The sequence below is a fragment of the Xenopus laevis genome, chromosome 1S (genome assembly GCF_017654675.1).
Source record: "Xenopus laevis strain J_2021 chromosome 1S, Xenopus_laevis_v10.1, whole genome shotgun sequence".
Classification (NCBI taxonomy): domain Eukaryota; kingdom Metazoa; phylum Chordata; class Amphibia; order Anura; family Pipidae; genus Xenopus; species Xenopus laevis.
In genome coordinates, this window is record NC_054372.1 from 27093167 (window position 1) to 27237345 (window position 144179).

Here is a 144179-nt window from a genome sequence, read left to right on the forward strand (position 1 = left end):
ATTTTACTAGTTTTAGCCTAATGAATGAGGCAATATTAGCAATTTGAGTGACTATACCATATAAATCTAATGGAAAAGTAAAGCTTCCCAGCAATTTTTTTAGTTTTAGCAGCAGACACTTGACCTAAGATAATAAAACATATTTCTGATACAAATCCCTATATTATGCAAAAAAGCATGTCTTGTATTTAGACCCTTATATCTTGTTACAGAGGTGGAATTACATCAACACATGCAGATTTAGAAAGCCCGGGTTATCCTGAAAAAAGGATAATCATTTTCCTAGGTAAAATAAACCCCTCACCGGAAATTCCAATTTGATGACAGGTTTAGTAAGGGCATATTCAGAAAAAAATGTTGTGAGACAAAATCTGAAAAATGTCTGTTTAAAAGGCAAATTCACAAAAGTGGAGATAGAGGTTTGTGAATTTGGAGGGAAATCCAACATTTTTATCTCCACTTTTATTTTGTCTCAATATCACCACTTTTGTGAATTCCCCCCTATGAAATTTTTTTTGATGCGCAGCGTTTGTATTTTGATGTACAACATTGTTTTTCTGTCATTGGAGTCTATGGGCGTCATTTCCGCAGCAAACTCAGTGAAAAAATTTGCTCATCCCTAATTTTGAAGGTATGAAGTTTCTAAACAAACATAATGCTGTTTCCCTTGTTCTACAGGTATCATGATGAACAAACAGGTATACAATAAAACCCTGCTGTCTTATTTTTCAGCAAACATAAGAAGGTCATTGTTCTTTTAACTCAATACCAAGGGAACATCTACAGCAGTCTATGTACAACAGGGCATTTATCTGATTCTCATCAATCCTGTGTGAACACAAGCATCACCCGAGAACCATAGGGCAGTTTAGGCTTATATATGAAGCTGTGAACTAGAAGTTATACTTTAAAAATAGTCACCAAAAGTCACACACCTCATACTTTTAAAAAACCCTTGCAGAAAAGATAGAGTAGATTGTTCATTGAGCATAATACAGTTTGTATAAGAACCAGTTTGCCTATGTATAAAAATGTGCATACCATTCAGTTCTACCACTGTGCAACTGGACACTAAAAATCTATGGGACCAATGTTAGAAAAAAAATGCAAATGTAAAATACAAAAACACTTAAAAAAAAAGAGAATTTTTACTTGGAAATCTGCCATTGAGATAAATACTTTTTGAGTACTTTTATTACATAACCCGTTTGTCTCTGTCTTTTACAAACTTTTTTAAAAATAAGGCCCTGATGATAACACGTAAGCACAAATATTCAATAATTATTCTCAGTAAAATATATTCAATATGCCATCCTGGATACCGTTCTGTTACTGACCAAAACAAAAAGAAAATAGAAATATTACATTATTTTGAGAATTTACTGTGGGGGGCCTTTACAGATTTATTTTCATCTACTGTAGAGACACATGATATGGAATTATAACTTACTTTTTTATTTCTTATAACCTGTACTTAAATATATGATGGGCAGAATTTCTAATATACATGCATAAAAGCAGTCATAAGTTCATAAGTCAATGATTTTTTTTTAATCAAAATAATTTACCAATTGGAAAATAATTAGGATTACAGAATATGCATTATGGAAGGAACATGGACATAAAGGCATAGTCTTAGGTGATAAATACATAAACAGCTATTCTACAGGGCTAATGATAGAGCAACCAGCACAATTTGCATTAAAAGCAAAACATACATGAATGCACAGATAATTGGTCCTGCATGAGTATACGTATGACTTAAATACTGACAATTACAAGGTTAAAAGAAAAATGCAGGTTGGTCAGCATTTTAATAATTTCAAGATTTTTAGAAAAATCATCTCTGAGTCTTCATTGTTAGTGATGGGTGAATTTGGGCCATTTCGATTCGCCGGTAAATTCACGAATTTCCTGAGAAATTCAGGAAAAGGCGAAAAATTTGCGAAACTTCGCACGCGTCTCGATTTTTTTGGACTTTGTCGGCAAATTTTTGTGGCAGTTTAGCGAATTTATTTGCCGTCGGCGAATCACGGGAATTCGGTGCAAATTTGCGCCTGGCGAATACATTCGCCCATTGTTTAAAAATATTGAAATGTTTAAATAAAAATCTTAACGGAAAAGGATCTCAATTAATAGTGAAAGCTCTTGACACTTGTAGTGCTTTTAATTTAAAATGAAAGATTTCCATTGGGTCTCTGCAGGTTTCAGCTCAACCCTATATTGTGACATTCATATTCTATATATACAGTATATTGTGAGTGAGTCCTTAAGAGCATGTGCAGAGAATCATCAGCAGAGAAGATGGGGAGCTACTGGGGGCATTTTTAGAGGGACAGATCTTCCCTGCTAAAGGGCTGTGGGTGCCTTGGGTTGGTATCCTACTTGTTGGTTAGCTTTAGTTCTCCTTTAAAAAAAACAAGGTTTATGCCCCTTATACAGTGTGAATTAGACAAGTTAAATCATTAGAAACAGTTTTTACCAAATGGTTAAATAAAAGGGATAATAGCAAAATAAAATAAGGTCTGTGCCTTAGGAATTGGTTCTATTTATCAATATGGATCTCTATTGGTCCTTACCGTATAACCTCATTTTATACCTATTTGTTTCTTTCTTTTGCAGATCCTAAGGGAAAGATCATGAAATCTGTAAAGCCAGGCTGGTAGTAGTAAATGCTCTTCTGTTCTATATTGTTTTTGGACCCTAATAACACAGTTGATGGCTTGGTAAATGGAATGGGAAAAATGCATGATTCCTACTAGATTCTCATAGACCAATAAGTCCCAAAATATGGTTTATGGCACATGGACCACTTTCAGTTGCAAAGCACCAGTGCTGCTGCAATCAGGCATTTTTTATTCAAGTCAGTGGAGGGGAGGGGAGGCTTTTTGACCAGCTGAAAAGTATCTATATGTTATATGTCATCACCCTAAAATATAGGATTAACAGATCTATAGGAACCTATGGCAAGGTAAAGTTCCCAGTTATTGTATATTTAATTCATTTTTTAAATAATAAACTACACAATATGATGTGCCTCTTCTAATAAAGATCCCTGGCTTATATCTTCATATAATTCTACACATCACTGATATACTGATTTATAGGAGAATAATGTGATACAGCATTAACAGCTCAGCAGACTTGTGTGAGGGTAAGCAAGAATGATTAGAATGTATTCTAGCAGAAAGACTAGACTACTAGGGCAGGGGTGATCCTGCATTATTGCATTGTCTTTAATTTTTTTTTTTTATACCATTTTGTTTCTTGCCACTCATTTATCTATAACTGCTATGCAGTAAAACTTTGTCTTTTTTTTTTCTCCATTTATGGATCCGACGTGTAGATCAGAAGCCATGTAAGTCTACTCGTCAATCAACTGCCAGCTCAACTGTTCAGTTTCTATAGATACAAGATCCAAGATTTATTTTGCTTATAAAGTCTTGCTCAGTGCATCTTTTTATCTATCATCCTCCAGGTGTCTAAATTTAGTTTTTCTGAGTGGGGCCTGTGTGGGTGTATTATATGTTTTTCGTATGCGTCTATATCTCCGTGTACGTCTATATGCATATATGAATAATACATTTTTCATTACACACTGTGAAGTATTTTCATGCTGATTAATTATGTACTGACAAATATGTTCTTCCTATTATAATTACTGTGGAAATATATCTACATTTATGTAACAAATAAAAAATAGCTCCGTGATAAAATGTAGGTCAAGTTGAAAACAAAACTTGCCCAGGAATTCCGTAAATGACTTCAAGCATTTGTTAATACAATTATGAGCCCATGAATTAAGATATGAGTATGTCTAACTTAGAAGTGTTTGGTAAACGTTCGTTCTATTAATACTGTAATGTAATGTAAGAAGATAATTGACATTTTCCCCCCATGAGTGTTTATTATGCAGCTAATTATAAGTCCACAGTGGCATGCCAATGGGTTTATTTCACACTTAATGCACAAGAAGTGTTTAGGGGCAGTCAGCCACCCATAACAGAAATATTAAACACTGTCAGCTTCTGGTGAAGAAACCTAAAGCAACAGTGTAAATATACAGTAAAATCTGAAAAAAAAACTAAATGCTGAGCATCTTTAGGTTTTTATCACATCAGAAGGCAAGTTATTGCTTTGTATTGTATGCTGCTTAATTATGATCTCATGATTCTTGGGACAAAAGATGTTTGGAAATTCAAGCACTAGTATAATTGTCTGGAATTCATCTATGGGCTTCATTATACAAGAACTCTGAAGAAAATGAAGCTCTTAATGTCCAAAACCTACATAGGAATGGCAGAGCAAATACTCAGCTCAACAACGCACCAATAGTGTATAGTTCTTTAAAGGGGTGGTTCACCTTTAAATTAACCTTTAGAATGGCTAATTCTAAGAAACTTCTCAATTGTTCTTCATTATTTATTTGTTTTATAGTTTTCTGACGCTTTCCAGCTTTCACATAGCTGACGCCATCTAAAAAACAAATGCTCTGTAAGGCTACACATGTATTGTTATTCCTTATCTGGCTACATAGCCGCTCTCCTTTTCATATTCCAGTCTCATATTTAAATCAATGAATGGTTGCTAGACTAATTTGGTTCCAGATTACAGAAATTTCAAACTGGAGAGCTGCTGAATAAAAAGCTAAATAACTCAAAAGCCACAAATAAAAAAAAATGAAAACCAACTGCAAATTGTCTAGGAATATCACTCTCTCTTCATCATACTAAAAGTTAACTCAAAGGTGAACAAACCTTTTAATACACATTTAGGGGCAGATTTATCAAGGGTCGAATTTCGAGGGTTAAAAAACCCTCGAATTCGACCCTCATAGTAAAATCCTTCGAATTCAATGGATTTTAGCGCAAAAGGTTTGATAAAAATAAAATCCTTCGAATCGAACGATTCAAACTATTTTAAGCGATCGATCGAATGATTTTTATTCAATCCAAAAAACTTAGAAAAGTGCTCTGAAGGTCCCCATAGGCTCATTGCACTTAGGTAGCTTTAATGTGGCGAAGTATGAAGTCGAAGTTTTTTTTAAAGAGACAGTACTTCGATTATCAATGTTCGAATAGTCAAATGATTTTTACTCCGAATCGTTTGAATAATTCGATCGATTGATATCGATCGAATTTGACCAATTCGATGGTCAAAGTACCCAAAAAAATACTTTGAAATTCTAATATTTTTGCATTCGAACTATTCACTCGAGCTTAGTAAATCTGCCCCTTATTGTCATGTCATGTAGTACTGTGTATCATTGATAAATCAATAAAGTGCATCATAATGCAATAATGCAATATGGTATACATTGACTAGTGATCCGCAACCAGTGGCTTGCGAGCTTGCGAACGTGAAGGTACGTTTTAGTTGCATATAAACCTTGTGTATTGCCAAACAGAGCATCCTGTAGGTGGCAAGTTTTCATAGGGGCTACCAATAGTTAATCACATTGCATAATTGGCACCCCCAGGAATTTTTTGCATTCTTTTGTTGCTCTCCAACTTATTTTTGCATTTGAATGTGGCTCACGGGTAAAAAAAAGGTTGGGGACCCTGGCATAGACATACTGTACACACTTCCGGAAAAACACAATGCTTATGTGTTAAAACAGTGGTTGACATTTTAGCACATGTGCTATACACTTTTCTGAATATGTTTAACAAATTAACAATTCCAAACACCATTCTGTTCTAAGGTGTGTTAGAGCTCTGAGTTCTAACATCCTAATAATAATTTCCAAAAAAATGGCCATTGTGAGATATTCAGTGCAATGCAATTTAATGATGGTGGTGGTGGTGGCGAGGGCTGGGGTGCTAATTAAGAAAATGGAAAATTTTGTTACAAAAAATTGCTTTTCTTACAGTTTTTTGGGAATACAAATCTGTCCAGGTTGTGATCTTAAAAAATGCTTTGGTGGTCTTCTCTTTCTTTATAACTTTAGACTTTATTATTGTATGCCCTGTGTTGACCAGTCAGTAGATATTGGGGGATGGCAGTAGATATTGTATGTTTATACATATTTATTTATGTTGTATGTTCTGCCATGTATGTCACATGTTCATCAAGAGGGGCTATGAAGGGGCTATAGGTATAAAAACTTTTTTTTTGCATTTTAAAAAAGCAAAATGGTAGAGATGTTAAAGGGTCAACATTTCAAAAGTAGGTACTCTCTCTTGATAGTAGACAAGAGATGGACTGAACATGGGCACCCCCTAGCACTCATTAGGTTGAAGTTCAGTCTTTCCCCAACTCTGTACTAAGTGTTGTAAGTGGTTCCGTAGAATGACAATTATTATTATAAAATCACACTTCTTGGGTCCAAGAGAACTAAGCAAATGAATGCATAGCCAGTAGTTATGAGCGAATCTATCCCACTTCTCTTTGCCGAAGAATTTGCAAAACGCAGAAAAATGTACTTAGTTGCGAAAATTTGAGAAATGCATTGAATTCAATAGGTGGAAAAATTTTTACGTGCAACAATTTTTTATCAGTCCAGCTGCATTAAAGTCAGTGGTGTTTTTCTTGTGGTGACGTTTTTGTCTTGGCAACTTTTTTGTCACGGAATTTTTTTTTGCACAAAAATCTGCAGATGGAAAAAATCTGCAAGTGTGGAATTTCGCCGCAATCCATGCCTGATGAAACCATTCGCTCATCACTAATAGCCAGGTTTGGAAATGTATCAGAGATATTTTTGAAATGTAAACTGCAGCAATATACGAGTAAAATTCCATATCTGAATTCATGTTTTAAACTCATTATATTGTTCTTTACTCTGTGATCAATCTCCATCCCAGATGGGAATTCTCAGGGGTGACATGGCTTTTTTATTACTTAACTAAATGGAAAAAGCTGATTAAACCATTTTTATTTGTTGAGATAGGCATTTAACAAATCATCATTGCTAGTGGTTCCTAGTTAAGTGACCTGTCTTAGCAAATATGGATCAAGCTTGTTGGATTTAGGCAGTTTTATAAAATGTGATCGGTGTGGGAAAGTATTAATATGTTGCACTGAGCACTGGCCAAACCTAACAACAAATACTGTACTCTGTATACAAATGCCAGTTACTCTATACATTTTGTTTAATGTATTTGGAATTTGAGTTACTTTAAATAATAAAGGATATTTTATTTACATGAGAAAGCAAGATTTTCCTGTCACTTAACTCAGAACTGGTCACCCAGGGGAGCAAGTAAATATGGAGTAGGAGCTAACTTTGTACAAAATAATATCTTGATAAACTGTAGGAGATTCAGTGTCCCTTTTTATTAGACACAAGTGCAGTTCACCAATGACAGCAAAACTGCAGTGCATGGTGTGCACCATGTGTGGCCAGTCTTTGTGTATTGCAAAATGTGTAATGTATCTTGTAAATATAACAGGTGCAAAGCCCCCCCCCCTGTATTTAGTGTCTGCCAAAAGTAGATAGCATTGGTAGGTACAGGGCTAGTGCCTTGCATCTCCCAGTGTTATTTTCTTGCACAACATTCTGTACCTCAACCTAAAATGTGCCAGAAGATGCTGTCAGGAGTGCTTCCAAGATGGCAGTGCCCATAGCCGCATCGTGGTTAGTGGCACCGACACCTCGTCGCCGGCGCGATGACACCATACGTCCAGCGAGAAAATTTAAAATAAGAAGACACCGAGGTCATGGGCTCAATGCCCGAATATAGGATTTGTTTGTTGCATTCCTGGGTGTTCCTAAATTCCTGATTTCTGGAATTTTTGACCCTGCCTGAACGTTGACTTTGTTCTTTTCTGCCTGCCTATTGAACTATTGCCTGGAATTGACTATGTTTACTCCTGATCCCTTTCTGGTTACTGCGAACTTGGACTTTAACCCAAGGTTTCCTCCTTTGTACGGACTTCTCCGCTGGGAGCCCCTGACAGATGCATGTTCAGTCCATCTCTTGCCTCTTCTGTATTCAGAATAACCAAGTGCAACCATTGCCAGACAGCTACAACTGCACATTTCCTAACTCAAAAGACAACCACCCAGCCACCAAAGGGCCCACCACACTCCTGCTCTGTTCCCTGGCAAAACCGCTTTGGTTCCTCTGTGCTACTTACAGTAATGCATTGTTAAAAACACATCAGTGGAACACACATCAGCAGAGTTGAGAGTGGAGGTGGATGGGAGAAGCTGGTTTGCAGGCAGGTGGCAGGGCCCAACAGGGAAATTGAAAAAATCCCAGGCCAAACTGACCTCCCTTAGGGGACTACAGAAATGGAGTAAAATTATTTTTGAAAACTATTTTGCTATCCAATAGTTTTCAAGCTACAGTAGTCATATCCCATAATAAATAAATATATACAGCACAGCTATTAAAATTGTATGAAAACACAAAGGGGTATGTGCTGATTTTCATGTTAATTAGCTAGATAATTGGCCCATGAATCTGCACTATGGCGATGCTATATTGAAATGAATGCAGAGCAGATCATGGCTCAGGGTCATAAACTACTCCCTTCATAATTTAATTCAGAATGAATCAGGACACTCTAAAAATTACTGAAATTAATACAAAATGGACCAGAATGGTAAAATTGAGAAACAAAATAAGTCAAAAAGTAATACAAGGAGAGCCTAATGTATTTTTTACAAATGCAGTCATTTATGAAAGGAGCATAGAGCAGGTAGACTTGTGTTCATTTAGTTCACGAATAAGAAATTAATACAAGCCTCTGTTTCTGGAAGAAATGAAAGGGGTAATTTCTGCAGTCCGAATGAATATCAGTGCATTCACTTCATTAAGGGGAAATCTAATAGTGTATGTTAATGGGGCGACTGCGGACAGAACACTTCATAATGCTGCTACAGTTCATTGGAGATTTTAACTGTGTGACAATAACAATTACTTATCAGGAATATACTGTATACTGTAGAACTGTATTAAGCTTTGCACTAGTGATGGGCGAATTTGCGCCGTTTCGCTTCGCCGAAAAATTCGCGAATTTCGCGCGAAATTCGCGAAACGGCGAAAAATTCGCGAAACGGCGCCGGCGTCTCGTTTTTGACGCCGGCGCCCGTTTTTGACGCCGGCGCCCGTTTTTTGACGCGAATTTTCGCGGGCGATTCGCGAATTTATTCGCTGGCGGCGAAACGCGCAAATTCGCCGCGAATTCGCGCCTGGCGAATAAATTCGCCCATCACTACTTTGCACTAAATGTTTAATATCTCCAGTTATCTATCCTCTAAATTGGTAGTTTAATTTAGCTGATTTACCAAGTCAGGTTCTAAATTGCACAAATAGCAAACATTCAGATTGTTGCTTTCATTTTTAACTGCTAGTAGTCTGATCAAACTAATTCATTGTTATGAGCACATCCCTTGTGCAATTTAGCATCTGTTTTCATAAATTATCCCCTTAAGTGGAATAATTTTTGGTGAATTCCACTCAACCAGTAATTTAGATTGTAAGCTCTTTTGAACAGGGCTCTCTTCACCTCTTGCTTATTGGATGCTCTGTATGTAATTCTGTATATTCAATGTATAAACACATTTATTGTACAGGACTGCAAAATATGTTGCCATTGTATACATATGTGTTACTAGTACTACTACTAATAATAATATTAGAAGGGAATCAGTTAAATAGCACTTTTTTCAATGGCATTTAGCATTTTAAAAAGTTCTTTTTCCAAAGCTGGTGGGTGACAGAATTTCTCTACTAATACCCAAATTACTGCCATAGTTTTAGGGACTTCAGTGGTTGTGATTTCCATGAGTCTAGTAGACCTGTGTCTACTATGTCAGATAGGAGCAGTCTCCCTTCATTACTGGGCAGAGGGTAGGTATACAGTGATCCTTAATAGGGATGGGCGAATTTGACCCATTTCATTTCGACAAAAATTCACCGCCTGCGAAATGTCGCCAACGCCCATTAAAGTCTATGGGGTATACATATTTATCAAAGAGTGAAGTTAATAGTGAAGTTCCGCCACTAGAGTGAAATTCCGCCACTCTCCATTTTCATTTCTATGGGATTTTTATAGATGTATTTGTCAAAGGGTGAACTTTCACTTTCACCCATTGATAAATACGCCTTTCAAAATCCCATAGAAATTAATTGAGAGCTGCGGAATTTCACTCTAGTGGGGGAACATCACTCTTTGATAAATTTACCCCTATGTGCTTAAAGTCATTTTTTTTTAATGCGCCCATCCCTAATTCTCAAATTAAGTGTAATGTCATCATCTTCCCTACAGTATGTTGGGAGCTTATAATGCCTTTAATTACCCTCAACACCACGGGGTAAGAGAACTGGAGACCTAAAATCCAATTACACAATAATACAATTACCAACTGCCTTTTCCTTTTATCATTGCTTGATATTTTTTAATCTATAACCCAGTCTTTCAGGTACAAGGTTAAGGAACAGGAGAAATTAATTCAGAGACAAATTGCAAATAAATGCATTCTTTCTGGTTTATTCATGCACAGATATTATGGAAACATAAGCAAACATAAGTGAAGGTTGAGCTATAGTAGCTGGGAATGCAATGCTTTTATCTGGGTCAATTTTACTGCTCTGCTGCCTAAATACCATCTAAAATACTCTTTGAACTATTTACTGTAATGAGGGTGTCCACTCACATATACTGGGGAAATGTAACATTTACAAAGAGTAAAACTTTGCGAATAAATATCCACCTGTCGTAATGTAATGTTCTTTGCTAGGCTTTAACACCTGCTCAAGAGTTTCATTAAATATTTTGCTGCGATTGCAAAATTTTATTACATACACTGTGAATGTTCACAAAAGCAATTTGGTTGCAAACTTTGCGAGGAAGTCGTTGAGGTCTTAAATGAGTCAAAAATGGTGCAAACATGGACGTTTTTATGAACTAAACACATGTTCTGCTGGGGAAAAAATATTCAATACAGAATACACAAATATAACATTTTAATAAATGGTCCTATACAGGGTTGGATTGGGCTGGTAGGACATTAGGAAGAAATCTGGTGAGCCTCAGCCCTCGTGGGCCCAACAACCCAGGTCCACATCTTCTCCTGACCGGGAACTGCAAGCACCATTAGCGGAGCTCCTCCCACCTGCACACTCGCATCTGCAAGAAATTGAGTACACAGTAAGATGTCTGGTGTGCAGTGGGGGTTGGAGCTCGTAGCACTGGTTCTGTATTAGGCTCTGCCTCTACGTTTAGAATATATAAAACCTTGAAGAAAATTGTTGGCCTACTGGCATATCTCAGATTTATAAAATGGTGCATCATCCCATTTGTTTGCTCTAAGGGATGAAGGTAAAGGGGAAGAGGAATGATTCCCCTCTAAATTACAGAAGGGATAATATACAAGATGTAATCACCATCTGTGTATATTGAAGTTATTATAGTTCCAAGAGTTTGGGGTTTTTTTGTTTTAGAATTTTGGCACATAGTACTGGCATATTTTGAGATAAATCCCATATTATTGAATTTATTCACCGTGACTCAATGTTCAATATTTTAAGGAAAGAAGTTTAATGACATAAAACCTTGGTGGATATAATTATTGGCCGTACTTAACTAATAAATGTAACAACGGCAAATCCCTTGCATTGCCCTGGTGGTGTTCCACTTTTTTTCTTTCCTACAGATTGCATTGTTTGTCACAATTACTGTATATTGTTGAATTTTCATTGCAGTACTCTTGGTGTGTAGGTACAGCCAGTAATACCAGCTATAAATTGACCTGATATGGAGAATGTGTTCTTACATCCAGCAGATTCCATCTGGATCAAAATGAATTTGTCTAAGAACTGTTCAACAGCATTTTATTTTACAATCAACAGTGATTCCTATTGACCGGTACATGGGAGCTGCACACAATAGCGACATTAGCAGAATGAAAGCATGTTCCCTGCAAGACAATATAGGCCCGTTTTCCAACATCGTAAAGAATGTTACTACTTGTTCGCTGAATAATCATTACTGTATAATAGAGCTAAAAGCCGTCTCACACTGTAATTAAAGCACATCTCAACACGAGAAAATGATCACAATTCGGTTTTCAATGTGCACAAATTGTTACTTTCTTAATAACTGTGGTTTTATAATTAGAGGTCCTAATGAAATGCGTCCATCGAAGGCACAGACGTCTGATTAAATGAAGGACCATCTCTATTCATTATTTCATCCTGCTGAGATCTGGAAGGAGCTTTTCATTCAGTAAATCAAATTAACTTAGGCATGGAGCCTATACAGTATTTTCTGCAGTGTGTTAGATTATGAATACACTTTTGTAGCAACCACTAAGATGTTTGCATTTAAACAGGTAAGCAACAAATGCTACCTGATGATTGGTTGCTATGGTTTACTGCACCTGGGCAAACATAGGGGCCCATTCACTAAGTCCGAGTGAAGGAATAGAGGAAAAATAGTTTGAATTTCGAATGTTTTTTTGGCTACTTCGACCATATAATTGGCTACTTCGACCTTCGACTACAACCTTCGACTTCGAATCGAACTAAAAATCGTTAGAATATTCGACCATTTGATAATCGAAGTACTATCTCTTTAAAAATTTCTTCTACCCCCTAGTTCGCCACCTAAAACCTACCAAGGCCAATGTTAGCCTATGGGGAAGGTCCTAACATTTTTCTGATCTAAGGATAATCCTTCGATCGATGGATCAAAATCCTTCAAATCATTCGATTTGAAGGATTTGATCATTCGATCGAACGAATTGCGCAAAATCCTTCGACTTCGATATTCAAAGTCGAAGGATTTTAATTTGGTAGTCGAATATCGAAGGTTAATTAACCCTCGATATTCGACCCTGGATACATCTGCCCCTTAGTCATTTTTATTGCATAACCCCATAAATATGCCGTCTTGTGCATTTTATTTTTAAGACAAAAACTCTTTCAAGGATGGTGCAAAATCAGGACACTACTAAGTCATCCTTACTTTGGATTTGCCCCCAATTTATTTATCATAATAACATTTCTTGTAAGGTTTTTGCAAAAGTTTATTATTTACCTTACGCCAGCCTCTACATACAAATAGCTCTCAATTTCATAAAATGTATTTAATATTAGGGGCAGATTTATCAAAGGTCAAAGTGAATTTTCGAATTAAAAAACTTCGAATTTCAAAGTAATTTTTGGGTACTTCAACCATGGAATAGGCCAAATTCGACTTCGATTCAAATTGAAAATACTTCGAATATTGGACCATTCGAAAATCAAATCTCTTTTAAAAACTTTGACTTCGACACTTTGCCACCTTAAACCTGCCGAATTGCCATGTTAGCCTATGGGGACCTCCTAGAACCTATAGCCAGTATTTAGCTACGTTTTGAGAAGTCAAAGGATTTTTTTGTAAAATCATACGATCGTACGATAAAATAATCCTTCGACTTCGAATGTCGGACTACCCTATTCAGTGGTCGAATTAAAAAAACTTCGAATTTCGAAGTATTTTTTGGGTACTTCGACCATCGAATTGGTTAAATTCGATCGAATTCGATCGAATTCGAACGATTCGAACGATTCGAACGATTCGAAGTAAAAATCGTTCGACTATTCGACCATTCGATAATCGAAGTACTGTCTCTTTAAAAAATACTTCGACCACCTACTTCGGTAGATAAAACCTACCGAAGTCAATGTTAGCCTATGGGGAAGGTCCCCATAGGCTTGCCTGTGATTTTTTGATCGAAGGATTTTCCTTCGATCGTTGGATTCGTTCGATCGAACGAAAAATCCTTCGATCGATCGATCGCAGGATTTGCGCAAAATCGTTCGACTTCGATATTCGAAGTCGAACGATTTTAGTTCCCAGTCGAATATCGAGGGTTAATTAACCCTCGATATTCGACTCTTGATGAATCGGCCCCTAAATGAAAAGACAAGATCATTTATCATGATTTTTCATGATTTACAATTCTTGGTTCACATGTAGTACTACAGTATATTGGTAAAGCAAAACAGTTTTGCCTCAAAAACATAATAATAAATAATAAATAAATTACATCTCTAAGGTCACAGATATTTAACCAAGGCCCAAAGCTGGAAACAAAACTGGATTTGTTTAAATGTTTTAATAGCTTCAGTCAATTTTATGATTTTGTCACTGTCACAAATTTCTGTGACACTTTAGTGATTTACAGCAGAGAGGGGCGGAAGAAATGATTGATAAAAGAACATTTTCAGCTCTGTTAGAACTTGAAAAGATGAATGTTTGTGATGTAAACTGTAACATTTATTATTATCTGAAATCATATTAAATCACATCTTTATAGTTTCTTTCAGAAACCATGGCAATGGTACTGATGATAACAGATCCACAGCTGGCAAATGACAGGGAGAAACACAAAGTATACTAGACAGATGGCATTGCTTTCAAGACATATTTATGAAGGCTCAACAAATTCTGTAAAAATGAATATTTTGAGATACAAAAGCCCTTGCGATGATACAAGTATACACTAAATTTCAAGAGTTCTTTAGCTTCATTTTATAGAGCAAGTGTTGGCATATTGATGGGAGACATCTTCCCAATCCTAATGCATCAGAAGAAAGTGTTGCAAAAGGTCAAAGTTCTGTGAAATGTTCACAAAGGCTTTAAAGGGACACTGATACTGGCCAGTTTTTTTAAAGGAAAACTTTACCCCCAAAATTACTATTTACAGTAAGCAACAGATAGTTTATATCATATTAAGTGGCATATTAAAGAATCTTACCAAACTGGTATATATATTTGAGTAAATATTGTCCATTTACATCTCTTGCCTTGAACCACCATTTCATGATGGTCTGTGTGATGGTCAGAGGTCAACTGACCAGAAATACTACAACTCTAACTGTAACAGGAAGAAGTGTGGAAGCAAAAGACACAACTCTGTCTGTTAATTGGCTCATGTGACATAACAAGTATAATTTGTTTGGTTTGTTTGTGAGTACGGTGAATCCTACGATCCCAGGGGGCGGCCCTTTTTTTTCAAAATGGCAATTTTATATTTATGATTTACCCAAAAGTATATTATTATGAAAATTATTTATTTACATGAAGCAGGGTTTTACATATGAGCTATTTTATGCAATATCTTTTTTTAGAGACCTACATTGTTCGGGGGCTATAGTTCTCCTTTAAAACAACTGAAATATTACATACATTTTTGCTGGTGAGTAGTTGAATCACGGATCATTTTTTATCATTATTGTAAATTTAAAATATAGATTTTTTAAATTATATTGGGTAAAGGAAAATTGCTTACTGTTTTTCTGTATAGCAAAAGCAGTAAGCACAACTTTCCCTTTCCCTGAAACAAATCAGAGAGAAGTATCGATTCATTTCCGAATTCAAGTTTTTTTAAAATACTGTACAACGGTGGCTGACTACATGAGGCTATCGGTGGGCATTGACACTGATGATCCTATAGGTTTCTGGTTGTTAATGCATGACCAGTGATTAGAATTGGCACAACATGCTCTGGAGGTGTTGGCTTACCTCACTGCCAGTACACTGGATGTAACGGATGATTTTTTTTCATGTTGTCAAAATGGACAAAAGCACAACGTAGTGTTTTTCTAGAAGGGGCCTTTAACTCAAGGCTCTTACTGTCTGTGTGTTTTTTAGACATAGGAGATGCACCTGTATTCATACAAATAATAATCTGAAAAAGGAGTGCTTAATCACTATATAGGGGTTCCTGTTTGTCACATTCTAAAGTCATGCTGCTTGCTTGCACTATGGAGAGACGGATGCATTAACTACAATGCATAATTAATGGAAAATTAAAATTGGGTTTTGGTCAAGCTGATTTGGAGAATTTTTGGCTTGAGTAACTGGCAAAAAGGATATTGACTGTACAAAATCAATGAGGGAATTGCAATCATGTTTGAAAGAATTGCCAATGTGGGAACCGTTTTTTCTACAAAAAACTGTAGTATAGTGGAAATGAGCCAATGTTATATGTTATTTCACCTTTGCAATGACCCCCATGCATTTTGGCAAACAGATTCGCTGAGTTGTTCATAGTTCTACAAATATTTAAGCAAAGTGGACCCCCATAAATTTGCTCATCACTAGCTGGACCAATATATATTATTTCTTTAGAATGCTGCTCAAAACAGAGGTACTTTACTAAGTACTAAAAATACTGCCAACCTCAGAAACTCCCATAGAAAGGCTGCAAGACAGGACATCTTAGTGACTACTTCATAACCCTGCCCATACCATATCACTCTAACCATGGATTACATTTTGGCACCCTAAATCCAGAACCAGTGCTAGGCTCCATGGGCTCGGCTCTTGCTTCTGCCTAACACAGCTGCCTTTCACTTTCGGAGGAGCCACCTGCTAATTGGATGCCGCCAGGTCTTAATAAGAGAGGAGCCAAGCAAAGGTTCTAGACGAGCAAAGGGGCACAATCGTTTTACCAAGGATACTGGATGGAAGACAGGCCAAACAGACAAGCGTGATCAGGCAGGCCATGCCCATTGGAGAATAGTCAGACAGACCGGGTTGGAGCAGGCAGAGTTCAAGGAATGGTCAGACAATCTAGGATCAGGATTGGGGAACGTAGAATAGTCAGCAGGCAGGCAAAGGTCAGATTGAAGATTTCAGAATAGTCAGCAGGCAGGTAGGGGTCAATAACAGTATGATCAAACAGGATTCACTAAGAATAAGCACCCAGGAAACTAGCAAGTAAAACCTAACCACGGGCAATGAGTTTACATTCAAAGCCCCTTTAAATACTTTGAATTTCGCACCATTGCATAATGACATCATCACGCCGGCACGTAAAACCAGTGCAAGCTGCATGTGCCATAGGAGGGCCGGTGCTGGAAGGGGAAAGATGCACTCGGTGGGCGTCCCCGCCGGGGGTGCAGCAGGCGTCCCGTCGGCCACTAGACTGCCCGGTTAACCTATCGTTACACCAGGGCTAAGCAATTTTAAACACACCCAGTGTTTTTAATTAATTCCACAACAAATGACATTTAGCTGCATGCTCAAACAAAGTAATGATTGTGTGTTGTATCTGCATGTTCTTCTTCTTTTTTCCTTGCCATTAAAGTCTTCATTAAAACAGGACACTGGGCAGACAGACACCAGCAAAGGATCCGCACAAAAATTAATGGCACAACAGCAATTTTCAGCTACTGTAGAAATAACAAACAATTTCTGAAGGCAAATTACAGTTGAAAAGATCAGCTAGGTCTGAAAGCAACACCCCCAGAAACAGCATCATACAAAAGTATTTGATTTTTGCATGCTATATATAGTCCTAAAGAACAGATCAATAGATCAGCTGCTGGCACAAGAATGAGTCAATGAAGAATAAATGATTAGGTCAGGTGTCTGCTGTAGCAAACTGAGCAGGGGGTATGCACAGAAGCTGCAACTGACTACCCTCACTACTTGTTTTACTAAAGCAGAACTGCTGTTAGTCAATAATTACACAAGCACCAAAAAAAAACACCCAATTTTGTGCTGTGTACTGCAGTGATGTCAGAATTTCCAGTGCATCATTTCACTCAAAGCAAAGCAAAAGTTGAGGGACTGGGCAATGCAAAAAGACTCTGGCCCATAAATGAATGTCTAACCTGCTGCCCCAGCTAAAGCAAAGAATAGAGGGCCTCGGGTTAAACATCCTTGAAGTATATACAGAAAATATTATAAATTAAACATTGTTGTTGGTTTTAAAGTTATGTATAAATTGAATTGCAGTTGGAAACAGTATTAGTGTATCACCAAAGAGAAGAAGATGCCCGTTAGCTCCGTTGCACTCACTGCATTTGAGGTCGCTATTTCTAAAGGGGAAATAATTCAGGGGTGAGACTGTGCAGGGGGAGGCAGGGTCAGGGGCCAGCGGCGCAGGGGGACAATGAGGACTTATCACAATGGGGGGTTTAGTTCTCCTTTAAACCAATGCAACAGGAGTCAGATCTCCTCCAGAGGGCTCATCTATAGTGATGGGCGAATTTATTCGTCAGGCGCGAATTCGCGGCGAATTTGCGCGTTTCGCGAAACGCCCGCGAAAATTCGCGGCAAAAACGGGCGCCGGCATCAAAAACGGGCGCCAGCGTCAAAAACGAGACGCCGGCGCCGTTTCACGAATTTTTCGGCGAAGCGAAACGGCGCAAATTCGCCCATCACTACTCATCTACAAAGTGTAAGGCAAATTGCAAAATGGGTGAGATCTGTCATTTTATTTGTACTTTGCACACTTCCTTCTACTTTCTATGAATTGCTGCAGGTCTCTGTGCTCGTATAAGCAAGTCTTATAATACTTATAATACTTCTTCATGTTAAAAGTTGGATTTAAGGTGAACTATTGTTTTCTGTGCTTTTTATTGGAGCTGTGCTACTCCCAGGGTAAGAACACTCAAGATCATTTGTGTGCAGTTTTGTATATGAACGAATTGTGCTTGAACAAGAAAGTTCATTTTTGGTTACTCCCTTCCTCCGCACAAAAAGCAGCAGTTGTTCCATGTACAGACAGATACCTGTAACTATAAATACCTGTAATTATCCCAGAGCATTCTGTCATAAAAGGTCAGGGATTGCAGTCTGGAATGCTTGATTGCTCTGGTAGTACAGAGGTGACGAAAACCCTAGAATTGTTTTATTGCAGCTGTGTTGCAGTTAGGCTTAGCTTTGTATTTCTAAGCAATAATCATGGCCTTTCCGATTGTAAAAATATCTGCCCAGTTTTCCAGTATTTTGATTATCACTGCTCTGTTGCAGTGATCATGCTATCCAGTGTGTCAGTACTGAAATAAGTAAATGTAATGAAAGGTGCACATTTTGCCCAAGTGTAGTAACTCACAGATGACCAGTAAATGTCATCTGTTGATTACTGTAGGCTACTAGATATACATGTATACATATATATAAGCATTAAAATAAACCTTCACCTGCTTGAGACTATCGCTGAGTTGTGAATATCCCTGGAGTGCTGTCAATCTTTGTAGAATGGATCTATATGATATGGACTAGCACCCAGGTTTTTGTTATTCTCTCATGGATGTGCGCTCCACTCCCTCTGTGTGTGTGTGTATATATATATATATACACCGTATATACTCGAGTATAAGCCGAGTTTTTCAGCATCCAAAATGTGCTGAAAAAGTCTACCTCGGCTTATACTCGAGTCAGTGGGCAGTAGCTAAGATTGCAGTCACTTTTAATCATTCCCATACCAACAGTTCGCTTGGGGAGAGACTTCAATATCACACAGCGCCCTCTGTTGGTTATATGAAAGAATAACAGTGACTGCAATATCACACAGCAACCTCTGTTGGTTATATGAAAGAATAACAGTGACTGCAATATCACACAGCGCCCTCTGTTGGTTATATGAAAGATTAACAGTGACTGCAATATCACACAGCGCCCTCTGTTGGTTATATGAAAGAATAACAGTGACTGCAATATCACACAGCGCCCTCTGTTGGTTATATGAAGGATTAACAGTGATGGCAATATCACACAGCGCCCTCTGCACATGGTAGTGGGACAGTGGGACAATGCACACAGTAATCCGTTTGCCAATTCTCTGTCACCATCAACTTTGCAAAGAAGTCCGGTTGATCGCTGGGGGGGGTCGCTTTGGCGGAATGTGCGCTGCTGGGAGACAGGGCTGTAGTTGTGCCTAGGCTTATACTCAAGTCAATAAGTTTTCCCAGTTTTCATAGGTAAAATTAGGTACCTTGGCTTATACTCGGGTCGGCTTATACTCGAGTACATACGGTATTAATATATATATATGTGTGTGTGTATATATATATATATATATATATATATATATATATATATATATATATATTATTGTATATATATTATTGGTTACTTAGTTATATACTTAGTTATTTAATGTTTCTTCGACGCTGGCGGCGCTTCGATTTCCAGTTCGGGGAGATTAGTCGTCCCAAAGAAGAGGCGATTAGTCGTCGGGCGATTAAATCTCCCCGAATCTCCAGGTGTGCCCTTACCCTTAAGGCAAAAAATGATTCAATGTCTTAAATGTATTGATAATGGGCTGAGTGCAGAAGACCTCTTATATTTGTCTGAATAATTCCAAGGTACCTGCTGCAGGTTGCGTCAATAGGAGCTGCAACTTTGCTCCAACAGAAGCATGTGCACATTTTATTTTAACACTGAGCAACAGATATGATATGATCCCAACATTAGCCACAACATGCCTCCAATTTGCTACCACACACTGACACATGTAATTATTTTTATGCATCAGGCATAACCCCCTGTGTGGCCACAATTACACAGCAATAATGGCTAAACCTGTTGCTTAAAAAGCAATATATTTTTTTTCACCACCCTATGCCAAAATATTTTTTTCTGCAAAAAAGAGTATAGTAAAACAATTTCACCATTTTAAATCCATCTTTCTGAATTTGCTTTTATTTGAACAGCAAACTAGATTTAAAACCTCCAAAAACACAAATCAACTTCATCTTGCCATAAATTAGACTCCAGAATTTATCAAGAAACTCTGAGTTCACTAAAGTGGCATTCTGGAAGGGAGATATAACTCCAAAGTGTGCAAAATTGTGGTATTTGCAAACTATGCTTTTTTGAAATTGACATTACTCCAGTAATATTCTTTACTCCAATTTCAGTATACAGGTGGGGAATGTTAAAATATTATTTAATGTATGTATTACTTTTTTTCCTTTATCCATTTGCAAATTTGTGTTGAGGTTAACATAGGGAACAAGGATTGCTTATCTCCAAAAGCAACTAATCAGCAGGCAGCATTTATCTGTTTGAAAGTAATTATCTCATTGGTTGCTATGGGTTACTGCACCAGGCAAACTTTTTGCTTTTTAATATTATGGGAGTTTTATCTTGTACCATTTATTCTTCTACAAACCTTAACTCTACTACAGATGATTAGCTCTATACAAGAAAAGCACTGCTAATTGAAAGGCCCTCTCCTAATTCAAATGCAACACAGAAGGAATTGTCAAAAGGAAACCCAGATTTGCAACATTTTTTAGTCCATTAAAAATAATCCATGACCCCAAACGATTCATCTTTACATGTAAATGAAATAATGTACATATGCACAGTAATACAATACCACAGGGACTGGAACATTATAATCTGCTTTATTTGAAATAATACCAGTATACAATGATTGCTAGTCAGTCCAATAATGTTATTGATACCTCAGGCTCATCTGTGATCGGTCTAAGACATGGTGTCGTTGACTAGAAATAGAAGTAAATCAGTCTGTTTGAATTGAAAAAATTTGTCTCTGTAGTAATAAAACAGAATCATGTACTTAATGGTAACTAAGCTGCCCAGATTTATGAGGAATGCAAAACAATCCTATTGGGTTTATACATGTTAAAATGTTTTTAGTAGCATTCCAACTCACAGAGACCCCTTATCCCAAGCAATCTACATAGCCTTACATTGGTTCAGCTCGGAAATCATGGGGTCCTTGTTAATTTAACCAATGAGCACACCACTTAAAGGTGTCATTAGTTCATATTGCATGACTATTAAAAAGATGTTTTCAAGCTTTGCCAGGTGAATGATTTTTTGGGGATGTTTCATTCAAGCATTATTATATTTCCAATAACAATTTTACTTGCAGCAAAATATATATCTGCTGGAGCTTTATTGTCGCAGCCTATGTACTGTCAGCTGATGGAATGTTTCCATGTCCAAACTTAGAACTGTAGGATTTAACAAAAGTTTGAAAAAATGAAACACAAAACTTAATTGATGCTATACTCCCCATTTATGTTATAATATGAGTCAAGCCATTGTTGATGGACCTGCTTTCTCCTGATTACATTTCTAATAGGTAGGGTCTGACTCACTATCCAAAGAATTTGACAGTGGGTAAGGAAAATCCCATAAAAATTATGCGGATAAAAATTATTCATATAAAAATCTGTCCTTTCTAAAGCTTCTTGGGACACATTACACATTACCAAATGGGTTGGATATTTCCCCATCAGTGTCTCAGGAACTGACTGTACCAAATAATATTTTGGACACATTAGAGACATGAAGTTTTTCATTCTAATTGCTCAAATCTGTGACTCGGCCTAAAAGCTTGAGGGACTAATAGGAAACAAGAATGTTTTTACAATTTTCCACTCAAATTTCCAGTACAGGTATGGGACCTATTATCCAGAATGCTCGGGACCTGGGGCTTTCTGGATAATGGATCTTTCTGTAATTTGGATCTTCACACTTTAAGACTACTAGAAAATCATGTAAACATGAAATAAACCCAATAGGCTGGTTCTGCTTCCAATACGGATTGATTATATATTAGTTTGGATCAAGTACAATGTACTGTTTTATTATAACAGAGAAAAAGAAAATAATTTTTCAAAATTTGGATTATTTGATTATAATGGAGTCTATGGGCGACGGTCTCTCCGTAATTCGGAACTTTCTGGATAACAGGTTTCCAGATAATGGATCCCATACCTGTATTAAATATGAAAGCAAATTTTTAAATATCTTGGTAGATCTATACATGGAAAAAAGTCCATCCTTGATTTTTATGGATGTCGTGTTTTCACATGACTGGTAACACTTGTGTATCATGAAGAGTAATGTATGCCCTATGATAAAATATAATTGTATGAAAAGTCAACTTAGAGTTTCTTGACCTATGTGACCAATGGGCTTTTGCATTTCTACGGATTTCCTTGGTGGCTCTCTTTATATTTTTATCTGAAGAGGACCATTCCTTATACTTGTACACAGTTACACACGCACTTGTTTTTCTTCACCTGGGTTTCTGTGTATTTTACTCATCCCAATTCCTGCAATAATGGTAGATTATTATTAATTAATTGGTCAGGTCAAATTAAAACATCCAAGAAAATGAAAATGCCTCCAGGTAATATTTAAATTAACTTTTAATATGAAATACAAAAAAAAGATAGTATTAAGAGATGCGAAAGAGCAAGCAGAAGGGATACAGTTCATGCAGAATCAGAACAGTTCATCACTGGTGAAAACATTGTAAACAAGGTCACATATTACAGAATATTCCATTATTCCTGAAAGTAACAAATATTGAAGTAAAGTATATTCCATCAAAACCCCCTTTTGTTCATATTGAAGTGCAACTGAATTGTCACACAGTGTTTTTACATGATTGCTGTATATATGCCTTTTGTTCTTCAGTAGCAGAGTGTTTTGTTTTGCAGAACCCATTCGTACCAATCGTATCTCAATTAGTAACACAGAAACAAAATCATGCAACTATGACAAGATGGTACTTTAGTCATTTTTTTGCAGCAACGCCAAATTCATTATTTTTGATGTGGCATGAGCTCGAAATCGTCAACAAATGAGTCATATTGAAAAAGTCAATAAAGCAGCCTGTGTCTGCTATTAAAACATGAGAGGTGCATGTAATTATCAATACAATTTACAAAAATGCAGTGATACCGATAACAATTAGTACCAAGAAGTGATTTCCATTCATTCTGTGCCAGCTTCTTAAGTATTTAGTAATAATTACTGCTGAAAGATCAACGTATATATTAAATGAAGATGGGAAATGGCAAAATAGTTCCTAGAAGTATGTACAGGTGCAGATCAAATCATATGTTCTACTCAGATACCTCTAGAAATATTTAAAAAAGATGATATATACTGTACTCTATCTATAAGTCTATTCATGTAATAATTGCCAGGCAGAAAATTATTTTGCAAGTTACTGACCTTAGAAATTACTATTAAATAGAGATATAGGGAATAATTCAGCATATTTTGCCATATATTCTCTACAATTTCTTTCCGTAATTTCTACATAATTGTACCTATTATTGATTTACATGTTAACATGTTAATTTTGCCAAATGTACTGGACAATGGGTGTTTGTTTGTTTTTCACTGGGAATATTTTCAACAAGCAGTGCAAGACTGAATATCAAACAATCCAGGCATAGAATTAGTAAATTACATGAATGCAGTTGAACATACAATACAATCCAAGTCACTGTATCAAACAGAGCCATTAATAAAGGGCCCAGTATGAACCAAAAAGTTGCCAGGATTTGATGTCTACTTTTTTGAACCAATAAATTGATTTATGCAATCTCTAACTGTTCAGTGTGCTATAGTGACTTGGACTCTATGAAATTTCCTTTTTCAACTTGGGCAGGTGAGCCTATATATGCACCTGAAACCTGAAAAATTTAACAGTAACAGATTTTACACGTCAACGTTTAGGGGCAGATTTATCAAGGGTCGAAGTGAATTAGAGGGATTTTTCAAAGTAAAAAAATTCGAAATTCGAAGTAATTTTTTGGATACTTCGACCATCAAATAAGATACTACGACTTCAATACTTCACCAAAGTAAACCTGCCAAAGTGCTATGTTAGCCTATGGGGACCTTCTACAGCATTTTTTGGAAGTTGTATAAAAATTGTTTGATCGTACGATACAATAGTTCGAATCGTTTGATTCAAAGGATTTAATCGTTCGTTCGATTGATTTTACTTTGACCACAGAATACCCAAATTCGATTAAAAAAAAGCTAGAATTCGATATTCGAAATCAAAGTATTTCAATTCGATGGTCGAATTTCAAAGTATTTTTTACTTCGAAATTCGACCCTTGATAATGTAATTGCAGTAAATGGTTGTCACAGGCATAAACTCATGTATAGTCATGGGTGAATAAATTTGGCAGGCGCGAATTTGCAGCAAATCTCCACGTTTATAATAATAATAAATTCGCAAAACTCCAGCGAAAAAAAAATTGTCTGAGCGTCGGAAAAGTCAATTGCGTCAACACTATTCAGACGCCCATTGACTTTAATGCCAGGGTAAAAATTTACACTAATTGATGTGGGTGTCAAAATTGACGCGGGCGTCAAAACTCGAGTTTTGCAAATTTTTTGCTGTTTCGCAAATTTTGTGGTGAAGCAAAACAGGAGAAATTTGCCCATCACTACTGATGTCCATACATTGGTGTAGGTGGAAGTAATGCTCCGTGGGAACTTTTACTCTTGGTAACAGGTTGGTGCAAATGACAAGGTTTCCCAAATCACTGGCACACCATAACATAAGAAACATAAGATACAAGAAACATACTTTCTGATTGCATTTTAATCCTGTCAGAGTAGTGTGAGTTTTTAGGTTTTCCACCTATCACATTCACCTACTTTCATTAATGGCTCATAGTCATTAATTATTCTACAAAGCTATAAACCAAAGGTTTCTCAGGTTCATGGTAGGATGTGTCCAATAGTGTCAGACTTTGAGCACTATCATTACATTATTCTTCTCTAGCATGAAGTGCACTGAGATAAAGGCTAATGATATGAATTAGAGTGTCAGTGAGCATTATACTTATACCCCATGTCTCTTGTTGGGCATTACATCTAATTATACTTACAATGAAAATGTATTTCTTTTTTTTTGTAAAATTTATTTGTGGTTATACTTTTTCAGCTTTCACTTTTTTCGCTGTGTCTTCTTGAATTGAGCAAAAAATGCAAACTTGATTTTCAATAAATACATAAGTATGTAAATTTTTCCTACACCTTTCTGTATTTCATAGGAACGGTCATTTATATTTAGAAATTTTCCCTATTAATTTCCCTAATTAATAGGGAAGCTAAGTAGCGGATATATCAAATATGGAACAGAGGAATTCTATTTTGTTTTTGAAACTTTCCGCTGCATTTTCCTGACACTTTTTAAAGGACTCTAAACTTTTTTAAAGTTTGCTTATTCAGCAGAATATGTTCCACTGTTTCGATCAATCAAATACAATCCTGCTCTATTGAGAGATAGTGGTCAGTGCTGTTCAGCAGAATTCAGACAATTATTTTCTGCACTGGAATGAATTGTTCCAGGGAGGAAAATAAAAGTCAACATTGAAAAAAACTTAGTAAAGCTTTACTGGAATATCAGCATTTTAGTAGAGGTAATAAGATATATGTACTTTTGAGGTCTTTATGCAGGGGACCTAAAAGTAAATTGAATTTATGGAAGTGGTTAATCCAAAGATTGCAATGAAACAATTGTGTACAAAATTTGCTTCTATTTTGTGTCCTTTTGTATCTGCAATGGGTGTAATATAAGCCCCAAAATTCATATTCAGATATATTTTTGTGAACACTTTTATTTCACAGAACTGGATAATAATAGAATACAGTAAAAAAGATCTCATGACATGGGATGGTAGTATAAAAAAAGGGGGTTTACAGAGGCCAAATGTAATGATGTGAGAATTCTGTTTGATTTGACATGTTATGCAAATAACAAAATATAATTTAAATGTAAGTTATATGTTTTTTTAATTTGGTTATTTTAATGCTGAAGTGAATATTTATTGCTTAGGTATAAAGATTGGTTTTTGAGTTTATGTTCTTCATAAACACTTTTTGTTTTAAAAGTGCCCAAAAAAAGTCATATTATATGCTCAGTATTCATCTTCTTATATTCATATTAAGAATGCTGATTTATTGTGTGATTTAATAATTCTGCTTATGTATTTAGAATCACCTAGACATTATGTTTTGCCATGGCTCTATTCAGTAAGTGTCTTCTTTGTCTTCCTCTCTTTACATACGGTCATATACTGTTAGATGCTAAAGATTAATGTAGAAATATCTAGGGGCAAATTTACTAATCTCCAAAAATTCGCCAGCGATGGCTTCACTCACATCGCAACACTTGGACAGGAGTAGATTCGCCAGGACAACGCTAATTCACTAAAATCCGAAGTTGCGTTCAGGGCGAAGAATGCTGGCAAAGTTGCGCTAGCATTACTGCGGCAAGTCAAGCGAAGTTGCACTAGCTTTGCCTCATTTGCATATGGCGGGAAGTTAAAGTTGAATGGACGTATATGTTACAGCAAATACATTACACTACACAAGCCCAGGGAACCTTAATAAAATAAAGTAATTATATTGCCCTACACATGAGCCCAGTGTATAGTTTATGTGCCATATGTTAGAAAATGTACGGGGGAAGCCGGGTACCCCGAAAAAAATGTACTCTCTTTTTAAGCCTATCACCCTGAAAAAAGAAAAGACGTCAGCGTTTTTTGAAGGCAAGTCTGGCGCAAGAGGTAACGTTCAGTAAAATCCGCATCTTAGTGAATTTGCGTAGCTACGTCCATTCGCCAGAGTGCAAATTTGCCAGGCGTTAGGGAGCGAAGTATCGTTAGAGTTTATCTATTTGCTAGCGAAGTTACGCCTGCGTTAGTCACTTTGCCCGTGTTAGTCACTTTGCCCTTTAGTAAATGTGCCCCCTAGTTGGACAAAACACGCCATCTTCAAAAAATGTGTACGTAAGAATGGTTTGAATGAACACCTTCTTACATAATTCCTACAGAAAAATACTGTTTCATGGAATAAGCATTCTATGGAAAAGACTCCAAGGGGCAGATTTATTCAGATGAATACTTCGACCATCAGATAGGATACTACAACTTCGAATTTACTACGACTAGGATTCAAATAATCAAAGTACTGTCTCTTTAAAAAAAACTTCGACTTCAATACTTCGCCAAATTAAACCTGCCGAAGTGCTATGTTAGCCTATGGGGACCTTCCAGAGCAATTTTCTAAGTTTTTTATATTTGAAGGAAAATCGTACTACAATCAGAATATGAATAAAATCCTCCGACTTCGAATTCGAATGTCGGAGGATTCTATTTGATGGTCAAATTTTGAAGTATTTTCTACTTTGAAATTCAACCCTTGATAAATCTGCCACCAAATGTCCATTTTGAGCTGCAAGCTGATGTACAACCTGTGGGATCATCATCAAGCTTGAGGCTAAAAGGAAAACAGGAAATTGTACTACAGTTGGGCAACATGTTAAAGAGTTAACAAGATGGTATGAATGTGGTAGTCATTGGACATTAGTACAGTCAAAAGGGAAAACAAGCCTAAGACAATAAGTATGATTATAAATTCATCAAAAATTCATAATAAATCAAGTATTAATAAAGAGGCAGCATATTACACAGAACTGTACAATAATAGTGCTGCATTTGCAATACATATAAGCTACGTACAATATTTTAGAAGAAATATACAATGCGTCATGTGATATCTCCAAAGTTCCCTCAGATTGTGTTTCTGTGTGTTAACTTACCACATGCACATGGCAATAGTGCAAAGAGCTCATGACTACTGACAAAATGGAGAGGGTGTAAGATGGATGGGTTTGTGATTATATATTTATTGTCACAGGATTTCTGAACTTCTGGAATTCATATGTAAGAACTGACACTACATGAATATTTGCTTACATTTAGTTCATGTTTTTGGTTGGCCTGTAAAGATTAGGAGCAGCTTCTATGGATCATTTGCTTTTACAATGCCCATGTGCAAGACGTCTTCCTTAGAAAGTGTGAACCATCTGGCATAGTTCTTGTATATATGACATCTGTAGTTCTCTAGTTTTACAGCCTGATGTTGGCTAAAAGTCTCTTTTTTTCTTGTGTAAGTTTGTTTATGTCAGAGGGGCAGATTTACTAAAAGGCGAATTGTCGCCGACGACTGCTTTGCACACTTCACCAGGTGCAAATTCGTTCCCAGTAAGCTATACATTAAAATGCGTAGTTGCGTCCTGGGTGCCGAACGCAGGCGACTTTTCTCTAGCAATACTTCTTCAATGCGAGCATTTCATAGCGAAGATTCGCTAGCGTTCGTTTATGCCTAGTGAAAAGTCGCTAGTGATCAGACACATTTACAATTTGAATCGGGCGAGTACATTAATGTTGTATGGACGTCTTTATTAGAAATGCTGGTGCGAATGCTTGAAGTGGCCACTTTTTATTACAAATGTCTAAGGAACCTGAATAAAGACAAAAGAGATCATATAATGCCCTAGACATGAGCCCACTCTAAAATAAATGTTCCATGGCCCTCAAATGTCTGGGGAAAAATGTTAAACCAAAAAAAGTTCAAGTTAGGACTTTTGCAGGCAATCCCACTTAAAAAAAGGAAAAGTTGCCAGAGATTTTTAAACTTTAATGCATTTTCGGCAGAAAGGATATGATGTAAGTGACATAAGATTGAGGAAGATCTACTTCATTTTAGCAGTTCGCCTGGTCTGAGGTGGCGGTTAATTCTGGCGAAAGACGTAACATTCAGAAAAATCCGCACTTTAGTGGATTTGTGGAGCAACGACCATTGTGCCTGAGCAAAAATTTTAGAACGACCACTAGCAATGGTCTCTTTCGCTAACGAATTGTCATCTGCACCTTTTAGTGAATTGCTGATGTCCCTGTGGATGTGATTTCTGGTGAAAAGTCGATAGCGTCAGCCACTTTTCCCTTAAATAAGTAAATCTGCCCCAGAGAGTTTACGTGGTACATCTCAAGCCTTTGAGTAAAAGTGGGCCAATTAGCCATTTGCTTACGGCCTATCCCCAGTTTGCTTACAGACTATTAGTGCTTTGCGAATTTCTCCCGAACAATTAGTGAAACAATTGTGAAATCGAAAAAGTTTCACGAAAATTTTTTGAAAATCATAAATTGACACCCGCGTCCAAGCTGACGATACTGTTAAAGTCAATGGGCAACCGAATAGTGTTGACGCATGCCGGTTTTGATGCGAGCAACTTTTCAGATGCGCGTCCAAAAAATTTTTGTGGGAGATTCACGGATTTATTAGACGGCGGCGAAACACGGAGATTCCCCACAAATTCGTGCCAGGCGGATTTATTAGCCCATCACTACAGACTATCTCTGGTCAGAGGTGTAAACTGTAACTGCACTTATTTCCCAGGTATATCCCTACACTATATAAGATAAAGCTTGGGACACAATAGTATTTGCTGCTAAGTAAAGCCAAATTTCATGTTTTAATTAAATCCAAATGTATAAATTAGTCCCCATGTTTCCTCTACCAATTAATTTCTTTTTCATTCTAAGCTTAAAATTCAGGGATGCAACAAATTCAGGATTCAGTTCATGATTCAGCCTTTTTCAGCAGGATTTGAATTTGCTGAATCCAAGTTCCTGGCCTAACCGAATCTTCAAATTCATGTGACTTTTCCTCACACAACGGTTCGGTATTCAGCGGAATCTTTCACAAACAATTCAGCCAAATCCTAAAATAGTGGATTTGATGCATCCCTACTAAAATTATTCTAAAAATGTATTTTTTTGCCATCACAGCCACATTCATGAAATTAGTGAGCCTATAACCAAATAGTCATGACTGATTACAAATTCATTTGTTTTGATAAAATTATTATTATTATTATCAGACAATGTGCCAAATTCAATTTGATGAGAAAAACGTACGGTATCTCCTCATTTGCTTCCAGATTTCCCAAGAGCCAGACACAATTCAATGAGAAAACGAAAAAACTGAATCTCACCCATACTGTATGTTTTCACGTGATAAACCGTAAAATAACTTTTACTTATTTATTTGAAACTTATTTATTTTCTTGCAGACAGCTATGCCAGTGTGACAAAATATTTATTTGAACCTTTTATTACACAAACAATTTTCTTTATTTCAGAGGTACATGTATGGGACCTACTATCCAGACTCCATAGGACCTGGGTTTTTCCAGATAACGGATCTTTCTGTAATTTGGATGTTCATACCTTAAGTCTACTAGAAAATCATGTAAACATTAAATAAGCCCAATAGGCTGGTTTTGCTTCCAATAAGGATTAATTATATCTTAGTTTGAATCAAGAACAAAGTACTGTTTTATTATTACAGAGAAAAAGGGAAACATTTTTAAAAATTTGGATTATTTGGATAAAATATGAAAGATGGCTCTTTTATAATTGATAATTTATAAGTGATGTTTTTTGTAGGGGGACTAAGTTTTCCATTCCTGTTATCTTAATAAACTGTTTTCATTTTAAAGGAAAACCAAACCCTCAATTATAAAAAAAAAACCCTACCTTCCTACCCTACATAGCCCCCTTCTCTGCTCCCCCCCCCCAGCCTAGCTGCAACCCCTAGTAAACGCCCCTAACTCTTTACTAACCCTTCGGAACAGATTCTGTGCAGAGGAGTTCACGGGCGCCATCTTCTTATCATCGGTAATCTTCGGGAAGAGTGCGGTGTAACAACGCATGTGCAGTTGGAGCAACCCTCCGGTCCGCAACAACCGCGCATGCGCTGAAAGTAACGGAAATTGCCGAAGTGCAGGAAGAAGATCCTAATATTACGGAAGAGAAGAAGATGGCGCCTGTGAAGTCCGCAGCACAGAATCTACACCGAGGGGTAAGTAAAGAGGTAAGTGCATTTACAGGGGGTAACACCTAGGCTGGGGGGAGGTATGTGAAGGGTACGGAGTAGGGGTTTTTATAATTAAGGGATTGGTTCTCCTTTAAGGAGTAACCTGTTTTGCTGTACCATCTTATTGTAAATATTGTCTATATGTATGTTTGGGGGGTTATTTGTTAAATTAGTACAGGTATGGTACCTGTTATCTACAATTCTTGGGACCTGGGGTTTTCTGGATAAGAGGTTGTTCCATAATTTGGATGCCAATTTAGTTATGCCTTCTGTAAGCATTAATTATCTTCCAGTTGGGATCAAGTACAAGGTACTGTTTTATTATTACAGAGAAAAATAAAATCATAAAAATTTGGATTATTTGGATAAAATGGTGTCTATGGAAGAAGGCTCCATATTATTATGTATAACGGGTTTCCAGATAACAGATTCCATACCCGTACCTCTCTTTCCTACATTCAAAACAAATGATCAGTTTTTCTATTAGGATAAAAAAAATACTCATAAAGACAAAGCCCTGTGAAATGTCCAACCTCGGTTTTGTTCTACGTACAAAAAAAATGCACAGACAAGTTGTTGTTTGACACATTCCTTAGAAATGTGCAAAATGGTTGATTCATATTTATTAAAATTCAGTTCAGTATGAAGTGAGAGTCACTGTTCGATGCATATTATAGGGCAGATACTATAAACAAAACTGTAATATCAACATATCAAATATTCCGGTTGGAAATGTCACTTGGAAAAGGAAACATACACTTGAAATATTTACAATTTGCCTCCTACTTAAATACATGAGTGAGTGTGCATACAGTTAAAAATGTCAGATTTTAAAATTTAAAAATTAGCCTAATTGCATCAAACAGGCTGAGGTTTGACAAATTTTGAGATCCAGGTGAATGAAATAAGAGAAAAGCAGGATATAGCACATAATACAGTTATACACGGGGGCTGATTTGAAAACACAGTAATTTTAGTTACTTATAGCAATTAGATATTTGTTTTCATTTTCTAATTTTTAGTAGATATGTTCAAAACTAATTGCTGATGGGCAGTTATTGACAAGTGCACTTGGACAATTTAGCACATACTGTACTGGGAATTTGTCAACATTGGCCAAATTTGCCCCTGCGCAGCAACCCATAGAACTCAACCAGTGATTATCTGGTTTCAGCCATCAGCAGGTAGAACAATGCAAGCAAACATTTGATTGGTTACTGTGATAAGCATAGCTCTTCTTTCTTTCAAGAATTCTGGGTTTTAATTAAAAATGTAATTTTAGATTTGGACGTGCTTGCCTGCCCTGCAATGTACCGTAGACTAGTGATTTAAATATTTCATTGGGGTCTGTTCCTTGCACAGTTTTATTTCTCACCAGTGCATGCATGAGTTATATTGCACAAGTCCATGGAAGATCTTGATTCACTCAGATAAAGGATAAGGAATGTTTCTCTAGCTCTCACACTTTACAGGGCATATAAAGCAGTGCCTTAGTTCAGAAGAACATGTGGTTTAAAATACTCGTTTATAAACCCACATCAGTTAAACACCAAGCTTCCCTTTTAGGTGCATCCCAAATTCAGAGGTGCTGTAAGCTTTATTTTCAAACATTGCTAGCATTAGCAAAGTCTGTTGAAATAAAATGGGAAGAAAAAGGCACAGTTCTAGTACAGGTATTGGACCTATTATCCAGAATGTTTGAGATCTGGAGTTTTCCAGATAACGAATCTGTCATTTGGATCTTCATACCTTACCTCTGCTAGAAAATCATTAAATAATAATAGTAAACATTAAATAAACCCAATAGGTTGGTTCTGCTTCCAATAAGGATTAATTATATATTATCAAATACAATCTACTGTTTTATTATTACAGAGAAAAAATAAATATTTTAAAATGTAATTTGATTATAATGAAGACTATGGGAGATGGCCTGTCCATGATTAGTAGCTTTCTGGATAACGGATCCATTACCTGTAGTACAACTGCTTAAAGACTGGTATATCTTACCCACTTTAAGTGGCTACATCAGTTTCTGGGTTTTATTAGACTTGCAGCGTTTGTTCAGACACTTTGCAGTGAATTCTGAATGCAGCAACTCTGGGTATGCTAATTTAAAGGGATTATAGCATTTAAAATTGTGCTGTTGGACCAATAAATTAATTTTTTTTGTTGTTATATTGGTGTGCAGGCAGCCATCTCAGATTATTGTGCTTGATCCTGTGCTTTCATTAAGGGGCAGATTTATCATGGTTTGAATTTCGAAGATAAAAATACTTTGAAATTCGACCATTGAATTAAAATACTTCGAATTCGAATATCGAATTCGAACTTTTTTCATTGAATTTGGCTATTCTGCGGTTGAAGTAAAATCAAATGATCGAACAATTTAATCCTTCGAATCGATTTTATCGTAGGATCGAACAATTTTTACTTCACAAACTTAGAATAAAGCTGTAGAAGGTCCCCATAGGCTAACATAGCACTTCGCCAGATTTAATTTGGCGAAGTATTGAAGTCAAAGTTTTTTTTAAGAGACAGTACTTATCAAATGGTCGAATATTCAAACTATTTTTACTTCGAATCAAATTTGAAGTAAATTTGAAGTCGTAGCATCCTATTCGATGTTTGAAGTATCCAAAAATTACTTTGAATTTCACATTTTTATACTTCGAAAATTCCCTCAAATTCACTTCGACCCTTGATAAATCTGGCCCTAAGAGTCAGCACTTCACAAAGGAACTGCTTTCAGATAAGCTATTGTTTCCCCTACTGTAACTGGAGGAGTTGAAACTTGGGTTTTTACTTTTGAGTGTTGTTCTCACATCTACCATTAGGTGTGGTATCGGAGCATTTTTAGCAATGCAGGTGCCAGGGAGCTGTTATTTATTTTGCGGATGAGCTTCTGGGGGGAGTGGGTGATATCACTCCAATTTGCAGTGCAGAGCTAAAGAGTGACTGAAGTTTATCAGAGCACAAGTCACATGACGGAGGGCACCTGGGAAACTAACAACATATCTAGCCCAGTGTCACATTTGAACTTAAATATAAAAAAAACCTGCTTGCTCTTTTTGATTTTAATGCAGAATTTTGCTGGAGGAGCACTATAAACTGATGCATTTTGCAAAGAACATCAAATCCCAGGTGCTCCTCATTAAAGACATGTATCAGGAAAACATCAGGAGTACTCACGGATGCAATACAGAGTCAATTTTACTGAAGTTTTACAATCTGGGGGAGTTTGTAAAACTTCAATAAAATTCACTTTGTATTGCATCCGTAAGTGCTCCTGATGTTTCCCTATTGCATCAGTTATACATTAGCCTGGTATAGATATTCCTTTTTACCATTATGTAATTAGTAGGAAAACTTTTTAGATCTGAATAAAGTGCTTTTCATGTAAAAAGGAGTTACTGGAAACAAATAATAGTATGCAATTGCTCATCCAAACTTTTACTGGTAACTTACTTTTTTCATTCATATCACTTGCCAAAGGGAAAAACTCAACTGCATCATAGAGAGACACATGTAATGTCAATGAAGATGGACTTTTAGGATGTGACACATATGATTAATTCAGTACCATGAGTATACAAGATCACATCTTCTTATCTGTGCAACACTGAACACATACAGGGGGGGTGGGATATAAGCTTATATTAAAGAATCAGTTCAGATATTTTTAAACCATGTTAAAAAAGTTAATTATGGTATTGCTTATACAATACTCTTATTATAACAAAATACGTTCTTCCAAAATATGAGCAATAGGTTTTATTTGATGGTAATATGCCCTGTGTTAAACTCAACGACATTGTTGAAAAGTCATGATAAATGATAGTAAATAGAGTCACTAAAAAGCTATTGTAAGAGCATAATGAATGGGATAACAAAAAGAGAAGTAAATACATCAAAATCAAATGAAATGTGTATTATAAGAACATACATAAATGGGCCTTTACCAGGAATTGTATGTCTTTTTCTTTATTTTTAGGTCAAGCTATTGCAAGACTAGAAACATGTTACCAAGAGCTGAACCCAGTACAGACATTTTCTTAATATTATTAGCAGAGGAATAGATGTGTAACCATTATACGCGCCTTCACACACAGACCATTGGGCAAATTTACGAAAATTCGCCAGCGATGGCTTTGCAGGCAGTGTAACACTTCTCCAGGTGAAAATTCACTAACATGCGAAGTTGTGTCCAGGGCGCCGAATGCTGGCGAAGTTGAGCTAGCGTTAATTCGGCAAGCAGAGCGAAGTTACGCTAGCATTGGCTAATTTGCATATGGTTGGAAGGTAATGTTGAATGGACGTATATGTTGCAGCAAATACATTACACTACACAAGCCCAGGGAAGCTTGTTTCTAAATGAATCAGTTAATAGTGCTGCTCCAGCAGAATTCTGCATTGGAATCCATTTCTCAAAAGAGCAAACAGATTTTTTTATATTCAATTTTGAAATCTGACATGGGGCTAGACATTTTGTCAATTTTCAACTAAAGTTTGAGGAAGTCTTATCGACTCTATTGCACTTCGCCTGGTCTGAGGTGGCAAAAGCAAGTCGGTAACGTTCAATAAAATCTGCATCTTAGTGAATTTGTGCAGTTACGTCCCTTCGCCAGAGCGCAACTTCGTCTGGCGATTGAGTGTGAATGCGTGCCAGCGTCAGTCTCTTTCGCTAGTGAAGTTACTCTTGCGCCCGTTAGTAAATCAGTGAAGTAATGAAATTACATCACGCTGGCTGCTGCAATATTGCCTGCTGCAATAGTTGATTATCCATAAGCAATCTGCAGTATAACCTCAATGAAGCTTTAACTCTTGTATTGACTTAAAACAAACATATAAACATGTCAGTATATAAAACCATATGGCAAATAAGCATTTATTTTGGAAAATTGCAAAAACATATTCTTTGGGCTCTCTATTCCATTATTACTATTAACCACTGTGTTCTTTAAGCAGGACACATGGGAGGAATACATTTATAATAAATTTTGTAAATGTAATTAAAATCACAAGGGTTGTTTAAAATGGTATTTTGCAAATGTTTAGCTCACAATGTGAAATCATCCACTGGCAAATATTACATTGCTCATTACCACTAAGAAAAGGATAGCGTTAACACCTGCTCTTGAGTTTTCTTAAACATTTTGTCTCAAAAAAACGCTTTGCGATTGTACATTTTATTACATATAATGCACATGTTGGCAAAAGTAATTTGCTCACAAACTTTGCAAGGAAGTTGTTGTCTCAAATTGGTCATAAAGGACGCAAACAGTGAAAATCTTGGTTGCTAACGTTCGCAAAAGTGTTTAAGAAGTATTTTGCGCTAACAAAACATATTACATTCCCACGTAAGTACAATATGCCTTAAATAGCTAACTAAAATACTAGTCATGTTAAGCTATTTTGACATAATTAAGTGTTTTTTGAGTAATATAGGAGGCAGGAATTGAAATATGGTCCGGTGGACATTCATAGTTAGCTGAAGGCAGCAATCATTGGGGAGGGTTATAATGTTCAATAGTGATGGCGAATTTGTCCCGTTTCGCTTAACCATGAAAAGATTTGCAGTGAAACATTTGTGAAACGCCGATTTTGACGCCGGCAAAAAACTTGTGAATCTTCGACGGTGAGTTTTCGCTGCAAATTCACAAATTTATTCGCCAGGTGCGAAACCTGTAAATTTGCCGCAAATTTGCGCCTGTCGAATACATTCGCCCATCACTAGTGTTTAACACTATCCCTGAAAAGCTAAATTTAATATTGCAAGCATACTGCAAATGAGGGATAGATATTTCACCTGTTAAGGGCCCCAAAGTGCAAGGGTGACCTTGTCAAAAAAAACATCTAATGCAACTGGACCCATCCAACTCGGATGAACTCAGTGGTAAATTAGCGTTCATTGGGCCCAAAGAGTTTATAAGATCATATTGGATTGAAGTGGCAGTTGCATAAACTCTAAGACTGCCATTTTCATATATATTATTATTATTATTATTATACAGATGTTAAAAAGGTTTATCAACAATTTTAGAGAATTTCAGTCAGTACTGGGAAAATACCCAAAGTATGTAATAAAAAGATACTTTTTTTTTTGTACCTACACTAACACTTTTCCTGAAAAAGTAAAGGTATCAATAAATATTTATGTGAAGCACATTAAACTTCCGAATTTAGAAACTAGTTTGTACACAGAATGCTGCATTATCATAAAAAAGAGTCGTACATCAAAAAAATATGTCCCCAAAATAAAAATCCATGTCTCCATAAATTGGTTCTCTTTTAACACATATAGGCAACCTGTGGCATTGCAGTGGTTGCAGAACGAAATTGAAATCCCAGCATCCTCCCTCGTGCTCGGTTGGCAGAGAATGCTGATAATTTCAGCTGTGAAACCACTGGAGTGCAGAAGGCCATTCCTTATTGAGATTAACCACTCACCATGTGCTACAATAGAACTTTAATCCCTTCCACTGCTAAAGGGTGACACACTGCATCGCTATACAATGTGTTTTACTCCTCCATTTCCAAAGTAAAAAAGAAAATAATATATAATATATATATATAATATATCATAATAATAAATACTTTGTAATCTATGTCATTTTATAGAAGCCATAAGTGCAATCTTCTCAAAGCTCATTCCAGTTAACAAAGTCCTCTATTTAAGAGGCACGTACTGTACATTTCAATGAACAAATCAGTTTATTAGTAATATATACTAAAACAGACTGAAGATGCTAATGGAGTGTTAGCAAATTCCTATTTCTATTTTGAAAATGCCAGCCCATCAATGGCAAGTTCCCTATTCAGATAAGTTGCCCAGTAGACCAAATTGAATGTACCAAATAAAAGTGGAAAGACTATTCTAGACATTCTGTCGATTTTACTGACGCTGTTAAATGTTTTCTTTGCCTCCTGTGGTTTTGCTTTGTTCGGATCAGCGGTTGCACTTTTAGATATTGTTGGCAGAGCTGAATCTTTAGTGATGTTCGGAGCATAATTTGCAACAGCGACGGCGTAGGCATTGTTTTTCTTTATCACTGAAGCCTTCTCTTTTTTCTGCAATGGAAGAATAGATGGTTAAAATAGTAATTCTTTAATCGCGGAGTGTTTTTTTGTGTACCAAAGACATTACACGGGTGTCATGATGCTGTATTTATTGCATCTTTCCATTAAGTCTACCTGCAAGAATGGTTATAAGCCATATATTCTGGTAGTAATTATTTGAGCTGGGGTTCTCTCCAATAAAACAAATTGAATGGATTGGTAAAAGTTAAAGAAGAAGAAGAATTTGAGTTGTTAAAATGAACAATAGAGAGACATTTAGCAACAACCCAGAGAAACCAACTATAAATTAGCTGTTAATGGGGAAATTAAAATTTAGTTAGTCTTCATGAAACATAAATAAAATGTGCACATATTACCCACAGTCAAGGTTGTCTACAGGGGTACAGTAGGTGCTGTACTTAGCAGCCATTGGGATTTTTCACCAAGTTGACAGTATTTACATATAGGGGCCCATTTACTTAGCTCGAGTGAAGGAATAAAGGAAAAAACTTCGAATTTCAAATGTTTTTTTTGCTACTTCGACCATCGAATGGGCTACTTCGACTTCGATTCGAACGATTCAAAGTAAAAATCGTTCGACTATTCAACCATTCGATAGTCGAAGTACTGTCTCTTTAAGAAAAAACTTCCACCTCCTAGTTCGCCACCTACAAGCTACCGAAGTCAATGTTAGCCATAGGCTTTGCTAGCTTTTTTTGGTCGAAGAAAAATCGTTCGATCAATGGGATTAAAATCCTTCGAATCGAACGAATAGCGCTAAATCCTTCGACTTTGATATTCGAAGTCAAAGGATTTAACTTTGACAGTCAAATATCGAGGGTTAATTAACCCTCGATATTCGACCTTAAGTAAATTTGCCCCATACTGTATAGCCAAGATTTTATATCCTTATATCATTAATGGGATGGGAATGGTCCTGATGTTCTTAATAATGTCTTGCCATAGACTTTTTATTGCAAATGCAGTCACATATAAAGTATACTCAAGAGAATAACCACAGGCTCCTTTCGTTGAAAAGTGCTGCACAGGAGATTGTCTTTTTATATTAAAGAAAATACAACAAAAGTTTCCAAACAAGATATACAATACCTATCCCTGGTCACCTTAAGGTGGCCATACACGGGCAGATAAAAGCTGCTGATATTGGTCATTTTTTCTGAGATCCAGGACCGCATCGGCTAGTTGATGCGGGTCTGCAACCTGTCGGCGCCCATTAGCAGCATTGTAATCCGATCATTCTGCCCCAGGGCCAAATGTTTGGATTCACCCAATATCGCCCAGCCGTTAGTGGCCATATACCTTGCCAAACAAGCGGATCTTATAGTGTAGGGCCCCCTTTAGTGGCTAATTTTGTTCTTTCAATGGTCATAAAAACTACTAAAATTATGGCATAACCATGGTATTTCTGACCATTAATTTCTCTTGGTTCTTTCCTTTTGCCTGTTTAGCCCTTAAAATGCACCTGCCTAAAACACTTCTTCACTAACACAATGGCTAATGATCAGACTCTGCAGCATTACACAATGGAGATGACAGAGAAGTGTTATAAGATTATACATTGTTATACTGTAGGTTTAACATTATAATTAAAATACATGGCTGTAACAGTTACAAACTGTTGATTATGGGCAGCAGTGACCAACCACTATTACAGTAAATGCATCCACCATCAGTTTTATTGATGTGCATATCCGGAAATCATATTGCATGGCTAAAGCCAAGACTATCCAGATGTGAAATGAATTGCAATTAAGGTAATTTATACATTCGTGTCATCTCTTAGCAACAGTGTGTCATCAGTGTACCATACAGTATTAATAGCATGACACATTTGTCATAAAAAAAAACACTTTCAATTCCCCAACAACGGAGCTGTGCCAAATATTGTTATTAAATATTCTGTGCAAAACCAAGAAAAAACACAATTATTTCCCAAAACCAAAGTTAACATTGAAGTAACCAAACAATGTAGCTGCCAAGGAACCTGCGACAAAAAGAGGACTATGCTCAAAATATCATTTTTTAATCAGAACTGTTTGTTTATCAGAACAGATTGCAAAACTAATTGTAATATTATAAACAGAATAATATTTAAAATAGTCTATGCAATAATTCAAATTCATCCTGTTGGGGGTGGGGATTGTTCTCTCACCTTGTCATTGACAATACTTTTTCCATCCCAAGCCCATCCTCTTTTGGTAAAGTAGTTGACAGTTGCAAACTCTATTAAAGCAGAAAATACAAAAGCATAGCAGACTGCAATGAACCAGTCCATGGCTGTTGCATAGGCCACTTTTGGAAGGGAGTTTCTGGCACTGATACTGAGTGTTGTCATTGTCAATACAGTGGTGACACCTACAAGACAAAAAAAAAATGTATATCATTTATAAAATGCAGATTTAAACTGGTAAAATGATGTAACTTATATACAAGTCCCATGGTTATCCAACACAATGGCTTGCTTTATCACGTTGTATTCCATTAAGCGTTTTATTCAATCCTTATGTACTGTATTTTGAAATGGTAAATGTGCAGAATATCATTGGAATTCTATGTGCACACTACACACATTCCTTAGCTGTTCACACTACAACATTGTGCACTTTCCAAAGCTTGGCTGCACAATGGTCAAACCTTGAGTGTTGAGTGGCAAAGCTCAAAGTGTTGCCATCTTAAAATGAGAGAACACCAAACCAATTACAACAAGTTAACCACAGACAATGGCTGCTAATCAAGATCCCCCTCTGTTACAGGCAAGCTGTGCATCACACACGGCTCAGTTGTATTAATTATTGGTTCACATTAAGGGGCAGATTTATCAAAGGTCAAATTTCGAAGTTGAAGAAAATACATTGAAATTTGACCATAGAATTTAAATACTTCGAATTCTAAGTTATTTCAGAGAATTTGGCAATCGTTCGATTGAATGAAAAACGTTCGATTGAAAGATTAAATCCTTTGAATCGAACGATTCGAAGGATTTCAGCGATCGATCGAACAATTTTAATTAGATGTGTAAAGACTTGGAAAAAGTTTTTAGAAGGTCCCCATAGGCTAACATAGCAATTCGGCAGGTTTAATTTGGCGAAGTATTGAAGTTGAAGTTTTTTTAAAGAGACAGTACTTCGATTATCCAATGGTCGAATATTCAAACTATTTTTACGTAGAATCCTATTCGATGGTCGAAGTATCCAAAGAAATTACTTTTTTTACTTCGAAAATTCCCTCGAATTCACTTCGACCCTTGATAAATCTGCCCCTAAGTGTAATTCTCCCAGTTCATAGCCAAACAAAAAATATGTTGCTGCAAACAAGATTTTAACAAGCAAAATTATGGATTTTGCAGATTTGCTTGCTATTTACAAAAATAATTTTAGTACCACTTGGAAAAAGGTAAGGCCTCATTAATCAACAGCACTCTGAAAGATACCCATAGCAACCAATCAGTGATTAGCTTTTTTTCACCCAGCTGCAGTTAGAACAGTGTAAGCTAAATATTGATTGGTCACTATGGGTTACTTCCATGGTGTAAATTTGCCATTGTTGATAAATGGTCTCTAATCTCTCTTTGCATTATAAATGCCAGTTGCTATTTATAAACACTCTGTCTAACTCAGACTCTGATGTTGGCCATCTGTTATTAATTATATTTAGAACTTATGTGCATACAAAAATAGATCAAATAATTACAGTGTAATTATTTTGAGAAGAAGATTAGGTGGGATGTGCTAGATGTTTTGTGTAGATGCTCTATAAGTGTAAAGAAGTGATTATGTGAGCAGCATTGGCTTTACATAAGTATTCGCATGCATAGGCATCTTGAGTAGATTTAGGGTAAAAAAGTGTGAAACTTCTCCATTTTACTTTACAAAAAAATAAAACTAAAACTACGGAAACATCTGCAAAATAGCACTGAAATTTTGCTGAAGGCATTGAAGAAAATGGCAACTTTTTCACCCCATTTTTTTTTTTATACGATATGCTTTGGGTCATTGGGTTCCAGCGAAACAAAAAACATTCCAGCGTAGATAAGTGAAAATTTTTTGCCACTTGCACATTCATAAAACATATTTTTCCACTGCACATTTCATATCTTCAATTATAACTGTGTAAAAACATGAAACCATGCTCCGTTATGTCCTAGAAGAGCTGGTTCAAGATTGTGGCTCTTTTGTATATTTACAAGAGAATTTCCATTACATTATGAAGCAGAAATAAAAGGATGGGTGTGTGGGTGGACAGCAAACAATCTGTAGGGTAAAATCTTTCTGTCTATTGATAGCTAAGAAATGCATAAATAATAAAATAGATCATTCTCTCCCAAGCAGCTCTTTGTAAACCAACAAAAGATAATCATGATAAAAGCTTAAGAACTCTTAAACATGTCTCAATCAGTGATGCTCTTTGGTGCATGAAATCGCTCGTATTGGCCACCTCATGCTAAAGATTACAGTGTTTTATTATTAGTGGTAAAACTTGCCAGCATGTTATTGCATTTGTTATGGATCTACAAATTCCATATATTCAAGTTCATGGCTCTCTAGTACTATGGAATTGCAAAGGTGATAAGTGCCTGTATACGATCATATAAAAACAAGGCATACAAATAAAAGGTGACTAATATTTGTGTAACTTCTACAGCTCAGCTTCATATTAAAATGTCATTCCAGCTGTGGCCATTCCTGTTTCACGTATCAAAAAGTTATTTATGCCTATGCCCTCGCCCCCATCAGGTTCAGCTAAAAGCATGCAAGAAAACACATGAAAAATGGGCCAATTTATAATTCTTTTCAAGCTGTACAATTAAGTATTCAGTTGGTGCTGGAATCAAACCCAAAAACCAACAATGTGAAGCAGCAAATCCATTAGCCTGCATTATGCATATGTTTAATTTTATATTTAATTTATGATTCATTTTCATTTATAACTAGAACATATTGCAAGTTGTATTTCTAGGAACATAGATGTACAACATGTTTCTCCTTTCAAAGGCATGCTGTGTCTCATTATTTTATCATCGTAACTTATTATGGTCTTAAATATATGCCCTTTCATTTTTAATAGCTATGGAAAGATTTTCTTTTCATTTGAGAACTGTTGGGAGTTTGCAGCTTTGTTCAGCTGTTAAGCAGTTATGTGATACTGTATCATATAAATTTTCTCCTGTGTATATTGTCTTCCCTTATCAAATTAGCTAATTGATCGAAGCCGTTAATGAACTTGTATGAGCTCCTTAGATGCTGAATACATAGATGAACCAACCATGTACACTGAATCAGGATTTAATCAAAAACCTAAAAATAGTTTCATTAACCTTATCCTTGTTCTGCTGAAGGCTGAAACAAATCATTGCATTTTTCTTTAGAATGTGGTAGGTAATGAGCGAGAAACTCGAAACAGAAACACCATAATGGGATCTGTTCATCAAATCAGTTGTAACATAATGTACTCAGTTACTCACATATGTACCATAATTACTTAAAATTCTAAATGATAGTCCTTATGTTTCAATTAAGACAGGAATACCCCCATGCCTTCTAGGTCTCGGAACAACAATGTCAGGACAAGGCAGCAGGACTTGGTTCAAGCTGGTTAGTTTCATGGAGAAGCAGATGCTCATATTCCTTCTGATTGTTATAGTTTTACAGTAGCTTCTGACCTACAACTGGTATATACTTTTGCAGAAAGTCAGACTCCATTTCTGCAGGAGAGAGATTCCTAAGGTTTTCATAGCTTTGATAATACTATTTTTAAAAAATATTACTGAATCCAGCATTTGTCTCTTTTCTTTGTATGGGGAAAATGATTGTTTTCTAGTGATGGGCGAATTTGAGGTGTTTTCGCGAAACGGTGCAGCGTCTCGTTTTTGATGCCGGCGTCTGTTTTTTTGGACGCTGGCTTCCGTTTTTGACGAAATTCCAGAGGCGTCCAAAAAAACGGATATTTAATATGGTTTTGATTGATGATGAACTAAACTGCCTCATTTGCAAAAATCTTGGAGAAATTTGCAATATGGCAGTATTTCACTGAAATTTTGCCAAATTCATTGGAGTCACCAGATGATTTTTTTTCCCGTTTTTTTTTATTGTTGCTGTTAATGCATTGAAGTCAATTGGGTTTTATCTCATGCCAAAGGCACTGAAGTCCATGGTTTCTTCTTGCACCAGATGCAATCAAGTCAATGGTTGCCTTTTCCCCTGAATTTTGTTACTTCTATTGTAGATTTGCAAACATTTTTGCAAATTGCAAAAATGCTAATTTTGCTGTGAACTTGTATCAGATGAAAAGATTCACTCATCCCTTGTTATGATCAACATGGTTATGATCTTCAGCTTGTTCTTAGGTTTATAAGCATTTCGTTCAGATGATTTTATTGTTCATCATAACATTTCTTGGGAGTTGAGGTATAATTATTTGTTATTTTTTCTAAACATGCATCATTTTGGAATTAATTTCCACACTATTACTGTATAGCAAGTCGTGAGAGCTTATGCTTTCTTTTTGCCCCCATTGTTGTACTACAGGTATGGGATCTGTCATCCAGAAACCTGTTAGCCAGAAAGCTCTAAATTACTGGATGGGTGAATGTCTTCATTTTAAGCAAATTGAATTTTTTAAAAATAATGATAATTTGCCTTTTCTCTGTAATAATAAAACAGTACCTTGTACTTAATCCCAACTGAGATATAATTCTTAGAGAAGGCATAACTAAAGGAATAGGATCCAAATTATGGTATAACCCCTAATCCAGAAAACCCCAGGTTCCAAACATTCTGGATAAAAGGTTCCATACCTGTACTAATTTAACAAATAAGCCCCAAAAAATACACATCAACAATATTTAAAATAGATGGTGCAGAACAACAGGCTACTTCTTAAAATTAAAACAGTTTATTAAGATAACAGTAATGGAAGACTTAGTCACCCTACAAAAAACATCACTTTAATATACATTGTTGGTGTAAATTAGTTGGCAGACAAAGTTATTTTCAGCAAGTAGTTGAATAGCTTTTGGAATCAAAGAATATCATTACATGCATTCATTTAGAAGCAGTAAACCCCCCACAAGTTCAATACATTTTGCTTGTGCTGAACATACTATTTGCCTATTGATTTTAAATAAGAAATATCTATTATTTCTTTTGCAAAAGCCCTGCATTATTTTTATGGCTATTGCATTTAAGGCCCTTACATTTTTACAAAATGTATTTTTGTAAATGTATTCAAAGCAAAAACAAATAGTGTTTTCATTTGATATTAAACATAAAAACAGTTTGTGCCAGTATTCTACGTAATGTCATTTGCTTTGTAAGCATGATTTGCCCATTTCACAGCATCTGCATAGCAGTCTTCTCAGTAACTACCACTTAAAGCCTCATGCAAATACTATGCTTACTCCTCTCAGATTATACTCTAGCGACAAGCTAAAGCTATCCACTCTCCTTTCATATTTACAGAACTATGGCAATAACGTCAGTCTTTTGTATGTGTTATAATCCCAGGGACTCACTGAGTAATTTAAAAATTCAATAAAGAAAAAACAACATGGAAGAACTAGTAGACCTCTATGTGGGTCCCAAACCAAATTATTCACTAATATTTAGTGATGACCAAAAAATTTGTTTACAGATTCGCCGTAAATAAAAACTTAGCCTTCCCCTCTCCTTCCACATCAACCAAAGGAATCTGAGCCACCTCCCGTCTATATAAGGACATAAACATAACTATATGGTTTATTGATTTTAAAGGGATACTGTCATTGGAAAACTTGTTTTTTTCAAAACACATCAGTTAATAGTACTACTCCAGCAGAATTCTGCACTGAAATCCATTTCTCAAAAGAGCAAACAGATTTTTTTATATTCAATTTTTAAATCTGACATGGGGCTAGACATTTTGTCAATTTCCCAGCTGCCCCTGTCATTGTGCCTGCACTTTAGGAGAGAAATGCTTTCTGGCAGGCTGCTGTTTTTCCTTCTCAATGTAACTGAATGTGTCTCAGTGGGACATGGGTTTTTACTATTGAGTGTTATTCTTAGATCTACCAGGCAGCTGTTATCTTGTGTTAGGGAGCTGTTATCTGGTTACCTTCCCATTGTTCTTTTGTTTGGCTGCTGGGGGGGGGGGAAGGGAGGGGGTGATATCACTCCAACTTGCAGTACAGCAGTAAAGAGTGATTGAAGTTTATCAGAGCACAAGTCACATGACTTGGGGCAGCTGGGAAATTGACAAAATGTCTAGCCCCATGTCAGAATTCAAAATTGAATATAAAAAAATCTGTTTGCTCTTTTGAGAAATGGATTTCAGTGCAGAATTCTGCTGGAGCAGCACTATTAACTGATACATTTTGAAAAAAATGTTTTTTCCCATGACAGTATCCCTTTAATGTAGGATACAAAGCACCTGGGTATTATCTGTTGGTGGTCATGTTTATTATTAGCTGTGCCTGTGTTAGTAAGCAAGTAGTAAAATATCATCTATAGATGGTACTTTTTGCTTAAACAGCAACATAGTGGAGTAGTAGATACCATTACCAGTTTATCAGATGTAATGTAAAAAATTACAGACATGTTTTTAAGAACTTGGCTTTTTTAAGAACATGTGATTTTGCCCTCCCTATTTGTATTGTTAGCTCCAAAGCAGAAAGAAGGTGCCAAGAAAAAACATCCATAGGCAGTAGTAGTTGTGTAGTTTGCTACAAAATTGACACACAACAAAAAAAATTTGCAAATTTTGTAAAATGGGACAGATTTGCTCATCACTACTAATATTCCATACTGGCATTCACACACTTTTTACATGCTGAAAACCTTTTAAGAATGTTTATTACAATACTTGTATTTATATATCTGACCAATGATTTTGTTTTCACTCATAGAGCTTATGGTTCCTTCTGCTTTAGTTTGCTTTGGGAGCCTTACATAATGATGCTCTTAAACCTACATCCTCTATACTTTTCCTTTCAGTATCTAATGGAATTCTCTTTGCCAACCTCTCCAAATAGTTTCCAGAGCACTATTTAAAGATTTTCTGTTGCTAAGTGATGGGGCACATTTACTGCACGTTGCTTACACAAGTCACATCATAATTGCTGGATATTATAAAAAGTTATATTATATCTGCAAATATATCTGGTCTATTTAATATTTAAATTATTTATTTATAAGCAGACTTAAAGAAAAAGTAACACAAAAAAATTAATGTGTTTTAAAGGAACAAAAATATAATGTAATGTTTCCCTACCCTGGTAAAACTGGTGTGTTTGCTTCAGAAACACAACTATAGTTTATATAAACAAGCTGCTGTGTAGCCATGGGGGCAGCCATTCAAGCACAGGATACACAGTAGATAACAGATAAGTTCTGAAGAATCTCATTGTATACTACAAAGCTTATCTGTTATCAGCTGTTTATCCTGTGCCGTTGCCCCCATGCACACAGCAGCTTGTTTATATAAACTATTATAGAGTTTCGGAAGTAAACACCCCAGTTGCACCTGTGCAAGGCAACAGGACATTAAGGGGCAGATTTAGCAAGGGTCAAATTGTAAATTTTAATTTTGAGCTTTTTCATGATCAAAACTGTCAAATTCAACTAGGGAGTTATTCAAATTTGATTTGCGTTTTTTTAAAAAAAAATCGAATATAATTTTCAAGATTTATCATACTCTGGCTCTTTAAGAACTTGAATTTGACCACCTAAAACCTGCCGAATTGCTGTTTAAAGCAATGGGAGAGGTTCAGGGATAAATTTGAGTTGTTTGGCAGCCTTCCTGACATTCAAGTTTTTTTCTCCAAATCAAGTTTTTTTTAAATTTAAATCGAATTTGATAGATGGCAAATGGTCGAAGTTGAATTTTTAAAGAGACAGTACATGATACATTTTGATATTCGAATTTTCTAATTTTTTTAAATTCTAATCGAATTTGGACTATTCCCTAGTCATAGTACACAAAAAATTGCTCGCAATTCGAATGTTTTGAATTCGAAAATTCGCCTCGACCGTTGATAAATCTTCCCCTAAATGTTGGCTTAATATGATTCTTTTTTTAAAATGTTGGGTCAAGAAGAACCAGTGCAGGAGCTATATTTAAAGGAGATGGTTACCCAAAAAATAAAATAAATGGAATAATAAAGAAAAATGTAATGTTACACAACTTTCAAATACATGAGGATTTACATTTTCCCAAGATTTTAAAATAATTTTTAAATATAATTTCTATAGAGAGCAGTATCGGTGTGTCTCTTATATTCCATCTTCTTCTTTCACTGACAAACCAATTCAACACTGTTTCAGCAGTCACTTCTCCTACTGGCAAGACTGCAATTCCCACAAAGCCTTTCATGTTGTGTGATTAACAGACCCCAGAAGAAGGAGACTAACAAACATGCAGGGCATTAACTGAAGTATTGATCTAAGTCTGGAAATATCAATTTAATTTACAAATAACTTTAATTAGAAAAGTGCAATGATTTTAATGTATAGCAAAAAGTTGCTTATTATTACATTTTTCTATTTTTTTCCAACTATATAGAGTAGAAAATAGGAATACACTACCACTTTTGTAGACTACCTAGTGCCCATAACCAATTCAAGCAAGAAAGCATCAGATACACTCAAGCACCGTATTATTTGCCTTCTAATGCACACAGCTTTGGTTCTTTGCAAATCAAGGGAAAATTGGGTCAGAGATACAGAGAAATCCCATCAAGAGTTGTTGAAAAGAATTGGGTCAATGGGTAAACTGCACTCAAATGATGTGTTAAGCATAATTTGCAAATGACAGGGAAATCTTTTAAAGTGATCATGAGCAATCAGGCTGAGGGAAATTAGCCTATAATGCTTTAGCTTATGGTTGATGAGCGATGTGCAAGATAATTCTTGTAAACAGCACAAGTACAGTATCCAGCATTAACTGTACAGTGTCCACAAAAACAAATGTGGGGTAAAGAAAACAGTACAAGGAAATATTATGACATTGATTGATACCAATTACTGTGTAAAGCATAGGAATGAAAAATAAGTTTTGTATATTTTATTGATATGATTGCTGCTATTTTTATAAGTAATCACAGACATCTTGTTATGACACTACTCAACAAACAAAAGCTTCTCCAAAAATATGTGCTATGACAAAAAGACATCAGTAAGTGCTCCAAAAGACTCATATTTGAAAGAGAACCTAAACCTGTACTTGAAATCAATAATAATGGTTTCTAAAAAAAAATTTATTATGCTTTTCCATACATTCCAGATCAATCATTGACCCCAGGTTTAAATAATACCTAATCTAGCTGCCTGAATGATGCATTTAGCAAGTTAGTTGACTCATTCACATTGATATTTTAGTACTTTCTGCCTTACTCTTTGTATAGGTGTTGTGCAGAAAGCTTTTAAAGCTTTATTGTATTCTTCTATTGTATTCTTTAATTGAATGTTTTACTTGATGTTTGAAACATCACATGAATGCAGACTTTGTATTATCATAAACTATTTCAATGTTTTAACTTTTTGTAACCTAAAATTAACTTGCTGAAAGAAATCAACTGGTTAATGTTTGAAATTAATAAAAAGATTGAAACCAATGATGCATTTAGTAACATCTCCTTTCCAGCCCAAACATGTGCCTAAAATGCATTGCCAACTAGTGATGACATAAAAATTTGCCAAAACTTTTCAATTCAAATCACAATATATGGTAACTGTATTAAAAAACAATTAACATTAATCATCTAGAATAAAATACAGGGGGGGGGGGTTCTACAAGATTGGTAAATTGTCACTCTGTTATATTATCTAACAAAACTATTGAGAATAATGGGGATTCATTAACAATCTTCTGCACTCTGATTTTCAGTTAACTGTATTGTTAATAATTCAGAAAGTATTGCCAATGATCCCTAATAGGGAAGTTTTTAACAAATGTAATTTGTGTTGCTTTTAAACTAATAGGTTCCATCTGCATTTAAAAGGCTAATTCCTGTTTAAAACACACGTTTTTATTTGACTAGTATTAACCACTAAGCAATTTTGTTGAAAATAAAATATAGAAAATAACACTGGCAATTTACACAGCAGTTGTGGGTTTTGTGTGACATTGTCATGATCCACAGTGAGTAAAACTATTTGCCAAGGGGCTAGAACTTGATAGTTACAATGGCTAGAATAAACAAGAGTAGAATATCTTTTTTAGTTTGAATAAATAAAAGAGACAAAGGGGCTGATTTATCCTTTCATGACTGGCAGTAGGTTTTGGGCATTTGAAGTTTTAATAAACCCCTCCAAATGAAAACCCAGCATCCATACACACACCCCTCCCTACTTTCACATAAATTCTATATACCCATATCTATACTAACTATAGAGTTTAGTATCACAATAGCCTTTGATATTATGTCTGTCCATAAAATCATCCAAGCCACTCTATTATAGTCATTAACTGAATCAGCATCACAACATCACCCGGCAGTGCATTCCACAACCTCACTGTCCTGACTGTGAAGAACCACCTACGTTGCTTCAAATGAAAGTTCTTTTCTTCTAGTCTAAAGGGGTGGCCTCTGGTACGGTGATCCACTTTATGGGTAAAAAGGTCCCCTGAGATTTGTCTATTATGTCCTCTAATGTACTTGTAAAGTATAATCATGTCCCCTCGCAAGCGCCTTTTTTCCAGAGAAAACAACCCCAACCTTGGCAGTCTAACCTCATAATTTAAATCTTCCATCCCTTACCTGAAACAACGGGCCGGTGCGCCAATAAGAAGAAAACTGCACTACCTCGGGATTCTTCCAGCAAGCACCACAGAGCCATCTTCCGGCTCCTTCTATTTACAAATTTCCCAGGGCAAATGCAGTTTTCTTTTGATAGAAGCACTTGCCCGTGGTTTCAGGTAAGTACATGTGATTAATTGGGGGTGCCTAACTTTTGGCACCCTCAAGTTAAAAGCCCTTTCATTCTCCTTTAAAAAATTGTCTGAATCCTTTCAAACACATTTTAATGAATTGTTACTGGTATCAGGTTTGATACATTTTTAATTGAGTTTAAACGTTCCTGACTGTTAGGAAAGTGTTCCTGACAAACAAGAAAGTTTTTATAAATAAGGGAAATAGACTGCTGGGTCTTCTTTAGGATTTTCCAGTTGGATTCATGATAATTCAGCTAAATTAATTAATGAAATATACAAATTTTTACAATATGTTGACACTAAGGGGGTTATTTATCAAAGTCCAAATTTATCTCAATATTTTCTGCTACAAACTCTGATCAAATCCGCTCAGGTTTTTTACACTTATTTATTATTACATTTTGCCGAAAATTTTCTTTGTGGAAAAATAGATTTTTGCGATTCTTTTATCCAATTTTCACAATTTTTTGGAATTTTCATCTGAAAATTCCGAAAATGTTGGGGTATTGCACAAAATCCAGAGCACATCCAAAAATCCTTGGGACTTCTCCCATAGCTTATATGCAACCTGACAGGTCTAAGATGCCGGATTTTCAGATTCTGACTTTTCCATCTTCTGAAAAATTTGTGATTTTTTAAAAGTCTAATTTTATTTTTAAAAAAAATCACACATTTTTCGTAATTTTTGTGTTTGGAGTTTAGTAAATAACCCCTAACTGTTATTACAACAACAGGAATGGGGATAGTTGTTGTCAAGTTGTGCCATAATTAGTACTTTCTACTCACCAAACACTGTTCTTGCAGGGACAGACTCTCTGTTCAACCAGAAAGACACCTGAGACAAAATAACGGTCATGATGCAGGGCAGATAAGTCTGGATCACAAAATAGCCAATCTTTCGTTTCAAATGAAAATGTGTTGTCATCACTGTGTATTCACCTGCCAGACACAAATGCAAACATAAATCCTTGTTGTAATTACATACACGGAACAATGTACATTACCACTTTCTAAATTAATGAGTAGATTGTATCTGATCTATTTCAAAGACAGGATATCACTATAATGACTTAGTATTGAATCTTTAGTCCATCTGCAAGAAAATTTAATCTTGAGCAAATACAGATACAGAATATGCACAGCCGTGATTAGATGAATATTTAATAGGGCCCTATTGTAGATGTAACATCTCTTATTGTTTCCTATTTATATTTTATATGTTTGCTTCCATGGAAATTTTTTTTTTAACAAACTCCCAAAACTGTATCCCCTTAATTTAGCAATAAATCTGTAAGAAACGTCGGTGCTGACAAGTCACAACAAAATTGTGTGTTTTTTTTTTCAAATTATTGCCTGGAACAATCAACATTATCGAATTGTCACCTCAACAACTCAAATCGACTGAAAACCAGCATCAAACAGCCTGAAACTATAGAGACTCATGAAGGCACAAATCATGTTCCAATGGTTAAAGATTTCGACAGGTTTTAGCTGGAGTATTTTTTTGAATTTTTAACAGCTTCAGAGCATATTAAATCTAAAAAAGATTTAGTTGTTTTCCTCTAAACATTTTCCCCTTTAAAAACTCACCCAGAAAAATTTGAGGATTAATAAATATGCCCATAAGACTAGCAATATACTGTATATGCCCGAGTTGGTGGGTTCTTGACACCTTGAAAGGTGGGAAAGCTGGTGCCCCAGTTTGTGCATATTGCAGCAAAAAACAAGATTGTGTTTATTGCAGTGAAAGCTTTTAAAATTTACACTCCCGAGGAAACTGTACTTGATTCCATCTCATTCCATCCATGGAGGAGGAAGGAGTAGTTAATTAACTTTTCTCAGTTAATCCCCTACACTTTACAGTATAATGAATTCCTCCTTATCTGTAAACTTAAGATATGGGCTATGCTAAGGTAACGGTGAGGTTTGTTTATACAGAGTTTGTTATGTCTCTTTGAATTCCAGGGGCCCATTACTACAAAGTAAGTGCAGAATAATGGCATATGAATGAAGAATTTGGATTTCCGAAACAATGTAACAGACCTGGAGCTGATTTCTGCTATGGATCAATGAGTGAGTGCAGAGAATGTGCAGTGTACAGGTATGGGACCTGTTATCCTGAATGCTCGGGACCTGGGGTTTTTCGAATAATGGATCTTTCCGTAATTTGGGTCTTCATGCCTACTAGAAATTCATTTAAACATTAAATAAACCCAATAGGCTGGTTTTGCTTCCAGTAAGGATTAATTATATCTTAGTTGGGATCAAGTACAAGCTACTGTTTTATTATTACAGAGAAAAAGAAAATCATTTTTACAAATTTGGATTATTTGGATAAAATGGAGTCTATGGGAGACAGCCATTCTGTTATTCGGAGCTTTCTGGATATCAGGTTTCTGGATAAGGAATCCTATACCTGTACATAGATAAACAAATACTGCTTTCAATAGCAATTGCATTTACAAATACCATAAGCTAAAACCATCAAAGAAATATAAATATACCATAAAGTTGTATAGAAAACAATTGTTTTCATTCTGCAAATAATTTTTGGGGGATGATTACCTTTTAAAAGAATTTCTTTTGTACAACAATGTTGTGGGCTATTGTATTATGTTACACACCATTAGTAAGTAATTTTTATGTTTCCCAGCATGTAAAAGGGCTGGTATAATCTGAGAATGTTGCTCTTTCTCTCAATTTACCCAATGTTCCCAAAAGTACAATCCAATAAGCATAAGAAGGAATTACTTTTTCTGGAAGGACAAGCTTTTAAACATACCTACGGTATCTCAAAGTGTATTTATAATTACTTAACATTATATAAGGTCGTACATATGGGAAAAAATACATTTTCCATGCTTCACATATATTATAAAATCAGCAAGAATGTTGGTAAAGACCTACTGTTTTATAGCTGCTTCTGAATTATATTTCCCAGCAGGCTGTTAGGGCATTTAGCAACATTCAGACTTACAAGCTGGGCCTGGCCTGGCCACCCAGTATCAAAAGGGCATTTCGGACAAAATATTATCACTGGTTTGTGATGTAAAATCAAGTATATGCTACGATTCAGTTAATTCCAATCTCCAGTAAGTATTAACATAGTTTTGAATTCAGCTTACAATGTATTTACTGACCTGTGCTGGATTTTATGGTTTCTTTACCAACTAAATGGCCCAAAAGCACATACTGATTTAATCGAGATCCATCTGGTGCCACCACTACAGAATCTGTGGCATTCCGTGTCCATACATAGGTCACTTCAGAAGTTGTGTAGGCATCTGTAAAAAGACCAAATAGGGCACTGCCGATCAATATTGAGCATATGTCCAAAGGCATTACAATATTCACATACATGGCAGATAACTCTTCTGCAAAGGCTTTCCACTAGATCTTGAAACTTTGCTGATTTTAGAATCTGCTTCTGTTTATCCACAAGGACATTAGTTGGGCAGTAATGTTAGATAATCAGGCTTTGCAGGCCAGTTAAGTTCTTCCACCCACATCACAACAAACCCATTTTTGTACGTGGGGGAACTATTATTCTGAAATAGGTAGTTGTTGAAAGTAAGGAGTACAGAATTGTTAAGAATGTAGTCCTTCTTCAACAAACTTCACCAAACTCTCCAGCTGAAACTTTACATGTACATGGTGATGTTAGATTTGTTTACTTCTGAACACCCATAAAAGTCCAATGTTCTCTATATTCATTTTAGACAAAGCTCCCAAATACTTTTAGCTAGAAATATGTCCAGGTACTTGCCTTTGACTGTTATATAGGCTTCCTTGGTCACAAGGTTTTTTTTTTATTTTTTTTTTCATTTTTCTCTATCTTGAAGATAAGGGTTGTCATTTGTGTTGGGGGGTTTTTTTCTATAAACAAAAGGCAATATAAAAACTCAACGAAAACTAAGAAAGAAAACTACAGCACTGGGGAAAGATTGTGCCATACTATAGAAATCTTATAGACAAGTGCACAACTGAAATCGACACACTTTGGGGCAAATTCACTAACCTCCGAAAATTCGCCAGTGACGGCTTTGCTCACATCACAACACTTCACCAGGAGTAGATTGGGCTAGCGTTACTGCGCCAAGCGAAGTTGCATATGGCGGGAAGTTACAGTTCAATGGACGCATATGTTGCAGCAAATACATTACACTACACAAGCCCGGGAAATCTTAATTAAGTAAAGCGTTTTAAGCTAGCGTTTTTTGGGACCTAGAAAAATTTTCAACTATTTTTTAAGAAAGTCCTATCTACTCTATTGTACTTTGCCTGGTCTGAGGTGGCGAAGTCAAGTCTGGCGCAAGAGGTAACATTCGCACAATCCACATCTTAGTGGATTTGCGTAGATACATTCATTCACCAGAGCGCAAATTCGCCAGACATTAGGGAGCGAAGTACCTCTAGAGTCTATCTCCTTCGCTAGCGAAGTTATGCCAGCAACCATTAGTAAATTGGCAAAGTTCCGAAATTATGTCACGCTGGCGAATTTTCCCCAGCGTTAGGCACTTCGCCCTTTGGTAAATTTGCCCCTGTATACATGTACAGTATGTGCTTTCGTTATGGCAAGAAAGCTCCAAACCAGTGTTCCAATTATGGAAACAGCAGACACTCTCTTTATGTGATGATAAACATTGTTTATACACCATTCTTGGTTAATGTTTCCATATTTTAAATGCTAAGTTAAAATAAATAAAATACAAATTATTATATGGAATATTTAACATCTTAAGATAACAGTATTCAAGACTGCCTGTGCTTTCTACAATTACATATAAAATGCTTAAGCTTTGTATCCAGACAGATGAATACAGTAGGAAACATTTAATATAAGAAGGATTCACAATCTGGCTGCTTATGAGTTGTTAAGAGGGAATGTACATGCCTGAAAATTGTTTTCTTATTTTAACTAAGGAAAAAAGCAGCACGATGCATCATGGATGTATTTTCTCCCACTGTATACAGCCTTTTATGTTAGCCTTCTACAGATCCAATTCAATTAAGAGTTTGCAGAGCATCGATCCATGCAATCAATACAAATACAGTTTTCTTAAAGGGATACTATCATCAAGATAGAAAATTCTGATCTGTCTGATAAGTATCTGATAAGTATTATGTTCTATACAGCGGTGTAGAGGGACTTTAATAAAACATGAATTCTTTTTTTTCTGGCTGCATAGATAATTTAATCTCCTTGTCCTATGGGTGAACCATGTCTGCAATGGATAATAATGAGATATATATTTTATATATATATCTTTAATATTTTATATTGGCTATTTGTGTTGTATAAGGTGCTGACATTACCATCACTAGATCATTAAGGGGTAAAAGTGTGATTATTATGCTGTGATAAAACTGTACTATAATTTAAGTCATTGCTGATGATTTCTCTAATTTCTTAACCTGTTCAACCTGCATCAAATATTTGCTGTCCATTTTGTTTCACTTTAAAAAATATAGAAACAGCATAGATATTATAAATATGTTCCCACCTTGCACATTCCAGAGTGAAGATCCAGGGTTCAATTAAGACTGATTTTTGCTTTTGCGTGTATGTAGAAAAAAAATCAGTTTTATGTACTTTATTTTTGGACATTAGATTAAGGTCTAGATCAGCTTTATTTAGGATATTAGGTTAAGGTCCAGGAGCAATACTACCGGTAGCTTTATTTTGTGCTACAAGCTGTACAAATGCAAATATGGGAAGTGATTTGTAGATATTTTAAGCTGCATGTAAACGTCCTAAATATATATATAATTTTCCTGAATAAAATGTGAATCTATCTGTAGTGCAAAAGCCTTTATTAGGTAGGTAGAATTGTGTCCTGCCCTTGACAAACAAATGGAGCATATTTTACTGATGAATAGAGATCATACAGTTCATAAACTTCACCTTTGATTTTCTTGGGAGGAGTAATAAAGAGCACCAGGATGACACAATAGCTGTATTTTTAGAACAGCATTTGATTGGTTGAATTGTATTTACCAGGAGCTCAGAGGTTTTTTACCAGCACACAGTATGTCACTGAATCATGTTGCCATTATGACCAGTTAAGCATCTCACTGCTTAATTAGTGCATCTCTTTAACTACCTCAGTCTCATATGAAAAATAAAACAGTGCATATAAATACTGCATACCATATGCTTCCAACGTCATTTATTTTTAAAGGGGAACATTATTTTGATCAGTACAGCATAGTCATGCTGCCAAATGAATTCTGAACCAGCTGCTTTTGGGAGCAAAACTCTCTCCCGGGTATGGCTTTCCCAAAGATTAGAAGCTTAAGCAAAAGACTGGGCACAATGTCTGTAGCTGATGGTTCAGCACATTCACTAAATGGCACATGTGGCACAGAGACAAAGTCCTGCTAAGATGAGTGAACACTTGGCTGTTATCCAGCACTTTGAACATTTTTGGACACCTGGTGTAGCACAAAGCAGCCAAAAACTGAATCTAAATGAATTTAAATCAAAATTCTGACAAACCTAATAGTTGGAGGAGAGCATTTTCTGTACAATGCATAAGGAAAGAATTATAAATAATAATAAATATGTTAACTGGAGTTGAAAAAAGGAGCATCAGCCCTACGTCAGACAAAAGAGACTAAATCACTGGTGGTGCAACAACTTGGCATCCCTTCAGAGAATATAACTTTCCTTCACCTTTTCCTTAATAAGGAAAACTGGAAAACTAAGGGCCATTATATTCCAATAGTGTGGTACAGCATGTTCATTTCTTTACTTTGTGTATATATATATATATATATATATATATATATATATATATATATATATATATATATATATATATATATATATATATATATATATATATATATATATATATATTGGATATATCTTTTATAAAGATATAGATTTACTTACAGCTTCCAAATTTTAATGGACAAGCATGAGCATCCATGGGAAAATCTTCTAAATGCATGGGACATTCAGCTTGGACAGTGAGCCTGAAAACCAGAGAAATACAATAATTTTGTTCAAAACCACAATACAAAAAGATGGCTGCACAAAAGAAAAGAACTTGTGGTGACAGAGATAACTTACTCTGTTCTGCTAATAGCATAATTCCTATTTAAATTGTCTCTTGCACATTAATTTCATGTGCTCCTTCAGAAGACATTTATTCTTAACATCTACACCTTGAAACTAAACACATATGCATAGCTTGTACATATTAAACATGTTAATAGATCTTTGCAATGTTTGTCGTATTAACAATTAACAGAAAGACACTGAGCCCCTGCAGACAGGTTATGAAAGATTTGAAAATGAAAATAGACATATAATCATAATCAAATGGATTTCCAATGTACAACAATTTTACAAACACATCAAAGTATTTATTTTTAAAATTATTTCAACCTTGGCCTTCACAGAGAATCATACCCTTCTGCCAAATCGAGACAGAAATCCAGACAGGTCAAGCAGTTTTCCAGGGCAAATAGATAAAAGTGATTGGAATTATTTTTGAATTGGAGTTTTCAAAACTTGGACTTTTGAGCTTTACCAAATGAAAATCTTGAAAATACAAATAAAACAACTGGGAAGCTAAAAGCTGGTGAGATTCTGTGGAATTCAATGGGACGTGTATTTTCAAAATTCTACCTGTTTTAAAATTAAAAAAAATAATAATAATTTTGCAGGTTCATTCAAAAGAGAAGAATGTGATTTTAGTGTGAATGCTGTGGTTTTTTTTAAAGCATGATTTTTGAACAAGTTAGCGTAAAAGAAATCAGAGTTTTAAAGTTTTTTAAATGTTTCCCACATTCAGAAAATACTTGAAAATACTATATATTTATTTAAATCTGTCTCTAAAGGTCTAATTCTTTCTCCCCCACTAAAATTGTATAAAATCATCTTTTATCCAGAACAAATTGTGTTTTCCCCTCTATTTACTAAAGTAGTTTTGGAGTTTCTGTAGGGTTCATTGAGATGGAGCAGGTGCCAAACTATTATAACCTACAGACAAAAGTTTATTTTAAAGGTCATCTACATCTACAATAGCATCATATGTATTATAATAGTGCAAAATTGCAAAAAAAAAAATGTATATCTAGGCTTTTGAGGTTTTTATATGAAGGAATGGGTGTAGGTGAGAAGGCAAATCTTATAATACTCTTATAATAACCAAAGGAAAGATATATTATTTTTAGTAATGGGCAAATTTGTCCTGTTTTGCTTTCGCTCAAAAAGTCACGAATTTCAATTGGCAAAAAATTATCGAAATCCGAATTTTGACGGCTGCATCAATTTTGACGTCTGCATCAATTCTGACGCTCACGTAAATTTTGACGCCGGCATTAAAGTCAACGGGCGTCCGAATAATGTTGATGCACAACGGTTTTTACGCAAGAGACTTTTGCGACGCGCGTCCAAAATTTTTTGACGCGGGTGAATTTTCGCAGCAGTTCCGCAAATTTATTTGCCAATGGTGAAACGTGGAAATTTGCCGCAAATTTGCACCTGCTGAATTCATTCACCCATCACTTATTATCTTACATACCTATTTTTCATAATGTGTTCTTTAGACAAATACTAAATGAGGAAATAAAAATGAGCAGTGTCCCTCAAAGCAACATAACCCATTAGTGATGAAGAATTTCTGTGTTTTGCAATTTGTTTCAGGCATTTAAACAACATTCATCTTTCTTCAACTCAGCATATAGTACATTTGGCATGAATTGTGACACAGCTTTCCCCTTGAGGAATTTGATTTTATCAGAATTACACTTGTGCAATAAAATGTACTTTTTACCTGTATGGATCTCTACTAGTGATGAGCTAATCTGTCCCATTATCGTGAAACAAATTGAAGTCAATGGGCATTTTTAAGCGCAATAATTTTTATGCGTGCAACAATTTTTCTTGCTTCAAATGTATTAAGGCCAATGGACGTTTTTTCTTATGGTGACTTTTTTGTCCTAATGCGTTAAAGTCAATGGGCATTTTTTCTTATGGTGACTTTCTTGTCCTTATGCATTAAAGTCAATAGGTGTTTTTTGTGATGGCAACTTTTTTGTCCTCATGAATTAAAGTCAATGGGGGTTTTTTCCTATGTCGACTTTTTTACCCTAATGCGTTAAAGTCAATGGGCATTTTTTCTTATTGCGACTTTTTTGTCCTCATGCATTAAAGTTAATGGGTGTTTTTTCTTATGGCGACATTTTTGTCATGATGCATTAAAGTCAATGGATGTTTTTTCTTATGGCGACTTTTTTGTCCTCATGCATTAAAGTCAATGGGTGTTTTTTCTTATGGCGACTTTTTTGTCATAATGCATTAAAGTCAATGGACATTTTTTCTTATGGTGACTTTTTTGTCATAATGCAATAAACTCAATGGGTGTTTTTTCTTATGGGGACACTTTTTTCATGATGCATTTAAGTCAATGGGCGTTTTTTCTTATGGCGACACTTTTGTTATGATGCATTAAAGTCAATGGGCGTTTTTTCTTATGGTGACTTTTTTGTCATAATGCATTAAAGTCAATGGGCATTTTTTTTTTAGGGGAATTTTTTCTCTGCAAATTTTCCGCTGCAAATTTTGGGTGCAGTTTCACAAAAAAATTTGTACATGGCAAAATGCTGAATTTTGCCGCAAATCCATTGCTGGTTAATAAATTGGCTCATCACAAATTTCTACAATGGACACTAGATACTGTAACTAAACAATTAAAGAATTTGGGAGTTGCAGCACAACATTGTATATCTGGAGAGTTAAAAGACGTGAATTAGACTTTAAAAACTTGAGCAATGTTATACTGAATTATGAAAGGGAATTGTGTGAAACGAAAAATACTTTAGAGTTATTAGCTATCTGCTATGAAGGGAAAGGCCATTCCACACAGACTATTCAAGGAAGAGGAAATCACTTTCCAAACCATAAATAAGTTCATCGTTCTAGTGTACATCCCTAAAAGCTTTTAAAAACCATTACAGAAACACTCATCTTTCATTTGATCCTGTTCCAAGTTAAATATTTTTCATGCAGCTTCTACAACATTTTATATGATAATGCGCCACAAAGCCTCCTTGGTTAATTCAGTGCTCTTTAAAGGAGAAGGAAAGGCTAAAATTAAGTAAGCTTTATCAGAAAGGTCTATATAAATACACCAGTAAACCCTAAGAGTAATGCTGCTCTGAGTCCTCTGTCAAAAGAAACACCGCATTTCTTTCCTTCTATTGTGTACACATGGGCTCCTGTATCAGATTCCTGTTTTCAACTGAAACCTCCAGGGCAAGGCTTGAGCATGCTCAGTTTGCTCCTCTCCCCCTCCCTCCTCCCATCCCTGCTGTAATCTGAGCTCAGAGCTGTAAGTGAGCAGGGAGAGACTCAGGCAGGAAGTGATGTCATACCAAGGTTATATGGCAGCTTCTATCCTAAAAAAGCAGAGACAGTGTCTAGAGCAGTTTACTCAGGTATGGTAAAGCATTCTGCAGAATAAATATAGCATTCTAGCTGGCACTATTGTGGCTAATATGTTGGCAATAAACTGTCTTGGAGCTTTCCTTCTCCTTTAAAATTAAAACCCACAATCCGTCTTTGTAAAAGAACGGCCTTTTATGTCCACAAAAAAAGACAAGCCACATTACCTTAATCTTCCCCCACCTTTCTCTAATGGAAATATAGGGAGGCAAATATTTGATTGTTTTCTTTAACACACCAACCCTCAATTTCTAAAAAAGACTTTACTGATTTTGCTCGCAGTTTTTACTTTCGTTATTACTTATTCCTACTGTGTTATAATCCAATAATAAGTAAGAAGGAGCATGACCTAGCAGTCCAAGGATGTTGTTTACTGTTGTTCATTGGTGTGGGTTGTAGGAATGAGTAACTATTGTGAATCCATGCTAGAATTCCTCAATGAAGCCTGAAAAAGAAGTCACTTTCTAAGGCCTGCCTACAGCTCATTTGCATTTTGAAGAGACAGCTACATTCAATAAAGTGCAAATCGTGTTAGTTTAGGGAATTTCTGGTTTGAACAACTGGTAGAAAATTATTTTTGATTTGAAGTTGCCACCATGTTTGAAAGAAAATGGCAACATAGGGGCCTTTTATTTATATAAAGAACAGTTGTATTATAATGAAAATGAGCTTCTCTAGAGCTAAAGTGCAGAGCTTCTCTAGAGCTAATGCACAGAGCTAAACATGCCTTAACCAAAATGTAATTTTGCCTTTGACATTTGCAATGACTCCACAAACTTTTGTGTTGTGTGATCTTTTACACAAATGCCTTGAGTTCATTCATCATTAGGGTTCAGTAGAGCAGTACTTTAAGCAGGAATCCACAGAGCTGGGACTTATAGACTGTGCAAAATATACTGATAAAGATAGAATAACAATTATCCAAGAAAGTCTGAGGCTACTGTAAACCTTCAGTCAAATAAAATACCTTAAATTAGCTGTATTGCAAGGGTTCTTTGTAGCAATATAATTGGTATGGAAATGTTTTTGTCAGCATGAGCCACAATGACTAAATATGCCACTCTCAAGACAAACATCTAACAGAAAACTGTTCTGCAGAATGAAATACTGAGCATATAATCAATAGGGATGTAGCGAACCGCCGATAATGTGTTCGCGAACGCCGTTCGCGAACACCGGCAAAAAATGCGAACAGTTCGCGAACAGTTCGCAAACTTCGAACATCCGAAAATCGTTCGATTCGAACGATCGAAGGATTTTAATCGTTCGATCGAACGATTTTCGTTCGAATCGAACGATCGAAGCCATTCGATCGAATGATTTCATTCAATCCAATGGCTTCGATCGTTCGGTTCGAATGAAAATTCTTCGATTTTAGCGATCGAATGGTCGAACGATTTTGACGCGAACGCCTATTGGCGAACGACGCGCGACGTTCGCGAACTTGCGGTGGACGCGAACAGCCGATGTTCGCGCGAACAAGTTCGCCGGCGAACAGTCCGCGACATCCCTAATAATCAATGTTTATTTTTTCCTGAAATATACATAAATAGTGTTTTAAATACTCATCCTGCTATAATAACTCAACCAAGCTTTTAGACATTGTAATTCCCTGCTGAAATCATCTTGCTGGACTAGGAAAGTCATTAAAGGTGGCTCATCTATCAACCATTGACACTTTGCACTTCTACACAAACCCACAGCAATTATCCATTAGATGTGAAGGTCTAATACAAGTAAGAAAGTGTAAGCAAATATAGGATTGCTTGCTATGAACCCATGGCAAACAATCACTTATTTTTGGGCATTTAACGTACAGGTATGTTGTGTAAAGCAAGAAAAATGTTGAGCTGTTTGGAAGAAACACAGAAGTAAAATGAGAAAATGAAAGGTCTCCAAAAAGCATTTACTTTACATGGAAGCTTGGAATGTTTTTTAATACCCATACTTCTGTTTGTAGAGGTTTTTTTGGGGCAGTTCATAAATATGTATTATAAAACTCCACTGAATTGAATAGTCAGCCCCCCCCACAAGTTAAAAAAAAAGCATTGGTGGCCAGGGCCCCCTACAATATAAAAAATAAAAAACATTTTTAGTCAGGCCTCCCCACACAAGTTAAAATAACATTGGTGGCCAGAGTCCCCCCTCCACAAGTTAAAGAAAAAACACTGGTGGCCAGGGTGAAAGTTTTTTACTTATTTGATTTCCATCTCCCCACTAATGTCAGTAAATTGCAGACTTCATAGGGGGGGGGGGCAGCAGCTCAGGTGCCTGCACATTCTTTCTACTGAATGGTCACTGAAATCGAAGTCCTGGTACAGCTGCACAGGGGTTGGATGGGTCAAGTTTGAACTTCCCCTCCAGCTTATCCAATTACAATGCTGCTTTCCCGGGACTTAAACTTCATTGACCAATGAAAAGTATAGAAAGCTATTACAGTAAAGATGATGTTGCACGTAAGCTCCACCCTCCCTTCTGAAGTCTGCAGCTCTCTGACAGCAGGTGCAGAAGAGCCAGGGTCCCCCTAAGACACAAAAGTCTGTGGGGCCAGTGTCAACAGCCCCCCTGTCCCCCTATTGGTGGCCCTAATCACTGGAAAGGTTTTTATAGAATTATACAGAATTTTTTACTCACATTATACAGGTATGGGACCTGTTATCCAGAATGCTTGGGACATTTGGTTTTTGGATAATGGATCATTCTATAATTTGGATCTTCATACCTTAAGTCTACTACAAAATAATGTAAACATTAAAGGCCTTATTTATCAAAATCTAAATTTTTTTAATATAATTTAAAAAGTCTGACCAAACTAGAATCCACATTTGGAGCTTATTTATTATTATAAAAAGCACAATTTAATCGGATCGGGGACAAACCCCCAAAAATTTAGTGAATTCCAAATCCTAGATTTTTTCTGACTTTTTCTCGAATTGCTAAATTTTTTCGGGCTTTTTCCCGAACAAGCCTGAATTTTTGTCAGAAATATTGAAAGTTTTGGGCAAATTCCAGGGCAGACAACAGAAAATTCTAAATAGGATAGGAACCTCTCCCACTGACTTATAAACAACCTTTGTAGGTATGGAATGCTGATTTGGATTCAGACTTTTTCCATTCTAAATAATAAATCTCAAAAAAAAATTCTACTAAAAATTCAGATTTAATATTAAAAAAAACAACTCAAATTGTTATAAATAACCCCCTTGGTTTTGCTTCCAATAAGTATTAATTATATCTTAGTTTAGATCACTTACAATATGCTGTTTTATTTCTACAGAGAAAAAGGAAATCATTTTTAAAATAATTTGTATTATATGGATAAAATTTAGTCTATGGGAGATGGCCTTTCTGTAATTTGGAACTTTCTGGATAATGGGTTTCTGGATAACAGATCCCATACCTGTTTTATTGTTTTATTATGGCACAGCAAAAAAAATATTTTATTACTAAGTCAGGCCCATGGACTACTGTCAGCTACAGCTTCCAACACACTTTGCAGGTAGTTAACAGTATGCAACAACATGGCAATATACTAAGCGATATTAAAAATACTAATACTAGTCCTTAAAACACAGTCTTTCATATATAACGTGGCATGTAAATATCCAAAAGTTAAGTAACATAAGGGAACATTTCATTTCTCTTGGATCAAAAACCTTATTCCATTAAAAAAATACTGATTACTTAACATGGTATCATTTATAAATGATGGTCTTGTGACATTTACATAACCCTTGGCATAAAGACCTCCATTGTGGATTTGTTGTACTAATTTAGAATTATCCATATGAATAAATTATATTTAGAACTTCCATGTGGCATGTAAATATCCAAAACGTGGCACGTCCCTCTGTAGCGACATGAGGGAGGTAGCCGTACACTTTCATGCCTTGTCTTAGGCTAAAGTAATACAGAACATACAGAGGTATTTAAATGTAGAAGAACAAATTATAGACAGCTATTGTCTATAATTGTCTATGATATCCCAAATTATTTTTTTTTTAAGAAACAAATATTGGCAACACTTCACAGTTTGAAAGCATCATTGAGAATGCCCAAAATCAATACACATATTCTATGGGTATTACAAAAAAACCGGCGCCGTGGTTGTGTGCATTCGCGCTGCGCGGTGGTTGTGCACATGCACACACACAAAGTTTTCTTCTGCGACCTCCGACAAAGGGTGTTGCGGCATTAAGAGCCACATGTGGGTGCGGACCTGAGCCCAGCGGGTTTTTTCCCAGTGGCCCGCCGGCCCAGTTCGACCCTGAAAAAGGTATTTTTAAAAAAGGTATCAAAATAACCACAGCTACTGTCATATTCTTTTGAAAAGAATATTCTGATTACAAAAAACATTTACTGAAGTTAAAGTTAAAACAACCATTTATGGAACTATTCAGTGATGGGCGAATCTATTTGGTAGGCGCAAATTTGCGGCAAATTTTCACATTTCGCCGCCAGCAAATATTTCCACCAAACAGCCGCAAAAATTCGACACGCGTCGGAAAAGTCGCACACGTTCCATCACGCGTCAACATTATTCGGACCACATTGACTTTAACGCCAGCTTCAAAATTGATGCAAGCCTCAGAATTGATGCGGGCATCAAAATTCGGGTTTCGCAATTTTTTTAACGGGACAAATTCGCCCATCACTAGAACTATTCATACACGGAGTTTAATCTTTGATTCACAAAAGTTTAATTCACAATTATTTAGCACTGACCTTTTCTACAGTGAATGACATCTGATATACATCCTTGCCAAGAGAACACTGTGTCATCAACATTTATTACTTCAGTTCCATATATGCTTAAGACCTAACGCCAGATGAATATTTATTTGAGATGAGCATCCCCCATTATGCTAAGCCATATGGTATGTCAAATATGACATTAGACAATTCAAAAATGATCCACTTATAATTCTTTGCTCCCCATAATTCGGTCAGTGCTCCCATCAATGTACAGGTGTTCCCTCTAAGCAAATCCTTTATTTTATGCATGAATGTGGGGAACAGTATGAAATGCCTCAGCAAATTCTAAATAATACATCAACTGCAGGTTATGAATAAATATTAGATTTTCTAACACAGCCTGTCCTTTCTGTATTGATTACGATGTATTGCTGTACAGAATTTCAAAAAAGCCCTTTAAAGTGCTTACCCTAATATAGATATCAGCTTTACTAGTGTAGACCTAAATACACTTATTATCCAGAATGCTTGGGGCCTGCGGTTTTCCAGATAAGGAATCTTTCTGTATTTTGGTTCTCCCTACCTTATGTCTACTTAACAATCATTTAAACATTAATTAAATCCAATAGGACTGTTTTGCCAATAAGGATGAACTATATCGTAGTTTGGATCAAGTGCAAGGTACTGGTTTATTATTACAGAGAAAAAGCAAATAATTTTTAAAATTTTTAATGAATTGATTATAATGGAATCTATGAGAGATAGCCTTCCCATAATCCAAAGCTTTCTGGATAATGTGTTTCCAAATAACAGACCCTATACTTGTACCACATATATGCAAATTAAATTATTTGTTAATGTAAAGACTGACGTCATTACAAAGAGTTGTCTGGTTTAAACAGAAGTCCACTGTGCTTAATATGAATTTTTTTAGTTTAGAGGTGCCATGCAGCAAAAGAATTACAAGACTTCCGTCTGGTTTTAAAATAGACCATATGCAGTCTCCAACAGTTGGGAATTTAACCCCTCAGAAGGGTAAGAACCAATATTACAACAAGCAAATCTCAACATCATCAGTATTATGAGAGTCACTTGTACTGATTCTTCTTTTGGAGTTCCTCCTGTCCTCAGCAGCAGCAGCTTCTACCTGGTCTGGAGACTTTTTAGGATTAGTTTTACATTGTGTTTTTAATTGAGTCTTCTTAGTCAACCTGAATTGTTTCTAAAATGTCCATTACAATGTTCTTGTAACGGTGGGCATGCTACATTGTTTCCCCTCAGGCGCCGGTTCCTTAGGGCGCGCAGAATTTAGCGCAGTCACGCTGGCGTGATGACGCCAGCGCGAAATGGCGCGAACATTTAATAGTATAAAAGGCTCATTAGGGCTACAGGTCTTTGCCCGTTATAGGATCTTGTTTCCTGGTGCTTCTGAGCTTAGTGCTATTCCTTTTATCTGATTCTGCTTCCTGTTGTGACCCCTGCCTGGCTTTTGACGATTCTGACATCTGTATCCTGACCCCTGCCTGATATCCGACTCCACCTACTCTATATCCCTACTGATTGATCTCCTGGTTTGACCCTTGCCTGCCTGACTCAGTTTTGTATTCTGCCTACCCCGACCCGGCCTGATCTGACTATGATTCTGCCTATGCCTTGTACCGTGACCCTCTGCCCAAAAGACTCTGCTTTACAGTTGTGCCCCTTAGCTTGTTCAGAACCTCTCGCTTTGCACCTCTCTTTATAAGACCTGGCGGCATCCAATTAGCTGAGGGCTCCTCCCGAGGTGAAAGGCGGCTGTTAAAGGCAGAAGTAAGAGCTGAGAACAGGGTGCTTAGCATCGGTTCTGAATTTAGGGTGCCAACCGTGATGGTTCTTTAGTCATTAACTGACTCAATGCTATGAGGTTTAACAGTTTTTTTTCTCTATTAGGAGCACTTAAATTTGAATAACTATGCATATGTTTTACTTCTAGAAAATATTTTTTAAAGATCTCTGTTTTGCAAGGCAACAATGATCTGTATACTTCCTATACCAGATTACAGTTTACTCAAAGCCTCTTTGTTGCATCTTGGCTCAAGTTCTACCCAAGGTCTACCCAATGTGATTTAAAGCCATTATGATATATGCCCTTGAGAAATGTGATCATTTATCACTTTTCTTTAAAAATAGTGTTTTTTGATAACTTGACATCTGCAGCCCTACCGGTTCTACGGGGGACCCTGTATTGAAATTTAAACTTTCTACTTACTCTATGCACTGGTCTGGGTTAAGAAATCACTATGTTTAGCGTGATCTTTACTCACCACATGACCAACTGCAGCGGTGTAAGTAATGCAACCTGGGTGCAGGATGTGCCCCTCAAACTGTGCACATGCTCATGCAAAAAAAAATTCCCAGCTGTCCCACCTCTGATTTATTGCACTCTTGGCAGTTAAACCAATTACACAAAGCATTCAGATTATCTACCAAAGATAAAAATATCTAGTGAATATGTATTCACTGGAGCAGAGGATGAGTGCAGAGACCTATGACAATACAGAGAATGCAGAAGGTAGTGTGCAAAAAAAGTATTTGACTGCAGTATGTTTTGTACTTTATTCAGGGGCTTCTGCTTTGAAAATTACCCCTATTAGTTGCCCGGCGACAAATCTCCACTTCTTTGGGGAAACTAATCTCCCTGAACTACCTCCACTGCCTTCCTGCTGGCTAGAATGAAAATCTTCGGCGGGATGGCACTCGGAGCGATTCATTTTCCGAAGTCGCCCGAAGTTTCCTCGTGAGGCAACTTTGGGCAACTTTGGAAAACGAAGCGCTCCGAGAGCCATCCCACCGGTGATTTACATTAATGTTCAGGGAGATTAGTTGCCCGAAGAAGATAAGATTTGTCGCCGGGCAACTAATCTCCCCGAATTGCAGCATGTCTCTGCCCTAAAATGTTGCTATCATTAGGCTCTAAGGGGCAGGTTTATCAGTATTCCCGTTTTGATTTTATTTTACTTTGAATCCCGTTTTTTGTGGCAAAAAAATATAAAGTTCACCCTTTAAAATCTGCCGAATTCACATAGGAGTCAGAGGGAGTTGTAGTTTGAAATTTCCAGCTATTTTTGAATTCACATTTTCGAAATCAATTTGAAATTTCGCAAATGAAGATGAGAATGGGATCTAACTGTGTGCAAGTGTTTGAGATCTGATGTGTTAAATAAATCAATAAGCTCACATTTGAGATATTTGAATTTTCTACTTTTTTTTCTAGTTAGAAGAATATTGGAGAATTCAAAACTCTGCCACCAGCAGTCATACTTTCAGGGTATCTTCTGTGAATTCTTCTTATTTCCCTAACATTTATTTCAAACCTTTCAATAGTTTATGATTATTGTAACTATTTAAAAAAAAGTACCAGTTGATGTCCAGTACTGCCATATCTAACAATACAGTGCAGCTGTCTGAAAATTCTAAATACTATTGTTGCACCACAACTGTACATGCAGAGTACGGTATCTGATTTTACATTTGCCTTCTGATAGAAAACTAAAACTCTTCATTTCCTTGTTTCTCTACCTTTCTTGAAACCATTACTCCTAATATGCAAACGGTTTTTCATATTGAGCCATATTAAAATGATCCTTTTATTTCTTGTGGTTTATGATAGCTAACAGACAAACACATGCATCCATTTTCCTGCATTATTCACTCATTTATACAGTCATAAGCCTTAAACTGTTTTGCATTTTCTTTAAATGTTAATTGGTATAATTAAACAATGCTATGCCACAGCTTTCATACTACATTTGTGAAGCTGTATTTGCATTTTTGCAGAAAATGTTGCTCTTCAGCATTCTACTTGCATTTTAAATTTTTTAAACAAACTCAAATTATGCACACTCCACTGGATTTAACATAAGAAAACCTAGCTTGTGTAAGCAAAGTTGTTTTTGCTGTCTTGTCGTACAGAAGAATTGCAAGAATGATTCCCAAGAAGAACAGTTTTTAATTATAAAAAGAAAATATACCTCATAGTATACAAGAGAGTCCCGTCATCTTGAATTCTTAACAGCTTATTTGGCATGGTCATGTTGTGGGCTATAGACTTCTTTCCGTTATGGAAGAATGTGTCAGGAGTCCAAATTTTATTTGCCATTAGGTTGTTTAATCGAAGAATATGCATTGGTCCTTTAAATCTCAGCCGTTCATCTTGCCAGTTTTGACGAAAAAAGACATCAATTGTATATTCCTATTTTTGAAAGAAAATGTGAGGTTATTCATGGATAGCCATTCATTCAAAGTATGATGCATCATTATCCCTTTTTACAATAACACATTTCTGGGTATATTGATGTATGCAGTAGTGCATTCCAGGAGTATTTTCAGCACTAAACAATGAAATCCTTATTTATAGTAATAAGTGATTCAGTCCTATTTCACTTTGCCAAAAAAATCTCAAAACTGCAGAAAAGTTTTGGCTAAAATTCACAAAATGCATTACCAAATGCAAGTCAATGGACATTCTTACTCTTCATTTTTTCACACAAAATCCATTAAAGTCAATGGACATATTTTTTGTAGCATTTTTTATTTTCCAGTGCAAAATAAAAAATTTTCATTCAAAATGCACTGAAGTGAATGGGTTTTTTTTTTCACTTTTTGCCATAATTTCACTTCTGGTGAAAATTTTGACTTGTTTGCTTATTTAGGTACACTTATTTGTATTGGTTGATATTTTGCTTTGATGGTCCTAGAGCTAGACCGAAACAACACTCTACTCCACACGTATGTATTATATAAAATAAACTGATTTCATGTCCTGTTCTTAGTGTAACGTCTCCATAGGGATAGCGAGAATTATCGCTAGTATAATTTTAACACAGTTCATTAATTTGTAAGACATAAGGAGTCATTTTCACTTACTAACACCTGAATCAGAAGTGAAGAGTAATGCGAGACCCAGGGTAGAATTGTTCTTTGCAGTTGTGTGCCCCTAAATGCTCTCGAAAATCTGCCCCAGTCCATAGTAATTGAACCAGTATGTTTCCCCGAACAAATGTATAGTGTTGATCCATAACTTATTGGAATGACGCACAAGTCACACATGATTCTTATGTGCCTTCCCACTGCCTGTCCCTCATGAATCTATTGCTGCCAAATGCAGGTAGCACTGTACTCATGGGGCTGGGCACAGGTCTCTGCACTATGAAATGAAGCACGGAGACCTGCAGCAATTCATTTATCCTGAAAGGCGGTGCTCTAAGTTCAAAGAAATGGTGTACTGAGACTATTTTTTTCCTGTTGCACACCATCTTCCCAGCGTTAACTGATCCTAATAATGTAGCTTTTAGACTGACTTTTAGACTTTTATTGTCTGAAAACTTGTCAGGTAGAAGCAAGTAATAACAAAGAGAAGAAGAAAAAGGAGCTAAAAGTTGCAACAGAAAAGCCTGCCTGGGCTTTCTCTTGTTTTATTTTTGTGACCATATTCCTATCATTTTGTACACTAAAAAGAAAAGCTGTCATAGACGAGTAATCTTATTTGCTTGTATTGTTATAACACAAAAATCCTCAGGTAGCACAACCTCCACATATTCTATAAGATTAGCTATTCTCTCAGGGCACAGCCTTATTTTCCTCATTCAAACAATTCTATTTCCAATTCCATTTCTTCAGTTTTCACTATTGATTTTCACCTGAAGCACACACAGACTGCGGATGACCACTATATCAAATGCATACAGTATAGAGGCTCTCAGACTATTATTATCAAAGGTCTATTAGCCCACTGCAAACTTGAAAAAAGGCCACACAGGCCTGAAATGTTGTTCGTTTGAGATCCAAGCCAGAAATCCAATAAAGGCTTTTTAAAGATTATATACAATTTGGATGGTACTGTGATTTCGTTTTGCATTGCTTATCCGGTTGGAGTGGACAACCTTGCACGTGCACCTGTCTGACAAGTTTGTGGTTTGGGTGAGTGCTGACCAATTGTTCCAGTAGGATTTGTGGATGCAAGTCAATGGGTTAGATTGAAGTCATATAAGCTTATTTTACCAACCTTTGCCCTCTCACTGCCACCAGATAACATTAGATCTAATCTACAACAATGTCACACCCAATCTAAAACAGCATCAGCTTCTGGTCTCTGGTGACATCACTTGTGGTTTTATTTTGATCAGTGGGTGGCAGATGGGGGTGAAGAAAAGGCTATTCAGGGTTGGATTCAGTAGTGTGCGTTGCATGAGTGGTCATGGTTCTACCCAATTAGAACTCTCTACTTTACAATCTCTACAGATGTGCATTGTAAAATTATGGAGGAAATCATGTTGGGTGCCCATTCAGACACACAAAATAGGTAATGTCACCAGTTCGAGGTGCAGAGCACAGATCGGTACTCTTTAAATGAGCACTAAGGGGCGCTTTTGCACCCCATAGTTCTCTTGCACCAACAATATGCACTTGTATCTCTTTTATTTTTGCCACATTATCATTCTTTTGAAATGTTTTAGCTTTTTAAGGATGTTACCATGGTTAAATCTGTGTCTATGCACATCTAAAAATAAAGCAGTAAAATTATTCAGAGCGAAAGAGAATGACTCACCATATCTGTATCAGAAACAGGACCAAAGCTTGTCACGTAGATATCAGTATGGACTTCTGTTACTCGGTCTAAAAGAAAAGACCACCGGATAAAGTCAATAACAAATACATCCATTAAAATTCAGCAGTAGAGTCGACTGATTTTCATAATGCTGATTACCTTTAAGAAGTATACCATAATTAAAGGGATACTGCAATCATTTATTACCTTATTTTTTAAAGTTTTTAAACACCACTTGGACATCTGAATTTTGTTTCATGATCACATACCTTCTACACAGTGATACGTGTTCTAGTATTTCACAATTTGATGTTTCTATAAATACACAGAATAATAACTTTTCATTGTTACAGATTTTTCATTGCTTCACTTGGGCCAGATTCAATTCAGTGAGAAAAAGGTTTATCCTGTGAAAAGTCCTAGACGAGTCATTTGAGACTCAATTCAATTCAGAAAAACTTATCTCGCTGGTTATCACGTGAAATCTCTATTGAAGTCTATGGAAAAAAACTGGAACTGAATTTGGAGAAAAGTTTTTTGTCCTTGAATTGAATCTTGTCCATGCATTTTTTTAGTGATGAACCGAGATACATTTTTCTCCCTGAATCGAATCTGGCCCAATAGTCACTCACAATTCATAATAAAAACCCTGGTCATTAAGGAAATTATTTTTATGAATTACCATAAACATAGTTTGTCAGCGTAGGGTAAATAAAATTTTTTGAAAATGACTGGATAGGCGCCGTTAAATAATTACTATTAGAGGTAAACTTATCATTCCACACAGACACATTTCCAAGGTAATTGTGGCTGCCGGAGGTGTTGAATCTGACACAATTGATCCTGATGCTTCAAGGTTCTCACAATTGTTTGTGTTCAAAGACAGCGTTGCGGCACTTCTGGCTCTCTGCATCAAAATTATGTCAGTTTGTTATTTTTTTTAAGCATAAGTCTGCTCTGCCTACTGACAAGTCCACACTGGGAACCCTTGAATTATAGCTTGATGGTGCTGTTAGCTTCCAAGTTCCACTACATCAGTAAGTGCAGTTGATCATGATTCCGAACAGGAGGCTAGACGCCTGCATTGGCACCAAGTATTACCAAATCCACTCTGTTGGGATTCAGTCAAATCCTGAATCCTTCTTGAAGGATTTGGCTGAATACCAAACCAAATCCAAACCTGAATTTGCATAAATAAGGACATGGAGAATTAAATGTTTCTTGTTTGTGTGATGAAAAGTCACATGTTTTTGGAGATTTGGATTTGGCTGAAAAAGGCTGTATACTTTGACGCATCCCTAAACACGACTACTGCAACTGCATTGTTTTTTGTTGTGGTTTTAATGCTGACACCAGAAATTAAGCCTTATTTTACATCTACCATAATATTGTCTTTGCATGCTATCTATAATTTTGCCATAAAAGTATTTACAGATGCTTTTACATTATCCATCTGATCCCCCATATTCCTCTCTGAGGTTGCTGCCATATTTGAGCTTCAGTAGTCTGTTAGCATTAGAAACTCTGACATGTTGAGAAGGGACAGTCAGGTTTGCAAAACAGTCAGGTTTAGGAACTTCAAGTGATAATTACTTACAAAAGCAGCCCTATGAGTGAAAAATTATCAACATGAGCTATAGGTAACTTTTGATGTACATTAATATTTTGAATAATATTTTTTAGTGTCCGTATCAATGTTTTGAAAAAGAGCCATTCGCTTGAAACATGTTGTTAATACCATTGTCTGCAGAATAGTTTCTTTCTACATTGCCTGCTGTATTTCCCTGTGAATCACATGTATTTCACAAGGACCAGGTACCTGCATTCCCTTGTGTCTACACTGTCAGCCGGGGTTTTGCTGATTCTCCAAAATGTTACTGATTCTCCAAACATGTTGTACTGTTCTCCTGATATCTCCCTGGGGTCTGACAACTGCATACTTCTTATAAACTCACTCAGAACTATACGCTATCCATTGACTCTGTGGGATGCTAGCAGAGTGAGAATCTAATTCAAAGGCTGTAAGTTTAATCCTGCCGGATCTGGTTTTGTTTTTCTGCGGAGAGGACAATCTCAAAAAAAGGAAATCAGCCGGGGATGTGAGAAGATTTTGATGAAACACTGTTAGGATATTACCATTTCTGGCTAAGGTTTTAGAAGAAGGGAATAAACATATAATTTAAAAGATGAAATGTTTCATATGAGTCATGTCCAAGTTGTTGGCCTCCAGCTGTTTCTGAAATATAACCAAATAAAATGTGTTTTGTGCAGGTTGGATGTCCCTGCCGTATATGTCAGTTAAACGAAATCAAAGCCTAAAACTGAGTATTGCTACAAATGCTGTATTTTAAATACTAATGCTCCACAGAAGCTCACCATCTTAGATCATGTAAGCCCTCTTTTGAGTGTCTGTCATAGAATTTGATACTACAGGGCTGATGAATAAATTATGGCACAGTAGGCAGTGATTTTGGAGCTGCCATGTAATGTGAATCTGAAATATTTTTAATCAGCCTAATCAGTACCATGACTTTTACATTCTATATCTACAAAATAGAATAGTCAGTCCCTAAATATGGTAATGTAACTGACAGCAGCCAAGGCAGCCAACAGTGTTATGAATCAGCAGAAAATAAGATGGGGAGCTGCTGGGAGCATCTTAGTATTCAAAAATCTTTGAATACTAAAAACTGATCATCAGACTCAATTGTGTTTGTTGCTATAATTCCCAGTATGATATTCAGGCCCTATTTTTTTGGTGCAACTGCAGGTGATTGCTGCAGGTTGCTGTGAGTATCTTAGAGCTTCATGGTTTGGAGGTGATGGTAGGAAGATAGATGTGCCAAGCATGGTATATGTAATTCATGGGACTTTTTGCACAACTGCCTGTGGCCAAGAGCAGCTGCATTGGAGGTTGTAATTGACTCCCTGTGTGAAGGATTTCTCCATAAGTGGTGAGAATAATGTCCGTATAATGCATTAGCATACACTTCCAAACATATGAATTAGAACACTGCTGCCTTATTTCCCCTTCTATCAGCTATATATATGAATATGTGAAAGAATGTCTGTGTATAACAGTGATCCCCAACCTGTAGCTCGCGAGCAACATGTTGCTCTCCAACCCCTTGAATGTTGCTCTTTGTGTCCTCAAAGCAGATGCTTATTTTTGAATTCCAGGCTTGGAAGCAAGTTTTAATTGCATAAAAACTAAGTATAGTACCAAGTAGAGCCTCCTGTAGGCTGCCAGTCAACATAGGGGCAACCAAATAGCCAATCACAGCCCTTATTTGGCACCCCAAGGGACTATTTTATGCTTGTGTTGCTCTCCAATAGGGATGTCGCGGACTGTTCGCCCGCGAACTAATTTGCGCGAACATCGACTGTTCGCGTCCGCCGAATGTTCGCGAACGTCGTGCGACGTTCGCCAATTTGGGTTCGCCTTAGCTGGCGCTTATTTTTGACCTCTCACCCCAGACCAGCAGATACATGGCAGCCAATCAGGAAGCTCTCCCTCCTGGACCACCCCCACACCCCCTGGACCACTCCCCTTCCATATATAAACTGAAGCCCTGCAGCGTTTTTTCATTCTGCCTGTGTGTGCTTGGAAGAGCTAGTGTAGGGAGAGAGCTGTTTAGTGATTTGAGGGACAGTTGATAGTAACTTTGCTGGCTAGTAATCTACTTGATACTGCTCTGTATTGTAGGGACAGAACTCTGCAGGGATTTGAGGGACATTTTAGGTTAGGTAGCTTTGCTGGCTAGTAATCTACCTTCTACTGCAGTGCTCTGTGTGTAGCTGCTGTGGGCACTGCTGCTGATCTCTCATCTGCTGACTGCTGTAATAACCCAATAGTCCTTGTAAGGACTGCTTTTATTTTCTTTTTTGTTTTTTTTACTTTGCTACTGTAAGAGCCCAGTGCTATTAGTCTAGCTGTGTTGGGGAGTGGGACTGGTGTGCTGCTCCTCCTAGTAGTTCACCACTACCAGCACCAACCAGAGTCAAAATTGTTACAAAGTATCTTATTTGCACCTGTTAGCTGTTCTGAGCTCTCTGCCAAAAGCTAATTAAGTTAGAAACTGTTTTTTTTCTGGCTGTTCAGTTCAGAGAAAAGAGGGACTGGTGTGCTGCTCCTCCTAGTAGTTCACCACTACCAGCACCAACCAGAGTCAAAATTGTTACAAAGTATCTTATTTGCACCTGTTAGCTGTTCTGAGCTCTCTGCCAAAAGCTAATTAAGTTAGAAACTGGTTTTTTTCTGGCTGTTCAGTTCAGAGAAAAGAGGGACTTTCCAGTACAAAAGAGGGACAGGGGGTTGAGTGGTCAAAAGAGGGACAGTTGGGAGGTATGCAAGTGCCACCTAGCTGTGTGAGCTTTTTCACATTCTGTCTAAATAACAATAATAATTCCGTGTCCGTAAACATCACCTGAGTGATGTTTTTACAGCAGCAATAATATATTCCGTATCCACTACTGTATACGTTGCCCTTGCAGGCATTGTTTGCCCAGTCTTTAACCAAGTGCCACCTAGCTGTGTGAGCTTTTTCACATTCCGTGTCCAGAAACATCACCTGAGTGACGTAGTGTGATTTCTGCCCTTTACAGAACAAAACGCAGCGCTGTGTCAACAATGTATTTTTCAGATACATTTTTGCCCTTGATCCCCCTCTGGCATGCCACTGTCCAGGTCGTTGCACCCTTTAAACAACTTTAAAATCATTTTTCTGGCCAGAAATGTCTTTTCTAGCTTTTAAAATTCGCCTTCCCATTGAAGTCTATGGGGTTCGCGACGTTCGCGAACCGTTCGCATTTTTGACGCAAGTTCGCGAATATGTTCGCGAACATTTTTTCCGACGTTTGCTACATCCCTACTCTCCAACTCTTTTTACATTTGAATGTGGCTCACGGGTAAAAAAAGGTTGGGGACCCCTGGTGTATAATGTGGAACACTTTTTTTGTAACCTAATAATGTGTTATTGATGAACTCAGCATGTTTTCACGACAAAAGTTTGTGCTAAAATTGTTAGACTTTTATAACCACTTTGATAAATGCTATTATTGACTAAGTGGAAGTCTGGCCTAATATGTTTAAAACAATCAATGAGGCTTAAAAATCTGAACTGAAATATAATCGCGTTAATTCCCAAATCAAATTCCTGGGCATCTATCTAAATAAGGATATTAACACGAGCCTTCGTTATGCATTGCCTGTGGCCATTGTCCAGATATTCTACAGTAGTGACTAGGGCAGCATGAAGGTACAGTTATCTATAATATATAATATAATACATTATAATACATTAACCCTCACTTAGGCAATACCTTCTTCCCATTGTCCAAGAAAAATTAACAGACTCCCCAGGTTGGGATGTAAAGGGCCACACACAGCCTTATTATAAGCATTTAACAAAATACAAATATAACCAATTACGCTACAGACGTTTTTTCTATAGAATTAACATTGTAAACAAACGTTTTATATATGTCCACCATTTTTCTTGAAATGTCTGCCAGCCAACAAAAATGGGCTGCCTGCTGCACCAACCACCTTCTGCAGCCGCATGATGTAGGCATATAAGAGCAGGCAACTGTAAAGTGCACCCATCTCACCGAAACCTGTGCCAAAGAGGACCATTGAGCACCATTGGCAACCCTGAACTTTTTGCCTATGGTATATACCGTAACCAACTTGCAAGAATTACTATCGCTAAGCTGGGACAATACAGAACTATAAAAGATCAACTTGGATCACTTTTTACTGCTAGCTTACATATTTGAATGTCACTTCTGCTGGATAGGAACTATATTTTTTATCTTTCCCTTCCAGATCTCCCCTTTGATCTGTTGTTTCCAGTCCCAAACCTGTACAACTTATTCTGCCTCGACATTCCTAATATATACCACTCCCTACATCTGACCCATTACAGCACATTCCTTCCTTTCCAAGTCATTGTCTAATCCAAAATAATACAGTACAATCAATTTTTTTTAGTTAAGCTGATTTTATGGCAATCAACATTGAGTCAAGAGTTGTTTTTCATCAGCAGTAGCTATATGGCAATTTGTACCATTTTGTATTTGTGTTGCTCAGCTTTGAACAATACTTTGATTAGAGACAGGGATTGCTGTGATGCCTCCTTGATATAATAAGGCTATTAAAGGGTTAAATGTAGTGTGCTTCAGTGTGTTTCACTCTAATGTAACAACTGAAATATTACCCGCTTATCACCTCCAGCACATACGTTAAAGTAATCCCCAAAAAGGAAATCTAGTTTCACTTTATATTAAACAGTAAGGGGCAAATTTACCTAGGGTCGAATATCGAGGGTTAATTAACCCTCAATATTCGACTGCCGAATTGAAATCCTTCGACTTCGAATATCGAAGTCGAAGGATTTAGCGCAATTCTTTCGATCGAACGATCAAAGGAATAATTGGTTGATCAAACGATTAAAGCCTTCTAATCGAACGATTCAAAGGATTTTAATCCATCGATCAAAGGATTATCCTTCGATCAGAAAATTGTTAGGAAGCCTATGGGGACCTTCCCCATAGGCTAACATTGGCCACGGTAGGTTTTAGGTGGCGAACTAGGGTGTCAAAGTATTTTTTAAAGAGACAGTACTTCAACTATCGAAAGGTCGAATAGTCTAACGATTTTTAGTTCGAAACGTTTGAATCGAAGTCGAAGGTTGAAGTAGCCCATTCGATGGTCGAAGTAGCCAAAAAAACCATTCGAAATTCAAAGTTTTTTTCCTCTATTCCTTCACTCGAGCCAAGTAAATGGGCCCCTAAATGTTTTCACACTTGGTTATATAACATCCAAGCAGTACTTGTTGCATGTAGTAAACTTTATCTAAGATGACTAAAACACCTAATGATATCAAACTATTCTTAATAAATGCACCACTCCCTCAACTATTTACTGATATCCATCAACCCATTTAATCTTAGCATTAACTTGTAATGAAAAGACAATTTACCAAATGAAAATCGGATTACTGCAATATTATTTTTAGCCATAAAATTTTCCATTTATTGGCATCCACGGAAGTAAAAAAAAAAGAGAAATTTCAGCAAACTGATCTTGGCCTTACAATTATTTATTATATTGACCTTTTACAACCCTCACATCACCTGTATTAAGATGAATCGGACATTTACACACTCTGGAATGAGTAAACTTTTTTGGTATAGTTTCATGGTGAAACTTGTGGTTTCACCTACTGCAAATTTTGCTAATAATTTCTCCATGTGGTCCAACACAGATGACATTAATGTCTGTATCTTGCCTTCCAAATCAACCAATGGGATTGGAGTCTGATTTGAAGATCTAGATGGTACAATCTTCATGGAAAATTGCTGCCATATTTGGAAGAAATTAGCAACATGGAAGCCTTTTTCCTGTGAAGGACAGTTGTAGTGGAGAGGAGCTTCTCTAACAAGGTAGGGCAATGTTTATGTTATTGTAGGGGCTAAAAGCACCTTAACCCCTATGTAATTTTGCCTTCCCATTAACTCTGAAAAGTTTGTGAAACAATGAAATTTTCACCAGAAGGTTGCAGACTCCCAAGAGTTCAGAAAACTAATTGTGACGACGTGTTAGGCATTTTATAGCATTCCTTGTCAAAATCAGCAATTTTAATTAGATATATAAAAATAATTAATATATTATACTATGTACACAATCAGTATCAATAGAATGTTTACAATCAAATAAAATGATCCATATTAGCAACTGATCGAGCCAACTATAATGTTACATTTTGGCACAAAAGTTATTACAGGTATAGGATCTATTGTCCAGAATGCTTGGGCGTTGGGGATTTCCAGACAAGAGATCAAGGGATCCTTCCATCATTTGGTTTATTTACCATCAATTACAAGCTACTGTTATAAATACAAATCAAAATGAATATTTTTTTTAAAACAGAATTGTTTACTTTAATCGGGCGCTTCTGAATAACGATTTCTGGTTAATAGATCCCATACCCAAAATTGTTAGTATACTGAATTTTCATGGTTAGTTTTGTGAAAGGGGAATTTTTACTTTCTACAGTTTTAATCTACTAATATTCAGAACAAAATGAATTACTGTCTACTTTTTATAGATGTATGTAGAAATATATAATATTTATAAATAATCATTTACTTTGACTTTTCACTACTTCAGATATTGAATTATATTATATTTTTACTTAATTTGTGTATATTTCAAGCTATACTTATGTCCCTTAAGGAGCATTCTTTTGGGTAAGAAGTAGAACAATATCAACAATACGCAACAATATCTGTGCCATATCAACAATATCTATGTCATTACCATAAATACAAGAAAACATAATTGCCCAGTTGAGAGGAAGCACAGAAACATTAAAAATAATAGCTGCATAATTCACTATTTCGTTTTTCCTGCATATGGAAACATTAATTTCATAAAGGGTGCGTATTTCTTTATATTTTTCTTTCTGGAACTAAATGGAAGTGTCTATTTTTGCTATTTTATTTTTGTGTTCACTAGTCACTTGCAGTCAGTCTATGTAGAAGTGACCTTTGTTAAACCTTAATGTTTCCCCCTCCAGCTAATGCCTTCTATTACTTCATTCTATACCTTTCTTTATCACATTTCTCAATTCTTAATTGTTTCCTTTTTTTCTAATGAGAATCTATCTAGGTTCTTGCCTACAAATCCTATGTCAATTAATTTCGCCTTCAAAGATCCAGGTTGAAAAAATGTTGAGTTACATCAAAAAATATATTTTTGTTAGATTTTCCGAGCCTTGTGCACGGCTCACATAAATCACAACTTCCCTGTTACAATGTACCATCTCTCGTTCCTCTTTGGAAAATTAATCATTGGTTAAATCTTACTTGTACTTTAACATGTATCTGTATATATATATATATATACCGGTATATATATATATATATATATATATATATATATATATATATATATATATATATATATATATTTATATATATTTATAAAGAGACATATATTTTACACATATGGAATGCATGTATATTCAGTATAATATTTTATTGGTTTGTTAATGGTTCATGACATTGATCATGTGATAGTGCTGCAGCTGTTGGCTTTTCTGCCAGTTGGTAGTTAAAAGACATGCTCTAAGTTGATTTTGGCACTTTGAGAAAGGCCTTAGGGTAGGCCGAAACGTTAGTCTCTGTTCTTTTATTAATACATTTTGTTTATATTTTTTAAGACCTGAGAGTGCTGATCACACATACACTAAGGCTAACATATTAGTCACATCTATAAATTATAACATAGTGAGAAGAATAAATAAAGTCAACAGAAACTGATTTCTGTAAAAGAACCATAGTTTTTTACGTACAATAATGGTTTAGACCAAGAAAACTGATTAAGTACATTCAGAGCAGTTGCTTGCTTGACATTTCTAGCATAAAGCCCTGCCTTTCCCATTAAAAATATCTAATACGTGTGCAGTGACTTTTACAAGAACCCAGCTAATTAGTTCAGTGAATTCTGATGCTTTGAACCAAGAGAAATGTTTTTTACAAACCAGCCCCTGCTTCAGATTGTGACCAATTCATTTAGTAGTAGAAACTACACGGTGCCATTTAAACGAGAAAAATATCTACTATAAAATTCAATTAAAATTTACACTTATGTGGATTGTAGATTAAAAGGTCCACTCCGGACTCTAGATATCCTAAATGTTTTTAAATGTTAAAAAGTTCTCACTCAGCCTACTCATCTTGTTTTAGTAAGTTTACAAAGGTTCACTATCAAATGGACTGTGGGTTGTAGCACCAAATGCAACTCCTAAAGGTTGAATAACTTTTGATTTCTTAACAATAAAGGCTCTGTGCTTTTTGCATGCTCCCTAACATTGTTAGCCAAAGTTTGTGGAAGTGTACAGATAGTAGTGCTACAATCAGTGGCAAAGCAAAAGAGGTTACTAGGGTAATACTTATGCATATTGTTATGATTTGCCTAGAAATAACAATTAGTGCATTATTATCTACAGACCTCTCCATATCAATTCAATATGAATGGCACTGTATATTCCTAAACACTATTTGTGTTATTATATCATTACATACAGTGTCAAGTAAACTTTTTTATAAAGGAATTCTGTCATGATTTTATATTTATCTTTTAAGCTAATTATAGTTTTTAATAAATAAATTACACAGGGTATACTGCAAGTAAGTTGTTGTAACATTGGTGTGTAGGCAGCCATCTCAGGTCATTGCTCCTGGTCATGTGATTTCAGAAAGAGCTAGCACAAAAGAAATGCTTGTAGATAATCGCATGCTTCTCCTGTCATCCTGTCATCGGAAAACATGTTTTTTTCAAAACACATCAGTTAATAGTGCTACTCCAGCAGACTTCTGCACTGAAATCCATTTCTCAAAAGAGCAAACAGATTTTTTTATATTAAATTTTGAAATCTGACATGGGGATAGACATTTTGTCAATTTCCCAGCTGCCCCTGGTCATGTGACTTGTGCCTGCACTTTAGGAGAGAAATGCTTTCTGGCAGGCTGCTGTTTTTCCTTCTCAATGTAACTGAATGTGTCTCAGTGGGACATGGGTTTTTACTATTGAGTGTTGTTCTTAGATCTACCAGGCAGCTGTTATCTTGTGTTAGGGAGCTGTTATCTGGTTACCTTCCCATTGTTCTTTTGTTTGGGTGCTGGGGGGGAAAAGGGAGGGGGGTGATATCACTCCAACTTTCAGTACAGCAGTAAAGAGTGATTGAAGTTTATCAGAGCACAAGTCACATGACTTGGGGCAGCTGGGAAATTGACAAAATGTCTAGCCCCGTGTCAGATTTCAAAATTGAATATAAAAAAATCAGTTTGCTCTTTTGAGAAATGGATTTCAGTGAAGAATTCTGCTGGAGGAGCACTATTAACTGATTCATTTTAAAAAAGATTTTTTTCCCATGACAGTATCCCTTTAATGTAACTGACAGAATCACTATTTGGTTTAACCTGACTTAGATTTTTCCTATTAAGTGATGTTCTCATATCTACCATTAGGTGAGGAATGGGAGCAGTTATAGCAATGCAGATGTAAGGGAGCTGTATTTCCGTTACTGTCCCACAAAGCAATAATGCTCTGCAGGGAATATAGTTTTAGGCAGATGTGGTATGACCGAAAAGCTTGAGCTGTAAAAAAACATATAAAATCGTGAAAAAAATTGGAATCATACGAATTTTTGGAATTGTCACTGAAAACTGCAACTTTTTAAGGACTTTTTTGGATTTGACACCCGAAATCACAAAATCTGTGCAAATCAGGATATAAACGGGACATCTGCCATTGACTTCTACATGAACTCGGCAGGTCTGAGTTGGAGTACTAATTTATTCGGACTTTTAATACCATTGGAGTTTTTTTTTCTATGAAACAATTGTGTTTTTCCCCCTTAAAAGTTTGACCAGAAAAAAAATCAGACTTTAAGAAATAACCCCCTTCATGTTTACACTGGTAACCTCTAAGAATCAAGCAAATTAACCAGATTTCCAAATCATGCAAAATCCAACTGAAAAGATTGTTATATTTAGCCTAGTTACTAGTACTAGTAACTTTTACTGGCACCTTAGAAAGATTTTAATATTTTCAAATCGGTTATCAGCATATCAATGTTCCAAAATGTTCCAAAAACATGTCCATGTCGAGTGTTGAAACTGCACGTGGTTGATTTGCATCCTGATAATGCAAATGAAAAAGTAGTTGCGACTCACCAAATATTCTTAACGGCTTGTCCCACAGTTTATCCTGTGAAAACCACTTGATAAAGGGCATAGCCCGAAACATGTTGTGTATTTCTACTCCCCAATAAAGAAAATTGCAGTTACATTTGCTGCCTTGGATTTGTCCCACAACAACATAACTCCATCCTGATAATGGAACATGGACAAAGTTTTCGAGTGATAATTTCACTTTGGCTTCTTGCAGCTCTCGCAGTTTTAAACAATGTGAAATAAAGTGGTCTTGGCCACAGGGAAAATTTGTCTGACAAAACACGTTTGCTTTGTTCTCCCCTATTCCACATGTCCATTCATGTCTATTGTTTTCCTGTTGCTTCTGTGCTCCCTGGACCCTTAAACACTTCCACTGGTCTCTCTTGAGCTCGGCTGACTGACTCCCCTCACTGCTTCAACTGATCGCAATTCTACCTGATTTTCAAATTCACCTGATCTGGACTGTTGCACTTCCTCAACCCATAAACCTCTCTCCTTCCTTCCGTCCTTCCTTCCTTCCTTCCTTCCTTCCTACCTTTCTTCCTTCCTTTCTTTCAACCTTTCTTTCTTTCTTTTATTCTTTCTTTCTTTCTTTCTTTCTTTCTTTCTTTCTTTCTTTCTTTCTTTCATGAGAACAGAGCACAGTGCAATGTACAGATTTAAATAGTCATATTTTCTCATAATGCAATGTTTTTTTCCCAGAATTCCAGAGTCAGTGTGACTGGAATTTGCAAAAACTGGGACATTGCCATTAGCTTAATTCACTTGAAGCAAGTTAGTAGCGCCTGTTTATACAACTTGCTAGGGGACATCTGGATATACTGACAAGTTCCAAGTTTCGTTTGCATCAATACATGCACTTGCATCAGAGCAAATACAATATGTGTAAGTGCAAGGAGCATATATAGGCAGAAGCACCTTCGATGCATGTGAAATTTTGCGTCCATTTTAGTGTCCTTTTATGAAGGTTCATAATCATAATTTATTTTAAGGAGACGCAATAGCCACAGCTTTCTATCAGAAGACTTAGAAGCATGATTACATTTCTCTCTAGGTACAAAATGGTTTTAAAATAACCCTTTGTCCCTGAACATGTCAGTATTCCTTTTACTTAATCTGATCTCACTTTTCATGAATCTCATTTGGAAGAAGTTACCCAAATCCTGTCAGGACACAGAAATTGTAAAGCTTTAAATGTTCTACAATAATAAAAATGTCTGGAGTAGTGAATCCCCACGATTCACCGCTGGTAGGGAAGTTACTAGGGTAAGCCTTTTGCTAGTTGCTATGATTTGCCTGTAAATAACAGTTAATGCATTATTAGTTGCAGACCTCTTTATCTCAGTGTAATATGAATGGAACTGCAATATTTGTGTTATTATATATTCACATACTTGCAGAAATAATATATCTTGTTGAGGCTGGGGTTCCCATAGGACACTTCATTCACCATCATGTCATTAGAGGTGAGAGGACTGCACTCTGTATCAGAAATAAAATCTTAATTCAGAGACTAAATATAATTGTAGATATGGCTCCAATGACAAGGCAATAGCAAAGCTCCTAGACAAACACTAAATACAAGTGAAAGCCAACACTTAACAAATTCCCCAAACCCTGATTACAATACATGAGCTCCTAAAATTAATAAGAACTGAATATTCATAAATGTATTTGTAAAATCAATAAAATGTAATGTATTTACAAAGAAATAGTTACGTTTGTAATAATATTGACTGGGTATAGGAGCATTGGCATATGCATTAATATTGACTGGGTATAGAAGCATTGGCATATGCATTAATATTGGCTGGGTGTAGAAGCATTGGGCATATGCATTAATATTGCCTGGGTATAGGAGCATTTTGCATATGCAGTAATATAGGAGAATAAGCAGGCAGAGGACATAATAGTTATTGCTCAGTTGTTTCCAAAAAAAAAAAAAAAAAAAAATAGTTATTGCTCAGAGTAAAGACATGTTGTGCAGCAAGAGAATGGAAGCATGGGAGAAGTGACATTCAAGATTAGTGATGGGCGAATTTGCGCCGTTTTTGCGAATTTCCTGTGAAATTCGCAAAACAGCGACAAATTTGCGAAACGGCGCCTTGTTTTTGACGCCGTCGTCCGTTTTTAACGCCGGCGCCCGTTTTTTGGACACCAGCGACAATTTTTTTTTGACGCCGGCGAACTTTCGCCAGCAAATTTTCGCGCCCGTTTTGCGAATTTATTCGCCGGCGGTGATTCGCGCAAATTCGACGCGGATTTGCGCCTGGCGAATAAATTCGCCCATCACTATTCATGATCATGTAAGTCAGAAAAGCTGACTTCAGACACAAAGTAAAATATGCTAAACAATCTGTTCTGTTACTGTATGTGCAAAGGTTACAAACCATGAAATATGTTGGCTAAGTTTGTTTCCCTCCGCGTCACGTCCGAGATTTAGTTTGCAAAAATGTTTTTTCTTACTCTACTGGACAGAAGATTTATATTTCATGGATGAGTGGCAGCTGTCACATTTTCCTGAATTGACTTTCCAATCCCAAGGATATTGTTTGCACAGCTTATCGCTAAATCCATGGGCACTGAATGTGTGGCCTTCCCCTTATGTTCGCCTCCGTACTGACTTGGTATTCAGAACTTATAGCTGAAGTTGTGAGTTGCTGAATTTGGACATGAATTACTCAGCCCACTGTACGTGTGAAAAAAGGATTCGTGTTTTACTACATTCTAACATAAAGATCAGTGTCAGCAGTGACACACCATGAAGCAAACTGATTAGTCTTTAAATGAAATGTAAATTTTAAAGATATAGTAAGATTGCAGAACCTCCCAATACATCTGGCCACATACATCCTGTACTTATTCAGAACATTTATCCACTTATCTATTTATATGACCACAACAACATTTTTTTTTTCTATTTGTTTTCTGATTGTTCATATATGTACCATGCACCACTATATGTAAATGCTGGTGGGGAAATACTTTCAAGCAGCTAGATTTTTTTTCAACATAATTCAATGAGCATCAGCTCTTTGAAAATCCTAATATCACACAGAACTATTATTTTGTGTAAGATCTGTAATTTGGTGAAAAGAGAGAGAAAGTAGGAGAATGCATAAATACTGGTTTCCAAAGGGTTAACTTACAACTGAAGCGAGTAGAATGCAATTTCAAGTGCAATCCCCGTAATACGGCATTCTTCCAGAATTCCTGCATTATTGCAATTACAAGACGGCATTAGCCCTGGCACAAATGCAGCCAGAGTGTAAATATTAACCCAATTCTGCTCTCACTTTACCATATATCCCACCTATGATACAAGTTTTTCAAGTCCAGTTGACTTGATTTCAGGTGTTTGTGTGAGAGTGATGCATGTGCCTATTTCTGTAGAAGCACATGTTCTGCACCTATTAATGTGTGTTGCTAAGGGAGCCCTATAGCAACTGCCTGGTCTGGAGGTGGTGGTAGCTTCGGGTTCCTCTGCAGCCATAGGTACAATTTGGAACAGGAGACAGTAAGGGGCAGATTTATCAAGGGTCGAATTCTGAAGTAAAAAATACTTTGAAATTCGACCATCGAATTGAAATACTTCGACTTCAAATATCGAAGTTGAAGTATTGTTCACCGAAGTTGGCCATCGAACGATCAAAGTAAAATCATTCGATCGAACGATTAAATGGTTCGAATCGAACGATTTAAACGATTTTAGTGTATGATCGAACGATTTTACTCCGATGTGTCAAGACTTTGGGGCCCATTCACCAAGCTCGAGTGAAGGAATAAAGGAAAATAGAGGAAAAATAGTTCAATTTTCGAATGGCTTTTTTTGGCTACTTCGACCATCGACTACGACCTTCGACTTCGAATCGAACGGTTTCGAGCTAAAAATCGTTCGAATATTCGACTATTCGATAATCGAAGTACTGTCTCTTTCAAAATTTCTTCGACCCCCTAGTTTGCCACCTAAAACCTACCGAGGCCAATGTTAGCCTATGGGGAAGGATAACACTTTTCTGATCGCAGGATAATCCTTCGATCGACGGATTAAAATCCTTCGAATCGTTTGATTCAAAGGATTTAATCGTTCGATCGAATGATTATTTGTTAGATCGTTCGATTGAAGGAATTGCGCAAAATCCTTCGACTTCGATATTCGAAGTCGAAGTATTTTAATTTGGCAGTCGAATAGCGAGGGTCAATTAAGTTTTTTTAAAGAGTACTTCGAACGATTTTTACTTTGAATCAAATTCAAAGTAAATTTGAAGTTGTAGTATCCTATTCGATGGTCGAAGTATCCAAAATATTACTTTGAATTTTTTTACTTTGAAAATTCCCTTGAATTCACTTCGACCCTTGATAAATCTGCCCCTTAGTGCTCAGTGACTGAGCCCAACTATACGGAATTATAAGAGCCCAATTTGACAAAATTACTTTGGGATCGAATGTGCAACTGAATGTGGGAAATTTGTACAAATGCAATGAGGTAGTGGAAGTTTAGTAAATTCCCCCTATAGTATCAGTACTGGTAGCACCCCCTGCAGCCATACCACCTGTACCCACCGAATGTTTGTGTGTGTTTTCGTTATTCGCACAAAATCTATATTTCATTGAGACGTTTCCCTGTAATTGAGCTATTGTTGTGTGTATCAAACATACAAAGCTAAAAGGTTTTGGCCAAATATAGCTCCAGCTCCAGTGAGAAAAAAACAGTCCGTGACCAAGCGGCTTTTAGATAATCATTTCCATAAAGACTGTTAAATGGCTTCTGACTCATAACTACACATGGGCCCACCGTAATCAAGAAAATATAAACATTTTATTTCAGATTAGGTGACAAACATTCCAGTTGTTGCTGAAATAGGCACCATCTGCTAATGCAATGTTCAGTTTTATGGGACAAACTTATTATACATTTTACAAGGTGGTTTTATTACATAATAAACGCAGCATCGTCAGCCTCTGAATTTTGGCAGGAAGATGAGGCAAATATTTGCATTTTAATATGTACGATCAATAGAGAAGGTGCAGGGGAGGTCAAGACAAACTGAAACTGGTAAGGCATTGGGGGTGGAGGGGGATAGAAGTAAGATAGAATGGAAAAGCTGAAAGAATTAACACTTGAGTGAATAGCAGGGACTGCAAACTGCAACAACAGAAGTAAACAAAGGGATAGACAAAATAAGTGGTCCAGCAGAAACAAGTAAGGGAAAATGACATGTAGATTCATTGCAGAAGAAGTACGTAACAATTTACTTTCCACTATAGAATGAACAAGCGTTAGATCCCAGGGCTGCTGAACTCTAACACCCTTAAAGCAGAATAGCTTTCATAGCCGCCTGATGAACTGACACGTGAAACTTTTTTGACAAATGTATCCATTTGATAAAACCCGGTCATTATGCTGATAAATGGGGAAAATATTGAACGTTTGGGAATCCTTCAGTTTGATATATGATAAAGCAGCTGTGTTTACTAAGATCCTACCTAGACAAGCACGCCCAGCCACTTAAACTGTTAGTGGCTGGGCCACCTCAAATATACATTTTATTTGGTAAATGAAGAATAAGAGTCGCAGTGCTACAGTGCAAAAGAACATGATCTGTAACTCAGACTCTTATAGTATCTGAATTTGTATTTGTTCTACTCTAAGTCAACCGGCCGCGCTGCACTGACAGGTCATTCCTCTTTCAATTGCACATTAAAAATCACACAAAAAGGGAAGATTCAGCATTTATTAGCATTCAAAATCCTTTATTTATATATGCACCATCATGTTACACAATGCTTTAGTGAGATTGTTCATTATTCCCATCAATCCCTGTCCCACTACACACACTAGGATCAGACTCATCAAAAACCAATTAAACTGCCTTTAAGCGCTGGACACATTTATCTTCTTTATTATTTGCCAAACTAAGCAGTTCCAGCCTGCAACACAATTAGTTATACCAGGAGCTCCGATTCATTCTGCCATCCGAAGCATAATAAGCCCTCACCCCCTATAACCTTACGCCTCAACCCCACACAAGGATAACAGCCAGATACACAAGGGTACCATTGCTGCATCAGCTTCTTGGGACACTGAGCATATCACTTAATCTCATGGAGCCTACAGATAATACTTGTGCAGAATACTGCAGAGCTAGCAATCTTTTTCCTGGGTCTCTACTTTAACCCCTGATCTGCACACTAATACCAGAACTATCAAATGTGCAAAGAAATAACCATGGAAGCCCCAGATGCTTTCACATGGCAGCTAGTTTATGTGAATGAAAAGCAGAAAGGTTGTCAAACTTCCCCTTTATATAATTCTGAATTAAAAAAAAAAGGAATATATCCAATTTTAATAAAGATCATAAAATGCAATGCAAATGTCTACCTTTTTAGCTTATTTATATGGAAATTTTGCTTTCAGATGTCACTTTCTGACAATTATTACATTTTGTACTTTTCAGAGATACGTATTACACGCACTTCATGAAAATGGTAATGTTTGCTACACCCAAAGGCACGGAAAATGAAATACTGAGAATCCAAGTTAATTCAGAATAATGAATTATCTGATATTGCTGTGGGCTTTCATCTAATTTAGGCAGGACCACTGCTGAACGGTGAAACAGGAGCCGAGTCAATATTTTGCCCATCACAACCAGTTAATTACAGAACTGCAAGCCTGACATCAATAAATTGGGAATTATATGGCAGGTCACTAATAATAGAGGAAAAATTATTCTTGGGTGATAAATTATTGATAGCAATGCGTCATCGGTCTGTGTTAGTCAAGGGAAATGTTAATTGTATAAAATCTAAAGGGTCTTATTCACCAAAGCCATGCAACTGCCATTCACAAACAAGGCTTTTCAGCTAAAATCAAGGCACTTCCGATTAAATATGGCAATTAGCACATTAAAGTCAATAGGACTCACTTATAAATAACATATTTGGAAGTGCTGTTCAATTTTGCACCCATTACAAACTATTAGTGATGGGCGAATTTATTCGACAGGCGCGAATTCGAGGCTAATTTGCCTGATTCAAAATTTGCGAAACGCCGGCATCGGAAAAAAAATGAGATGCCGGCGCCGTTTTGCGAATTTCGCGCGGAATTCGCAGATTTTTCGGCCAAGCGAAACAGCGCAAATTCGCCCATCACTACAAACTATACGCAAAGAGAACTTGTCTAAATGAGACCTAATATTCACATCTATTTGCCCATACATTATAGAGCTGCGCAGGCCTGTTTTGGCAGACACTTGACCAGTTATCACTTACCCCTAGCTCGATCAGTACCCACTTACCTGCATATTTAACTCTATCCACAGTGATGTCATGGTGTGCATTAGTTTGTGTAGAGAAAAGTATATTCTTTTTTTCCTCCAATGGCCACCAATAGCTCACTACCCACACATAAAGGGTGCAAGGGGACTCCTTGCACAGTTAGGGCATCAAGAATACTTCACCCTGTTTGCAGGTATTCCTACCCAATGCAGAAGGCTTGTCCCTTTCCACACATGTCCTTATCCATTCTAACTCCATCTTGTTCAGTTAACTGCTACCTTCTTTTGAAGTGGAATCAGGAAAATAATTGACAGTTGGAAGGTACAGATCCGTATATAGTATAGACAGTTTAATGTAGACTTTAATCATGACACTTCATTTAAATGGCTCAGACATTTTCCCTTTGAAATAAATGCTACATGCCAATGTTTGCTCCATCCGTGTAGCAAACCATTTGTTAATAAACAAAATGATGTAGTTGGTAATTTAGTAGCTATATCAGGGGATGTTTGAACAAAGGTAACAGAAACAGCTAAAGCAGCATTATTGTCACAGTGCAGGTTCATCTTAAATGGCAAATATAGCCTTGAACTAATTATAGACCAAGTTTAGTCCTTGTCATAAGGTCATTGCACATGGCTAGAGGCAAAGCAGAATTACGAAGCCTAGTAGCTCTCATCAGTGACTTCAGACCCCCTTGCTTTGCCATCAGCCGTGTGCTACTGCCCTGCAGAAGTTGTCAGAGTATGAGAGAATGTGTGAATTAGTGAGTGCCATTAAAAGCTCTGAAACTGGGGATTGCTGGAGACAGTTTAGTGTCATAGTGGTGTCTCATCTCTCAGAACAGCCCTGTAACTTGATTTAAAGGGAATATGCACCTAAATAAGGTATGCCAGAAAATGTAATTCTATTCCAAGTAACGTCTATGTGGAAGTGCCTCTTAATTGCCACATTCACCAACTATATCTTAGCAATCTGGGCAGGTAAGTGACAAATGTTGATAAATGTAAAGTCAGGCACCTGGGATATAAAAATATCCACTTATACCCTTAATGGGACTGCACTAGGCAAATCCATTATGGAAAAGGACCTTGGAGTCCTTGTAGATGATAAACTTGGCTGTAGCAAGCAATGCCAGTCAGCAGCATCAAGGGCAAATAAGGTCTTGAGCTGTATTAAAAGGGGAATAGATTTAAGGGAGGAGGGGATCATTCTTCCACTTTATAGAACACTGGTAAGGCCCCATCTAGAATATGCCGTACAGTTTTGGTCTCCATCACTCAAACAGGACATTATTGTATTAGAGAGGGTACAGAGAAGGGCAACTAAGCTGGTAAAAGGTATGGACAATATTAGCTATTTTTTTTAAAGAAAAAGCATCTCAAAACAAAAAAGCTTTAAGCGTTTCATTCCTAGAGGGCATTTAATCTTAGGCTCTATTCTTAACATTCCCCAAGAGGACAGGAGGTACAAAATCTTTAATTAACAATTAATTAATTAATTCATCCATTCATTCATTAAATAAATAAATCCAATAGGAATGTTTTGCCTCTAAAAAGGATGAATTATGTCTTTGTTGGGACCAAGTACAAGGTGCTGTTTTATTTCTACAGAGAAAAATGGAATCATTTAAAAAAATTATTAATTATTTGATCAAAATGGAGTCTATGGGAGATTTCCTTGCTGTGATTTGGAGCTTTCTGGATAACAGGTTTATGGATAATGGATCCCATACCTGTACACAGTAAAGTATTCATATTGCAGTACTTAGATTTTATGGCACACACCTTCACATCAGCCAAAGCCTTATTTCATTATATTGTAGCATATTTACAGGATACAAGATAACATATATATATATATATATACATGGAAAGGTTACCTCCTAGTCCAGGCCTCAGCCGATTATCATAGCCATCCAGAAGTCTGTCTAGAATCCTTGTAAAAATGGTAATGTTGTTCTTTGCATCATTATCCACGGTATCCCCCAGAACTTGTCTAGGCAACAACAAAAAGAATATATATGCTTGTGTTATTACTTAACTGCATTCTGTCAGCCATCAGTAAGTGCCATAGCTTTATACATTTTTCTTATATATTGTATATAAACTTAAAATCAAATATAAATCAAATCACAACTGGAAGATTAAAAGGGGAAAATAAACACATTTTGTGTTTTCTTCGTTCTTTTTTATCAATCTAAGGGGTCATGAATTTTTGTGTGCACCCACCCTGCCATATCTTTTCATTTGTGTTTATATATATGGGGGGCAGGTATTAATTTACTTTAATAGTCTATGACATTGACAACTATGTGCATTGGCACTGGAACCTGTAATGTAACTGCTGCCCACTTTTTGGGGGTACTTGCGGCACAGGGCATTCCACTTCCAGTTCTCAAAGCCATGCACATTTTACTACACTTATTTATGAGGACACACCATCATATTGTTACATTGGTTCCTATGGAAAATACCATAGTCAACACCAACAATATAACCACATCCCACCAATTCCATATAATGGGTAGATATGCCAAGAAGCAATGTTCTTTGCTCAGCTTTGTCTTCATTTTCTACTGCCTGTTGAATATTAAAATACACTCTTTATTCTACCATAGGATATTCAGCAGATCATTTTGCCAAGGTTTACCCTGCACAGATAACAGTAAAAAAAAAAAAAATCTGTATTTATTGTGAAAGTGGAAGGAAAATGTTATCTCATACATACATTCCAATAAAGCAGCGCCATCCAATGACCAGACTGTCCTTAAAAAAGGAGTCCATGGGTTGGTCTGTTGTGGATGACATTATTTTGGAAGGACCCATCAAAATGTATGAAATGTTTGTGTTTTTCCATCAATCCAATATTGTTCAGTAGAACATCCATTTGGGGTTGACTTTTATTAATTGTATATATAAATAATCTTTTAATATTTGTATATTTTTAATTTAAAATATTCTGTTAAAAAAAAATCTGCCAGAGAATCCATTAGAAAAGCTAAAAATAAAGTACTAAAATAACATTAGTACTTGATTGTTAGTAAATATTTTGACTTGAATTATTACAAATTACATTGTCAGCTCTGTAGCAGTGTTTCCCCCAACCAGTGGCCCATTGGGGATACCTGCGCTTTAGATATCTAGTAAAAACACTTGTGGGTGAAACCTCTGGAGGATTTGCAAAACAGTGACATATAGTTACATATAAAGCAAAAGCAGGTTCTGTCAGGCTAAACTTCTGCATGTCATATATTTATTTAAAGGCTTAACTTTCCCTAAGCAGTGATGTATAATCTCCCTGTGATGTGTGAGAGCTCAGAAGCCAAATGAATCATAATAGGAGTGTGTACTCTTTCTGAGAGGGCAGTGCAGCTCTGGAATTGCTTAACTGCATAAGTGGCTTGAGCTAATACAGCCTCGTGCTTCAAGAATGCCTGGGATAGACTCAATCCTGTCCTGAGCATGGAAAACATCAAGAATTGATGAAGACCGAGATTTTATGAAACTCAGAGGGAAGGTTTACAGCAGATGAACCAGATAGATAGATAGATAGATAGAAAGATAGATAGATAGATAGATAGATAGATAGATAGATAGATAGATAGATAGATAATAGATTGATTGATTGATTGATAGATAGATAGATAGATAGATAGATAGATAGATAGATAGATAGATAGATAGATAGATAGATAGATAGATAGATAATAGATAGATAGATAGTAGATATAGATAGATAGATAGATAGATAGATAGATAGATAGATAGATAGATAGATAGATAGATAGATAGATAGATAGATAGATAGATAGATAATAGATAGATAGTAGATAGATAGATAGAAAGATAGATAGATAGATAGATAGATAGATAATAGATTGATTGATAGATAGATAGATAGATAGATAGATAGATAGATAGATAGATAGATAATAGATAGATAGATAGTAGATATATATATATAGATAGATAGATAGATAATAGATAGATAGTAGATAGATAGATAGATAGATAGATAGATAGATGATAGATAGATAGATAGATAGATAGATAGACCATTTTATATAGATATATAGATAGATAATTTGCCATCAAGCTGCCTTACAGAAGTAGCACTAATCACGTATTAACAGGCTTAGAAGCAATTAATCAGTGGGCCCTCCCAGTAGGGTTACTACAAGGAGACAAAACAATAGCAGACACTATGCAAAATTAGGAGAATGCAGATTCAACTGGAGACGTTATTGTTGATTAAGTGAGATGTTCCCTAAGGCACCTGTATGTGGCACAGATCTGTGCTACAGATGCTAACAAATATACTTTAGGGGGAAAAAACAATGTATCTTCATTAAAGGGGATTTAAAGAAAAAAAATAATTTTTATAAACGTACCCAGAGTACTTGCTCCTGAGAGCACTTTTGCAGTTTCTGTTAATTTTCTACTTTTAGAGATTTCCAAGATATTTAGCAGAGGTACAGTATACTGCTTATGCTTACACCACACTTTTTGCTCCCTATCTATGCAGGTGGCATATTTTTGGGGTTTTTAGATTCCCTTTATATTATATGTGGTTTTCTCATTGTCTCTTTTTGTAAGAAACACTGAGACGCCACATGACTAGTAAAATTAGTATCGAATCAGTGAAAATAAAAATATCAAAAATATAGCCTCCTTTTAGAATATAGAAACAATTTAACTCTTTAGATGCTTACAAAGAATGAGGTGCATAAAGTTATATGCCTTGTAGAAGCAGTGATTGCCTGACATCCACATTGTGCTCATCATTTTCTCCATCTTTCCAGGATGGAAGAAGGATTAACTTCTTCAACTTGCACCGCAGGGAGTTATAAATAATGGCAAGCAACTATTTCAAATACAGAATGAAACGAAGTTCAGTTGCCCACACTCTTTCTCTCCTCCACGCACAACTGCCATACGATTTACATTCAACTGAACTAATAAAAAATCCAAAATTGTGGGAGTGTATGGTGTCATACACCTGAGCATCTGCGTAGGTGACTAAGCTGAGAAACGCTGCAATTACATCAAAATGTTTTTTTGTTTTTTTTTGTTGATTGGCTTCTCCAAAATGCCCAGGTAAAATCATCCAACTAAAAACAGCAGATAAGATATTTATCTAAATCTGCTGCACTGGGAATCATAATTAATTCTCCAACATACCTATAGGTTCCCTGTTGATCGACATGAAGGACCCCCCTATACCCGCCTGTTCCCATGATGAACAGTTTATTGTGGTCACATCAATGAGGACATTAAAACACATTCTAAAACAACTGCTAAGACAAAATAGCAGTTGTATTATGGGTGTTATATACTACAGGTATGGGACCTGTTATCCAGAAAGCTCGGGACCTGGGGTTTTCCGTAATTTGGATCTTCATACCTTAAGTCTACTAGAAAATCATGTAAACATTAAATAAACCCAAGAGGTTGGCTGTGCTTCCAATAAGGATTCATTATATCTTAGTTGGGATCAAGTACAAGCTACTGTTTCATTATTAAAGAGAAAAAGGAAATAATTTCTAAAAAATTGGATTATTTGATTATAATGGAGTCTATGGGAGATGTTCCTTCCGTAATTCGGAACTTTCTGGATAACGGGTTTCCGGATAACAGATCCCTGTATAAATAAATCAATTCAACACAAGTATCATGAATGCATGCCTATATTATTACAGGCAACTCAAAGAGAAACTTTGATTTTAATAAAGCAACTTAGGAACTGCTGTGAGGCTGCGCTCTGTCTCCCCCTAGAGGTTAACAGACATATCGCTTTTAGTATTTAGACAGTGGGGGAAAGACAGTTCCAAAAACACTGCACCAACACTTTTCTTTGCACTTCCCTTTGCTCTCTGATTGGACATTCTCTTGCTCTGTTATGTGATCATGACTTTTCCATATGAAAAAACCTTACAGATAATACATTCTTTATAACGAAATCTATTCAGTCTCATGTACAGCACCTGTTTCTCAAAATAAGGTGACACATTGCATAGTGCTTTCATGAATATTTGCACAACACTGAACTTAATGTTCAATATCAAAATAAAGTAACTATCCACACTAAACCCAATTGGAATATGTTCCCTGATGCAGAACCAGTGATGTGTCTGTTATTAAAAACTAAAATGCAGAAAGAAATGGGATTTATTTTGCGCATGGAAGAACTTCTAAGTTTTGCTCACGGAAAACAAGATTTATTTGTTTAAACTTGGTCCCCTCGGGTGATACTTTTTGGAGGCAGAATCTCATACTCACCAATAAACGGACCAGGAGCTTTTACATGATCTTGTATATTAATAATGCCCCATGGAAAAATCTGATATCTTATCATAAATGTTTATGGATAAACGAGCAGGGAATGACTGAGCAGTGATGGGCGAATAAATTCGCCAGACACGATTCCATGGCAAATTTCCGTCAAAAAAATTTGGTCGCACATCGGAAACCATCAGGCGGCAACATTATCTGGATGCCCATTGACTTTAACGCCGGTGTCAAAATTCACGTAAAGTTTCGCAATTTTTTTGCCATTTCATGGGAAATTCTCGACTTTTTCGTGACAAATTCGCCCGTCCCTACAGAGAAGTCTCTTTCTTTTTTCTTTTTTTGTTTTTATTTAATTATCTTGTTCATTATCCTTGTCTAATAATCCATAAACGTTGAGGTATTGCTGTAATGTATCTATTCGTATAATACTAACATGGTCTGGACGTGAAGGGAATGTATAAATAATTATCCACCTACAACATAACCAAAAATGGGATTCTATACTATTCTCTGCACAGTAATAGCAAATAGAACTATGAAATAGACCTGTTGGTATGGTGAAATGTTATAGGTAATAGCAGTATGACCAGTATGACAGGAGAATAACAATTTGTAAGTTGCATTTTGGATGTTATTCCTTTTCACTATGTCCAATAATTAAATATGACAATGTCTTTGTTTTTGGAAAAATAAAGAATATTTAAAAAAAAAATGCTACAGTAAGTTGTATTCTGCTGGAGTGACTAGTACTAATGAACTCAATGGAGCATTAATGCTAAAGAGCTGTGCCTCGCACTGCAACATACAGCAGCCTCCCTTATCATACAGCCCGCAGGCTGGGGGAAATGAGCAGAAATGTACATGAGCTCACCTGGAAGACTCCCACAGCACCAGGGTAAAGAAGAGAAGGATTTTCTTCCTGCAGGACGCCAGGGTACTTCCCATAGTCGCTTCGATTTTAATCGTAACAACCACCACCTGAGACAAGAAAAGGGGGGGGGGGTAAATACATAGACAAATCGCTAGGCAACCAACTTGCGACTGCTCAGGTCGGAATAAAGTAGTGTCTATGCGATTATTGGCCCAGCTATTTAGGGGTGCTTGTGTTTTGGGGGGTTGTTGGTTGGTGTTAAGCAATGGGAATCGCATTTGTTTCCGCACAGGAATGCGACAGATCGCAGGAGCAATCAGCGACGGACAGACATTAGCCAGTGATATTATGTAGCGATAGACACAGCGCTGGGAAGGATTCTCTACACGATCGCGGTGCATGAGGCTTTGTCAGGTCAGTGAAGTGTAAGCTATTGGGGTTCCGCCGGGCACGAGTGGGGAATGAGCTGCAGAATGACCGGGGGAAGCTCTTTACCTTGACGAGCGGTAGATGATGTTGCCGCCGCTCTCCCTGCAGAGGCTGCCGGAGTCGCAGGTGCGGAGATGTTGCTGCAGCAGTAGCTGTGCGGAGAAGCTGCTCCTCGGCTGCTTTGAATGGAGGAGGGTCCCGGGCGGGGGCGAGCATTAAGCTGCTGCTGTTGTCTGGGCCGCGCCGGAGCTGAGCGTGAACGCGCTTTGGAAAGGGAGTCCCCAAGCTGTAGTGTTGTGAGCTGTCCTTGGTGCTGCAATCACGGGCCCCCTCCCCTCACCCACCTCCCCTACAGACACAGAAGCTGCTCTGATGTTTTATATTTATATCATATAGAGACATTGTAAAGCAGCTTTGGCTTGACTGTCTGTCAGTGCCCGGGTATATCTAATACATGAGCAAGGGGGGCATTACTCAGGGGCCCTGATGGGCGAATTTGTCAAGTTTCGACGAAAAATTTGCGAATTTCCAGCGAAATTAACAAAATGGCGCAAAATTATCAAAACGAATTTTAACGCCCTCATCAATTTTGATGCTGGTGTTAAAGTCAATGGGCAACCGAATAATGTATACCCACGACGGTTTTGACGCGAGCTCCTTTTCCGACGCACAATCCAAAAAATTTTCACACGGGCAAATTTTTGGCAGTGACTCTTCGGGGCAGTTTCCCGAATTTATTTGGCAGCAGCGAAACGCGGAAGTTCGCCGCAAATTCACGTTGGACGGATTTATTCGCCCATCACTACTCAGGGCTTACCATCTATTTACATTTCTTGTTTGTACGTGTGGAAACTTTGGGACCTCTAGTTCCATCTTTCCTTTCAAGAGTCTAAAGCAGAGACTTGTGAAAAGAAAAACCAATAGTGATGTTTAACACAAAATATGTCCCATGATCTATTGCATGAGCATTGATGTTTTTGCCATATCTCAGACCCCTAACCAGTTATTGTCGATCTGCACCATCAGTTAATCCTGGAGTCACTCGCTGACAGAGAGCCATTGAGCCGAGAGTCTAAAATGACAGAAATTACAGAAATCACAAAAACTAAAAGAACTTTATGTGAGTTGCAAAAGTGCTCAAAGGCATTTTCTGATTTAAATTTTTATATCAGTTCTCTTTTAGGGTTATAGCAGGGGCACTGCTCCAATGAGGCCCGATGAGGCCGCCCACTGGCTACCAGAGGTAGCTAAAATGCCGCTACTAGTAACTTTTAGAGACTAATTTCTATTTTACAAACCATCCTGGACCCCCCCCTGGACACCCAAAAAGGTAAGCGGGGGTGGCTGCAGCAAGCCGCCTCAGGCAGCAAAGGGGCCAGCATTACCTCTAGGATTAATATATCCATTAACACCTTCCACCTTCATGGAGCGGAACTAGTATTTGGTGGGAACCCCTCTACTGGGTTACTTTAACTGTCTTAATGGCACTTGCCATTAGTGCACTGCTGCTAACCCCCATTTTAGGGGCACAGGCCTTGTCTCAGCCCCTTTGTCCCCTGGGAAAAGTGTCCCTGCCTGCTATGAGCTCAAGAATATCCCCACATGCATATTAATTGCTCTTTAATGTAATAAGTGTTTTGCCGGGTCCCGTACAAAAAAAATCTTTGAAGGGGTCCAGAACGTGGTGATCCCTAACTGGCCTCCCGCCTGCCTGTGTCCCCCTTCCCTGACTGCAGGTTGGAGGGTGGCTGGTGAAAGGGACATTATTTACAGCTATAAAGGAAGCAGTCTGGGCCCCCCATTCTTCACCCCTCTTCTTCTGCATCCTCCATAGTTATGCCTCTGTATCGGCTCTGTGATGGGGAAGTCCATAGCCTGGACAATGAGTGATGTGCCAGAATGACATCCTGCTTGTTAAGAGGCTGCTAACTACAGTGCCATGCTGACCGAGGTATTGTTGCCGATATATTGGGGCATTAGTGTCCCACTACTATCAGGAGTAGGCAGTACAGTGCGTAAGTACTACTTGTAGAAAGCAAGTGATCACTCACTGCTTAATGATACAGGACAGCAGTTAAGAAACTCTCACACGTCTGCAGGGGTATCAGGGCTTCATTATTATGAGGGTAAATATGACCAATAGGGTTATGCAACAAAGTGCCTGCAGATTAACTGGAGTTATGTTATGTGTGTTATGTACCAGCAATGATACTGTTGTTGCATGTGTGAAAATGTACCAGTGACAGTATTGGGAATATATATATATATATCTATCTATATCTATATCTATATATATATATATAGTGCTGCAGGTAGGAACGCACAACTTTATTAAGCCAACATCCATAACCTGGGTGCTAGTCCAAATAAATTCAGATATGAAAGCAAGCAGCGGCAGCATTTCAAGGAATTTTTAACCAGGCAATAGTGTATAAAAAATAAATGGGTTTATTAATCCAACGTTTCAGTTCCTTATGTAACTTTCATCAGGGAGAAAACGAGTGAGTGCACAAGGAACGCTTAAATCCACATTTTGGCGCCCAAATTACGTTGCTAGGCAACCAATACACCAGTGTGAGGGAGATCGAACATAAAATAGTGTTGAGGAACATTTAAGTTATTTTGATATACTATCGCCTGGTTAAAAATTCCTTGGAGTGCTGCCGCTGTTTGCATTGATATATATATATATATATATATATATACACACACACACACACTGTAGATATATCATTATAGTATATATATATATAGCTTTTAATTGTAGTATCTGCTCATGTAGAATTCCACCACTGTGGGGAGAGAAAAGGATAAGAATAGCGCCCCCTAGTGTTGTCAGCCTGGTGTCCTTTCTTTACCCCAATATATGAGCAACGTGTCTATGTGCCTCATCTCCACATGTGCTCCATCCTGCAGCAGCCACCCAACAGAACCAGAACAGTATTAAACACCAAGTCAGGAAAAGTTTCTGCCCATCAGATAGAGTATCTCCCAACTTCCCTTTCTATTTGTCATGTCAGCCTGCTCTACTATATGAGTAAATACTCCCACACAAGCAATCACTCTACTACTTGTCTGATTTAATTATCAAGTAATAAAAATACAGAAGCAGGTATCCCCCCTGCTGTTAATCCTCATATCTTCACCCGTGCAAAAAAAAAAAAAAAAAGATGCACTCATCACCAGTTAAAATTAGATTTATGGGCATTTAAAATCCCTGACAGCTCCGATGTGCATTATTGTGGTGGGGATTGCAACTGCCTGCAGGCGAATTAATCGAATTAGTGACAGTTACATGAAGCATACAATGCCCTAATGCTATTCTACAGTAAATGAGTGCTGAGCCACTGCTACAGTGTTAGTGGGAGATCCAGAAGCCCCTTGTCATCCAAAAAAATAGAGATGTTCAGTGAATTACTATATCTAGCCCCCAGCCACTCAGCTTGTTGTCTTGGGCCCAGACTATACTATTGTGTTTACCTGCAGCCTGTCTTACTCTGCAGTCTTTTTTATTCTAGTTTTCCTTCCCTTCATTCCTTTATATTGTAAAGAACAAGTCTTCCATTCAGCTGTCTTTGTCCTGTATGTGGAGATTACTATGTGCCAGCAAATGGTTAGGGACACATTATATAAAGGGATTATTTACAATCCCAAAGTAAAGAATCTTTACACAAGGTTAGAGGCCATTAATGTAAAAAATACGATTACCTTGCACTAAAAATGTTCCTTTGAAACTCTAATATGTGAATACCATAGGCTTTAATGTAGCGAGTGGAGGCTGCTCTGTGGGCCTTGTATAGAAGTGGGGTCCACTTTGCATAGCAGAATAGATAAGTAGTGATGGGCAAATTTATTCGTCAGGTACAAATTTGCATCGAAAAGTCGCTGCCACCAATTTAGACTTTTTTTTTTAACTTTGACGCTGGCGCCCATTTATACACCAGCGAATTGTTGACGGTGTCAAAAATCGCCGTTTCGTGAATTGGTGTCAGGGCCCCCCTACCAATTAAAAAAAAAAACATTGGTGGTAAGGGCCCACACAAGTTTAAAAAAATACATTGGTGGCCAGTGGCAGAACCAATTGGGTTAGTTAGTGGCCAGAGGTTTTAGATACGATAAAAATATTAGTTTTCAGCGGATCTTACTTTTGAAGTTTGTCAGGTGGCCTTCTTCCTCCTCGGCAGTCTTATTAGTTCTTCTCCAGTGACATCTTTGTTATTTTCTGACGACAGCTTCTTCATTCTTTTCCAAAGCAGCCTCTTCATTCTTTTCTAGTGCGACTTCTTCACTCTTCTCCAGGACATCTTCTTCATTCTTTTCCAGGGTTTCTTCTTGTTTCTTCTCCGAAATGGCGTCTTTTGCAGCCGCCCCCCCCTTAAACACAGAAATCCACAAGGCCTGGGATTGCAACAATGCTGACATTTTGGAGAAAAAATTCTGTATTATAGTAAGAAAACAAGTCAGTTGGACTCCAAACAGCACCTTACTCAGTGCACTTGTAGGCATAATGAGTCTTTAAACGTTCACGCTGGCCCACAGAAATAAAATAATTTGAGATGATGCAAAAAAAAAGACAATGTTTGTGAGTTTAGCTAATTCCTAAAAGTAAATGATACCCACAATGGTTTTCTAATGACCAAATGTATTTTTTTAGGTGGTGGGGTGCAGTGTTGAAGTCTATTTATATTTTTTATATCTATTTCCTATGACGGACGAATGGCTAGTGTCAGAGGGTCCATATCTATTACCCCCCACCCTCTATGACGCCATAACGCTATAGGGCCCAAGGCAGGATGGACTATAAGGGCTAATGGTCAACTGTGGACAATGGTCACTCATATAACTTATACTAGGCCATACAAATAAATGATCTCCACTCTGTTACTTAGATTCCAGAGTGTCAGCATAGTGTCAGCATGTCTCTTGGGGCCCCTTTTGCAGATGTGTTGCTCAATAGCTGACTGTACCACAATGGCTATGTTTAGCCAACAGATGTTTAAGAGGCTGTGGACAATTGGAACCAGAAATCTCTTATGTTGCAAAACTGCACATCTTACAGGAATGTATAAATGTATATGCCAGTAAGTCTCCTCGTCAGACCATGTGTGGTATTTCCCTGTACCCCTTGTTACAATTACTGTAAATGCCTTCTGATAGCTATATAACGCTTGGACCTAGAGGTGGGTCTTTGGTAAGTCCTTGGGTGACATTCCGTGTGTTACTCCAACAGCTTACCCAGACAAAACTGTTATGTTGTGTTGGATTGAATAAATTGCCTGACTATTACTAAAGGTTTTCCTTTACTGAGTTTTGTCTTACACAAGGTCAAAATGGTACTACTCCAAATACCATCAAGTCCTGCAGTTTCTTTATTATAAAAGAAGATATTTCTTTTTTCTCTATTCATCCTCCCAGTAGCTTTAATTGCTCACTACTACACGTTGTTTAAAACCCAGAATGAATGTTAAATTATGAAATGTTAGCAATATTCCGAACCTGAAATGCTTTTTTTAAATATGCTTTCGTTGTAAACACATTCATAGTCTATTTTTCAGATGTAGGTACAAAGGAAAATAGTTTTGCAGTAAATTACTGAATTCCCTTTAAACTGCTTGTTTTGAACCTTTTAATGATGCTTTTAGAGTAACTACTTAATGGGCTAAAATGAAAGTGTTGCAGCATCTTTACTCATTAGTTTTGATTAATTGGATATTACTTTATTCTCACTAACCATCTTCAAGTCCATTAATATTCAGTTTGTTCTTTGCCTATTGGTACAGCGTAAATAACATCCCATTGGGGTGATCCCAAGCATAAAAAGCCTTAGCTTTACATTGTTCAGATATCAGTAACAACTTCATGTCTTATTTAAGAACATTTCCTTGCAGTGTTTTATCATTAGATTCTTGTGTATATTGCATGTACTGGTATTGGGTCTGTTATCTGTTTGAGATGTGGGGTTTTCCAGATAAGTGATCTCTCCTTAATTTGGAGCACAATGGAATACTAAAAACATTTAAGCATTGACAGTATAAATAGGATTATTTTTCTGCATTGATTCATGCAGCTTAATTCATCATATACAAGGTACAGGTATTGGTCTTATTATCCAGAATGCTCATAACCTGGACTTTTCCGGTTAAGGCATTTTTCCGTAATTTGGAATCACCACCATACCTTAAATTTGTTTGTTTTGCCCCAAATAAGTATTAAGTTGCGATTAAGTACAATGTTTTGTTTTTAAATTGTAGAGAAAAAGGAAATCATTGAAAAAATGTGAATTATTTGATTAGAATGGAGTCTAAGGCAGATGGTCATCCCGTAATACGAAGCTTTGTGGATAACAGATTTCCAGATAACAGAGAGAAAGGAAATCTAGGAAAAATAAGGGCTTTTTGCTTAAATAGTATTCAATTAAACCTGACATCTTTATATTTCAGAGCTTTCTTTAAAAAAATTTAGTTTTTTTATTTCTCTAAAAATGTATGATTTACTAAGGGCTTATTTATTAAACTGAAAATACTTTGGTTTGTGCTACTGCCACATAGCAAAAAATATATCTATGGTACCACTCAACAAATGAATATTAGATAGGTAAAGGTACAAAAATATAAAGTAGAAAAAATAATAAGGAGAAAACACTCACAGTTCACCTCAGTCCCAAGGTGCAAAAACCAAAAACACTGTATCCAAAGGGTGTGAGGGTCTCCAAAAATAAAGAGGCAAATGTAAAAAGTAGAAAAATTTATTAGGACATGAAGACCTAAGGTCTTCATGTCCTAATACATTTTTCTACTTTTTACATTTGCCTCTTTATTTTTGGAGACCCTCACACCCTTTGGATACACTTATTTATTAAACCACTAATTATTCTGGTTGAAAAAGGGGAAAAAAATAAAATTTTTTAGAGAATTTTTAGGTTTATTATGCTCTGAAACAGAAAAAAATGGACAGCACTCGGTTTAACCCATGCTGGGGCTTTGACCAGCTGCTAGAAGTACCCTTGTGCCAGCACTTGGTCTAACCCACATTCTGGAGTTGACCAGCTGCTATAAACGATAAAAAGACAATATTTGTACACAAAAAGAAAGAAAAAAATTGCAAGCCCACAGTTTGCTCTTAAAAATAATTATTACAAAAAATGTGGGTGCTTCTTACTGATGGTCAACGCCACAGCATGGGTTAGACCGAACGCTGGCAATTTCTTTCTGTGTTTTGTGTACGAATAGTGATGGGCGAATTTATTCGCCAAGCGCAAATTCACGGCGAATTCCCACAATTCGCAAAACCGCAGCGAAAATTCGCCAGCGTCAAAAAAATGGACGTCAGTGTCTGTTTTTTTGGATGCGGCGCATTTTTGCCAGCGAATTTGCGCCTGCCTAAAAAAAATATGGATGCCTGCATCAAAAACGAGATGCGGCGATGTTTAGCGAATTTTTCCCCGTTTTGCAAATTTTGCGGCAAGTTTTTCGGCGAAGAGAAACGCTCCAAATTCGCCCATCACCATGTACGAATTATAGCCAAATTTTGCCTATAGATGCCATTTAGCCTTTAAAACTGAGAATGATTTATAGGTGTATGCTAATGGGCTGGGGCTGAAAAGCTCCCTGATTTCTCACTAGAGCTGTGTTTGTAGAAGTTGAATTGGTTATTAATTTTAGGGTCCCTACAGGTCACATACATGAATCTATGCATACTGGGCATCAAACTGTGCATTAGAAGGAAATACCAAAAAGGAAATAGCAAAATGGCTTTGCTTTAAAGTGGCTGAAACCAGAAAGTATTTATAACAATGGGTGTGGCTTATGGTTGTGGGAGGGGCTTGTTTTAGCAAACCATGTTACGCTCACCACACAGAGCATCCCTCCACTTTTTTCACTCTAATTCAAGCACTGGACCAAACTATTGGCTGTGGCTTACTGACAACATGGATTCCTCTTGCAATCTGATCAGATCAGCCCTATTTGGACACTGAAGCAAAAGGATATAAGGTCACTGATGATTATTGTGGGTATTGGCTATTTTGCCACCAACGTGTGAAATTAAGTTTGCAACTGTATTTTTCCATTTCCATATAAAGACATATGGCATTGGATTACACCACATCACTGAGTTAAATTTACCTTTAAATAACAGAGGTTTCCTTAAAGTGATACTGGCTCTAAAAAACTACTCTTCAAAATATTAATGTACATTTTGGGTATTATTTACTAAAATCTCCCATCCACAATTTTACCTTATTTATCAATGAATTAAATTTATAAAATTTGGTGCGGGAAAAGACTGGAAAACATCATGAAAAAATCAGAATACGTACAATTATTCGGATTTGACGCCCAAAAATTCTGATTTTTTCAGATTATCGTCTGAAAACCAGAGGACGGCCAGGGACATCTGCCATTGACTTCTACATGGCCTTGTAAGGTTTGGGATGGAGTATCTTTGGATAAGGACTTTTAGCAGGATTGGGGTATAATAAATCTCATAAAATGCAATTTTTTTTCCATGTGTTTTCCCCTTTGTGTTTTCCCCTTTAAATCTCTGAATTTAATAAATAACCTCCTAAAAGTTACCTAAAGATCATGTTGATCATTTTTCACTGATAGGGCTGCATGTTAAGTAATTGTTACTTACTTGACTGTTTTGCCACCCTGATTGTCCCTTCTCAACCTGTTATTCTAATGCTATCGAACTGCTGTTGCACAAATATGGCAGCCCCCTCATAGAAGAACATGGTGGATCAGATAGGTAATGTAAAAGCTTTGGGCAAATGCTTTTATGGAAAAACTATAAATAGCATGCAAAGACAATGTTATGATAGATGTTAAAAACGTTTAATTTCAGGTATCAGTATCTCTTTAAGTCAGAAGGAGCAAGTATGCAGGTTTAACATTGTAAATAGTTTGCTATGGGATTTATGTACTTAAAGCTCTGTTTAATTATATAGTTAACAATAATAAATATATTCACTGTGAGATACCAGTAACTTTTGGGCAAGAGCATGTCCCTCCAATTTACCCTTAAAAAGACTGTGCAATTGAATAAGCTTCAGTAGTTATGTCTAATTCTGTACTTCATGAGAACGTTTTCTTGCAGAGATGTGCCAATACTAATAGTTTAAATGAGCAATTCACAAGGAATTCATTGCAGTTCTGAAGCTTCAGCAGCCCTGAAGAGTGGGAGGTCAGGCCAAGCTATGAAGGTGACATTTGTTCTCCCAAGAGATTAAACAGAAGATGAAAAGCTATATTGATCTATAGAGCAATGCTGAACCAGTAGAGTGAATGCCTATATATGAGGGACACTCTGCTATACTTGGAGATTATTGTTTTAGATCATATTGTTCTTTCTAATTTTTTTTTTAAAGAGTAACTTTTTGATTTTTAAATAATGATATAATACAAATTCTACCCTTCATTAACAGAGTAAAAAAAATTTGAAAAACACAACATTCTCAATATAGAATCATTCAAAAGAGCCTGAGGTCAGTGTAAACAGGTCAAGGAGCAGACTTCTATCCTGAATTAAGTAACCTTAGGGGGTAGAGACTCATCTTGCCTCAATCCATACATCCCAGATTTTGTCGAATTTCCCAGGGGGACCTCTAGTAAGGTATGTAACTTAATTAAGGGAAGCATTATGTCTAACAAGTTAAGTCAAGAGTGTAATGAAGGGAGAGCCTACCCCGGCAAGGAAAATAAGAGTAGGGATCAGTTCTTTGATGAACCTTTTACAGACAATGGTCCGTGGGGTCCATCACCATCAGATAAGGTAATGGTGACATGACTCGTTACATCATCTTAGTCCTTAATATCTAGGTCTGGTAGCTATGGAAAGCCTCTTCAAAAGGGAACCCTGAGATTTTCCACTTAATTAATAAACTACCTTGGGGGTGTTGTTTGATGCATAAAGTCTAAAATGTTGCTCTCTGAAACCCAGACAGGGAGAGTATCAATTCCAGATCAATAGGTGGGCAACATCACACTTAAAGTACATTTGTCTTGAAAAGAATACATGGAAAAAAATGTATTTAAGAAGATATATCCATAGTCAAAATGTAATGTTTGGCAGGTTTCTCAAAATATGTAAGAGTGATGTCCCATAGCGGGAGGCAGGTGCTGAAAGATTGAGTATTGAAGTCAAGACATACCAAATACTTCATTGTAAGAAGGACAATAGTAGCATAAATTATGCAATGAATATATCGTTAGGAAACTACAATTGCTCATCTTGTGCAAGTGAGTCCACCACATAATTAGTGACCTTTAACCTTAAACCAGAAAGAATCAAAAAGACATTTTCAACCATAAGGTAACTGGAGGACAAAAAACACATGTCCACATTAATTTAGAAACTTAAATCCAGTCAATCTTTATTATTCAGTCTTTATTAACAGGAGGGCTCCATAAAAGAAAGGGCTCTTTCAGCCAAGGCAACACATTCAAGGGGGAGATTTGCTTGACCTTTGGGAAGACATACCATCAATTTGGAGGCAGAAAATTCCTTGTCCCCTACCTCCCAAACTGAGAGTTAGTGACCTGAGAGGCAGCAGCTCAAAGGCAGACATGACCCACGTGTAGGGCTTGGCAAGCAAGAGAACCTGTTTTCTTGTGCAATTGTAGTAAAAAATGGCGGACCCCCTGAGCTTGGAGGGCTATGTCATCAAATACTATAACTATAATTACATTTATGGCCTGATACATGAAAGTGTTTTATAGATTTGCACATTTATCCATTTTTAAATATGGCAGTTTTTCAAAATCGATTTGACTGCTTTGAGCAGCAGTACTGAATTAACATCTAATTGATTCAATAAATCTCCCCCCCCCAGAAAAAGAAGAGCATCTAGTTAATTTAACACAAGTCTATGGGGGACTTGCCTAATTGTTAGAAATAATTCTCTGCGTTACTACAAATCAATAGCAACACAGAAAAGGATTTGTAAATCTGAACATCTCGCTCTTTTATTTACAAGCAGTAACTATAGTTACCACCCTTGAATGAAGATCAACCGGTCATAGATCTGCCCCTAAGGAATTTTTCTGAGAATAGTATATAAATAGTATTGGGTTCGCCAGGCATGGATTCACTGCAAATGTGCTCATGTTTTCACGAAACTGCAGTGAAAATTCACTTTGAGTAAGAGACAGGGTGGATTAGCAACCCCAAACATTGAAAGTTACTATATTGCTGCTCATCTTCATCAAATTATAGGTTGGCCAACTTCGAAATGGGCATACATAGAGGCACTATGGTTATCCCCCATACACCTAGCCTTAAATCCCATAATATTTACATTACGTATCTGGCATCAGTGTAAGAAAAAATATAATTTAATAAGCCCTCATCCACTTTTGACTCCAGTAAGTATGTTGGGGCCCCAAACATTTTTTTACAGTCCATGACTTTATAAAACCCTTTCAAATAGATTTTTAACATTTGCTGAACTGCAGACTAAATACCAAATATCCCCAACACAGTTCCTTGAATACATGCAACTCCTGCACTTCTGCCAAACAATTTTACCTAGCCAAGGCAGTGGACCCCCCTCACGGGATTTGAATGGCTATGTAAAATTGGACTCCCTCAAAGGGCTCTGATCTCCATAATTTATACATTTTTAACAGATTTACCAATAGATCCCTTCCCTAAGCACAGATATATGCTGAAATGGGACGAGTATGGCTCAAGAAATATCGATGGAAACTTGGGGAGACATATGGGAGAATGGTAGAAGAAACGTTTCATGTGTAAGACAGTAGGAAAGCTTGTATAAAACAATGTTCTTTTGGTATTACACCCCAAGCAAACTACATTGTTGGTACTCTACCACATATAATGTGGTACTGCCCTATAATAACTCCATTTTGGAAATCTGTAGAAAACCTTTTGGGTATAATATTCTACTCAGAAATCATATTAGATCCCCTTATCACGTTAGTTGGAAAACCCTTAGAACACTTTACTAAAGCTGAACAAAGGTTGCTCAATTATATTCTAACAGCCTGCAGATTAACGATTCCATCATTGGAAAAAAGCACAGCCCCCAACATTAAAGGATATAATTTATAGGATAGCAGATATGAGGGAGATGGAATACATGACGGCCAGAATTACTAGAGATACTCTACCCCGATTCCAAAAGATCTGGTCTAGATGGGATACCTTTACTACTACTGCAGATTTTAAAGGTCTATGCCTATTTGCACTGAGCATTGATAGATAATTTATAATACCCAGGAAACCCAGTTAATTGTTTTTTTTTTTTTTTGTATATCTGGTTTGATAAACTTGGCTGCCAGTTATGTAAAACATGTAAATGGTGCCTTCTATTACATCAATTGCATTGGACCTGTCTTAATCACCGAACCTAAATGCATACCGTGGAATCACCTTTTTTTTTTCTTTCTGTTAAAAAATTGTAAAAATCTCAATTAAAAATTACGTTACAAAAAAAAAGAAAATTCACTTCGAAAAAAAATGCAGCCCGTCAAAATTTTCACACATCGAAATCATTCGAACGTCATTGACTTTAATGCATTTGGACAAAAGAGTGTCCAATTTGTTTCTGCAATGAAGTTTTTTTTAAAGTGATTTTAATACTTTTCAAAATAAATTTCCAATTAATCTCAATTTTAGAACAAAAAATACAACCATCAATAAAAAAACACAATTATGGATACCATTTCCTTGAAAAGTGTATACATTTGTTTTTTTGGCATCTTGACAGGTTTCAGATGTCAAAATATCAGTTTTTATGACTAAGGGTTATAAATCTAACCCTTAGTAATCCAGGAAAAAAGCCTATTAACTTCAAAAAATCACCATTTTACAAGTTTTTGCACAAATTTTAAATTTTTCATTAAAGCAAAGTGGGAAAGATTTGCTCATCACTAGCCTTGAATGTCTCAGCCATCACTAAAATCCACAGTGTGCAGAGCTGTACAATGCATTAGGGACAGATAGGTCATTGCGGTTCTCAAGATCTAGAAGAGTTAAAAAGAAGCTGCACATAAGGTTCAGGAGCAACGAGAAGCTTGTGGTCAAGGGTTAATGGACTACACACAATAAAGTATGTAACCTTTCCTTTTTCAAAATATGTAAATAAGCTTGTTTAAAGAACCCCAAAAATACCTGGTTTCTTATCTCCTCATGACCAATTGTAGCTCCAACATAAATGGTACAGACTTTTGTAAACCTATAAGTCCCTGGCATCAGCTTGAGATAAAAAAAAAAAAGGTTTGCCTGTCGTGTCTGTTTGGTATTAAAAAAAAGAAGGAGAAAATCAGATCGTGACAATGTGCAAAGCCATGATTCTGTGAATAGTAAATGCGTGTTTGAAACAAAGCAAGTCATGTCAGCTATAGAAGGTCACATTAGATTGTCTGAAAGATCAGGTTGTTTCTAGAACATAAGAAATGGTTGCAGACTGAGTCAGACTCTCACATTCCTTAAACTTTTGACATTTATTCTGTACATGCAATTAAACATGAATCAGCTTGTTTTCTAAAATGATGGAGAATTGAAAGATTAAAGACAAAATGATCCGTAACCTAAATTTTAATACTTCATAAGCTGTAGTTTTTATTATTGCATAGGTGGCCCACCCTGTGAAATCTTTTTTTTTATTTATATATTCCATATAAAAGAACAATCAACCATTGCAGAAAAGTTTCTATATAACATTTACTTCACAATAAATTCCATATTCCAATTAAATAAATACTGTTAATCAAATGTTATTAATATTCCGAGCCTGAGGTAGAGTGAACATATAATAATATTATACATGAACTAAATGTGTTAAAAAAAAGAAAAACAAAAGTTAAACTGAATTCTGAAAGTAAAGTTCTTCATTTTGTGGGTATATTTGTATTAAAAGCATTTATACCAGTATACTAGTATGTACATCTAAAAGGGTTTGAAATATTAGTGAATTCTCTCCAGTTTGTTTGATCATATATTTTTTCCATGGGAACCAGATAGCATAATGTTCAATGTGCTTATTATGTAGGGATGCAGTTATTTACTGTAAGTAGCGATGAGTGAATTTATTCGCCAGCCATGGATTTGCGGTGAAATACAGAATTTCTGAATGTGCACATTTTTTTGGTGAAATTGCGGGGAAAATTTGCTGCGAAAAGCCCATTGACTTTAATGCATTTGGAGAAAAAAGTCACCATAAGAAAAAAACTCCCATTGATTCTAATTCAATTGGAGAAAAAAGTCACCGTAAGAAGAAACGCCCATCAACTTTAATGCATTTGAAGAAAAAAAGTTGCCATAATCAAAAATGCCCATTGACTTTAAAGCATTTGGAGAAAAAAAGTCACCGTAAGAAAAAATATCTATTGACCTTTATGCATTTGGAGCGAGAAAAATGGTTGGTTTGGATGTAGAGCATTCGATTTATAGAAATTGGAAATAGACCAGGAACAGGCAGTACTTAATCTGCAATAACCCTTTATTGGTGTATTCTCACACACGACATGTTTTGGGAGCTAACTCTATAAATCGAATGCTTATGACATGATGGATGGTGTGTGTTGAAACAGCAGGTCTACGCGTATCTGATTTTTTTCACTCATCCTTCTCTGTTGGATGTAGAGCTTCTTTACCTGACTAAGACCTAAGGTGTACAGCTTTGGTCTCAGTAAAGCAAGGTGATATGCATTGGGCTTGACTGTGTGCCATTTAAGTACCTGTGGAGTTTTCCTTGGAGGTGAGAGGCAGCTCGGTTAGTGAGCATGGACAGCTGACACCCCAATGAGAAGGTTAGAGGGAAAAGTTGTGGCCCAGTACATTGAACATCCAGTGGAAATAAAGATCTAATTTGGACATTACACAATGAAATATAATCTTCCAGACTGACACTACAACTTAAGAATAGTAGGGAAGTGTAAATGGTGCAACAGAAAAGATGGAAATGTCTGCTTTTGGTGGATAGCAGATGAACAATATCTCACTGAATGCATAATGCACTGGTAAAGTTTGGTGGGAAACTGTTTGGGAAAGGCTCTTTACTGTTTAAACACAATAAAGCCTTTACACACAAAAAATGGCTTTATAGAATGGATTTGTAAGAGGGGTGGAAGACTGGCCTATACAGAGCTCTGACTTTAATCCAACTGAACACCTGTGGGATAAATTGAACTGAAAATTGAATTGAACGAAAAGCCACACCTGATACTCAAAAGGCCTGATCCAATGTTAATAACATTCTTGTAGCTGAATGAAAGCTAATCCCACTGACAATCCCACTGACAATGTTTCAGGTTCAAGTAGAAAAACCTTCCCACAAGTAGTAGTAGAGGCTGCTGTAGCAGCAGGAAGGATCAACTTCATATTAATTCCTTATTAATTAATTCATATTAATTAAATTGGTAGTGGTGAGATTTTGGACAGTTTTCTTCATATAGGGGGTTATTTACTAAACTCTGAATGCAAAAAATCACGAAAAATTTATGATTTTTTTTATAAAATTGGACTTTTAAAAAAATCTAATTTTTTTCAGAATTTATTAAACCCCGAGGATGGAAAAGTCCAAATCAGAAAATCCGGCATCTCAGACCTGTCGTGGTTGCATATAAGTCAATGGGGAAAGTCCAAATGTTTTTTTTGATGTGTGCTGGGTTTCGTGCAATACCCCAAAGTTTTCAGAGTTTTCGGGCAAAAATCAAAGTTTTCGGGGTGAAAAATCCCAAAAAATTGCGAAAATTGGATGAGAAATCAAAAAAACCCCAAAAAACTTGACAATATGATTTGTTTCCCCGCGAAGCAAATTTTTGGGAAAATTTAATAATAAATAAGTGTAAAAAAACCAGAGCGGATTTGATCGGAGTTTGTGGCAGAAAATATTGAGATAAATTCGGACTTTGATAGATAATCCCCTTAATGTTAGCTAGTAGTAACGTTGCTCAGGGAAATAGCCCAGTGCCACCTTTGACCAGAGAACTTTAAGATGACCATAGACGCAAAGATCCGATTTGTCGTCCCACGGAGATTGTCGTTTGGTCAATCGGCCAGGTTAAAAGATTTCTGTCGGTGGACGATAATTTCTCTGCATGTATTTCCGATCGGACGATTTTCAGTGGGAGACTGTCACTAGCTTTGTCGGACAAATCTTTCTTACGATTGCTGTCAGAGAAGGAACATCGGCTGATCAGGTCGGGAGATGGGGAAGTCCAATCATTCGAGGATTCGAACGATCGGATCTTTGCATCTATGGCCAGCATAATTCACAAGTAGCAAAGGAGACCTCAAGTGCAGTTTTCTTAATTTTAGTAAGTACCAGTTTTTATTTTATATTGGAAACATGCATCATTTCCACATGGGTTAAACAGCTGAAGAGGAGAGCCTTTTACATTTACAGACTCAGGATTCATAAAGACTTGAGTGGGTTGGATAGTGTAATTTCAGATATCGATGTGCAGAGGAATAAAACAAGCAGAAATGCTTCATAGAAAATTACAGCTAACGTGTGCGACAAATATAAATTAGTCATACAGTACATTTTTTCTTATTTTTAATTCTAAAATGCCCCCTATTGCTCTAGACTATTTGTAAATTCAAGTATTTCACGTTACTTTAAAACTAAATGTTAAATAGAGTCTGTTATCAAGAATTTTGTTGAATGCTTTGTTTGCTAAAAAAAGTAATTGTATTATTTATGCTAAAATATAAGAAAATATGCATATATGTATTTTACCTAGAATCTTTGTTTCTTTAAATACCATGTATTTTTGTGGTGCTCACAGATTCCCACCTGTGACTTTTTTTTAGGAAATTGGAAGCAGTTATTGCAGTGAGGCCTTAGAGAACTCTTGAATAATTTGGAGCAGGTTAGGCAAAGTGGTTAGGGGCTGTGTAACAGTAATCAATAAGTCGTCTGTGAAAAGGGATACTTTGGGGCCGATTCACTTAGCTCGAGTGAAGGATTCGAATGAAAAATACTTCGAATTTCGAAGTATTTTTTGGGTACTTCGACCATCGAATGGGCTACTTCGACCTTCGACTACGACCTTCGACTTCGATTCGAACGATTCGAAGAAAAAATCGTTCGACTATTCGACCATTCGATAGTCTAAGTACTTGCCCTTTAAAAAAAACTTCGACCCCCTACTTCGGCAGCTAAAAGCTACCGAAGTCAATGTTAGCCTATGGGGAAGGTCCCCATAGGCTTGCTAACCTTTTTTTGATCGAAGGATTTTCCTTCGATCGTTGGATTAAAATCCTTCGAATCGTTCGATTCGAAGGATTTAATAGTTCGATCGAACGAAAAATCCTTCGATCGTTCGATCGCAGGATTTGCGCAAAATCGTTCGACTTCGATATTCGAAGTAGAACGATTTTAGTTCACAGTCGAATATCGAGGGTTAATTAACCCTCGATATTCGACTCTTGATGAATCGGCCCCTTTATGTTCAGTATTAGCTATAGTGTAGCCCTTAAAGTGATACTGACACTAAAAAATTATTCTTCAAAATATTAATCTACATTAAAATTTACCTATAGCTGATGTTGATCATTTTTCACTGAAAGGCCTGCTTTTGTAAGTAATTGTTAGTTAAAGTTCCTAAACCTGACTGTTTTGCCAACCTGACTGTCCCTCCTCAGCCTGTCAGTTAGAGATTCTAATGCTAATGGACTATTGAAGCTCAAATATGGCAGCCCCCTCAGAGAGGGACATGGGGGATCAGATGGGTAATGTAAAAACATCTGCAAATACTTTTATTGCAAAATTATAGATAGTATGCAACTTTTTTTTAGGAAAGTGGACTCTGAGGAAGTGCCGGTGAATCCGGCAAGAAACGCGTAAGTCAGCGTGCACACCCACCGCCTAAACCCTTACCTGTGTGTATGATGAAATAAAGCCTGAATTTTGCATTTAACGCTGTTGTCCGAGTGATGTCCTGGATCTGCGCCTAATACACAAGAGTATGTTGAATTCTGTAGAGGTAATAGTGCCCAACGAAGTTTTAATACGGGGTATCTGATTAATCTGAGATTTAGTCCGTAATAGGTTAGCTAAGTAAGTGTCTAGTTTGTTACAATTGTTATAGTACTGTAGCATGGTTGGGAAAATCATAGATGGAAAGTATATCCGTCCCAGAATCCTCGATGAAGCAGTGCAAAGGGCTGTGAAAATGAGGCTCTGAGCAGCACTGAGGATTGATTAGCCTCACCTGGAGTAAAAGTTGGGGGCTCAATTAAGGCTGCTCTCTGCCATGGACAAACTCTTGCGACCATGGAGCACCAGCAAGTTTAAAACATCCATTTATTTGAAAATCATTAAAATGTGAAAACAGAGCGTAATGAGCTCAATAGCTCCATAGCTTTGACGCGTTTCGTGGACAAACCACTTCCTCAAAAATCTAACTTGTATCAACTCCTGGTAACATTTAAAACCGCAAAAGCCACACCCCTTCTAAAAACATTAACTCTATCGTGGGTAAACCACACGATCCAATATCAAAAACAACGGAAGTGTGCCACTATCATGCATAATAAATAATAAATAAACAATTAAATAAATATCACAATTAGATAAATGTTACATATTACATATCACATATTTCATATATTTGGCGGACAATATATTGAAAAAGGTCTAACGAAATCTAAGGCTAAATTAATTAAATAAATACACAAGACGAGACTCCATCCACTGAATAATACAAAAATCAATTGATTGCAAAAATATATTAATAAATTACATGCATAATCCATATATATAAATTAATTACCAATAATTACCAATAATTGATGTTCAAAATTCGTTAAAGAAAAGTCTGACACTATCATTTTCATACATCCATAATCTGAGTCATATATTTATTAATAGATGGAAAGAAAAGAAAGAGCAGCCAATTCAGAAGAAGCAAGTTAGTTCCCAATCCCGATTGATTCCTCCATATGTATTTATTGTCTTTAGCTCAAAAATCCAATAAGTCTCTAACCTAGACAGGGCCTTATCCCTGTCACCTCCTCTGATGTTAAATCTAGGACTATCAATAATCTGAAAAGTAATATGCGGGACTCCCTCGTGACATTCTATAATATGTTTAGCGATGGCTGATTTTCTATCTCCTCTGTCAGCTGCTGACAGGTGTTCCAGAAACCTGACTCCTGCACATTGTGTGGTCTTACCCACGTACTGCACACCGCAAACACAAGTAGCAAGGTAAACAATACCCCTGGAACAGAAATTATAATATTCTTTAACTGAATGCTGTTTCTTGGTGTTAGTACTACAAAAAATCCTCGAGACATTAAGTAATGTACATGATTTGCACCTACTCCGGCCACATTTATAGAAGCCTTTATATCGTAGCCATGCGGCTTTAGTATTAGGCCCTTTTGATCTATAAAGGCTAGGAGATAAAAATGAAGCCAAGGATTTACCCTCTCTCTGCCATGGAGAATGTGTGAGAGAGAGAGAGAGAAAGGAGAGCTATTGGGGCTGTATTGAAATGTTCATTGTAACTGCATGTTACCTGTGTGTGGGCTTAAGGACTTTATTTGCTGCGCACAAGTTTTCCCACAAGGAGACAAGTTCTCTGGTAGCAAGGACTGGCTACCAGCTATTAAATTAAAGTGCTTGGGAGTGAGCTGCTTCCAGGAGAAAAGCACAGGGAATCTCCAAAGGACTGTGAGTTAACAGTCTATTTTGTTTGCTGGACTTATATTGCCCAAGTGGGGCTGTGGATCCTTTGGGAAAAGGACATTTTTTCTTTACCAGCCCAGCTGTAACTATTTTGTTTTCTGCCTCCTAAAAGATTATGAACTTTTATGTTTGTGTGTAAACTGGTGTGTGGAATAAAATCACATACAAAGATCAGCTTGAAACCTGTGTACTGTCTACTATCTACTATCTGTGTGAAAGGAGTTGCTGCTGCTGCTGCTGCTACCTAAAGAGCAATCTCCCACAGTACTGAAACCTGGTCCACCTAATGGCTTTATCTACCTGTTCCATTTGTAAGGTATTCAATTCCTGTTTAACTGCCTTAATACGATTGGTCAGGTGACATGATGTTTTATTTTGGTTGAGCTTTTCCAAAGCAAGTGATGAAGCTTCTAGGTGGCTATACCTTTCCCTTTCCTGTTTTTATCTCCTAGCCACATGTTGTATGAAATATCCTCATATAGTTGCCTTATGGGCTGCCCATACAATGTCTGGCGTTACATCCGCCGTGATATTTTCCTTGAAATAGTTAGTAAGTGTATATTTCAACTCTTGCATAACCCGGGGGCCGTTGAGCAGGCGCTCATTAAGGCGCCACCTAGAATATCTAGAATGAGTACCCTGTATCACAACCTTAGCTACTATAAGATCATGGTCTGACCATGGACATACTTTAATAAAGGCATCCTTTAAGTTGGGCACCATTGCCGTATTGAGTAAGATAGCATCAATTCTAGAATATTGTTTATGGGGGGCCTTAGGGGGGAGTTCTCTCCAGGTGTCAACAAATTGGGATGCATTGAGAACATTTTGGGTTGTTCAAGCGGCCTTAAGGAAAAGGTATTGCAACTGATTTATCTAGAGCCGGGTTAAAGGGAAAATTAAAATCTCTACACCACAGGTTCACATCAAAGTGTTGAGCACTCAAATTTCTAGCTGACTTGCTAAAGATCTCTTTGGGAGTAGCATTCGGGGAATAGGTGGATGTTATCCTAATAGATTTCTCGAATATGGTACCAACAATGGATAAGTACTGCCCTTCTTTATCTACATCTACATCCGTTACTACAATTGGAAAGTTGTTACGGATCAGGATAGCAACACCTCTGTTTCTTTTTGGGAGTGGATGCTAGAAAATATCGGGAATATTGGCAATGAAAAAATTTAGGGAATGACCAGTGAAGTGAGTTTCCTGCAAACAAATCACATCTGAATGTATGCGCTCATACCATTGGAAGGCTTGTCTACGCTTCCGAGGAGAGTTTAACACCTTTACATTATGGGAGATTATTCTAAATGCCATTATGGGATGTACCTATGAAAAAGCCATTATAGCGAAACATTACCATGCCCCAAAGGGGAGCACAACAGGAAGAATGACATGGGCCATGGGGTAGGACATAGCAGGAGTGGAGGCCCATCATCTCTAGTAACATGTATACAAGGGAACCTGGAGAGGAACATGGATTTAGGCATAAGCAGCAATGGAAAGAAATTGAATAAGACATACAAAACGTACCGTAAACAATTGTGCACACAGTGGATCAACCTAAAGTGAAAAACAAAACATTTCAAGCTAAACATATTATATGAAACATAGAGTTCCTGAGAAAAAAACCCAAGTTTGGAGGAAATGTCCTGGCCATACAGCGACTGTCTCTGTAGTGTCGCCACAGGGCTTGGAAATGTGGGCAGCATCTATTCCCAAGCCCATTTACACGATTTCAACGTATCCTGCGCAAATGTATAGAAACATGGGTTATAAAATATACTTATCCGGGTAGCTCCTCTGGCATCATTTGGGATCGAAGCCTTTGTGGTTTGGGAATACCGGAATTTTGACCCGGGTAAGAAGATGAGCGTGGGCCAGCCACCACTTGCCATTCTTTTTGAGTTCCCGGACTACTCCCTGCTGATGGTATCGGTGAGGGAGTGAGAAGGCCCTCTTTCCGCAACACATGCAAGGCTGCCTCTGTTGTCTTAAAGGAATATAATTGGTTATTAATGGTGCAATGGAGTGCAAAGGGGAAGCCCCATCTGTACTTGATCCGTGCCTTCTGAAGCTGTAAAGTAATGTCCTTCACCTGCCTCCTTTTGTGCAGGGTAGTAGGTGCCAAGTCTGCGTAGACATCAGCCAACATCAGCTTGTTATCCTGATCCCTTGGAAATTGGCGCGCCACCTGCAATATTTGGTCTCTGACAGCCTCATGCTGTAGTTTTAGGACTATGTCCCTAGGTTTATCTTTGGTGCAAGGCCTGGCTAATATCCTATGTATTCTCACCATCTGCAGTCTCTCAGGCGGTGCCTCTGGGAGTAAAGTAGTAAAGAGTTTCATCGCAAATTGCTCTAGGTCCATCTCAGTCTCTGGGACCCTGCGTAGGCGAATGTTAGCCCTTCCTGATCTGTTTTCGAGGTCTTCAATCTTTTCCTCCATTGCCCCTATCTGTTCCTTTTGGAATTCTATAGCGTCACTGTCAGCATGTATAGCCGTTACAAGTTCCTCTGTGCAGTCCTCCAAGGCACTCGTCCAATTGCCCAGTTCTTGGATTTGTTTAGTAAAATCTGCAACCACAGCTGCGAGCTCTGTCCGGAACATAGTCTGTATTGTATTTAAAATTTCTGAAACCTCGGAGGATGGTCCCTGTTGTTCTGGTTGGGAGTGCGTCAGCTCTGCATCTTGTGAGGCCTGCAAAGATGGCGGAGGTGTGCTTGGGTTCCTTTGCTGAAAAAATGTATGCATGCTCAGCGCTGTCCCTCTTCTCTTGGTCGCCTGCTGTGGCATAATGATATCAGTCGCCCCAAAGATAGCTTAGACTCAGTGCCAAAACATTTTATAGCTTTGGTTGCTAAATTAAGCGGGCTGGGATACGGAGCTCCCATCAGGTGTGTCTTCTCCTGATGGCACCGTGCATTCGCCCCGAAAATAAAAGGTTTTTATGAAATGTCAAACAATGGTACTGCTTTACGCCTGTATGAATTTGTAAATGCAGTTGTCTCTGAGAAAATATCGCAGCTCTCTGCATTCTGTCAAATAAAAAAGTAAAGGTGCTACATCCCTTTTTGCAGCTTGCTAGAGTACCTTATATCTTATAAACCTGTTCTTGTGTATCTGTATAAGTTTAGAAGATGCATGCTGAGAAGATGAAGCATAGCTCCAGCAACTTATTATTATTATTATTATTATTATTATTATTAATTATTATTTAGCAGCCCGCTGTTGACTAAAGCTGGCCATAAACGCCTTGTACAACGTTCAGACAGGGATTGTTCATTTTAATGCAGAGATTTAAAAATAGCCATTCAGATTTGAATTGTAGGGAAAATAACAAATCAGACGATGTTCTGGCCATTAAGTGACATACAGCAATCATACAAAAGTTATGTCCTTGAAATAGTCAGTCACCCACGGACACCCACAGGTAATGCATGCAAAGATATTATCATTACCAGACAGAAATGTTCTAACCTGTTTGATTGACTAAATGACAGATCGCCATGGTACAAAAATTGTTGGTGCCAAAATGGTATGAATTCTTTTTTTCATACAGCTATATCTGTTATTCTATGGCCAGTTTAGGCTCTTGTCCATTCCATAAAAAGGCAAAGAAAGACCAAAAAGGATTCTGTGCATATTTGTAGATATAGATTCTCCTTCCTGATGCACCTGTGAAAAGTCAAAAATAGTGATGGGTGAATTTGTCCCGTTTACCGCAAAATTCGCAAAACGCATTGAAGTGTTCACACTCAGCATAAACATTATACTTTTCGGTTTGAACTCTGGAAGTCATTACAAAACATCTGCATTTTTCACATCAGTTTTTTCCCCCATATATGACCTGCCTTCTTCAGCTTTCTTGAAGTCACATATGTTACAACAAGCCGTCCTAGGAGCCCAAATTTCAAGGTTGGTTCTGACAGATTCAATTGATCCTGAATGCAAAGCTCTGTATTTGGTTGGCTTTCTAATTCAGATCTTTTCCTTTCCAATCCAGAATATCAACAGAGATCTGACATACAGTATCATGTTAAACATTTTCCAGTAATTAAAATGACATGCTTAGCCATACTTTTTGCTGTGTGTAAAGCTACTTATTATGTTAATTGCCTTTTGTGTGGGAGATCCATATAAATGAATCATCTTCCATCAAAGGACACCTTTTGGTATAATATTGTGCATTCTCTTTATTAATTGCTGTATCTTTATAAAGAGAGTCTCTTGAGAAGATAGCACGTCATTGTGATATTTATGTTTCATTTGTATGATATTAATTGAAAGTTTGGCCACTTGATAAGAAAAATGCTGTTGCTTATGGCTATGTATTAATTGCTTCGGGTCATTAAATGTTAAAGACATGAATGAAACTAACACAATTCAGAGAATCATGTTGTCTTACTTTTGATAATCATTTACTTTGTTTTTTTTTAATTATTATAATTCATTGATTTTTAATTTTGAAAAGGTTGTACATAATGAAAACAATAAGAAAATGAAAAGGTATCTTGCTATAACAGAGAACAAAATGTTCTCTGCTCACTGTTCACTGTAAGGGATTTAGCATTTGCAATCCATTATAACAGTGAAGTGTTTTTTACACAGCCTGTGCACTGTATTTATACATTAGGTTACACTGATAAATATTTACTCATAATTAACACATTACATTTTTTACACAAACCATTTCTTTCTTCCCATGGCTGGTAGCCTTGGCTGTTTATCACACATAAAGGATCCTTACATAAAGATTATCATACTTTTTAAGCTTGCCCAACAATTTCCAAGCAAGGCTACTTTAAGGTGCTTGTGGGCCCAGGACAAAGATTTTAATGGTGGGCCTTCATACCTATCCCACAACCTCATAATCCCACAATTTCCCTAAACGGGACACCACAAAACAAAGAAGTTTAAAACCTTTTTTAGATCCCTTTACGATAAAAAGTTTTATAACTCAAAAACAAAACAGATTAATCAAAATGCCAATGTTGTAGAGTTCTTGCAGTTGATTAACATGATGATTTGCCATCTCTGGGAGATGCTTCAGGCAAAGTCCTGGTGAGCCCTGAGCAAATGTTGGTTTTTCCATTCAATGAAATAACCCTATTTTATTGTTTTGGGACTAGAAAATGTGAACTTTAATAAAGATTCCAGCTAGTGATGGCCGAATTTATTCGACAGGTGCAAATTCGCGGCGAATTTGCGTCAAAAACAAGACACCGGCCCCATTTTGCAAATTTTCAGGCGAAGCGAAATGGCGCAAATTCGCCCATCACTAATTCCAGCAACTGTTTCCCCAAAGTACACCCTGATATTATTATTAGGTAGTGAAGATACTTTTGTAGGAATGTAAGTATTTTTAATGCTTTTTGTTGATCAACTTTGAAGTAGGCAAGGCTAAGGAGCCCATTTACTAACAACCTCATTTCAATTTTTTTCCACAAATCTCGAAAACATTTGTGGTTTACCTATCTTAAAAGCTTTAAAAGTTTGAGATTTATTAAGTGTGAAACCTTGAAAAATTAAAACAGTTAGAGAAACATACCTTCAAATGGAAAACGAACAACTGTTCTGGTGTTGCTCTGCTTAGGAAGGAGATGAGAAAAGTCTTACACTTTCTTGAGCAAAGCAACAATCTGCTCGGATGAGTAGTGAAACGTCTTAAATAAATTCTCAGCAAGTCCAGTTGTTTTTTGAATTACTTATATTAGATATACCTATATGGACATGAGACTCGGGAGCACACTGCATTGAATATCTCCATCGTGATGCCCCAGTATGGTTTGAGGTGTGCACCAGAGCATGGAGGATTACAGACTTAACCTAGGTAATATGGCTGCAGGGTTGCGAATCCAACGTCCGCAAAGGGACGCAGTGAATGATTAATGAAGGCTCTCTCCTTGCCATAAAAATGGAGGAGGGGCCCACACTCCCACATATCTACTGACCATGGTTCTGAGGGACAGCCTTAGGAGGCACATGGAGGTCTGACCACTGGTTTGGATAATATGGATTTACTGGCTTAAGATGTTGCCATGTTTCCTGAGTGATGGGCTACAAGGACATACGAGGAGTTCATGAGCTGCGATCGATATCCAGGGGTAAGCAAATGGAACGTCTAGTGTTATCTACGGAACACTAGTATGTCTTGTCTTTTTGGTATTTTAACTCACTGATCACTTGTATAGGGCACATTTCTTTACACCCTTGGGGGCAAATTTACTAAAGGGCGAAGTGGCTAACGCTGGCGAAAATTCACCAGAGTGACATCATTTTGGCACTTTGCAGATTTACTAACGGGTGCTGGCGTAATTACGCTAGTGAAGGAGATAGATTCTGTGCAACTTCGCACTCTAATGGCAGGCGAATTTTCCCTCTGGCGAAAGAGCGTCATTACACAAATTCACGAAGTTTTTGATTTTACTGACCGTTACCTCTATCGCCAGACTTGCCTTCGCCACCTTAGACCTGGCGAAGTGCAATGGAGTAAATAGGAATTTGTCAAAAAAAAAGTTGACATTTTTTCTGAGTCCCAAAAAAACGCTGGCGTCTCTTCCTTTTTACTGGGTGATTGGCGGAAAAAGATTGAAATTTTTTTTTGGGATACCCTTCTTGCCCCCTATATTTCCTTACATATGGCACCTAAACTATACTGTGGGCACATGTGTAGGGCATTATATAATTTTATTAAGGTTCCCTGGCCTTGTATAGTGTAATGTATTTGCTGCAGCGCAAGTTTGGATCTTCATGAATTAGCGTTGTCCATGCGAATTTACGCCTGGCAAAGTGTTGCGATGTGCGCGAAGCCAACGCTGGCGGATTTTCTGAAGTTAGAAAATTTGCCCCTAGGGACTTGCACCAATGGCTGTACATGATGTGCTTTCATGCATAGCATTTTTCACTTGCTTATTTGGGGATATATGTTTGAGTTAACACTATACTTACCAATGTTATGTTTCCACCCAATGATGACATCACATCCAGTTTGGCGCCAGTTTTGAATGTTAAATAGGTCTTCACAAGTGTGTACTCCCTGAAGACAGCTCGAGTGTAGTAGCCGAAATGTCTAAATAAACCGCAGCTTTTGTTGTTTTTCCACTAAAGTCCTGTGAGTGCGGTTTATATCTTACTTAAGTTCGAATCATAAAATTTATTCTTCAGCAACCAGAAAACCTGAGCTGAATCTCGCTAAGGGAGAAGAATTACTATATGCATTGGCTGCAGTCCTCCACTATTTATTGTTGGGTTTAGTAGAATGTAGTTTACCGCCATGTGTCTTACCCAGCAGATGGCGATAACTTTTATTGGACCAATATATAACCTGCTGAAGCAGAATATTTTGTTTTAAGTGTTTAACATCTTATTGGCTCGATGTGATAAATTATCCAAAGTTTTTACAAAAACGATAATGTTCTTCTTTGTTTGTTCTTTTTGTTCTTTATTGTTATAATTAAACACAATGGATTCTAAATACTCTTTAAAGGGGCAGGTGCAAAGCAAATGCAACTCAAAAAATGCTGATAGAAAGGGAGAAGGACCTAGATGACACTTCAAAAGGGCACAAACTCAGTAAGTAAAAGCATATAGATTAGTAAATTTAGAACTATGTAGACCCATCTGTCAGAAAAGAGGAGTTTTGTATTACTGTATGGGCTGTGATTTTGCACCTCTGTTCATTAAACATTGTAGAAGTTGAACAAAATTATATTTTTCATTACCACTCACTATATTGGCATTAATAATAGACAACATATGACCTCACATTTTCTTCTATTTCCTTCTAATTGTAGACTCAGTGGAGGAAATGTCATAAAATGTAACAACTTTTTTATTTAGAAGTTTTATTACATATGCCGCATATTATCGCAAACTATAACATTCACAATCCCTATCCTACTGTGACTTGAGAGGCCAAATATTCGCAAAGGCAAAATTGTTCACTTTGAGAACATTTATTTGCATTGTGTTAGTGACCAATATTACATTATCCCAAGTTCTGCAGGTTTCATGGAAAGTCATTGTTTTTGCAACTTTCATTCAAATTTTCCCATGCTTTTTCGATTTGGATCTTTTCTTAAATATCATGATGTTTGTGGTTTTAGCGAAAGTGAGTTTAATCATGCTTTTAAAACCCTCTAAAATGAGACTTTTGATAAATATGCCTTTAGGTCTTTGTGAGGACCACAAATACTAATACATTAATATGTCAACTTTCATATTTATACAGAGGTTGTACATTATTTTTCCCATCACTATATGCTACAAAATTTACACTGTAAGGGTGTTGTGCGCACATTATTTTCAGTACAAAAGGGGGGTTGTGGGAGGACTCCTAAGGCTAAGAATGTGCACTGATTAATTTGGCCAAGTCAGTGGCACTTCCATTATACTTTAATACATTTTTACTTAGCCTTTGGAGTGCTCCCACAACCCCCTTTTTGTATTTGAAATGTAGCCTGAAGCTGTGGCTGAGCTTCATGAGGTTTGTAGCACCCCCATACTTACCCCATTTAACTAATGGTGGCCCGAAGTTTTTAACTGCATCTAGTAACACTTTTGCACCTATTTACACTTACTACACCTATTACTACACCTAATTTAGTTTGTCCTTTTTTACTTACTTAAGCTCACACTTTTATTCTTGCCTATACTCACACCTATACCCACACATATATACACACTTTCCAAGTATGCACCAATACATTCAATTTTGCTTTGCCTTCACTATTTTTACATTATTAATTTTTTTTTTTTAAATCGGCATTGGTTTGGGCAATCACTGTCTCTTTAAAGCCGAAGGGGAGGATCTAGCCCTCAAACTGAAACCAAGGTTCAGCAGACATTTACTTAAATTAATGCTTCTATGCAGAGAGGTACAAGACATTTTATACGATGACCAGAGGTAAACAAGTTAGGGACCACTGTGTGGGGTTTACCTTGACGTGGTATGGTGGCTTATCAACTTTATGATCATAACTTTGTAACTAAAAACCCATGTCTTTGTGAACACATGCATTTGCATATCTACTGAATTACTTAGACAGGGGCCCAGGGAATGTGCACTAATTAAGTGGCCAATTCAGTAGCACTTCCATTATACTTTAATACATTTTTACTTAGCCTTTGGAGTGCTCCCACAACCCCCCTTTTGTATTGGGTTATTTTCAGAACTGACAGTAAATATTCCTGACTCCCTCTACTTCACAAGCCAAAGCATTAGATATGGCTAATAAATTCAGTTGATCGCATCACTTAGAAATTCTAATTCATCATAAGAATCATTTGCATATTGGAAGTCATAATAAGGATGATTATTCACAGCTAGATAGATAAAAAATAAAGTCATTTTCACTTTTCCCATTTCATGGGTTATGATTTAGCATTCCAGAAATTGCACCATTACAGGGACACATGACCACAGATTACATTGTTTGCGAAGTAGCTCAGTAGGGCATGACATAATGAGGATGCCATCATTCTGCAAAAATATTCACTCTTCTACACTTATTTAGATGGTTATCTTGGAATAGAGTCACAATTGCACATTTAATATACATGTAAAAGGAAACACTCACTGGGTAAGATAAAGTAATCAGGCCCCGCTGTGCTCAGCCCTGCAGGAAGCTCTCATAGATGAAAGTTTACAGCTATTCAAAGAAACATGGCCATTCCTTCTAAATACACAGCTGGATGAACTGATGCACATTTCCAAATTGAGAATAATATTTTTAATTGAATTAAGGGAAATCAAGGCATACTGTACATAAATGAGCAAGCAATACTAAATATAAATTATTAGATATTAACATAGCATTTTCATTACTGGTTAATATTTATTGGCCAACGTTATATTCTGATGAAGCTCCATTTTCAAGGCTGCATAACCAACCAGTAAATCTGCATGCCTCAGAACCTCCAACAGAGGGATTCATTATGAGTTTAATTCATATGTTCACAGTGCCACATACAGAACTATAAAAGAAAAGGCAATGGGGAAAAAAAGCTATTTTACAGAAAAAATGCATTTTCTGTATGTGCAAGTGCAAAGTGCCCTCATTGGATGCAAATTGTCATGCTTACCCATAATGCAAAATGTTGCCCATAATTCCAGTTTAAATGCAGGCACCCATTATTTAGAGCCCACGGTATCTTGCATTTAATGCTCTTATATGGGCACAATTAAATGGCCACTTTTCATGACTCTAAAACAAGCTGTTGTGTACATTTTCATAAGTGTCAATTCTTCCACTTCAGTGTGAGAGGCATATGCAATGGTTTTGTGATAGTATCTGATCAGCTTGCTGCAAGTTTGTTGGGGGACCCGGATTCCAGGATTCTCTGTTCTACATGTGCACAGTTGCACAGCACATTAAAACTCACTACAAGTTACTAGGAAGAGATCTGGTTCTCCTGTTGGCCTCAGTCCTACACTACTCTGGAAACAATGACAGTAAAATAACTTTTTATTGGGAGCCTTTTTTCGTTGCAGGAGGAGCTTCACACAAGATTAACATCACATTACAAGATGCCAAGCATCAGCTGGAGAGGTGTAACAATTGCCATCAAGCTGAATCAAACTTCACCATCTGGATGAGTCTGCATTCAGCAGATGACATTAGCATTATACATGATTGAATGTGTAATACTTACTGCACATTTGGTAGAGACAGATTCATGCTCTGCGAAAGTTTTACATACAGTAGTTTTGGAAAAGACACATAGGGGCAGATGTATCAAGGGTCGAATTTCGAGGGGGTTAAATCCCTCGAAATTCGATTGGGGAATAAAATCGAATAGGGAATTCAGGCGAATTTACGCGCTGGCGAATGGGGGAATATTCGCCCGGCGAATAGTCGTACGATCGGATATTCGATCGAAGGATTTTCTTTCGATCGAATGATCGATCGAATGCCTTTTTATTCTATCAAAAACTTTAAAAAAAAGCCTATGGGACTTTCCCATAGGCTTTTAAAGCAATTCGGTAGGTTTAATCTGGCGAAGTAGGCAGTCGAAGTATTTTTAAAAGAGACAGTACTTCGAATCATTCTACTCAGGCCAATTTACGCCAATTCGAAAGTCGAGGAGCACAAAGAACTACTCAAAATTTAAGTTTTTTTCCCCTCTATTCATTCACCCGAGCTTGGTGAATGTGCCCCCTAGTCTCATTGAAAGCTTACCTTGATGCTACAGTGCACAATGACAATCTTGACAATGCTGTGTTTCCTACGTATGATAAAAATAGTTGTCTACACAGAATCCTAGTTAGTCTGCAGAGAAACATTCAGAATACCTATGGGATGAATTGGAAAACCATGCACCAGATTATTGATGTGCGGGTCAGGAAAAACTCCACCTGCAGCTGACCCTAACCCACAAAATCATAACTAGCACTAACCCTAACCCTCAAAATGTTGCCACTGTAGGACCTGCACCCAACTGTACACATATCTTCTCTCTGAACACTACACTACTGATGCCTTTTAAGTGCACAGTTGCACAGCACATTAACACTCACTGCAAAGTTCTAGGAAGAGATCTGGTTCTCATGTGGGCCTCAGACCTACACTGCTCTGGAAACAAGATTACTTCTGTGTGTGCCTCTGGTTCCAAGACAGGCAATATTCAGGAGCAGTGGAGGGCTGTACTTCCTCAGTCTGACAGTCACCCAACCCTAACCTGGTTTTGAAAATTTCAAGCCAAACCCACCCAACCAACCGGTAGTCAACCTGTGGGTCTCTACGGATTTCAGGTCAACTAGATACATTCCTATAAGAGTACTAACTAACATTTTGAATTCTAATTCATATCCAGCAATAATAAAGAAACTTAAGCTATTATCATCCTTTTCAAGAAGGCTGTTCTTCTAAGTTCACCTGAAAAATGTTTTAATGATATAACCTTGCAGATATTTCTTTTCTGTTATTATATACTCTGACATATTTCATCATAACATCTTTTTATAAAGTTTCAATCCAAGGTTATGTGTTCATGTAAGTCTACTTTGGTTTAAACTAAACCTATTTGCATTACCTCCATTAGAAATAACCCTATGAATTCACGCTGTTTTATGTTCATGGACTGCTGTAATATTACTGTTTATGCAGGGCTGAATAAGGGGCTTCAATAAGACTGTATAAGGCATTTGGAATGTCCTTCTTAGATTGATTGACAGGAAAATGGTGCAAAACAGTTTGTGGGAGAAATATCATTTTATAAATTTGAATTAATGCTTCCTGTCAGGACTCAAACCCTGGCCTACATGGTATTCAGGAGCTGTTGCACCCTGCTGAGCCACTGGAGGCATTTGGGGTTTGCTGTTCATGACTGTCCTTATAGAATTAATGTCTGAACAAATTGAGTGATTCGGGAAAAACTCAGAAAAAAAGTATAATTCGATTTTTTGCTCAATTTTATCGAGTTGGTCCCCGATCCAAATAAATCATGCTTTTTCAATAATAGATAAGGTTGAATTGTGGATTCTAGTTTGGTCTGACTTTTTTTATTTAAATACTTAAATTCAGATTTTGTGTGCTGCAGCGAGAACAAAAAGAGTGCCATAATGAGCACTTAAAGTTTGTTGGTACTGGCTTATTGAAGAGTGGTTCTTCTAATAAACAGAAAACAAACCAATTTGAAACCAATCAAGAGGGGTTGTTCCTTCCATGGCCTAAATATAATAGCTCTGTTGAAAGAAAGACCTAATAAGTGAAAAGAACAATCAAAGAGCATTTCCACCAATGACACAAACCCTTCTACTGCCATTAATGCAAATTGAATTGTTGAACAATATAGTGAATTGTAAGTACAGATTACTAAATAATGTAATGTAGTGGTTTCAGATCACTTGTGCCTTTTTGATATTTAACTGTTATGTGATGCCTTTAGGGTATCAAACTTGTCATCTCCATTATATTCTAAGATGAGTTAATGCATATGGTATGGAATTGCTAATGGTCATTTATGATGTTTTTGGAAAAGATTTGTGACTGTGTTGATTTGATGTCTATTAACTCTGTTCTGGGCTGCTCATTGCAGTACAAGAAATAATAGTTTTGAAAAAAGCAACAGTCCATCCAGTTTACCCCCTTTCTTTTCTATTTAGAAGCCCCCCCATGCTATCTTTTTATAGTGTTCTCTAATTTACTTGTAAATAGTAATGATGTCCCCTATCAATGGCCTCATCTTCAGTGAAAACAACCTCAATCTTGATCCTTCATAGTGTTTCCACATAGTTGTATTCTTCCATTCCCAATGCACATCATTACACTATGTTTTGACTGGGGCCCAAAACTGCATTTTAGTTTTAGTATTTAGTAAATCAGTCTCATATGTGTAATGGAATCCGAGAACAGTTCCCAAAATGGTGGCCAAGATGGCGTCCAAGATGGTGGCTCCCTGGTTCCTCACGGACGCAGCCGGATGATGCCTGCCTCTTCCCGCACTCTGATTGGTCGCCGGCGACGGAACGGACGTCGGCGTCAATAATGTGCGCCGGCGTCGGTCGCTGACGCCAGCGCGTCGGTCGCTGACGCCGGCGCGTCGGTCGCTGACGCCAGAGCGTCCGCGCACACGTCATGATGCTGATGCGTCCAAAATTGGCGCCAAACCTAGGCCTATATTAAGGAGCTCTGGAAATTCATCAGTGCCCAATTATAGGTTTTAGCTTGCTACTCCTGGGTGTGATCTTGTGTAACCTTGCTATTGTGTACCGACCTGTTGCCTGAATTCCTCGACCTTGAACCTCTTCTGCCTGGACTGGTCTTGTTGCCTGTTTGACCATTCTCTTGTCTCATCCTTATCTGTACTGCGAACTTGGACATTGCTACCTCCTCCTCTGGTCCTCACTACTCCTGAAGCCTTCGGGCCTTACATTATAATTGGGCCATGGACCCTTCGGAGGAAACCCCAGCGCCGCCTGATGTCGGTGGAGCGCTTCGTGGGTTGGCTTCTCGGATTCAGTCCTATGAGGTACAGCAGTCTCATTTTTGTCAGGCCCTGGAAACAGTACTGGCAAAGTTGTCGGCCCTAACACCCGCTGACCCTGTTCCCGTACCTGTACCTGTGTCTCCACTCCAGGTCTCCGAGCCTCGCATTCCGGCTCCCCCACTCTACAGTGGTGACCCCGAAGCCTGCCGTGGCTTTATCAACCAGTGCGAGGTCCAGTTTGCACTATTACCCAGCCAATTTGTCTCTGAACGGGCCAAGGTGGGCTTCATATTCTCCCGCCTGCAAGGGAAGGCATTGGAGTGGGCTTCACCTCTATGGGAGAAGGAAGATTCTATCATTGACGACGCCAGGTCCTTTGTTCGCGAACTCCGTACTGTGTGTGATGCTCCGGGTCGTGCCTCTGCATCTTCTGCACGCCTGTTCCAACTTCAACAGGGAACTCGCTCTGTCCCGGAGTACGCCATCGAGTTCCGCACTCTAGTTGCTGAGACTTCGTGGAATAATGACGGGTATCACGCTGCCTTTTACAACGGCCTGGCGATGCGTATCAAGAATGATCTGGTGTCCAGGGAAATTCCATCCCGCTGGGAAGATCTAGTCGCCTTGGCCATAAAGGTTGATACTCGGCAGAGGGAGTTTCAAGCTGAGCTCGACAGAGAGCGCTCCCAAACCAAGAGATTCCACAAGTTCCAACCTACCCTGGCTCCTCATTTTCAAAGACCCTTCCTTCCCAATCCTGCTTCCACCTTGCCTTCTCCAACTCCTGTGGCTTCTGCTTCTTCTTTCCTGCCTACAGAAGAACCTATGCAGATCGGACGGGCTCGTCTGACCGAACAGGAAAAGCTTCGGAGAAGGGCTGCCGGACTTTGCCTCTACTGTGGTGGAAAATCCCATTTCGCCTATGAGTGCCCAGTGAAGCCGGGAAACGCCAGCACCTAGGTAAGACTGGGGAGACTTACCTGGGTGGAATTGGTCCTTCTCCCCATTCTTCTGCTCAACGCTTCCTCCTTCCTGTGCAGATTCGTTTTGGAACCCAGACGATTTCTTCTGAAGCTTTCCTCGACTCCGGCGCAGCTGGGAATTTCATGGATAAAGTCTTCGCTGAAAGTCACTCCATTCCCCTGCGGTCCCTGGCTGTTCCTCTCCGTGCATTGGTGATTGATGATCATCCTTTGTCTTCTGCTATTATTTCCCACTCCACCGATGAACTTTCTGTTATTGTGGGAACCATGCATCTTGAAAGGTTGTCTTTCCTTTTAATTGACTGTCCATCTACTCCCATTGTGCTTGGTTTGCCCTGGCTGAATATCCACAACCCAGTAATAGACTGGGCTTCGTCTCAGATTTCTCGATGGAGTTCTTTTTGCCAACAAAATTGTTTACCTACCAAATCCATCATTAAAGTTTCATCTGTGTCTCCAAATTCTTCTCTGCCCTCTGTTTATCAAGCCTTTTCTGATGTCTTCAATAAAAAGTCTGCCGAAGTCCTGCCTCCCCATCGCCCCTATGATTGCCCCATCGAACTTCTTCCTGGATCCATGCCTCCCAGGGGTCGCACCTATCCGCTTTCTCCTTCTGAAACCTCTGCCATGAAGGAATACATCCAAGAGAATCTGCAAAGAGGTTTTATTCGTCCTTCTTCTTCCCCGGCGGGGGCCGGCTTCTTCTTTGTAGAAAAGAAAGATGGTGGTTTGCGGCCCTGCATTGACTATAGGGGTTTAAATAAAATTACAATTAAAAACCGTTATCCCCTTCCTCTCATCTCTGAACTGTTCGACCAACTCAAGGGGGCTTGTCTTTTTACCAAGTTAGATCTTCGTGGGGCCTACAATTTAATTCGGGTCAGAGAGGGAGATGAATGGAAAACCGCATTCAACACTCGAGACGGGCACTATGAGTATCTAGTGATGCCATTCGGCCTCTGTAACGCCCCCGTGGTTTTCCAAGAATTTGTAAACGACATTTTCAGAGATTTGTTGGGTCAATACGTGGTGGTGTACTTGGACGATATTCTTATCTTTTCCAAGAACCTTGCTGAGCACCGTCTTCAAGTCCAAGAAGTCCTTTCCCGTCTGCGGAGAAATAATTTATTCGCCAAGTTGGAGAAGTGCTCCTTTGAAGTTTCGTCCATCTCCTTCCTCGGTTACATCATTTCTCAACAGGGTTTCAGAATGGATCCTGCCAAGATCTCTGCCATCCAGGACTGGCCTCTCCCCACCAGTGTAAAAGCTATCCAAAGATTCATTGGCTTCGCTAACTATTATAGACAATTCATCAAGGGGTTTTCATCCAAGATTGCTCCCATTCTTTCTCTTATCCGTAAAGGGGGTAAGCCTCAGCATTGGCCACCTGTAGCTTTGGAAGCATTTAAGAATCTTAAAACTTCTTTTTCTTCTGCTCCCATTCTCAGACACCCTGAACCTTCCCAACCATTCTTCATTGAAGTCGATGCCTCTGATGTCGGTGCTGGAGCAATCTTGTCCCAAAGAGCGTCTTCTGATGGAAAACTACATCCCTGTGCCTTCTTTTCGAAAAAATTCACCTCTCCTGAACAAAATTATGATGTGGGAAACCGTGAATTACTGGCCGTCAAACTGGCTCTAGAGGAATGGAGACATTTGCTGGAAGGTTCTTCCGTCCCTGTGACCATCTATACCAACCATAAAAATCTAGAATATATCCAGTCACTCAAACGCCTCAATCCTCGTCAAGCTAGGTGGGCACTATTCTTCTCTCGATTTAATTTCATTCTAACCTTTCGGCCTGGTACCAGGAACAAGAAGGCGGACGCTCTTTCTAGAAGCTTTCTTCTCGAAGATCTCACTTCTGCCGAACCTGAACCCATTGTGCCCCCTACCAAGATCATCGCTGCTCTGTTTCCCTCCCTGGCCTCTCAATTATTGTCTGTTCAATCTTCTGCTCCTGTAGGTACTCCGGCTGGTGTTGCCTTTGTCCCTCCTGAATTTCGTCATTCCATTCTGGTTCAGTCCCAGAGCTCCAAGCAGGCCGGTCATCCTGGAGTCAAAAAAGACTACTGAACTTCTGTCTCGTCTTGTATGGTGGCCTTCCCTAAGAAAGGATGTCAAAGACTTTGTTTCCTCTTGCTCTGTATGTGCTGTATCCAAGTCTGGACGCTCCCCTCCTAAGGGGTTACTCCTACCACTACCTATTCCTTCTCGCCCATGGACTCATCTATCTATGGACTTCATTGTGGATCTCCCTAATTCCTCTGGTTATACAGTTATTTGGGTGGTAATTGATAGATTCACCAAGGTGGCACATTTTACTCCTCTTCGAAAACTTCCCTCTGCTCCTGAACTTTCCTCATTGTTTATTAAAGGAACATTAACACCAAAAACTGAAAGTGTTTTAAAGTAATGAAAATATCATGTAGTGTTGCCCTGCACTGGTAAAACGGATGTGTTTGCTTCAGAAACACTACTATAGTTCATATAAACAAGCTGCTGTGTAGCAATGGCGGAAATTGAAAAACGGCTAAATGGCACAGGATAGATAATGGATAACAGATAACACCATTAGACAGACAGAGCTTATCTTCTATCTGCTGTGTAACTTGAGCCTTTTCTCCTTTGAATGGCTGCCCCCATGGCTAGACAGCAGCTTATTTATATAAACAATAGTAATATTTCTGAAGCAAACACATCAGTTTTACTAGTGCAGAGCAACACTGCATTATATTTTTATTACTTTAAAACAATTAAATTTTTTGATGTTACTGGTCCTTTAAACACATTTTTCGCCTCCACGGTTTCCCTGCTGAAATTGTCTCTGACCGTGGATCTCAATTTGTTTCCAAGTTTTGGAGATCCCTGTGTAAAGCCCTTGGTGTCTCTCTTCAGTTTTCTTCTTCTTACCATCCACAGTCTAATGGAGCAGCAGAGAGGGTTAACCAGGCCCTTGAACAATTCCTTTGATGCCATGTATCCTTGTGCCAAGACGACTGGGCTGATTTGCTTCCGTGGGCTGAATTCGCACATAATAATGCCTTACATGTTTCTTCTGAGAAATCTCCTTTTTTCTGTATGTATGGTCTTAACCCTTTGGCTTTTCCTCAGGACTTATTACTCACTAATGTTCCTGCCGCCAATGACCAAGCTGCCCACATGTCAGCTATATGGCACACCACTGTTGTCAATCTGGAGAAAAGTTCCTTGGTCCAGAAAAAATTCGCTGATCAAAGAAGAATTCCTTCCCCTCCGTATGCACCCGGTGACAAGGTTTGGCTATCCACACGGAACATTCGCCTCAAAGTCCCCTCTCCTAAACTTGGTCCCAAGTTTATTGGTCCCTTCTCCATCTCTGAGATCATCAATCCGGCGGCTGTCCGTTTGCAACTTCCCTCGGAGATGCAGATTCCAAACGCCTTCCATGTCTCCTTGCTCAAACCTGCAGGTACTTCTTCTTCTTCCTCAGCTCCTGTCGTGGTAGACGGTCATCAGGAGTTTGAGGTGAAAAGGATCCTGGATTCCCGGATTTCGAGGGGCACTCTACAATACCTCATTGAATGGAAGGGGTTCGGTCCGGAGGAGTGCTCCTGGGTAAGAAGGTCAGATGTCCATGCTCCTCTCCTGGTCCGAAAATTTCATCGGCAGTTTCCTTCTAACCCAGGTGGTCCTGAGGCCCCCCCTAGGGAGGGGGGTACTGTAATGGAATCTGAGAACAGTTCCCAAAATGGTGGCCAAGATGGCGTCCACACGTCATGACGCCGATGCGTCCAAAATTGGCGCCAAACCTAGGCCTATATTAAGGAGCTCTGGAAATTCATCAGTGCCCAATTATAGGTTTTAGCTTGCTACTCCTGGGTGTGATCTTGTGTAACCTTGCTATTGTGTACCGACCTTTTGCCTGAATTCCTCGACCTTGAACCTCTTCTGCCTGGACTGATCTTGTTGCCTGTTTGACCATTCTCTCGTCTCATCCTTATCTGTACTGCGAACTTGGACATTGCTACCTCCTCCTCTGGTCCTGACTACTCCTGAAGCCTTCGGGCCTTACAATATGTTATTAGCAGTGACTGCCATTTAGAAGTGTCTTCTCATTACTTACTTAATTATACATTAAACAAATTTATGTCACATAAAATCTAATGTGTGTATGTGCATTTGTGTGTTATATTACCCAGATGTCTAACAATATATATATATACTGACAAGAAATTCATAGCTGGTATTTCAAATACTGACTATGAAGATTTTCATTCATCCAGGTCATAGTATATCTAATATAAGTAATTCTAAAAACAACTGGACTTTCTGAGCATATAAACTCTTCCACTAATCCAATCACAATGGCACATTGTAACTCTTCAAAGAGGTGACATCTGAAATTCACAGAGGTGTTGACTGTGTAGTTACTGTGATAGGATTACCAATGAGGTTTGACTGTTTCGTTTCACCAAAAATTCGCAGCCGCCGAAATGTGGCCGACGCCCATTAAAGTCTATGGGCGTCAAAATGTTTTTGATGCTCAGTAAAATTTTTTGGACGCACTTCATTTTTTTTGATGCACAATGCCTTACAAGTCTATGGGTATCATTTCCGCAGTGAAACAAGGCGAAAAAATTGACCCATCCCTTTTACCACTGTGTCATGCAACTCCTAGAAACAGGTGTTACTTCTGAGAGTTGCATGAATGGAGACACATAGTAGGTGAAACAGTCATCTCATATGTAGCTGGAGTGTAGGAGAAACTCAGGACTCAACACATCCCTGTGCTTTCCAAAAATAGCAACACACTGAGACAAAAACTGGTACACCCAAAGGATCAAACACAAACATATTTTGTCATGCTTCATTTTTTTAGTAAATGCATTAGAGTCTATGGGTGTTTTTTCTGCTATACTTTGTTTCTCCTTGGGGCTACCAATAAAACTTAGGAGGGCAAAATCACATGCATTTTTTGCTCAGTATACTGCTACACACATTTCCTACATTGTTGGAGGACCTTCTATCCACTAGGCTACAACTACTTTTTCAGTAGAAAAAAAAGGCTCCCATATTACCAATTTTTAAAAAACCTCTGTGATTTTTGACATTACCTCTGGTTGGGTGGTAATGGTATCTCCTAATAAATTATGTTGCTGTTTTAGCAAAAAGTTCCATCTATAGCTTATATACTAGCTTACAAACACAGGCACTACTAATAATAAATCTGACCACTAGTGATGGGCGAATTTGCACCTTTTCGCTTTGCTGAAAAATTAGCTAATTTCCCGCAAAATTCACAAAAAGGTGAAACAATTTTGACACCAGATTCCGTTTTTTTCTATGCCGGCGTCCATTTTTTTTTAAGCCGGCGACGAATCGCGCAAAGTCATCGCAAATTCGCCCATCACTACTGACCACCAGCAGATAATATCTGGGTTCTTTATATCCCATATTAAAATGAATAACCCATATATGTATGCGTATGTCCTTATACAGACAGTGGGGCAGTTCAGATCCCCTTGGTTGATGTAGAAGGATAAAATTATGTATGCGTTTGTTTTGCGTCTTTTTATTGCATGTATTTTTTTTTTGCTGTGCATGTTTTTTTTTACTGTTCATCTTTTCATTTTTATTGCATGTTTGCAAAACAAGCTGCATGGCAAATTTTTGCTGCAAATTCACAAAATCTGTAGCTGACAGCAAACCCAGGAAGTTCATGTTGAATCTGTACATAACAAATTTTATCACTCATCACTAGCCATCTCCCATAGACTTCATTTTAATCAAGTAATTCATATTTTTTAAAATTAACTTTTTCTCTGTAATAATAAAACAGCACTTTGTACTTGATCCCAACTAATTAGTCCTTATTGAGGCAGACCAATCCTGTTTGGTTTAATAAATTTTTATAATGATTTTTAGTATACTGAAGGTTATAGAAATCCAAATTAAGGAAAGACCCATTAGCTGGAAAACCCCAAGTGCAGAGCATTCTGGATAACAGGTCCCATGCCTTTACTAAGAGTGAGAAGTTTTTCTCCCTTGTTTAGAAGTCTTAATATTTCCTTATTCAACAAAGCAAATACTGTAAAATAAATGCATCTGCTAACTGTGGGGTCTTTTTTTGCAGAATCCCCCATGAATTTTTTTATGTCAGATTTAAACTAAAGTACTGCAAAAAAGCTAATTTATATTATCCACTGCATTTCTTGCATGTTGTAGTTCATAATATATTCCATTTTCAAATGAACCATTAAATTGTATTTTATTTCCAATGAATTTTCCAATTTGATTTTCCTTTTTGTTAACACTCTCCTTAGACTTGTTGCTGATTATGTTAGCACACGTTGTGGCAACAAGAGTCATATTCATCATAGATGTAAGTTTTAAAAAAAGAGGTGGTAATTAGGGATGGGCGAATTTGACTCGTTTAGTTTCGCCAAAAATTCGCCGCCGTCGAAATGTCGCCGAAGCCCATAGGCGTCAAAAACTTTGTCCATTCACCCAAAAAATTCACTCATCCCTAATGGTAATGGCAGGCTGTAACAATTCATTAGTGGGTTTCTAAAAATAGCTGAAGTTAATATCATTTATAGAAAGGGAAAAAAAGTTGATGCTTTAACATGTAGATTATTGTTTTCTTTGTACTTCAAGTTCCATGTTTTTTATTGTTAGAAACCTGGCATTCTGAAGTGCAGTTTATTCTAATGCCTTGATTTGCTAGGAAAAAAACACACGTTCTAAACCACCAAAGTGTACTTGAGTACAGATAGTTCTGTATTAGGCTAATGTATGAAGAAATGTGTTTGAATGAAAGCTGTTTCAAGATTTATTAAATTTTACAAAAACTATAATACATGAACAATTATTTTTGAAGTTGAATTTAATGTGGGATTAATGTGTGATTTTTCAAATAAAAAGTAACTGCACATCTACTTGAAAAGCACTTTAACAATCATTTTTCAATAGGCACAGTCAGTTGCCATGAATTAGAAAATACATTATGTAATATATTTTTTTTTTTAAAAAATAGCATGTGGTTTCAGATAAAAAAAATAAAATTTTAAACAGGAAAATTTACAAGTCAACATGTTGAAAATTATAATGCCTTTTTTTCTAGCTTAAAGTGGACCTGTCACCCAGACATAAAAAGCTTTATAATAAAAGTCCACATATTTAATTGTGTGGCCAGTTAACCATTTAATTGTGTAGCCAGGGCATGGGAATGGACATCAGGTCCCCCTATTCTGGTGCAAAAACAAGATTCTGAGATGATACAAGGCTTGTCTTAATAACAGTGTCCACAAAATGGCTCCTTCCTGCTTGCTATAATTATGAGTTGATGGAAACAATATTCAAATAATTTATACAGTGTAATTAAAGTTCATTTTGCTTGACTAATGTGATAAAATCAGATTTGGAATATTTTTTTTGGGTGACGGGTCCCCTTTAAGTTATTTAAGGGTCTATTTATCAAAAATCTAATTTTCGTGGTTTTAGAGGTATAATGATGGGCAAATCTGACCCGCATTGACGTCTATGGGCGACAACATTTTTTTTTGACGTTCAACAAATTTTTTCATCCATTAGAGTCTATGGGCATAATTTTCATGGCGAAACTTCATCACTACAAACCACAACTAAACTCACCTTCTCTAAAACCACGAATGAAATGAAATGTATTGAAAAGATCCAAACTGAAAAAGCATGAATGGGAAAAGTAGCAGAAACGTTGTGAAAACCGCACTTTTTACTCAATAACTCTGACTTTTTCATATTGTCGTACAAAAGTCAGCATCAAAAACATCTGAAAGCCTCTAAAACCACGAACTAAAGAAAGATCTTCTAATTATAAATGGGACATCTGCTATTGACCTGTACATAATATTGACAGGTTTTAGCTGGAGTATTTTCACATTCAGAATTGTCAACGTTTTGTCGCTTATTAAATAGCAGAAAAGTTGCAATTTTTATTTCCGCTACTTTTTTTATATTTGGCATCAAAAAGTCCATTCCTAAAAAGTTGTGGTTTAATAAATTGGCCCCATAGCATTTTGGTGGTATTTATTTTAAAATAAGGTCGGGTGCAGGATTTTTTTTCTTGGCACCTGCCAAAATAAATTGCTTAGCACACTTTCAGCGTTGGGCAATGGGCGTCAATGGGCGTCTGAATTATTATGAGTTGCGAAAAAAAAAATTTTTGTCACGGCGGATTTTTCCCAGGAAACACAGAAATTTATGCCTGCTGGATCCATCACTATTCAGAAACTATCACAATTTCTCCTGCAAACCATGTGTGGGGAAATGTTAGGTTCACATGTTAATATGAGGTCGGCAAGAGCAAGGGAAAATCATGAGCATTTCACCGAAATACAAGTGATCCTCATAAATATCTCTTTAGAAGTCCATCAGATCCAACAATTGGGTCAGGAGAAGGTGAACAGGACTGTTTTTATGTTAGAGGAGTGGAGTACCATCTTGCAATTTAGGTAGTCATTGATAAATATAGTTTTGCTCAATTGTAGAATTTATTTAATAGGAACCACGTGTTTTCTTAAACATAGGGAATTCATTTAGAACATATTATTACAGTAATTTGTTCTGTGGTAATTCCATGAATTGGGCATTGTGTGGGTGCCATTCCAGGAAATTTTGATAATTTTTAACACTTTAGTCTTTTTTCTTTTAGAAGCTTGTTCTTTTTCATTTCAAACCTCCTGTTCATAGTAAATTAAGAATTAGCATCATCACAGTTGTTTTTTGAAGCCTAATGTTTATTTATAGGCTTAAAGTAATGACTCAAATTAGGACAGCCACTAATGTGCAGTGAAGCAACAAAGTATAAACTCAACCATATTCTGTTACATTTCTGTTATTCCCTATAAAAGTAAATATAAATAAACCACCATGGCTTCCGCAACTGCCAGTGATAATGAATGCAGAATATTTTAGATGGAGGAATATCAATACCTCTTGGTTGCCAGGGAAGCAGCAAGCAAAAAGTATTATCACAAGACAGAGAGAATTTGACAAATTATCACTCTGATGGAGCACACTAATGTTCAGGCATATTTTGTTACTTTATTCATACGTTAGTGTCCATTGATAGAGGGAAGATTAAGTGGGAGTTTCTAGTGATGTTGCTTTTCCATATAAATTAGAGCATTTTGTAATCAACAGAATTGAATGTTAATCACATCTGTTTCAGCCCTGGTTGTAATAACACCGCATGCTGGGAGGGGCAGTGCTACATAGTGAGCAATGAATATTAAGTGAGAATCTTGTATACAATATGTTTGATAAAACATATATATATATATATATATATATATATATATATATATATATATATATATATATATATAGACAAATACAAGATTCCTCTGCACTCAACCCATTATCAATATATTTAAGACAGAGACATTTTGTGCATACTGCTACTGAAAAATGCCTTACCCTTTAAACAAAACAGGGATTGTTTGTCCATATATTGCAATATATTTAAGCTGGCCAACTACGTCAAAGTCATCCCATATCTGGCCAGTCCTATGCTCAATTTTATCTGATTCATTAAGAATTCTATTGCTTCATTATACATTTTATAAAAGGGACGAATACGTTTTACCTGCAACTTACTAGCTGCTTTCAAAGTAAAACTCCCAAACTTGGCTGCCCTTTTATTAGACACCAGTGGGATCACCTGACTATAGTTGGAGGGGGTGGGAGCTACAACATGGAGCTGGTCACTGCTCTTGTAGAACTATAACAAACAAGGGAAAGTTGTGCTCACCACTAGTTTTTAAAATCATTAGGCGGGGGTGCAATGAGGGTGTGACCACAAAAAACATAGACAAATACAAGATTCCTCTGCACTCTGTTGTAGCTCCCACCCCCTCCAACTATAGTCAGGTGATCCCACTGGTGTCTAATAAAAGGGCAGCCAAGTTTGGGAGTTTTACTTTGAAAGCAGCTAGTAAGTTGCAGGTAAAACGTATTCGTCCCTTTTATAAAATGTATAATGAAGCAATAGAATTCTTAATGAATCAGATAAAATTGAGCA

The 144179-nt window shown here is 37.2% G+C and overlaps 1 protein-coding gene across 1 annotated transcript; it reads right to left on the reverse strand.

Moving 5' to 3' along the window:
- Positions 1 to 36080: 36080 nt before the first annotated feature.
- gabra2.S (gamma-aminobutyric acid (GABA) A receptor, apha 2 S homeolog) lies at positions 36081 to 99658 on the reverse strand. Its single transcript, NM_001093962.1, is given in 10 exon segments — positions 36081 to 38277; positions 40439 to 40641; positions 51976 to 52128; positions 54330 to 54473; positions 58088 to 58170; positions 70354 to 70574; positions 72930 to 72997; positions 93838 to 93953; positions 99120 to 99226; positions 99615 to 99658. Coding segments are annotated over 9 exon segments (1356 nt in total). The 5' UTR covers positions 99194 to 99226; positions 99615 to 99658; the 3' UTR covers positions 36081 to 37983.
- Positions 99659 to 144179: the final 44521 nt, after the last annotated feature.